We start from the raw sequence: 138,458 nt of genomic DNA on the forward strand, positions 1-138,458 counted from the left end.
AGAAAAGCATTGAAACTCCCAAGGATAAGGATATCGTCTGTGATTTATCTTTCTTAATTTATACAGATTTATTTATTTATAGACAAATTTAAGTTATAGACGTTTTTTTTTTTTTATGACGTTTCGGGGAAAAGAGTGTTTCCATTGGTCACGTAATATATAATAGCCAATGGACGCAGAGGAAAAAGTTTTTTTGTTGTTGTTTTTTAAGATGACGTCATCCGATATATAAATGACTAATAAACGCCAGCTGCGTCTTTTGTTATCATTATTATGTTTTGTAGGTGACAAGAATACAGCACAGGCCTGTTGTTCAATCATAAAGTTACGGTAAACATCTCTCATTCTTTAATGTGTATTATACCTGCCGTTATTGATCGAAGAGGAACCAACTTGTAGTGTTTGAAACCATTTATGTTAGAAACTGTCATCATTTCGCGTTTCATGTTTTAAAGTGGTAAAGAGTCTTTAAATACCTGAAGATGTACCGGCTAATTATAGAGTTTATTTTTTTTTTTCATGTTACAATTGCTGTCATGATGATTCAGTATTTGCTTGTGTCTATGGGACGGGTTGCCAGGTTTTCACAACAAAACTAACCCAATTGCGTTTCGACAGGGGTTCGCCGATTAGAAAAAAATCGTGTTCCTAGGAATAAAATACACGTTTTTATAGCGGGTTCCCTCGTAAAATTAAATTCACACTCCAGGGTATAAATATCACGTTATTGGGGTCTCTTGCTTCAACCCGCAGCGAAAGTTTTTAAAGGAGCCCAATTCCGCAGGAAAACAGCGGACCTGGCAACACTTGCTGACACGTAATATTAATGGCTCTTGTGTGTTGTGTTTTTTTTTTTTTTTTTTAATGGCTCTTGTGTGTTAGCATGTGTTTTTATAGACTCTGTATTTCTACCAGCTGTGGATTTGAATCAGATCTTGAGTATGTGATCTACTGTTATTTTGTTATAAAATTATAAAGTAGCTGTCTTAAGTTGCACGGGAATACGTATTTGTAGCAATAGCCAACAATAGATTTGTATTAGTCAAATTTATAGATTTTTCTTTTATGCCAAAAATCATTAGGATATTAAGATAAGATCATGTATCCACAAAGATATTTAGTAAATTTCCTACCGTGAATATTTAAAGACTCAATTATGCATTGCGATTAACTTAATTTGAATAACTTTAAAGGCGATTTTATCATTATTTTATTAATTATATATTATTATTTTTTTGCACCCTCAGATTCCATATTTTCAAATTGTTGTATCTTGGCCACACATTGTCCTCCTAACAAACCATACATCAATGGAAAGCTTGCTTATTCAAATATCTATTTAATAAATGTACCCTGGCTGGTTTTGTGGTCAAGGCTCATAAATGTATGTATCATCTAAACTCTCTATTTTAAGTGTCCATCATGCAGTTGAATGAGGTGAAAGAAGCAGCGCTGTTGTCATGGGTAAGTCGACTCTGTCATCTTTTAATGCTTTGTAGCCTGCCATTACATATAAACAGATGTTTACAGTAACTGATGTTCTTCCAGATCAACAGTGTTTATCCTGAGGAGCCCTTGACCAAAATTATCCAGATGATGGACGGCAATCGACTCCTTCAGTTTGCCTACAGAGTGTGAGTGTGATGGTTATGATAGAAATGCCGTTTCGTAACCTAATTTTTGTGTTTCTGACATTTGAATCACAATGCATCACATTCAGATTGGTCAGGTCAGTTCTTTAATTGCACACATAAATGCTTGTGATTGACGTAATGGTGACAGTATCCCTATTCCTTCTAACTACTTAACACACGTGTATATTTTGCATTAAATGTATTCTACATATATATAGATTTCATCAGATTTGGTGGTGTAATTCATTTGTAAGTCACTCTGACAATGTAAATGTAATGGTTAACGTGTGTCTTTGTTTGTAGGCAGGGGAAAGATTTCTGTGATGGTTTGCTGGTGTCTCCGTCTCCTAATGTGATGGAAATGATCTTCAGTATGCTACAGGGTGAGTATGAACGCCCCAAACCAGTCCTGGGTCACAGCGGGTCAGTGGATAAGACAGGTTGGGTTCTGGTTCTCAGCGGGTTTACCTTTACCTTTATTTCCTTCTACATGCAGCTGACTTCCAGTTCAGCTCGAGACAGGCCTTCCTCATGTTATGGAAAATCAGTCAGGGAGTGGATCTGGAGCTTCAGCTTGCCAAGGTGCGCTCAGTGATGGGACACCATTTATGCTGATGTGAATAGTTCAAATAGTTCCCTAGAAAGTCGTCTAAAACTCTTGCTCACAATCTACTACATAATTTCTGTCCTACAAGTTTTTTTTGGTTCATGTCTCTTTCTGCTGTGAAATAATTACTGGTTTTTATGAAGTAAGCGTTACTAATAACTTTGTATTGGTACTGATATTTCAAGATGAACACTAGGTTTACATGATTATCCATATGCTTTGTTTTTTTTGAGAAAAGTAGGAGCTCCATATTCTCACAATATCATATTACATCACATGAGTTGTATTACGTATCATTCCCAACAAAAAACACACATGCAAGCTTTTAAGATTGTCTAATGGTTGTATAAACCTTTGAAAATTAGTTTTATTATTATTAATTTACTCTTTTAAAAAGAACTTTCAAAAGCTAAATAGTCTAGTTGTTTAGTTGTTTTTGAAAAACAACAACAACAACAACAACAAAAAAAATGAGTTTTTCTAAATTAATTATCTTGAATACATGCAAGTCTTATTTTGAAAATGTTTCCAAATAAAGGTAAATGAATTTAATATCAAAAAGCTTAGTGCGATTCAACAATAAACAGAGTTTATTTATTATTTTTTTCATATTGGAAAATACATTTGAATGTGCACTTTTAGTGTTGTATTGGTGTAAAAAAAAAAACCTTCTGTTTGTTGTGTGTGTGTGTGTGTGTACAGGTGATCCTTGTACTTTGTTATTGTGGTTTTAAAACGTACAACATTGTGCCTTTGGACACAAAGACAGGGGTGAGTGTTCAGTACTGAACGACAGTTCTGTGACGTCTGTGCATTTACAAATCACTCTCTCTCTGTGTTTCTGTCTCAGTTGATGATCGCATCCATGTTTCACTTCGTAGAAGATGATGCTGATGGTCTGTCCTTAGACGAAGGCCTAGATCGATTCCTCACCAAAGCATGTAAGCAGCCACATGATCACATTTAGTTATCCACTGCCAGTAAAACAAGTTTGAGTCGATGCAAGTCTTCTGAAGAAATCTTGTTTCTCTTATCATACACTACAGTAGAAGTAGTTTTTAATAAAAGCAGTTGTATATTCAGTTTTAAAACTGGACATTCAAGCTTTGGATGCTGACGTGGAGTTAAAGAAATAAACGAGTGATGTTATTGTTTATTGATCTTCTGTCTGTCTCGTTCTCTAGCTGTCATGACTTTCTCCACCTCCAGCAGCGAGAACAGCTGCTGCTCGCCTTCGTACACCGATGACGAGTCCCTGATCTTCAGCCAAGGCCAAAACCCTCGCAGAGTTCAGTTTCAAGAGCATTTCACCGTGTCCTGCAGCTCCGTCAGGTGGGTCCTGGTATATTGTATACACTACCACTCAACAGCCGGGGGTCAGAAAGAAAGATCTGATCTGATTGTATTTTTGGTAAAAAAAAAAAAAAAGCAGCCTAAGTGAATGGAAGATAATTATTTCTATATTTGAGTTGCATTATAGTTATATAAAATATCCAGCTCATTTTCAAATATTTTAACTTTTTATTTGTTTGGTTTTCATTTATAGAAGACAGACAAAAATGAGACCTTTACACCCACACATAAAGATGCATAGCTAATTAAAATGAGAATGCATCATTCTTTTGTGGTTCCAGAGAAAAACGTACTTGCCTGAATTGGCCATCAGAGAAAATATTTAATTGTTTTTGTTTGTCAAATCTTTTGAGTCCTATTCTTAACACATTATGTTTGTTACCAGTTAACTTTTTCCCTTACACTTTTCTGCCCTACGACTTGAAGATGAGAAAATGATCTGGCCAGTTCATGGAAATGATCAGTGTGTTCACACACTGACTGTGACTGCAGTATAACACACTCTCATCTTGATCTCCAGCTCTCCAGTGCAGGAGGTTATGAGCACGCCTCAGTTGTTAAAGAGACTCCGGAAAGAATTGGCACGTGAAGGAGATTTGAGAGACGAGCTCAAGAAAGAACTGACCAATCAAATCGGCATCAATTTGGAGAAAGGTTTCCTTTATTCTGCCTTGAGTGAATGAGAGAATCTGTCCTGCTCTGATGTTGGTTGAACTTTTCTCTCTCTTCTGCACACAGAGGGTGTGATTTCACAGTTACAGCACAGGGTGGAGCGAATGCTGCGGGAACAAGGAGAGCTGGAGAAGGACCATAAAGCTGCACTTCTGGAGCTCCAGGAGAAGAACGAGAGGTGAGGTGCACTAAAGGTCAAATTTGGGTTTCCGGTAATTATAAAAAACAAATTCTCCTGTACAGTCTTATCCACAGAGTGCATCAGGTTGTAAAGCAATGCCAAGACTTGAAAACTGAAAACACTGAGAAAAAGAAAATGATTGATGTATTAACAAAGGAGAACCAAACTTTTGCTTCTCAGGTGAGATGCAATGTTTTTTTTTTGTTTTTTTTTTTCTCCTTTCTGTTTTGCTAATCTGTTTAAAACCAGTATTGAGGCGAGTAGGGATGACTAGTAATGCTAAATAAAATTTTGATTTAAAAGATAAACTGTTTTTAAATGGCCGATGGATTTAAAATTGATTAATGTATTTAAAACTTTTAATTCATGCTTTAAAATTTTGTTAAATTAAAAAGTACTGTTTTTTTTTTGTTAACCATTTCAATTTAATCCTTTTTATTTCATATTTTAAATTGTTGTTAAAGCCTTTTTTGTTTCTATTTTAACTACATTTTATAACGTGAATTAAATAAACATTTTTAAATGTCTATTCATTATTTGATTTAAAAACATTTGTTTAATAGTGTAAAATAGTTTAATTTTAACCGATTAAAGCTTCTGAAGTCTTAATTTTTCAAATGCATTTAAACGGTTTGTTTACTTTGTTTTAAACATGATTTTTGAAACACGATTTAAATATTTTTAAATGTCTATTGAATTTCTTTTCTTTATGACTGTACAAATTGCTAGTATGCAATAAATCAAAAGCTTCCTAACTCAAATCTGGATTTGTCCGAACAGATTTCCCTAAAAGGTGAAGAAATCTCAAATTTGAGGAACAAGTATGACACTCTAGACCATGAGCTGAAGCTTGTGAGGGAACAAAATACTGAATTAAAAGAAGTGATCAAATCAAATTGCCGAGTGCATGAGGACACTGTTAAGAAACTTCAGCAAGAGCTTAACTCTGCTTCAGAAAAAGAAGATATGCTGGTTCTGTCAGCGGAGCTAACGTCTCTTAAAGAGCAGATCTGCCGTTACAGTGAAAATGAAGTGAAGAAACAGCAAGAACTGTCTGTTTTAGAGGCACAACACAGTGTGTTGAAGGAAAAATTGACGTATCTTCAGAATCAGATAGCCGAAGTGAAGGAATCTGAGCTTAAACTGGAGCTTTGCCATCAAACAATGCTAAGAGTAAAAGCTCAGGAGCTCGAGAGGACTGTGAGGGAACATCACATCGAAATTTCCGCTCTTGCCTCAGAGAGAGACACTCAAATAAATTCTCTTAAAGCTGAAATGAAGAACCAACATCTGAGATCCGAGAGGCTTCGAGTTCAGCTGGAGCTGAAGGCGGAAAAGCAAAACGGCTCCATTCTTGCTCTTAAAAACATGGCTCGACAATGGGAGCAGCAGAATGAGGAGCTCCTGGAGAAGCTGAAGATCATGTTCACACAATTACAGCATTACAGCGGTAAAAACAAGGAGGCATGGGAGATGAACAAGTCTCTTGTGAACTCCCTGCAGGCCAACAGGAGAGAAGTCGAAGATCTTCAGATGGAACGAGAGCAGGCCAAGGCCAAAGTCAAAAGCTTGGAGGCTCGGGTTGGTTTACCTAGAATCCTAGAGTCTTTTTTTATAGTTTCGGTGTTTTCATGTGCAGCTGTGTTTTGTTTTAGTTGGACTCTGCTGAAAGGCATCTGCAGGAGCTTAGGAAGATGACCGATGACACCGAGGATGTGAGATGCAGGGAAACACAGCAGGACACCAGCAGTGACAGCTTGAACTTCGAGTCGTTTAATGCTAATGCACAAGATGTGTCTGGTATCGGAGTGGAGGATAAACCAGAGCATGCTGCTGACAACTGGATGCGTGTCGCAGAACTACAGGCTCGAAACAAAGCCTGTCTGCCTCACATGAAGAGCAGCTACCCGCTGGAGTCCAGGGTAAGCGTACCTGCTGAGTTTTTCTGCTGCCAAGTTTGTCCAGGTGAAGTTGTTAGCAATGCATATGAGTAATCAAAAATTAAGTTTTGATCTATTTATGGTAGGACATTTACAAAATACCTCCATGGAACAGGAGCTTTACTTAATTTCCTTATGATTTTTGGCATAAAATAAAAATCTATAATTTTGACCCATACAAAGTTTTTTTTTTTTGGCTATTGCTATTACATCCATTGGGCTCCTTACCATAGTAATGTTCTAATGTAGGTAACTTCCAGTACATGTAACTCTTTTCATCTACTTCTGTAGCCCACTGTGGGGCTTCCCTCGTTCACATTAACGGATGAGGACCTACGGATGGGTGACCCGAAAGAGAGCATGCGCCGTGCAGCTTTACACCTGCATGAATCCCAGACTCTCAGACCACCAGGATCCCTGCTGCATGACCCGAACACACCTGAGGTACGACTCAACCAGGACATCTGCCAGAAAACACCCTGATCAACCAAATATGATCCTCAACAACAACAAACACATGCAGACTTATTTCTCAATATGTGTTTTGTGATTCAATAAACTGTTCCTTTTTAAGAAATATATATTTTGAGTTGTGTAATTGTGCAATCCTTTAGCAGCAGTACATTGGCACAGGTGAGGCAAAGAAGTTGGCGAGCTGCATCTCTCGGACCATGATGCTTAAGAGCAGGCATGCTAACAGACGTACAAATGCTGAGGTAAGGTAGTTTATATATGTTTTTGTCTGTCTATAAAGTGGAATGCGAACGTTTGGGAAGAACAGTTCTCAGTTTAATTGTTCAGAACAAACAAGGGACTCATGCACAACCATCACAAAACAGAAAGACAGTCTTGGATCATCCAGGAAACGGTACACAGTATTAAGAACCAAGGGTTCCCAAACCTTTGAATGGGGTTATTTTAATAGATTTCAGCAATTCTTTTTTGTGTCTTGTTGACTAAATGTAAACATCTTTTATGTACAATATCTTACTCAGATCATACTAAATGAATGTTATTTTTTATTTAGTACGTTACTCTCTTATTTTTTGAAAATTCACATTTTCACAGATTCTGCAAGGGGTTCCCAAACTTTTGCATGCCACTGTATACATGCATGCATATAATTTTTCTGCCTTACTCTTTTCATCTGTAGCTTAAGGAAAGGAAGTCTGTTATGTTCACCATTGTTAACACACCAAAACACCAAAGAGGTAGCTTGCTGCAGCGAGGCCTGAAGCATCGTAAGGAAGCCTGTAAGTCTCCCACAGCGGCCAGTCGTGCCCTGCAGCCTGCGAGGAGCACCGCTAACAGCAGATCGCCGCTCTCGCTGAGAAAATGTCCTCGCAACAAGTCTCAGAAAAAGGTACAAAGAGCATGACCCACCATTGGAGTTGATAAGAAATTGCTGTAATCATGAACCAAACTTCACTTGAGCTGGGAGTTTATGTGAGACTCATGTAAGACTAATGCATGGTGCACAATTTCTGTTAAAATAGTGTTTTGTGTGTGTTTAGGGAGAGCAGGAGAACTAACTCAGCTGATCGTCTTTCCTGACTGTATGTATCTGCTTTTATGTGGTAATACACTTTAATATTGTTTAATTCTGATTTCTTTCTCCACACGTGATTTCTTACTTGTCCAGGATCATTTTAGTTTCTTTTCTGTTCACTTTGTAAATTGATTGAATGTGTTTTTGAATAATGCATTTAAAATAAAAGATTTTTGTGATGTACTTTGGGGTGGTGTTTTTGAATGTTTCGTTTTTACTTTTGATCATCATAAATAAATTAAAGCAGAGGTTATTTACTTTCTATGGGGATAATGTTTTACAGATGCATTCCTATTTCTTTCTTTCCTTGTTTCTTTGCTAACGTCCTTTAATCATATATATTTTTATTTTTATTTATTTTTCTTTATTTATCGTGCATTATAGACGTACTGTATACATTACAAAAAAATTCCACAGGAAGATTAATATTTATGCAATGCTTTATTACCATGAAAAAAACAGAAATTTATAAAATTTTCTATTTATTTGCTAATCTTATGTTTAGAAGAAAAAAACATTGGAGAACTGAAATGCGTTGCAATTTAAATTTAATAAATTGTATAAATTTAATTTTGCGCCGTCTTTTCCCATTCGCTGCTGAAACGGAAAGTAAAAGTGACGTCATCTGTATGATCGGAGACTATCCTGTCGTTTATGAGGAAGCGCAGTCAGTCAAGGCCGCGGCTTCAACGGAACACCTTTCTTTTTTTTTTTTTTTTAAACTACATTCATCGAACTGACTTTAAATAACGTCAGTTTAACGCTAGAGCGCTGTTTTGGGTAAGTTTTTGTCGCCTTAGTTCACGCTTAAGATATTGTTATCGCTCAAATATTGTTTTCAGGCGACGAGTTTCCTCATCATGCGATTTGTAATCGATATTTTTTCCACTTTCTTCGGTAGAAGCTGTGCTGTAATCGGTTTGTAAGGAGTCTATAACCGTCATCATGAGTAATTTCGGGGACGATAGTGATTCTGAGGTGGATCGGTAAGTGTTTCGAGGTTTTGACGGTTGGTTCTTGTACAACCGGCCTGTTTACCTTCGTTCAGCTAAACCGGGTTAGCGTTAGCTTGCCTGCAAAGCTAATTAAAGAACCTAAGAATTTCCTAAAATCAAAATAATGAAATCCAAAACAACAATTAGAATAAACACGCTGTAAATAGTAACAGGTATTAAGTGACACAGTACGTTATGTTAATAAATCCTTTTGGTTTGTTTGTTTCTATATTCCTGAAATATATCGTTCTACAATCATTCTAGAATCATTTTGGTGCAAATTTGGTTTATCATTCCATTTTAAACCAGCAGTACACGTTCCTCTGTTATTGGGAAGATCAGCAGGGTTATTAGGGTTATTGTGGGGAGACACATAATCTGACTGATCAAATATCAAGCCACTTTATCAAAAAACATCATTTCTGTCAGTGAAATAATTGGGATTGAAATACAATATGCATTTAAAGAAGCAGAGTCTTTGCTAGTTTAGATATTTGAGGAACTGCTCAGGCTTGCATGAACACTCGTGGTATGAATATGAAGATTTCACTTTGATTTTTAAGCATATTAGATTCCAGCCAAGCAGTGTGAGTTCAGTTGCCCTCAGAATTACAGGTGTCACTTTTTGAGTTTTGTGCAGGGACTGAGTTTCCATTTGTTGAAAGGATTTCAAAGCAGACACATGCTTGTTTCCTCTGCTGGTTCTATGTTTTAATGTTGCTGTTAACTGTATTTTAAGGATCATGACGGACCGGCCACCCAGCAGTTATGGCTCCATGCAAAGTGACCATGAAGATGAAGAGGAGGATGAATTTGAAGAACCTCCGATCAAACTACCTGCAGCAAGGTGTGGTAATATACAACAACAGCAACACACACACTAAAAAAAGAATTGGTGTCTCATTCTGTTAATAACAATAATGATTCAGATTAGAACTGTTTGGATATGACATCCTTGACAAATTGTCAATCATGACAAAACCACAAATGACTTCCTTTAAGTGTGAATCATACCTGTTTTTAAACTTAACTCAAATTATGTCCCTTCCTTTTTATTTTATTTTCTGTTCAAATTGATTAATTTATTGTTTTGAAGTAAATGAGAATTAATTTTTATGTAATTTCTTAGTTTGTTTTTGTTGAAATAAGTATTTTATGCTCCCCAAGCTTGCATTTATTTAATAGAAAATATACTTAAAGCAAAATTGTAAAATGTTTTGAAATTAATTTCAATAAGTTTTCTTCTGGATATAATTAAAAGGGTATTTTTTTGCTGTAATGCACAGCTAAAATTTGGTCACTTTATTTTAAGGTCTAATTCTCACGATTAACTAACCATTAACTAGGACCTTGGCCTCAATTAACTCCTAATTTGCTGCTTATTAATAGTTTATAAGGTAGTTGTTAAGTTTAGGGTATTGTGTAGGATTATGGATGTCGTGCATTATATGTACTTTATAAGCACTAATAAAGAGCCGATATGTTAATAATAGGCATCCTAATAAGCAACTAGTTATTAGTGAGAATTGGACCTTATTCTAAAGTGTTACCTAAATTTTTTTTTTGCATCATTCCAGTCTTGGTTAATTTATGTATTTACAATCATGCGTGTGTATTTTCAGGGTCAGGCTTTACCGCTCCGATTCGCCTGAGACTGCGATTACTGAACGTACGAACACAAACCAGTCCAGCATATACAACGATGGACCGGTCCTGAAACCACAGTACTCCATGCATGGAGCAGATTCTCATGACCAATACAGGTAACCACATCCACAACACACACACACACACACACACACATGCATCTTAATGTTTCCAATGAAGTTATGAGGATAATTTTCACATTTCCTGTCATTCAGCATTAACATAGAGCCTTCGATCGCGGAGCCGCCTGAGCTTCAGAGTGACTTAAGGACAGAAGCAGCGATGGATGGAGAGCAGAACGACAGAGACTCGGAGATGAATGAGAGAGACCCGCAGGAGCAGCAGAATGAAAGCGCTGCGATGGAGGAGGAGGAGCAGGCAGAGGCCACAAAAGACGACGATGATTTTGATGAAATTGTTGTAGGTTTCGAAGAACCCAAAGATCCTCCTCGTCCTCCGGAAGAAGGCTTGGGGCTACAGTTTCAACACACACACAGCTCCCTTGCCATGCCCCATGTGATGAGGGTCAGTAGATGTTTTTCTGTTCCTGATGAGAGTCTAAGAGAAGGAAACTTTGAGAAACTTAAAGCCTGACGTGAAATAATAGTCTAAAAATTCCTTTTGAAATGTATTAGTCTTTAATGGCTCATGTAGTATGATAGTGAGATACTGAGCTTATAATTGAGAATGAAAAACAGTTCTATATTATTCATCTTATTTTATTTTTTTATAAATTATTTTATTATTTTGGTGCAGATGCTGATGCAAATTCTGCTCTCAGAATTCTATATCAATGTAGCAGACCACTTAAAAAAAAAAAGTTCTATTAATATCAGTTGTGACTATATTTCCCGAAAATATGACATGGAATTTAAATCAGCAAAAAGACAAGCTGAAAGTAGACTTTTTTACAGGTAAACTAAAGGTTCTTGCACACACATTTTCATCCTTTCCTATAAAAATGCTTGCTACGAATGTGAAAACGCAGAAAATTGAACCTGATTTGAATTTTATGATGGATGAAAGTTTTGGAGGCAGTGTGTAAACCTTATTGACAAAATGTGAAGTATTTATTTTTTTAGAGTGCAAAAATTTCTAACCTTTTGAGAGATTTCTCAATGACTTTAAGACTTTGACTTGCTAACTGAATGTCTAAACTATCAATCAGCTGATAAAAGGCATATAGTAAATTGTGCACAACAGGTTTTTCAAGCAAAAGTTGTTCATTTTGAGGCCATTTACATGTAATTTTAGAGAGCGATGTGGCCAAAGGTTTGTTTCTATATAAACCTGTTTGATTCAGGATCCTTCCTGTGTTTTTTTTTTTGTCTTTCGGTCTCCTTCAGCAAATGGTGGGGTGTCTTTCCCAGCTCCATCCGGCAGATATCACCTATTTAAAGTGCTCTCTGAGTACTAACTGCAGATTCAAGAAGTATTCCTCAAAGATTGCTGATTTTAATGACCCGCTCGATCTGGCCGATAAAATGATTGAGGTCTGCGGGCTGGGAGAAGCTCTGCATATGACCATACGAGGCATACAAAATGTCGGAAACGACGCTCTGGCAGAATACCTGAGGAAGACCTGCAGAAGAGGTACAGCAGATTCAACTTTTTTTCTTTTTTTTTTTTTTTTGGAGGAGCTTGGCAGACTCCTAAAATGCTTATTGAGTTTCATGCACAATTTAAACAAAAAAAGGAAAATGTCAACTGACTCATAATAAAATCATTGCCAAGATAATTTACATGTTGCCTGTCATAGACTCATGTGGTTAAGAAAATGGACAAGTCTTTTTTAAGAAAAACTTGGGAGGTGTATTCTGAAACGCATTTGAATAATTAGGTTATCAATGATCAGTAATGGGATAAATGTGTTTTATATAGTATAAAATTAAAAAAAAAATTTTTTTTTAATTTATCCTTTGAATGTTAGGTTAGAAATGTTGATGACAGTATTTAGAACATTTAAAGTTTTTTTTTTTTTTAAACGTTTAAAATGTTTGTATTATGTTAAAAAAGCTTAGTCACTTTCAGCAACAATAAAATATTTTCTAGTCTATTTTTGCTCCTCTAACCTGGAATAAAATATAATTTATAGACGATGCACAGCTGTATTTTCAGCATCATTCCTCCAGTCTTCAGTGTCACATGATCTTCAGAAATCATTCTAATATGCTGATTTGCTGCTCAAGGAACATTTATTATTATTATCAATGTTGACAACAGTTGTGCTGCTTTATATTGTTGTGAAATTATTTTGTGAAAAACCCATTAGATTCTTTTAGCATTTATATGAAATGGAAACATTGAAACTCTTGTAACATTGAAAATGTATTTTACATTCACTTTTGATAAATTTAATGCACCCTCGCTATATAGGAGTTAATTTCTTGGAACTTTTAAACGGTAGTGTAAACAGTCCTTTGTGACTCACTATAATGACTAAACGCATCACATATGGAAAGAACAACATCCAACATTATGCTTTACAAAAGTTTTTAGTTTTTTTTAATCTAGCAAAGTTAATTTCAGTATAGAATATGGTATAAAATAAACCTGGTAATGTATAAAATAACTTTCTTTGTCTTTATATTCAGTCCCTGATTTTCTTTTGTTTCTTTCCAGCCGTGTTACAGCATGACCTGAAGTTAGCCCACGACCGACGCTATTACTACCTCTACGAAGGCCGATGTCGACCAGGACGGCAGCGGTACATCAGCGACGTTTACGTCGAGCCCGTAACAGTCATCAGAGGCATTAGGGAGCCCATCAACCTCGAGAATGAGGTCTATAAGATACCATATACGATCAAGGAAACCCAAATCAGAGCCGCCGATATATTTCGACCCCTTCCTCATGAACAGAAACCCATCCGTACGATCATGATGACTGGAATTCCCGCCTGCGGTTTAACGGTAGCCGTGAATAAGTTCATCATTGATTGGAAGGAGGGAAAAAACAATCAGGATTTTCAATTAGTCTTCCCTTTGCCAGCAAAAGAGCTACACCTTGGGAAAGATGGAAATCCGAGCTTCCTAGAGCTGCTCGGTAGCTTTTTCGCAGAAGCCGATGACATTAAATTCATCGAGAAGCCCGATTGCTTGAGTCTCTTCATCATTGACGCTCTAGAACTTTGCAAACACAACCTGGACTTTAAAAACAATGAAGTTATCACAAGCGCCAGGGAGAAAGCACCATTAGATGCCCTTCTCACCAGCCTAATAAAAGGCACTTTGCTTCCTAACGCACGAGTTTGGATCACCAGCCATGTCACTGCCTCCCACCGAATTCCTTCAGAGCTAATCGACAGGTATGTAGAGTTAAGAGGATTCACGGATGAGATGAAGAAAGAGTATTTCACCAAGAGAACCACTGACCCTGAGCTCGGGAGGAAGGTTTATAACCACATGAAGAGCTCCAAAGCCCTTGAGATCATCTGCCACCTTCCTCTCTTCAGCTGGATGGTGGCGTTCATCTTCGAACGAGGGTTTCAAGATCCTGAGTACGGCAAACAGCCGCCTGGCATCACGACGTTTTATGCCCAGTTGATCGTCGTGCAGATGAACCGCTCATTCGAGAAGTACCGCGGCTGTAACGTTGAGGCACAGAAGTGGAGGGATGAAGATAAGTCGTTTATTGAGATGATGGGGAAAATGTCCTTTCAGTTGATAAAAGAAGGTCGGGATTGGTTTACGGTGGAAGATTTGAAGTCTGTCGGCCTGACCTATGAAGATTTGCGCAGTCGCGATGAATTAACCACTGAGGTCAAACGAGAGAATGAAGACATTCGTACTTGGATCTTCAAGTTTGTTCACCTTACCGTTCAAGAGTATATGGCGGCCATGTACGTCTATGTAGCGTTTAGGAAACATGATAAAAACATGATCGAACCAAGCAAAATGTCTTGGTTTCAAGGTCAAAACAAGGATCGGCCTGTGATTGAACTGTACCGTCCTGCCATCGACCGCGCGCTGGCGTCTCCCAATGGTCATCTGGACATGTTCCTGCGCTTCCTGATCGGATTGGTGACTCCAGGGACTGAGGAGAACCTGCACGGATACCTGCTCAGTCACTACCACCCCAAAGCCAAAGGCACGGAAGATGTGGTCAAATACATCAACAAAACAATTAGCGATAAAAACACCCATCCTGACAGGAGAAGAAATCTGGAGTTGTGTCTGGTGGAGCTGGAGGAAGGCAAACAGGGAAGATGAGAAGAAATAGGAGAGTGTTGATCTGTTAAGCGGGACTGTGAAACACTAAACTAAACGCAGTGTCCCACAGGAACAATTCCGTTAAAGGGATGGTTCACCCGGTCATTATTTATAATTCTGGTCAAAAGTTTAGGATTCATTTGGATTTATGTTTTTGAAAAGTCTCTTCCGAGGCTGCATAGATTGGATCAGAAACGGTGATCTTGTGAAATGTTATTTCGGTTTAAAATAGCTGTTTTCATTTTGAGTGCATGTTAAAATGTAAGTAGTAATGCAATCACTACTCCAGTCTTCAGTTTGATACTTCAGAAATCATTCTAATATGCTGATTAATTATTGTCAATTGTTTTTTTTCTCTTCCAAGATTCTTTGACGAATAGAACATATGAAACAATCTTTTGTAACATTATAAATGTCTTTACTGTCAGTTTTGATCAATTTAATGTAGCATTAGAAATGTATCTTATGAAGCAAAACATCATATTAAAATGATTTCTGAAGATCATGTGACACTGAAGACTGGAGGAATGATGCTGAAAACACAGCTGCACATCACAGAAATAAATTGCATTTTTAAAATATATTCAAATAGAAAACACTTTAAATTCTAATTTCGTTTCACTTGTTTTTACTGCATTTTAGATCAAAAACAGAAGAGATTTTCAGAAACATAAGACAAAAATCCTAAAGATACCAAACTTTTGATTAGTAGTGTACATCAATAATATCTTTGGTCACTGCAGATTTTATTGATTGGGAGAATACTTTTTCTTTTCCTTTTTGTTCTGATAAAATCCACTGATTTGAGAGACACAGTGGTGTGTAAATGATAAATTCAGTTGGGTTTATGGGGTGAGCTGTTCCTTTAACTCTTTTTGGTGTTGTGAGCTGAGAACATCAGTTTGCTTGTTTTAGTCAGTATGATGATGTGCTTGCTTTAGGCTTTTCTACAGCTTGAGCCAATATGAAAAAGCCATTTATAGCACTAATAAATGTTAAAGTTAGACAGTGCTTCAAAGGGATGTGCACTTTAACAACAATTTCTGCTTTCCAGAATCACAAGGACCTTAAGAAGAAAACAATCTATCAAACATTATTCATTAAGCAGTAACGTGAATAATTATAGACTATTATCCTGACACAGCAGCATGATATTATGTTTTTATTCATTTTTATTTGCTTATATAAGCAGTAATTGTTTTATCAGATCTTAAGAAATCATAAGAGATTGATAGATTTTACTTTCATCGTTTGCTTCAGATTTACAATTTTGAAATTGTTCTGTTAGTCCGGTCCACTGATATATACTGACAATTGATGGATTTGAGATAAAGTAGTATTTAATTAGCTGTTACTTCTTTTTTTACATTTTTTTATTTTTATAAGAAGAGTGTGGGTTGCGAAGCCAAAGGTTTGTCGATTCATGCATGATCATCACCACAGTGGTTAGTCCATGATAAACATTTATAATAAAAGTGCTTGTAAAGGAGGGATGTTTCTTTCCATATAGAATTTATAAATAACATAAAAAAATTAATACAATGTATATGCATTCTTTATAGCAAAGATGTTTATATATTTCTATAAACATTTGCAATGATTTGGAACTTTCATGCATTTTTAAAATGCAATTATTACCATTTTTTATTCATTATTTTTTTCTAGGCTTATTGACTTGTAACTAAAAACAATTATTACTGAAAGTAATTTTAGTAGCCAAATTTTGCCCCATGATTTAAAAAAATAAAAATGCATTAATTGCAATTAAATGTGTAATTTATGCATATATTTTATTAAAAATATCATAAGTTGTTTAAATAACACGGTGCAGTTGTTGTTGCTTGGATAGAGCCCCCAGGCTAAAATCTACAGATTTTAAAATCTGATTTTCCGATCTTTGCCGATGTTGCCCGAGTCCCCGCCGTGTGCTGCATCGGATGTATCGTGACGAACGTTCCGAGTTAAAGATGTGTTCACGGTTCTTCCTCCATGAGGCGTTTTGAGGTCCAGAAGCCTACAGTGGTTTTTCTGTTTTTGGAGACATTTGTACGATGCAAATCTTTAACCATTTAAATATTTTAATTTCAAGAATTGCTGCATGTGTCAGTGATGTTAATCTGCCTAAGTATTCTTTTAGAAGATGATCCAGCGTCATCTATTAATCGTAAGTGATTGTGATTGGTCCATCCTGTCATATGGTGAAAAAGTAGCACGTGACCTATTTAAAAAAAAAAACAGTGCAGACAGTAATTTATATTACATTTAATGATCACAAAGATAAACTTTAACAGCCGTCACATAAAAAAAAATAAACAGTGACTTGTCAAAATAAAAAGCACCCAATTTGTAACACCTACTTCCGTTCTACTCGCTCACCATTTCTGTTCATGCGGCGCGTGTCGGAAAAGTTCGCGAATTTTCCCGAACGCCTCGCGTGAGTTTCCGGCAGAGGAGCAATCCGGCGTCTAACGCAGTTCAATATAATAAAAACAACGTTTTTAAAGGTTGTGAATACTTGATTTGTGTCGTGAAGTGTCCGTGATGTCCGTGCTGTGTTATAATAAAGGCTGCGGCCAGAGGTTTGATCCAGAAAGCAACCCTGAAGGTGAGTGTTTATCATGAACTTTACTAATCATCTAAAGTCTGCGCATTCATTTGTAAGTTATACAGCTCTATTTAATATTGACCTTTTCTGTTTCAGTGGGCTTCCATGGCTCTGGTTTTCTGTTTGCTTAATGCATAAATATAAATAACGTTGCTTTGTTCATTGTTTATGATTTAGCACATGCATTTATGCTCATTTGAACTGCATAGAACAGTATGATGGCTTTTACATGACAAAACACTGCAATATACTTTATATTTGAAAGTCATTAACAAACATATAATACATGATATTTAATGGAAATGTCACATAACTTTGCGTTATAATTTGCTTTATTTTTTTAAAGAAGAATACACTAAAGAGAAACTAAGTAAATATCTGAATTAATAATAAAGAATTAGTATATAGAATAAATAAATACATACATTTGCATGCAGAGAACTTTGTTTATAGTGTATTGTTCATTAGTTTTAAGTGTAAAATCATGTTTTGCAGATGCATGTACGTACCATCCAGGAGTTCCTGTGTTCCATGATGCTCTGAAGGTGAGTGTTTGAGAATCCTGGGAATAGAAATATTCATTCTTTACATAATTATCTATATTGCTGTATCATTGAAAACAATGTTATCTCACACTATCCCTTTGCACAGTTGCAAACAAATTGCATATTGATTTTGATTTTGTACTATTTACTTGTATTTATTGGTGTCAGTGTTGAGAAAATATTTATTTAGTTGTTTTTTTTTTAACGTTATTTCTCTCTGGTTTCTTCAGGGTTGGTCGTGTTGTAAGAGACGCACGACAGACTTCTCAGATTTTCTTAGCATTGCGGTAAGTGGCTCAGATCCCAGGTCTTTTAAAGTTTAGTGAAACATTTTATACTCAATTACATGTGTCCTACTGGTCTAAATACATGCTTTGCATTTAATTCTCAAACAGTCCCTTTTGTAAAAAGTTCAATTATATTCTAACCAGATATCAGAACTGAGTCAAATTCTTTCAGAATCTTAGTCTCAGATTTATCGCAGAATTCTAGCATTAAAATAAAGCTATAAAATCCCCGTTCTTGCAGATTCGTCCATGCATGTCTCATCATCTCATCTCTGAAATACCTCCACATGCTTGTTTTTGTCAGGGCTGCACTAAAGGTCCTCATAACAGTGAGAAGCCTCTGGAACCCGTGAAACCAGACGTGAAGGTGTCTGGAGAGAAGAAAGAGCTGGAGGATCTCAAACCCAGGTTTAACGAGTACGTCATCCAGGCGCCCAAACCGCTGGAGTTCATACAGAGACCCAGGTGACTCCTCATCTTCATCTTCATCATTATTAGACACTCGTCTTCTGTAGAGCTGCTTTAGAGCTGAAATAGAATCATTTCTGTGGTTTCTGAGTTGTGCAACATTAACAGGTTTGTATTTTCTAATTTGAGATGTTTTGTCTCTGATAAATGTGCTGCTGTGTTCAGCTCTGATGAGCCGCTGGTGGAGATTCAGAGGAAAGTGGCTCCGTCTCTCAGTCAGGCACTCGAGAAGCTCAGACTCGCCGGCGCTGAGCAACCTGAAGAAAAAGGTAACGCTGCACCAAAACAAAGCTTGTCGAATTTTTTTATTTTTTTATTTAAACACATTCTGAAGTTTTGCATTTCCAAAAAGTGGTGAATGGAATCAGTATATTTATAGCAAATTATATCAAGTGAATCCAGTTCTTTGTTCTGAAAATAGAAATGAACAGGCTATATACAAAAAAAATAAAAACTCCTTAAATATTATAATTAATAATAATATATAAAGTATAATAATAATAAAGTATATTTTTAAAGAAATATAAATAGTTTCTCATTGTATTTTGATGGCTTTCATGGCTGTTGCATGCAAAACCTGAACTGAATGCATTTGTGATTTCCAGACGAGGACGGAGGTGAGGTCAAAACTGGGACGACTTGTAAAAATGGAGGCTGCTTGAAGGTTAAAAAAAAACATTTGTTCTGTATTTATTGTGCACAAAAAATTGTACAATAAGGTCTCATTAGCTAACAGTAGTGAATGCATTAATAAAGAGCAATGCATTTGTTATTAATACATCTTTGTTTAATGGTAAATAATTAAAGGCATAATTAATTAACATTATACAATAATATAATATATACAATTATAAATAACGATAAATCATGTTTTTTTTATTGTTGTTTTATTGTGTTAGCTGTATTTTTTAACCTAATCAAAATAACCCAACTGGAGTTTGATTGAGATTTATTAAAATGCACAATAAATAAATCATGATTTTTGTTATCTGTTTTTGCGAATGAACTCCGTCATCTATATATGTATTTATATATCCAATGTTAGCAAGTGAAACCTTATTGTAAACCCATTTTTATAATTAAATAAGCATGCTTATATTATGTGATCCTGATTATCAGACATACAAGGGACCGAAGACTGATGAGGAGATGTGTTTATATCATCCCGGGGTGCCCATCTTCCACGAAGGGTGAGGAGCATTTACAGTAAAACAACGCTGGACAGTGTTTTGTGACCGTGTTTTTAATAACATGCATTTATATTCACATTTCAGGATGAAGTACTGGAGCTGCTGTAAGAGGAAGACATCAGATTTTAACTCCTTCCTGTCTCAGGAGGGCTGTAATAAAGGATCACACCAGTGGAGGAAAGACACGGTGAGCGGCAGCATCACACACACACACACACACACACACACATCAGGTCAGGATGATGTAATGTGATGTACAGTGATTCGCATGATGTTTCTTGTCCTCCAGGGAAAGAAAGTGGCTCCATGTAGATTTGATTGGCACCAGACAGGAAGTCAGGTAACCATGTCCATCTATGCGAAGAACTCGAACCCTGAGCTCTGTTCTGTGGAAGCCAACAGCGTCTCGGTGAGTGTGTGTTATATTACAAATGTGTTTTTATTTTGAAGTTAACTGTAGCATTCTCTCGTGATATTGTTTATTATTTTTCTGTCACTGTGTTGTTTGATGAAGGATGTGTAATTTATCTACAGCTCAAAATACATCTAAACTTTGAGGGAGATAAAGAGTTTGAGCTGAAGATGAATCTGTGGGGCGTGAGTATCATGAACCAACATTTATCTGCTGTATATCAATATATCTTTTCTGAAATGAGTTATATCTGTGCATCAATTTAAACTCGATAGGTGATTGACATCAGTAAGAGTGTCGTTAACATGATGGCTGCTAAAGTGGAGGTAGTCATGAAGAAGGCGGAGCCTATGACCTGGGCCCGGCTGGACCTGCCGCCTCCGAAGCCTGAACCGACCAATGAGAAGACAGAGAATCAAGACGGAGAGCGAGTGATTGCTTGATGAGCCAGACGGCTGTGATTAATGATGAAACCTGCAGTCACCTTACAGTCACCACACACTGTTCAACTAAGAAACGAGAAGAGATTATTTATTCAATTAATTAGAGTTCATAAAAATCATAATGTCGGATGAGCACGACAACAGTAGACCATTTAATTTGACGTGAATGAAAAGCTGTGAGTGATGGAAGTACATTTAAACAATCCTACATTATTATTATTATTATTATCAATGGTAAAAACGTTGTATATTAGTTGTCTTTAACTGTTGAAGCCGATGACGTTTATATAACATCACAGCAGTCAACTTTTACAATTTGTTTTCACCCATCGGGAATTAAAAACGTTTTCAGGATATTTTTGTCCATTGTAAATTTGCAATTACATATTTAATTGGGTGAACAATTAATAAGCATAACCATCTCTCACAGCCTTGTTTTCATTGGCGTCAGATTTAATATGTCATCAATTTTTACTGAAGTCTTTCTTAAAGGGTTTCAGATATCATTCGTTTTTTTACTTGAAGTAACATCATTATTAGCTGAGGATTTGGTTTAGACTTGTTTTCACGGTCTCTCTGTAATGTGGTCGATTCCTCTAATATGTGAGTGTTGTCAGCATTTACACAATATATACTTCTTTTTGTTTGATTTTTCCATTCCACGTTGTTGTCTGATTTACAGCCTTCTGAATTCTCATAATTTCCTCTCATGCACTTTCACCTACTCTTTTGCTCCTGTAAACACATGCTGTGTAGACTTACTCAGGTTTGGTTCAAATCCAACTAAAAAAAGCACAGTAAATCATGAAAAAAACCATGCATTTGCGTCTGAATTGATCTTTTATGGCACTGTCTCATGTTACTGTAAACATTAAATCATTGTACCGTACTCTCATATTTGTCTTTTTGTCTCCTTTAATCTAATTTCAGGTAATGTTTTAATTAATCTTTGCTAAAAAGCATGCATTTGACATGAACATTTACATGGTTTTAAAAAATTCATTTGTAGTTTACTGATTTTACAGATTTTTCCATTAAGACAATATATGCAAAAATGGTTTTGCAAACAGTTCACTCATATGCAACAATTTGCAAACTGTTGCTTCCATGATTGACCGTTTTTCAATCTAATTGTTTAACATGAGGTCAAATGGTCACAATTTTAGGAACTATTTTATGACATCTCAGAATTATTTTTATCAAATCATATGTGTGAAATGTGCTTAGGGTTGTAACACTGCAGTCACTCATAGGTTGTGTACTAAACTAAGACAATTAATGCCATCCCTGCATTTTGTCCACTACAAATCTCTTTGGATGAAAGACATCTGCTTAAAGGAATAGTTCAGCCAAAAATGCAATTTTACTGCAATTGTGTCTGCCCTCGGGTCATTCTGGATGTGGGGTGAGTTTTTTGTTCATGATAACATTTGGAGAAATGCTGTGTTACATCACTCGCTCACTAGTGGATCCTCTGCAGTGAATGGGTGCCGTCAGAATGAGAGTCTGATAATGAGCTGATAAAAACATCACAATAACATCACTCCAGTCCATCAGTTAATATCTGGAGAAGACATAAGCTGCGTGTTTGCAAGAAACAAAACCAGCACTAAGATGTTTTAACTTAAAAGCGTTGCTTCTGGCTAAAATACAGGTCCATAATGTAAATGTGAAAAGTCTTCTCGTCTGAATCAGGAGAGAAATCTGCCCAGATCAAGCACCGTTAACAAGCCAAAGCAGTTTAGTATTTAGAATAGTATAACATGCTTCTGAACAAGAAAAGATGGATTTTGATGTATGAGACAAGAGGAGATGGACTTTTCCACTGGAAGAAGTGTTTTATTATAGATTAAGAACTCATATTTTGGCCAGAAGTAACCATTTAAAGTTAAAAACTTATTGACGGATTTGTTACAAACATTCTCAAGACACTAACTGATGGACTGGAGTGGTGTGGATTATTGTGATGATTTTATTGTGATTAGTGTGATGAGACACTGATGCAATATTACATTTCTCTAAATCTGATGAAGAAACAAGCTCTCCATCTCGGTTGGCCTGAAGCTGAAAATGTACTCACCAAAATGTCATTTTCAGGTGAACTATTCCATTAATATTTGACCGTTTATCTGCTCTCTTCTGAGAGTCAGATCTACATGTGAAAAATCAAACACTGACATCTGAACGGTTTGGCTGATATGTTATAGTCCCGCATCCACAGCATGTTTTGATATCCAGAAGTGAAGGAAGGCCGTCTAGCTGACGACAGGCTCTAGCGTCTCTGCGGCTGCATTGATAGTGAAGGCAGCGATGCTGATTTGGCGTTTGACCTCGTCCCAGGCCTTCTGCGGGTCCACTGCGTTCTCGATGTCAAACAAAGCATCATAAATCCCTGGGAAAGACTCACCCGCATATTTATTGTGACTGCTGGGCGCAAATATGATATGCCTGGAAGAGACGAGAGAGAGAAAAACAACAACATGTAATCAGACAGAGGTAATACTTAAACTGATCTGAAAACAGCCAAGTGGTTATTACTGTCATAATGGAAGCACAGGTCATGTACATTTGGGATTTAACAGAAGCAGACCTAGAAGAAGTGTTCTTTTGAGCTCTGAAACTACAAAACGTGCTTTATGCAAGAGCAAAAACAAACCACTAATCTCAAGCATTCAACTTGAGTGCATTACTCATCTGTGACTGCAATTTGACAGATTTTCCCTGACAAATGTTATAATTAGTAAACAAAATCCCATAGATAGTAAATAAATTAATACTTCATTTATCAAAGATGTGTCAAAAATAACAGTAAAGTTAAAATATATAAATGCTGTTTTTTTTTAACTTTCTATTAATGTGTGGATTCTAAAAAATAATATTTATCATGGTTTCCACACAAATACAAAGCAGCACAATTATTCTCTAAATTTATAATAAATAAGAAATGTTTGTTTGTTTTTATTTATGTGTTTTCATTTTGATTAGAAATTTTGTTAAATGTTTTGCATTTCGTTGCATGTTTTTGATGCTTTTTTAATGTCTATGTAGTTTCTATTCATTTTTATTTCAGTTTTAGATATTTTAGTACATCAAGTAAAAAAAAAAAGTTTTTTTCATTATATTTATTATTCTTTCTTTTTTTTGTAACAAGTAGTAAAAGTAAACATATTGTGGTTTCAGTTTTAGTTAACTACAAGCCTAGTTCCCCTTGTCAAGCGGTCATTAATGGTTCTCTGAACTTCATGTCGTGATGACAGATAGTGGTCACCTGTAAAACGGTCTCCCAGGCAAACCCAGCGGATCAGTGAAAGCTCTCTCTAAATACATCAGCTGATCGTTGAGCATCCGCACGGCCAGAGGACTGACAGACAGACAGACAGACAGACACAGATAAGACAACAGGTGTAAGAAACAGACATCAGGAGCAATGAGACGTGACAAGAGCACGCCATCAGCGCTATAATACAATAAAAAATAAACCATTTTTGTCATTCGTACTTCGAGGTGTCGAGCTGATCAAGACGCTGATGAAAGTCTCGTGCCCTGACTGTGAAGTTCTCAACAGCAGAGAAGAGAGAATCTAGAACATAAACCAGAAAGAAAGATGCTGACCGACGGGAAACAAGACGCATCAAGAGCTCTGCATCTGAACAGAAGACAGACGCAGGTTACAGTCTCATGAGAAGAAATGTGGCCCAGGACCACAAAACAATAAGGATACATTTTTCTAAATTGAGATTTGTACATCACCTGAAAGCTGAATAATTAAGCTTTCTATTGATGCATTTTTTTGTTAGGATAAAACTATATTTTGCCAATATATACCACTATTTGAAAATCTGGATTCTGAGGGTGCAAAAAAATCTAAACCCTGAGAAAATCACTTTTAAAGTTGTCCAAATGAATTCTTAGCAATGCATATTACTAATCAAAAATTAAGTTTTAATATACTTAAAGTAGGAAATATACAAATAATCTTCGTAGAACATGATCTTTACTTAATATCCTAATGATTTTTGGCATAAAAGAAAAATGGATAATTTTGACCCATAGAGTGTATTTTTGTCTATTGCTACAAATACACCCCAGAGACTCGAGACTGATTTCGGCTCCAAATGAGCTACGTCCTACTTCTCACACTTATATCCTACACTCTTAAAAATAAAGGTTCTTAATTTGGCATCTATGGTTCCACAAAGAAACTTTAAAATCCATGGAACCCTTTCAAAGAACAAAAGGAACTCTGAACTGTTTCTTCTACTGAATCACTCACTTTTTATTGTAAAGAGTTTATGGGACACTATTTTTATGTGAACATATTAATTCTGCACACTAGATGGCTGGATATCATGAGTACCGAACGAGACGCTGTACTTCTGCATGGCAGCAGGGTGTTTCAGTGCCAGCTGGTAGATGCTGTTGGCGTATTTGGTGAGAGACATGGCGTATTCCACACAATCCAGAGGTAAGACCAGAGAATCAGCCAAACTGAAGATCAGTCCTCCCCGAACACGGGCCACGGCCTCCAGCCGGCGGAAACTCGGGTCGTAGAAGCGCTCCACGATCTCATAGGTCTCATACACGCTGTGGTACACTGGGTAACTGCTGTAGCGCTCGGTTTTCTGGAGACGGAGGGTGGGAAATAGTTGTAAACTAACTTTAAATGCTAAGTGTGTAACTTCTGTTTTTAGAATGCATGGATGCTTAAGTTTAAAACAAATACACTCACTCGGTTTTTGGTGTATCTCGCTCTTCCAGATGCAATGCCTAATCTGATGAAATACGCTTCAAAATCACTGCCAGAGCCCAGTTTACTGATCCTACAGAGTAAACACACACAGGTCATGCATCTCTAATCAGCCAGATGCTCTTATAGATGGTTAGGATCATCATCATAGCTGCTCTTCATTACCACGGTGCATCTCTTTCTGTGGAGTTGTCACGTTTGTGCCAGCTCTGATATAAAGTCATGCCCTCCTCTCCCTCCTCTGGACTCGAAACCTTCAGAAACACACTATTAACTTCACTTGCATTTATACAGATAGATAGACAGATGGACTGAATCTCACCTTCTTGGTGATGTCATAAACCAGAGTGTGTAGGGAGGGAGTGCAGTCGACTCTCAGTGTGTACATACCTACACACACACAGTATCAGAAAAAGAGACTTCAATACTTGGCAGATGAAATCAGCACTGCTTTTACAGAACAGAGACACTCATAACGAAGTGTGTGTGTGTGTGTGTGTGTGTGTCTGACCCTCAATAGCAGAGTCTGCATTGATGTAAGCCACGGCTCGCTCCTGCAGGACTCTGGCGTGATCCTGCAAACACACACGAGAGCCACTGATTACAGATACACAATCACTGATTCATTCTTTAAATAAGCATTTTTGAATTCAACCGTTTATTTTGTGGTCAATTCATTTGCTTATTTATCGGTCATTAATTTGTTCATTCAGTCACTCATTTATTTGTTCATTAATGCATTTATTCAATCGTTCATTCATGCATTTTTTTATTCATTCAATCAATGATTTATTTCTTTATTAATGCATTTTTAGGTAATTCAATTAATGAATCATAAATTCGTTCATCAATTAATTAAATCAATAATTCATCTGTTTCTTATCTGTCATTAGTCTTGCACCAATTCATTAGTTCATTAATGCATGCATTCACTCAAGTGTTTTTAATTCATTTTTCATGCATTCAGATTTATTCCTTCATTATTGCATTTTTATTGAATTTATCCATTCAAGCATTTTTTCACTTTTTTAATCAATGATTCATTCAGTGTTTCATTCTGTTCATTCAAAGCTTAATTGATTCTTTTGTTCAATCAAGAGTTAAATTTCTCATTCAACTGTTCATTGATTTATTCGTTTTCTTCGTTCAGTGTCTATTAAATTGGTTTATTAATCTGTAATTTGTTCATTTAGTCAAACATTCATTCATTTGTTCTTTGACTCAGTGGTTCATTCATTCACTCAATCAATGATTCGCCAATTCATTCCTTCCTTTTTTCATTTTCTCTGCACTCCTTCAATCAATAGATAATCCATTAATGCATTCAAACATTTATTTGATCGTATTTATTTCTTCTTTCATTCATTCGTACCTCTGCCCATTCTGTGGATCCCAGCAGACCAAACTCTTCTGCGTCCCAACTGGCAAAGATCAGCGTTCTCCTCGGCCTCCAACCTAAAACACACTCAGAGAAGGTGTTCATCTGAATTCAAAACAAGGTGGCACAGTTATGCATGAATCTAGACGACACACACCTTTCTTCATGAGCTTCCCTGCCGCTCTGACGCTCTCGTGCACCACAGCAGCTCCTGACACGGGATCGATCCCTCCGAACACCCAAGCGTCCCGATGACCGCCCAGAATCACGTACCTGTCTGAACACACAGAGCCAAGAACAAAATAAACCTTCACAAACTCTCAAACGGAGTAACACATCTCTAAAAACTACACTAGAAAGAAAACTAGATAAGCAGATGTCACCTGGCTCCACCGCTCCTCTGATCCAGCCAATCACGTTGTAGATACGAGTCACCTGATTATTGGTGTGGATGTTCATACGCACTTTACTAAAATTTCACAAAGATAAAATTCAATGAGGAATCGGTACTCTCTAGTCTTTTACTTTACACTGCATGCATGCAAGGATGGATAAAAGCTTCTGCTAAATGCAATTATGTTAATAAAGCCTTCATTTACAGCCTGCTAGATGTGTGTGTGTGTGCGTTTAAAGATGGCCTCCCCAAACACAAGACCTTTGTATCAAGCTGGCTGACCTCCAGGGTTCATTACAGAACAACAACAGAGCCACAGAAATGTGAGATGTTGTGTGAATCTGTGTGTGCGCTGTGGGAAAAAAATGTGTGTCATCTCACTTTGAGAACGCTGAGTGCACAAACCTCTCAGTCCTGCTGACATCACGCATAAAAATGAGTTAACCATTACCAGAAGTGCACGAATATGTGTGTGTAAGCTGATTACATATTGTGTAAAGTTGAAGTAACACTTCACAACAGCAGGGTTTGGGGTTAAAGGTCAGGACTGGACTGTGTTTAATGTTCAGACAGAAGTTTAGAACAGTTAACTGTCTGACTGAACATCAAATCACTGTTTACATCTTTAATAAACGCCCATGGTATGATTCATACGAGCACATCATTCAAAATACATTATTTCGTAATCTTAAACATTTTATTATCCAACACACCATGAAGCAATCAGTTAATTTGACCACTAAATATTCTCTTTTACTCAGAAGTCAAAGGCATTGTTTACAATATTTCATGCTGGCATAAGGCAAGACACCATATTTCTGAACTATTCAAATGTAAATATGCTAACGAGACTAATTAAATATGATATGTAGATATGATATGTCTAATTAAATACAGATATGTATTATATTTTAAATCTACAGACGCAAATAGACAAAGTAGAATAGAATAATACTGGTCTAATAAAACTAGTCTGAATGAAGACTTATGGAAGCAAAATTAACAGTGTGTTGCCTTAGAAGATAGAAGAGAGGATAAAAAAAGTCTCTTACTTCTGATTTAAACCGTCTTTGAATCCCGGTCCGATTCTGTACGAGATGTTCAGGGCGCCTTTCCAGTTTTCCGGAGGAAGAGGTCCTCCCATATGCCTACAGGAAGAGATATATATATATATATATACAACATACACTAGATTAGAACACTAGTATTTATTTTCAATTAATGGTGATTACGTTTAATGGTAAAATTAATGTTTGGAAATGAAAACTGAAATTTCCTCCTGACAGACTACAGCAAACAGAATAGAAGTGAGCTGATGGAAAAGTAGTGTGCTAATAAAAAATAATAAAAAAAAACACTATTTTTGTCTTGTTTATTTGTTTAGCAGTGGCTGACTCACTGCAGCAGGTGAAGCGCATCATGATATCCGATGGGATGCACAGGGATCTTGGGAAGCCCCACTGCGTCCTCCAGGCTCGACCTGTAGGTGTATTCTACAAGACATTGACCATACACAGTCATCAAGACTGAATTTCATTGAGAATCTCATTTCATTAAATTGCACTTGCTCATCAATGGATGCTCTGCAGTGAATGGGTGCCGTGAGAATGAGAGTCCAAACAGCTGATAAAAACATCACAATAATCAAGCCCAAATTCTTCATAATAAATAAAATCGCTTCCTTCAGTGAAAAAGTCCATCTCCTGTTGTCTTCTAAAATTAAAATCCACAAACGTATTTGTTTAGGACTGTTTTGGCTTGTAAACAGAGCTTGATTTGTGCATATTTCTCCCCTGATTCAGACGAAATGCCTTTTTCACTGAAGAAAGCACTATTATGGATAGAGGACATGTAATTTTAGCCTGAAGCAATGATTTGCATTTAAAAAGTCTTAACTGATGGACTTGTGGATTATTGTGATGGTTTTTTTTATCATGAATTTAATAATTTTCTACATTCCTCATAAAATCAGTTGAGAATCCTTCTGTGGCACAAGCGCAGACCTTTGGCAGGGTATCCAGGTGTGAGCGGGTCTCCCGCCCCGTTCAGATTCAGCACGTTTCCTCTCTGAGCGCCTCCTCCTGGCAGGTTCCAGCCGTTGGGATACGGCTCCACGCCGTCCGCACAGTAATCCGCCGGGTCCGAGAACAGCACGATCCCTTTAGCTCCCGCTAACATCGCGTTCTTCACCTGCAAACACGTTCACTCAAATGTCAAAGCCCAGAGTATTTTCTTTCGTATGTGAAACATAAAACTCCTCTTTAAACATCACGTCCAAACCTCACCTTGTTCCCACGGAAGATTTTGCCGTATCTAGCGATGACGATTTTTCCTGAACAGTTTATTCCTAACTCTCTCTCCAGCTTAAAGAAATCCTCCGTGGTGCCGTAGTTCACATAAACCAGCTCTTCCTAAATTTCATAAACAGCAGGTTCATTTTACTTCTGTAAAGTTAAAGCATGTTACTGTTCAAATGTCTGTAATGTTTTTTAAAGAAGACTTTTATGCTCACCAAGGCTGAATTTATTTGATCAAAAAATGCAATAAAATTTGTAAATATTATTACCATTTAAAATAGCTGTTTTCTATGCAAATATAGTGTAAAATGTCATTTATTCCTGTGATCAAAGCTGTATTATTAGTATCATTCCTTGAGTCTTCAGTGTTGCAGCTCAAGAAACATTTCAGATTAATATCAAAATTGAAAACAGTTGCATGACTCAATATTTTTCAAAAGATTTATTTGAAATAGAAATCTTTTTGTAACATTCTAAATGTCTTTACAGATCAATTTAATGCATCCCTGCTGAATAAAATAATTAATTTCTTTGAAACTTTTGAATAGCATTTATAAATTTGATAAAGACAACCCTTTATTTTCAATAAGATACACTGATTAATCAAGCACAATAAGACCGGGACCATGCATTGAGACAATAAAGTTGGTTGGTTTTGATTTCATGTTGACTGTAAATTAGCACGAGTCAGTATTTGCCTATTTAAGCATCACCTCTGGTTGTCCTTTCGGAGAGAAAGCACTATAAGGAGGAACGATATCGGTAACATCTTCATAACCTTCAGGGACCGGCTCAGCCAGAGAGGTGTTAAAGATCTGAGAGAGGGAAAGTGACCTCTATTATTCACTGCATTATGCACCGCAATCACCATAAAACATCCTCAGATACAGTCATGGACTTTAACCTGTCAGCATGAGCTACTCGCAGCTTCACTGGTGACAAGATAAATGGCCTTTAAAACACACACAGACACACAGCGAATCTTCTGATGTCATGAGAGAAAGAACAGTCTCATGCTCTACAGGTTCAGTTTTGAACCCACTTCATGATCTGCAACGATTTCTGGCTGTTTAAGGATCTGGAGTTGATTTGGGGATAAAAAAAAAACCAAAACAAGGCACATTAAATGTTCTTCAGGCTTCTTTAAGACACATGAAGTACATAAACGGTTTTCTAAAGAACTAGTGAATATAAAGTTAATTCTTTACGCAACTTTAAAAGGTTTTTCTATGACAAAATCAGGCCTTTTTGTTCTACATATATATTTTTTTTTAATATTTGAATTTTGTTCTAAAAGAGTGCAGATGTGTCTGTTTTAAGAAGAAGTGCATGTGGGCTTGCAACCTAAGCGCGTTTCGTAGTATAATGAAACTTTGTGTATGCAAACTACTGTTTGACTGATATGTGTTTCTAGAAGGAGCGGTGTCCTTTATATCTACAAAAGAACAGTTCAATTTAACACTTCATTTATATTTTATGCAATAGCACTGGTCGGTCCTGAAAGAGTATATCCAAAAAGGTGGCTTGTTTGAGTTGTGGGTGTGAGTATGCACCTCATTGCCCAGGTGGTACACTATGGAGATGTAATTGGGCTTAGTTTTATTTGGGTAAGACAGCAGCACGTCGTACGGCTCGAGCTCCACTGAGTCCAGCCCAAACTCCATCCACTCGGCCCGGATCTGCTTTGCCAGATCCAGATTCTGCTGCGATCCAGCCAGGTGGGGCAGCCTTGTGAACTTCCTGTTTAGGTGACAAACGTGAATTGCAAGAGACATAATCTAGATATTAATATCAGTTCTATATAGAAAGGACAACTAGATTACCAGTAAACTTAACTTAAAGGGATAGTTCATCCAAAAATGAAAATTTCAGGCCATCTTAGTTTGTTTCTTAATCAAGAGCAGATTTGGAGAAATATAGCATTAAATTGTACTTACTCATAGTCATAGAGTTGCAAAACAGTTGAAAATTTCCAGTAAATTTCAGAAACATTCCCAAAATCTTTGAAACTTTTCAGGATTTTTTTTTATATTCCAGGTATTTTTGGAAAGTTTCTGGAAATTTACTACCTCTTTGCAACCCTACCTTCTCACCTCTGCCAGTGAATGGGTGCCGTCAGAATGAAAGTCAAAACAGCTGATAAAAACATCTCAAAAATCCACTCCAAACTGTTCATAATCCATAAAACGCTTCCTTTAGTGAAAGTCCATCTCCTGTTGTCCTCTCACATCAAAATCCACCATCATATTTGTGAACCCGTCTCTGAAATCCAGGCTAAAGTCTCAAAATCTAATTATGAGATAACAAGCATCGAAATTTGATTTCAGCCATTGATTTCACTATGAGTTCAATCTTTGACATGGCCTTTTTCAGTCAATATTAAAGAAATAAAGGTTATATTTTCACAGAATGTTTTATATCTTTATGAAGGATGATTTTATGTAGAAAACAGTAAATCACACACACAAAAAAAGTCACGTTTGTTTAGGACTTGTAAATGGTGCTAGATTTGTGCATATTTACCCCCTGATTCAGCTTTTCACTGGAGAAAGCAGTATTATGGATGGAGGACTTGTAATTTTTGCCTGAAGCATTGGTTTGATGTTAAAAACATCTTAATTGATGGACTGGAGTGGTGTGGATTACTTGTGGATTTTTGTGAGTTTTTTTTTTATTTTTATCCGCTGTTTGGAATCTCATTCTGACGGCACCTATTCACTGCAAAGGATCCACTGGTGAGGAAGTGATCCAATTCTACATTTCTCCAAATATGTTCTGATGAAGAAACTTCATCTTGGATGACCTGAGGGTGAGTAAATATTTGGCAAATGTTCATTTTTGGGTGAACTATTCCTTTAATTATATTATTCAACACCATGAGGACTAGTTTATTTAGGGCATGTGGACAGACAGGCATCATTCTCCCACCTGAGATGGTGTTTAATATTCTCTGCCTGCATCTCATCCAGAAACTCCTGCAGGAAGCTTTTTGATGCATGTCCATGATTGACAGTAGTAGGTCGAGCAAACCAACCTGAGAACAGCAGTTTAGAGAAACAGACACCCGTTACACCAAATATTAATGAAAAATCGGCACAGGAGGAAAGAATAATGTATTATGACAAGCAACTGCCTAAGTGTGTCAGTAAAAAAAATCCAGTACTACAAAAGCAACAGATTTTTTAAAGCATGCAACAATAAACAAAGTGATCAAAACATTTAGTTTCCCACACATGCAAATTTGGTAAAGCAATATTTTGCATTCTATGCAATATTTAAGAGTCACACATTAATAGAAAAAATGACATTGCCATAGTCAAATTCCAGCACTCTTAATGTTAAAATTCTCTAATATTTCCAGATTTTCCATAATTGCGTAAAACAAGAACATCTCTTCTTTAAGACTGTAAACAATAATTTCCAAAATAAAAATATAAATGCGTTCAAACACTTGTTTTCGATAAAGATAGATCTATAAAAAGTGAATAGGGTCTCTGTCTCAGTATAGTCACACCTGCCCTAAAGGCGTTCAACACCTGAGGAACGCAGCGCGTGAGAACTGGACAGGTGAGACCAAAGGTATCAAACACCTGAACTAGTTTTTGGCCAAAAATCCACGAGTTATGCTGCATCTGAAGGGTCCCTGTTTGGAACCACTTTGTTTTGTTGAAGTGTAATCTTCTTGCATAATTATGCGCAGTGGGCAGTCTAGAACAACTTGACTCTGCATTAATCAGGCATTGCAGATACTTCTAAACACTTATATAAAAGTAGAAAAACTCACCAATAATAAAGCCAATAAAGAAGAAAGCCGTAATAACCGTTAACCGGCATAGACAGCTGATTGTTTTATCCTCAGATGCCATTTGAATAAGCGCGTTGGAGTGTTGGAAGTTTGTGGTATATGTAGGCGGGTCCTGGCTAGCTTTTGTTGTTCATTCAATGCAGCGAATCGGTTCGTTTGAGTGAAAATGATTCACCGATGCTCTTGCTTTATCAAGGAAAATAAGTTGCCGAGCGGCATTTTACGCGTTTCTTCTAATATTTGGTTTTCACTGGCACTGAAAGCGAACCATTTAAACTAGTTTAAGGAGCCAAACCCAGTTTAACCGCTTTGTTCTCAAACTGACCAGCTGAAAAGGTGCCAAACCCCTCTAAGCTATCAAATCACCCTAACCACTTGAAATCAGTTTTGGTGAGCAGAGTAAACCACTTAAAGTCACCAAAAATAAAAAAAAGGATTTCAGACCTGAAACCGAGTTCTGTCTAATCAGGTCCTTATTAAGCTGGATGTCGGTTGTTGTTTTCAGTATAGAAGTCTATTCTCACTCTTAATCACATCGACTCAATTCAATATTTGGTGTGATTTCCAACACATTGCCGAACACATAGCGTCTAACAGCTGATGTTAAAGAGTGACTTGCAAATTCTTTGCTTTGATTCTACCGAATCATGGCACTTGAAACGATTCAGAAGATTGATTCTTTGGCGAATCGAACGTTCAGTGTTCAGTTTTCTGTAGTTAGTTCATACCTCGGTAGGGACTCTTAAATAGAGTTGTTCTAGTTTCGTAGTTTAGTTTATGGGCATAATGGATGCGAGAAATGAAATAGACCAAACCTCTCGACGCTGGCACGTGCTCAGCACTAGATGTCCCTGTTGGTAGTGATGGCAAAATCGAGTCCTCGTGAACCAATGAAACAGTTGAACCAAATGTGCCATATTGTTTCGAGGCTTCGAATCAATCCGACACCCGTCTCAACGGTGAAACCTAGTGGTCACTTGCAGGTGTTGATCTGAAACAACCTTGACGAGCCATTAAAAAAATGTGTTGTTTTTTTATTATTATAATGTTCTAATATGTGAAGCTTGTAACCTATAGGCTCCTCACTGTGCATAATGTTATTTTGGTCATGAAAAATGAATATTAATAAAAGAAATCAAGCCACAATGTCTCACTTTTTTAGAGATTTTTATTCAAAAATATTAATTTATCTGCTGTGGAAGGACTTAGCCTACTTCTTTTTTTTACAGATAATTTCTCCAGCCTTTGAAAAAATCCTCTCACAAGGGACACTTGTTGCTGGCATACAAAGATATTTTTTTGCAAGGACATACAAATGAGGAAAGATTACTGCTCTCTCTTTCCAGTAAGTTAGTGGATCATGAGTTCTGGGCAAATACGCATCGTTGATGTATTTTTTCACTTCCACTGTGGCATCAGCTGTAGCATTGTGTATCATCTTGGTTTGATAGATGCGAGTATCAAAAAGTTCCCATAAACTGTCCTGTGTTTCTACTGGTGTTGATGTTGATGGTGATGGTGATGATGATGATGATGGGTGTGATGTTGACATTTCTGGGTCTGAATAAAAATGAAAACAGCAATTAGTAACAAATCCTAAACTGACGGCTTATATGAAGGATATATTATATTACATGATTCAGATTACATAACATAACACAGACTGAAACTGCTCACCAGGATTTGTGTTTGAACGCATCAGTGAAGCACACTCCAGTGTGATATGCTTTTCAGCTTCCTGGGCTTTGGCAGCATTTCCAAATGCCACATTTTTGAACCTTGGGTCCAGCAGTGTAGCCAGTGCCAAGGCTCTAAAACTCTCATAACCTCCACATCTGGAGTGCAGACCTTCTTGCAGATGTGAGCCTATGAGCCAAAACAGGAGAAACACATATTTATAATAATGACAATAATATGACAGTTATGGCCAATCACATGGGTAGTATGGTCATTGTGGCCTACCTAATTGAACAGTTGATTCCTGCGTTGCATTTCCTTTTTTCTGTGCAAGCTTGTGCTGCAACATCCTGTACAGTGGTATAAGCTTTGAAGCAGACACTCTCTTTTCCTCTGACATCTCTGTTGTTGCGAGTTTGAATGGTTGCAGTATTGACAATGATTGTTCAATAATGTCATAATCAATACTTGCCAGGGGGGCAGTATCATTGTTTAAGTTGGAAAGTGCAGCAGCCACTGGTTCACGTTGGTCATACAAGCGCTGTAGCATGTCAAATGTGTTGTTCCATCTCGTGTCAACCTCCTGTATCAGTTTGAGAGTTGGTCTTCCCATCAAGCTCTGCATCTCCACAAGCTTGTCCTTTGCTTTGCAGCTGGATCTGAACAACCCCACTATCTTTCTGGCCTTCTGGCGTATTTCATTGATGACTGGGGTTTGATCTAGTGCCTTTTTCACAATCAAATTTAAAGTATGAGCAAAACATGGGACATGGCGAAGGTGGAGTAGCTGGGCACTTAGGATCATGTTAGATGCATTGTCAGTCACCATGCACTGAACTTTGGAGGTTATTCCCCACTCAGCCATTAGCAAGGCTTTAGCCTCCATGAGATGCTGGGCTGTGTGGGTTTGGTAAAACCTCCTTACACCCAGTACAACAGTTGCCATTTTTGCCTCTGGTGTTATGTAATGGCAAGTCACACCAAGATATCCATCCATATTAATGGAGGACCACATGTCAGCTGTAAGGCTAACAAATTCGGCCTTTTGTAGGTCCTCCATTGTCTTCTCCTTGGCTTTGTTGTACTTTTCGCTGACCATTATTTTAAGCACCTTCCGGGATGGGAGGACATAGCTTGGATCAAGCTTGTTCACAAATGCCCTGAATCCCTCATCGTCCACGATGGTGAAGGGCTGCAGATCCTTCACCACCATGTTTATAAGAGCCTCATCCAATTCCCTCTGTCTGACTTTTAAAAGAGAAGACAAAACATACTTTCAGACAAATAAATTGGAAAAATACAGCTTCAATTAGTGCACATCTATTAAAAGTATAGCCTACTGGTTCATTATTTGGAAACCTTCCAGTGTTTATAATCAGTGCTTTATATAACTTATAAACTTTATAAACAGTGTCCCAAAAGGTTGTAATTATATTTCAATTATAATTATATCCCAAACAATGCATACCTTGCTTAGATGGCCCAGCAGTGTCAGTAGCAGGCCTAGGTACAGGGGGAATGCCATCCTCTGCACCCTGCAAAATGGCAGGATGAGTGCTCCTCAAATGGCGCATCATGGATGATGTATTGTTGCAGTAGGCTAGCTGCCGATCACAATACACACATCTCACTTTATTTGGGGTTTCTAAATGGAAATGCTCCCACACCACAGATGTACGGCATCTCTTCTGGGGAGCTTCCATTTTATCTATCTATCCAAATCTATCTATCTATATATGAATCGATCTATGTATCTAGATATGTATCTATAATCTATGTATCTATATATGTATCTATCTATAATATATGTATTTATATATGTATCTATAATCTATCTATATACAGTGTTGGGAAGGTTACTTTGGAAATGTAATAGGTTACAGATTACAAGTTACCCTGTTTAAAATGTAATAGTAGTGTAACTTTTTCAATTACTTTATTAAAGTAATGTAACTAATTACTTTTGAGTACTTTGTGATTACTTTTCTAAATTTGTGAAAATTAAAGAATAATAAATAAAAGCATATACATCAACTTAAATACAGTTATCTAATAAGCATGTGACGTATTCTGTGTAACAAACTCCTGAAACATTGGTGTTTTTTTTAACCTGCTGTCTCTTTGTATATGATGATAGTTTTCTCAAAATAAGTAAAAAGCACATTAAGTGACACAAAGCAGTTCTAGAAATTATGTGCTCGTGTACTCCTATATTGAGATGGCAGAGGTTGAAAACACTGCAAGCTTCAGTCCTATGTGTAGCAGTGGCGGATCTAGAAAATTTTGCATGGGGGGGCAAAGGGGTGGCAAGAGGTCTTGGCAGGGTGGCAGGGGTACATGGAATCCCTATATATGAATTGCTTTAAAAAAAAACACACAAAAACACTTTTAAACTACAGTAGTTATTGTTTAATCATGCCCTTACACACTACAACGTTTTTTAATTCACAACACACACACCAGTTATGTTTAGACTACTTAATTCTATTGTATTTGTTATTTCCCCAGTTGTAACCTGGTTTCATTGCTGTGATATCTGAGAGGAATTGGATTTAATAGGACTGCTTAGGCTTAGCTAATCAAATGATCGATCTCCTAACTGGCACTGTATTGTGTGTTGTAACGTAACAGCCCAAACTAAAATTGAGTATTTTTATTTAAAGTAATTAATTAATTATTAAAGCGATTTAAGGGAATAAAGAAAAAGAAAGGCTTGTTGTATTAGTGAAATAATTGTAACTCTTTGCAACTAATATTTTATTTTTAATTTACATAAATGAATCAAGGAAATTATAGCATATTTTCAATTCAAAAAGGCAAAATTTAATAAATAAATAAAAAAAGTTGAACTTTTCTATTGTAAAACAGTCAAATATTAAATTATCTACTTACATTTTACCAGGCATTTGTTAACTTATTTAATAATTTTGACATTGATGAGCTAGACTGCTGAACTTTTAGTCTTCCTAACAACAAACAGAGCGTTGCGTAATGTAGTGCAACAGAGCAGCATCAATAATAATATCAAGTGAATCTCTTATCTGCATCTTAAGTTTATTGCCAATAATAATGACAGGTTTGCGAACGTGAACTCGGTGAGCTCGCGCAAAACACATCTTCAGCACAGCGACTCATTTAAACGCCTCTGATTGGCCGATGTGATCAACAGACATGTCTGTGATTGGCTACAATGCTCAACGTTGCAAAAGCACGTCAAAAGTACCTTTAATGCAAAGGGAAAAATATAAATAAAAATGTAATATGCACTGTTCATGATTAGTTAATCGCGGCCGCTGTAATCTTATTCACATTTGTTTTTCTGATGAATTGTTTTGCTCTGTGAGAAAGACAATTTAACAAAATATTTGTGGCTTTACTAAAAACTTTCGGGGCTTAAGCCCCATTAGCCCAGCCCTAGCGCTGCCCCTCAATATTTTATATTTTTTATTAAGCTGTTCTTGTCTTTACTAAAATCAAAATCAGGCTAATCAAAGAGAAGAGTGCTCTTACAAATCACGAGGGAGCGATTTGACCGCTGATTTTGCCTAACGTAATAGACTCGCTGTTTTTGCTGATGCTGAATCGTCTTTAGCATACAATAAATTCATTACAAATGTAACTTTAAGTTAAACGTGTGTTTAAACTACACCTGGGGAAACTCACTTCACCTTCAGAGGATCTGTCTGTCCGGGGCAGTTCAGTCTCTGGTTGCAGGGCCACCGCACCGAAGCAGACTCGCTGTGTATGAGCCAGACTGAGCGAACGCCGCTCTGCACGTTTGAATCAGGGACGTAACTAAGTATTTGAGGGGCAGGGGGGAAGGGCGAATAATACATTTAAAATTAAAAATTAAATTGTTCACTTTTGGTAAATGTATTGGACATAGTGGTGGGTTGTTTTTGTAAGTACAGTTTTTGGATCATTAAAGTTAGGGGGGCAGCTGGGGGGGCAAGGCTCTAGAGTGGGGGGGCACCTGCCCCCCTTGCCCCCCTGTAGATCCGCCCAGTTCTCTCCTGAACCGCACCTTCACTTCCATTTTTCTCTTCAGTCTCTTTATTTTGCCCTGTTATCCATCTCTCTCATGACTTTAATACCCAAGACTGAACAAAACTATACTTTACAATACAATACTCTACAATACTACAATATCTTTATAGAAAAATCCTTATACTGTACATGAGTCATGTTTTTCCCTTACAAAAATTAACCTTGCTTTTATTAGCCTATATAAAAGTAAAATAACCTTGTTTTGTTTTTGTTTTTTTGCAAATGGATTTGTATTTATTTTTAAATAAATACATTTGTAAAATAATTTTACATTTTTGGTTACCACATTTAAACAATAGTAACCATTTTCTCTGGATTTATAGTTAAATATTAAAATGTAAATTTTCGTAAGGGTTGTGTTGTTGTCTGTCGTAGCTCCCCCTAAACCTATAAAAAAATCGGAATTTTTTTCAGATAAATTCCTACTGTAACATTACAACTGATAATAATGATGTCCTTTATATAGTATTTTGAGTGATGACTTATGAGCAACGTGCTGCTGCTTGATTAAATAAATAAAAAAACAAAGACAAAAAAGCATCTTTACAGATGAAACTGACCTGAAACCCTGAACAGTAGTTCTGCTTCTCTGCTCCAGCAATTCACTCTATTCTCTCTCTCTCTCTCTCTCTCTCTCTCTCTCTCTCTGTCTCTCTCTCTCTCTCTCTCTCGCATTGATTACTCTGAGTCTGATCCAAACCGTTTGGCGGAGGCGCGGAGAGCGCGCGAGTCATGACTAACACTTCATGACTTATTAGAGATTTAATTATCAAATGGCGGATTCGCAAATGATCGCTTTAGTACATTCGGCAGGCAATTATACAATAATGACATTAAATAGTGGGGCAAAATCGGCTGCCAGGCCACCGGGAATTGCCCCGGTTCTCCCGGTGTCCAGTCCGCGCCTGATTTCCACAGACACGCAGAATGTGCAAGTCATATAGGCTATTGCATTTTTGGGGCTTAATATTAACAGACACTAGTCCATGTCATGTTTTGATTCAAGTGTACTGACCTACTTTTGATTTAGTCATCCAAAATGTGGGATATTCCGTCCGCGTTAGGCATTTTGTTTTTATGACTGGATTCTACGAACCAGACTGTATTTCCGCATCCCGGAAATTATTAGGGCGGTATGTCTCAGAATAGTCAGTGCAATTTGGGAAAGAAATCAGTTAAATCTGTATGTGGATGTGTGTAAATATTCAAATGTAATCCCCTTTGTAATCGTTAAAAATTTCGTTTGTAATTTAATTACTCATTTTTTCGTAGTAACAGTAACTAATTACAGTTACAATAATTTTGTAATTAAATTACGTAACTGCGTTACATGTAACTAGTTACTCCCCAACACTGTCTATATATGTATCTATCTATAATATATGTATTTATATATGTATCTGTAATCTATCTATATATGTATCTATCTATTAATCTAGCTGTCTATATATTTATATCTATGTATCTATTAATGTGTCACTATATGTATACTCTGTCTGTCTCTAGCCTCTCAGTCAATGTGTTGTGTAAATTTAAATGTAAGTCTAAATTGCCTATAACTAATCAAATCGCACTATGTCACTATATCACCAAAAATCCGCTATCTCAAAGTCAAACTCCTCTCACAAAAACCCACGAGGTCAAAATGCGTTTATTTCACTTTTATACAGATGTGCGATTGTGTGGTCTGTTCCCGACCGTTCCAATCAAACGCTGATTCGGCGGACCCAGTGTTGCCAGATTGGAAATGTCCAAGTATCGTACCAGAAGTTCAAAATTATCGTATCTGGAAGAAAATTATTGTACACGAGTCAAAAGAGTTATTTATCTATTCTAAACCAACAACATTTTGACACGACCTGCAAATTACCACAATAGATAACAAGGCGTATTGTTTGATGGAAGCAGTGAGACAAAATACTATCCCATTATTTTCAGTGACTGTCTGCGTAGCGGCGCATATTACATCATATTAAAATTATTTTTAACACTTGCTTTGTCGCGTCCAGTGAAGAAGGAATTTAGTTGTTGCTGCGTGGTGCAGTTGACTCCACATCTGAGCCGCTTTCATCGGAATCCCGCGTGTTGCCAGATGTTGAAGGGGTTCTTGCTATCATGGACCGCAACTAGTGCTCATTGGCTTTAAAGCAGGGCACTCTCCTACATTCTTAATACACCCTGAGGTGCAAACGAACGCATTTAGAGTGTCTGTAATGAGCCGATTTCGTGTATGAGTAAAGAAGCCATATGACTGCAACTACCCTCATTTACATTTTCATAGAAATCTGAAATTATCGTACATTAAGGGATTTTTTTCATTATTGATCGTACATCGTACAGAGGTAAAAACTATCGTACAAATACGATAATTATCGTACATCTGGCAACACTGGGCGGACCACACCTGATGAAACAATTAGTGAAACACTTCGAGGCTTCGTTTGGTCATAGTCACGTGACATGGGTGTTTCGAATCACGCTTCGGATCAGTGTTTCGACACATCTGCGCTTCGGGATCTCGCAAAGCTTCGGAACGACTGTTTCGCTTCAGCCATCCTTACCTGTTGGCTCATGTTTGAGTCTTTTGATCCAAGGTGCTAAACCGATGGGGTACTTGTCTACAGTGTAGTATGGTCCTTATACACACATTCCTAGAACGTTTCAGTAACAAAAGTTAAAGAGAATAGGTTAAAGTTGTTTGTGCCCTTGGAGTTTGAGATGTTGTCATTTAGATTGTTTTTATTGTTTTGGGCAGATGGGTTGGATTGCAATCAATGTCTTCCTGTTCTTTATTAGTATTATTATCTACACAGGATGGAAAACAATCAGTGGCTGTTGCAATATAATTTTCAGATTGGAGGGTTGGTTGTGAGACGTGTTTGTAAAAGCATACTTCTTTTACTAATATTTCAGTAGCTATGTATACTGTGCATAATATGCTAAATACAGTATCCTATAATGCAATGCAAAAAAAAATGTTCTTGCGATTTGATTGGCCCACAAAGACAGTTTACATAAAATTGGAATAAGAATGTAAAATAGCCATATATAATTTTACATGCTTCAAAAAATTTAATATAAGCAGGTAACATTCTCAGAACATTCACAACAGAGGACCCTTATGGATTTGTTTCTTGGATGTGTTTTTTACAAACACGTAGATTTTGGCTTCACAAGACAAACTGATGGACTGGAGTGCTGTGGATTATTGTGATGTTTTAATCAGCTGTTTGGACTCTCATTCTGATGGCACCCATTCACTGCAGAGCATCCATTTGTGATGCAATCCTACATTTCTCCAAATCTGAAATGATGGAGAAGCAAACTCATTTGTGTCTTGAAAAGCCTGAAGGTGGGTAAATGTTACATTTTTTTGTTTAACTATTCCTATAAAAAACTGGGTTAAATAACACAAGTGCACCAAAAAATGAATTCATGAATCATTTCATGTGTTGTCTTGGTTATTAATAGTATGTTTTGGCTTATCATATACCTTTATGAACACAAACATACACAACCATATTTAAAGTATAACTTTCTTTCATTCTTTTTAAGTATTTATTTTGTTTATATTCTGTACAGCACAACAGTTGTATTTTTGTTCATATTAGAACAGAAACCTGGGTCCTAAATGAACTGCACTGATAATGATTTCGTTTAATCACTAATCAGTGTCACATGATCTTCAGAAATCATTCTGATATGATGATTTGCTGCTCAAGAAACATTTCGGATTATTATCAATGCTGATGACAGTTTTGCTGCCCAATATTTTGTGATATTTTTTTCAAAATTATTTGATGAATGGATGGTTCAAATGAGAAGCATTTATTTGAAATAGAAAGATATTACAAAAGTCTTTACTGTTACTTTTGATACATTTAATGTTTCCTAGCTGAGTAAACTCTTACTGACTCAAAACATTTGAACAGTAGTGTATATAGTGCACATTATTAAATGTATGCATTTAGCAGACGCTTTTATGAATACAGTAGCATGATTCTAAACACAGCCCTTGTTGCATGACTCTGGTTTAAAGGCGAGACCTTGTTTCATTTGTCACAAGACCTGGTTTAACTGGCTGTTGTATGGTATTGTGTATCTGTCCTCACTGACGTGTGTCTGTAGGGGCACAGTGTAGTCTGATATGAAGTCGATCCCTCTTCTTCGCTGCTGTTCAGAAGCGGCTGTCTCTCCCCATGTGACTTTCTCCTCTTCGTCCGTCTGTGACACATCACAGCGATTATAGCTGTAATAATACCCACCATGGCCGCCCCGAGGATCCCCGCGGCCAGCAGCCAGCGCCAGATCTGCCGAGCTCGCTCTAGATACGGCGTCAGAAACTCCTGCACAAACCGCTGACCTGACAGAAAGAAAAGTGATTGAGAACAGAGAGAGACTGAAGAAGCAAGAAGGTCTCTGAATGCATGCAAATGACTCACTTGGGTCCTGTAAATATGCATATTCATAACCAAGAGCTTTAGAGGAGAGGAAATAATCTCCGTTTCTGTAGAGAGGGATGAAGGGGACCATGTAATAGCCGTCGTTGTGTCCGATCGGGGCGTTGGTGGTCGGGTATTGTGTGCGGGGGGGCTGGTGTCTCCTCAGCCATTGCTCAAAGATGCTGAAACACAAATGCAGAAGTCAATGGGGAATGAGGTTAATCATGTATGGATTCATGTTTCTGTGAAACAATTAAAATAGGCTTATGCAAAATTGCAAAACTACATTAATTTTAGATTCACATTTTAAAGGAGTCATACCCTCGTATTACCTTGGATACCTACTACTGTATTATAGTCTTTCAGGCCCTTCTAAAAAAGAAAAGTGGAAAAAAAATAAACACAGAGCTCCTCAGACCCTTATCTCTGTAGGCATTATTGTCTCGCGAGATCTGATGCGATATTTTGGCTGTCGTGGACGGTCATTATAATAATGCAAATGAGGGGCACGTTGATTGGTTGCAGGAAGGAGGGGGGTTGACACCGCAGGTAACGCTTTAGCATATCATTACAAACTGACATCATGGCGCAAGTTGTGAATGAACGCGACCGGCTTCCACGGCCAGTGTATAAGTATGAGGCGCCGTTTAGGGTTTAACTCAAACTTCATTCACGCACACATATGAAACACGCTTGCATATATACTAAGTACTAGTCACACATACATGTATATGAACTATCTACGCACATAAAGTTACTCATATGAGACGTGAGCACACACACACACAAACTAGACGGGGCCTCATGTAAGCGTTAGGCAATAAATAAACAATAACCGAATTCATGATGATCTCAGTCATTTGTTTTTTGCAAAGTACGTTAGCAGCCATTCCCCATACCTCGAAGCTAATACTCCCGCCAGAGTTGTGCCTGGACGCGTTCATTGAACGATAATTCATGAACTCGTTCATGTTTTGGACTGAACTGAACGTACCGCATTACTGCCTGATGAACGTTACTGTGAAGTCGTTCATTCTGGTGTCTGTGAACGCCACGCTCTCTCTCAGTTTAACTTCGTTCAGTAGGATGCCAGATTTCTATAAAGCCTTCCAGGCGAAAACCCACCTAAAACCCACCGTAAACCGGCCTTAATATGTAGCGGAAAAACACCCAATGTGGCAACGCCAGACTCTCTAGTTCAAGTCGTTCATCAAAATGAACAAATCTTTTTTCGAGTCATTTCGTTCATTTAAGGGGCTTTAAATGTTACTATTAACTGGCAAATTCCCCGAACACATCAACCTACCCAATCTTGATCATATTCTGAATAAAGAAATCATTATAATGCAGTCAAAAGTCCGTTTTTGCAGTCCGTTTACAGGGAACATAAATAATTACTTCACCTCCAGTCTTTCGTTTATTTGTCTAGTGACAGACGCAATAGCATACAATAGCTGCATTAGCAGTTATGCTGTTTGTTACACACAGTAGAGCAATAAAAACACAGTCTTACCGTTTCAATTGCAGGCAATTTTGTTGGAATGGCGCTTTTCCCGAGCCTCGATGCCAACTTCGCCTGATATTGCCCCAAATTTGAGAAGGATTTCGGCGTACAATGTTTAGCACAAACACGTAACGATAAGCCAGTGGAAGGGTTGAAGGAACCGCGTCATTAAAAATGAATTTAATCCACTGGTCTCTGATAGTTAGGTCCGTTCTTGGTAGAGAAAACACATTTACATGTTGATTCTGGCAGTCAACCACAGAGCAACTCACGTGTGCACTAGTTCCAGCACCTTTCTCGACTGAATATGAGGGGGAGAGGGGAAGGGCGAGCTTACTGCTGCGGTGTCCATATATGGTATATCCTGCCCCGTCTTGACGTCAAGACGGGGAAGAAATCAAAATCTCGTATTTGAGTGCGCGTGCACGTGGGCTATTTTACAAACAAACAAACAAACGCTTCACTTTTAAATATCGGCTTCCCGGCCAGTGTATAATCGTTAGGCAATCATAACATACATTGATTCTCGTGGAAAAGTGAAAATTGTGGGTCATGACTCCTTTAAAGTTTATAAGCTAAAGTTGGCATTTTGTTGTTTATCTCACATTAAAATGCACTGAACTTATCTTTGGGGTCTCCCAAACTGGGGTTTGCAAATCCCTGCAGGCTTGTGAGTTGATTAAATTATAATAATGAAATCTTTAAAATGTAAAATTAAATTCAATAATCTTGAAATAAAATAATCTAAATAAAACTATTACAAACGCATTTCACCTGTCGACAAAGGCATGATGCAGAAGGAAGATGGGGTCATTGGCGGATCCCTGCACCGAAGACATGGATCCGTTCATGTAGGCGTGTATAGAGTTGTGCATCAAGCTCTGACCCGTTACAGCCAGCCCCGACTCAGGACTCGCAAATCCTGAGGACAAGGTGAGACGCGCTCAGTGTTTAGAGCCTGAGGTGTTAAAGAAGTCTTAATTCTGTTTCTCTCACCTTCCAGAGTGTTCCTGAAGCTCATGTTGGCGCGTCTGTCCATCAGGTCCGTCTCGTAGTCTGTTAGGCTCAGCACTGACTCCACGTCTGCGGAGGTGGGCAGTCGCGGGACACGCTTTCGGTCATGGTTCCCTGGATTACGCCGTAATGGTCCCTCTGGAGACCCGTCACACAAAACCTCACGCTGGTTGTAGTCTTCAGGTTGAGAACAGATCACCTGCACAGGTATAAAGTAAAGACACTTATTAACACACCAGCAGACAGTCCAACATAATAAAACAAAACGGATCTTACCAATAAGGGTGCAAAATGTGAGTTTGGGGTCAGTAAAAAATGTTTTCATTTATTTGGAAGAAATCCATATTATTCTTATTTCGCAAGGATGATTTGATCAAAAGTGACTGTAAAGACGTTTATAATGTTGCAAAATATTTATATTTAAAATAAACACTGTTCTTTTGAACTCTCTATTCATGAAAGAATCCTGAAAAATAAAATGTATCACATTTTCTACAAAAATATTGTGCAGCACGACTGTTTTCAACATTGATAATAATCAGAAATGTTTCTTGAGCAGAAAATCATGATATTAGAATGATTTCTGAAGATCATGTGACACTGAAGACTGGAGGAAGGATGCTGAAAATACAGCTGCACATCACAAAAGTTAATTACAGTCTACAATATATTCACACAGAAAACAGCTATTTTAAATCATAAAAATATCTCTCAATTTGACTGTTTTTACTATATAGTTAATTAAATAAATGAAGCTTTGGTGAGCATAGCTGTATTAGCAAATCTCACCGACCCCAAACATTTGAATGTTAGTTTATTTATTTTTTGTTTTATTATTATTTATTATAAAAAAAAAATCTGGTAATGCCAAGGAAACATTTTATTTAGTTTTACTTAATGTACTAAAACTGACATAAAAATTAAAACTATAAAGACAGAGAAAAAAACCACTAATAAACTGTTTATAATAAAATTGGAAATAATAAAATTACTATTATTTTAAACTATTATTTTAAATTTTAAATGTTTTGCAAAATATCATTGTTTTTATTTATTTTTTATTTTAGTTTTAAATCAAATTAATACAGCATTGGTGAGCAAAAGAGACTGCTTTCAAAAACATAAAAGAAAACCAAAACTGACAGACCCACACTTGAAATAAATGTTTTAATAAAATAAAACATAAAATACTTTTAAAATAATTTTTATTTCAGCTAGTTGCCAAGAAAAACATAAATACGCTTAAAAATGACTAAGAGTTGAAAAAAAAAAAATATATATATATATATATAAATATATATAAAAAACTTCAGAATATTAATAATAACAATTAGTTATTTTAAGCTGTAATAATATTTCCAAATATTTGCACATTTTATTCTTATGATTTAAACACATTAATCTAATAAATAAAATATAAAAAAATAAACTTATTTAATTTCAGCTAGCTGAAAACATTTTATCATTTTGATTTAGTTTAACTTGACATGCTTAACTAAAAACAAAAACAAAATAAAAATGAATAAAAAATAAATGAATAAAAATATACTATTAAGAAAAAGATACTGTTGTCTCTTAAAAGTCAAAAGTCTGTCTGTACTGCTCAGAAGCTGCTTTGGTTAATTCTCTGTGCTGAAGTTAATGGGTGTTTAGGGGCTAGACACCCTTGTGACCCTCGAGGCCACGTCACACATCACACCTTCATGAACACATCGACATACGCTGGGCTCTCAGAGGAATGTGACATCATCACTCTTCTAGATAGATCACAAGCTATAGGACCAAATCCCAGTCACATGGCTAAAACAACTACAGCTGAAGAGTCACACGGCCACACTCTTTGATATCCTGTATTTAAAACATTGGATTTTCTTTCTAAGCTACATTTTAATTTGGAAAACTGACATATACAGCTATCACAATGCTTTTGAAGGTACTCCAAAAATCAGGCCAATTCTAAAAACTGAAAAGATTTTTAGAAAAGATGCATTTATTTATTATCTTTTTTTGGCAATAATTTCTTTAACATAGCAGTTATATTTCCTGTGATACAGTTTAAGTTTTTAATTACTAGAAGGATAAGTAAAAATACTTGAAAAATCATGTAACATGGATTTATAAAACTCAATGACTTTACTTAACTATTTGTTTTATGGATTAATTAACTTTAAAAATGAAAAACATTTTATTTTAGGTTTATTGCCATTTTAATCCCTATTTTGATAGTTTTCAGCATTTTGATTTTAATTATTTTAATAAATGTTTTTTTAGTTAATTAAATCTAAAACTATAATAACATTAAATGAAATAAACATTAACTGAAATAATATACAACATTTTTTTTTATTTCAGCTAGTTACAAAGGAAACATTTCTAATTTTGGTTTACAGTAAAATAACTAAAACAAAGTCAACTAAAAACTTTTTTTCACACTTAAATCCTATAGAGTGACTTTAGAATGAACAATAATAATAGTTTGCAAATAATATACAAGGCTATTATCTATCTTGATTGCATGATTTAACCTTATGTTATGCTATATTAGTTGCATTGTGTTCACTTGTTTGCCCAAGAGCTACTGCAAAAATATGATGATATAGGGATTTTAGTTTGGTTTTGTGTGTCTGCAGGAGAAAACAAGCATTTAATTGGAATTTTCACTTTGTCATGAAATTGCATTTCCTGAAATGCAACTTTAAATGAAAAGAGCAAACATTACTCGAGGGATAAATGACTGAACCACACTGTATTACTGGCATGTGTTTACCTTCCAGGAGGAGAACACCGAGGACGGGCTGATGAGGTTGGGGTTGAGAGGACTGCGTGCCCCCATCAGCTCATCCGTACACACCTGACAGTCCTGCATATCACGCCAGTCCCAGTACGGGATGGTGAAGTCAATGTCACCGGTCAGCTTCCGGATCTCGTGCTCCCAGAACAGCAGGTAAACGCGATGCCAGGGCAAAAACGCGGCCGATTGGTGTGCAAAGTCAATGTCGGCCCACACGTTCCCGGGACCCCCGAGCTGCGCGTCATGAGACACGTAATAGTGCATCCAGACGAACAGATCGTACACGCTGATGTCAGCGAACATGGGCACCGAGCCGTTGTTCATCTGTGCATACGTGCCCGTCACAATCACATAATCGGGGCTGATGGTGGTTTTGGCCAGATTGAGGTACGAGATGAACCTTTGCCTTTCAGACACGGATAATTGGAAGATGTTTCTACGCACAGATTCCCGTCGTTCCCCGCAGTTGGCACCAAAGTAACCGAACTTGCACTCGCCGCAGTCGAAGCCCATGTAGTTTCCGGCACACTGGCAGGTTTGGTTGTAAAACACCAGAGGCCAGCGCTCGCGGTCGTCCAGGCCTGAATGTGGGTACTGCGGCCCGTTGGGAAGATCGGAGACCGTGACGTCCTGGCACAAGCCTCGACCCGACAGGGATCCACACACTGAACCATCGCCCGGCCAAACCGGACAGCAGCGCTTGCTCCGCAGGACGTCCGGTGTAGTGCACGGCCGAGGAAACTGCTGGAGAGACGGACTCCAGAACTGAATGAAGAACAGAAGCAGAGAGAGAGACATAATGCATTAGAGAACTTCAGCTGGCTTTCTCTTTACACACTGCTCTGCATCCCTCCTTTCATCACACACACACACACCCTCATATCACATGCTAGAGATGAAAGCGGTGACCCCCGCTTGTGTTCGGTCTCAGGACATTTAGAGTTTGGGAAGGAGCTCCCTTCATCCCAAATCAGGCATTTTAACCCAATAGATAACACATAATAGAGTTGAGAATTGTGGTCAATTCAATACATTTGTTTGTTTTATGCATTATAACCCTTAAACAGTCTCGTTTCTCTTTTTCTCATAATTGATGTTGGGGTTTAGAAAGATTTCTTTAATGTTTCTGAAAGTTGCTTTTTATGCTCAATAAGCTGAATTTATATAATCAAAAAACAGTAAATATTACAAGTGATTTCTATTTGAATATATTGTTTATTGCTGTGATGCAAAGCTGAATTTTCAGCATTTATTTGAAAATGTGTTTACTGTCACTTCTCATCAATTTAATATATTCTCTTGAATAAAAGTATTCATTTCTTTGAAGCAGAAAGAGACCCCAAACTTTGAACAGTAATGTGTTAGTGGCAACAATAATGAAAAGTTGGCAATTTTATTTGACTTATTCTCGTTTTTTTCTGTTCCATAGTCCTGCAAATTTGTCAAATCCCATCCATATTTAGTCCTTTATGTCAAAGCATATGATGATAATTCAGTGATGTTACTATATTAATGGACCTTGTTTTCATGTTTATTAGAGACTTTTATGAGCACGTTGCACAGTTAAATTCATTTTACTCTAATAATGCACTGCTGGAAATGTTCCAAAAGCATTTGTTTAAATATATATATTTTTACAGAGCATAAAATCTCTAAGAGTTTATTAATGGCTAATTTGCATTGAACCTCAAACTTCTCCAAGCATACCATGCTTCAGGTCCTATATATTGTTATCATTTCACATTATCCAAACTAGCATGGCTCTTTTCTGATGCTCTTGTTATTAAAGATGTGTGTTCTGCTCTATACTGTATGTGTGTCATATGTTTTATCACGCGGTGTTTAGTGAAGCTACACGTATAGTGCTCAAATCATAAGCTCATCACATGTTAGCGTTGTGATAATCCAGCAATGGCATGGACGTCACAGGATTACTACAGCCGTGGGGTTTCTGTCTCTCTGCAGTCAGGGGTCATCTGCACAATCAAACGGTTTGTGAGTATAGAGTGGCCCATAAAAGAATTAAGCTACTTTGAAATGTCAAAATACAGTTGCATTGGATGAGAAAATAATAGCATGAATGCACATTTCGAGCAAAAATGTACTGAAAAGAATATCGTTAGGTTTAATAAAACTAATTCATTGTGACATTTTGGTTGTGAAATGTTGGTAGAGCATTTTTTAAGTTAATGTAATATAAAAATGAATGAATTAAAATTCTGTAAATGACATTTACAAGAATGTTCTACAGTACATTAGGAACATGATTATATTTAACTAAAACAGAACTTAAAACATTTTCATTACTTGAAATAAAATAAACATTAACATTAACAAACATATTTAAAATATTTTTTTCTAACAAAACTAAAACTGATATAAAACTTGCTATAAATTGTACACACACACAAACTATTAAAAATGACAACAAAATTACTAAACTTTAACTTGAAAAAAAAAAGATTTTAATATTAATAAAAAATAAACAATATTTAAGTGATACTACAATGAGTCTAATTCGGAATATTAAATTTTTTTGTAAGTTTAAAACTGAAAATTAGAAAAAGCTGTTTATTAGGTTCAATATTCTGATTTCAGAATCAGTGAATATATATATATATATTGGAAAGCTTTGGCTGCATTTAACATTATTCAGAATGATAAATACAACCGGATATATTAACCAATTAGATATACCCCCCCCCCAAAAAATACAACTGAATTTTTATTTTGTAAAAAACTATATAGACATGCATACATAAAAACTACCAAAATTATAGTACTAATACTATAATACTAAAATACTAATATTTCGAAATTTAAATTTAAAATATAACTATAAAAAATATAAACAAAATTCCAAATATCCCAAAAAACTATAACAGTATATAAAATAACACATGGGAATATTTTTAAGCAGTTGAAACTGCTCATTTCTATTGCAAATGCCTAAATAGTTATTTTTATCATTCTTAATATTCATGAATACTGGTTTGAGATTCAGTGAAAGCTATGGTTTATGTTAGCATGATAAATACAACCATATGCATATTAAAGAGCAGTCATCTAAATATAGTTATTTATGACATGTCAGTTAGATGCACTGGCCTGCTGGCCAACTACAAATACTGCAGAAGCACTGAATGTGACTTTAATAGCTCAAGTGGTCTACAGGAGGCAGTGTGAGCTCAACTTCTGCCAGTCTGCACTGGATGAAAGCCAGTTCTTCTCTCAGAGACTAGACACACTGCCATCTGTGGAAGTTCCTGTGTTTGACCTCTGGATGGATGGATGAGACCAGAACATTTGGTAAAATGCAACACAGGTGGCTTAAATTCTACAGGTTATGAAAGGCTTTAAATAAAGGGGCTAGTTGTCTCAGTTTTTACTCTGTTCATACACTAACATTTTTTAAAGAAATTAATACTTTAATTCAGCAAGGACGTATTATACTGATCAAAAGTGTCAGTAAAGAAATGTTTTATGTAACAAAAGGTTTGTTATAAATAAATGCTGTTCTTTTGAGCTTTCTATTCATCAAAGAAACCTGAAAATAAAAAAATGGGTCACTGTTTCCACAAAAATATTGGGCGGCATATCTGTTTTCAACATTTATAATAACCAGAAATATTTATTGAGCAGCAAAACATCATATTAGAATGATTTCTGAAGATCATGTGACACTGAAGACTGGAGGAATGATGATGAAAATACAGCTGTGCGTCACAGGAATAAATTATATTTTACATTATATTTACACAGAAAACAGCTATTTTAAATCAAATAATAATTTAATGAATTCAATTAATATTTCACAATATTAACAGTTTTTTTTGCACATTTTTTTAGTTTGTATTTTATACATTACTACTAAAAATTAGTTTTTTTTTTTTAGAAAAACTAAAATGAGATCAGAAAAAACATTTAAAAAAATATCATTCTTATTATTTTAACATTATTAATAATACTGATCATAAATAATAATAAATGATACTGATTGGTAATTTTTGAACTTTTATTAGAAGTTGAAATTGCTAATTTCTACTGAAAATGTCTAAAAAACTACACAGAAACTATAGTTTTTTTCCCTGAAAGCTGGAAATATATGATAAAGACTCTCATATCTCTGTAACCGTCTCTTATTGGTAGCAGCTTTTCAGATGCAGGAATCTTTATATATCATCTGTGTTTCTATGGCAACAGAGATTATGTCAATGTCATTTTGAGACACCATCAAATAATTGATTTACTGTCATTTTTATGGGTTTAGTCATGTTTATAGAATGATAATCTCTCTCAGCTCACACCGACAACTCATAACCTCACCGCCGCGTTCAGTTCAAAAGCACACGAGGTTCAGTCTGTTCCTACTTCTGTGATCTGACAGATTCACAAGCGACACAGGACAGACAACAGGAGCAGATGCAGGGAATTGATTTTATCCATCATTGATTGGATTGTGGAAATCTGCCGTTTCATCGAGTTGGAGGGGAGGGATTACAAAGTAAGAGGGATTTGTGACATCATCTAATATATATATATATATATATATATATCTATGTATAATTTTAGCAATTTTGTAAGTAGTTTTAGTTTTTATATTTTTGTTTAGCTTTGATTTATTTTTACTTGCAATTTAAATAGTTTTATTAATTTAGTACTAGTAGTAAATATTACTAAAATATTGTTCTTAAATGACAAAAATGTTTTAAACTGTTTCTTTTAGTTAACAATAACAATACTTATTACTAATTATGTTTGTTTTAGTAAACTTGTAACTCACGTATATATATATATATATGTATATATATATATATATATATATATATATATATATATATATATATATATATATATATATATATATATATATGTATGTACCGTGTGTGTGTTTGTGTGTATCATATTCAAATGTAAATACATAAAGAAGTGATAGATAATAACAATACTTGTCTTGTTTTGTCTTGGGTACCATCAATATTCAGATTAGTTAGTAGTTGATTCCCAACTTGTCTGTCTTGGCTCCTCCTTGTCCTTAATATTTGATTACATCCTAGTGACAGTTGCCACTTCAGAACGTGACTATATTTAGCGGCAAGTTTGAGTTTTGTCATTACTGAAACTTTGCCGTTTAAAAGTAAAAAAAGAATGTTTGCGTTTAAATAAATAATCTGTACTTCTTAGCGGGTGTCAAGCCTTAATTACAGGTTTCAGACCCTCCCTAAAGCCTCTGTAATTCACAGCCAGTGTGTGCCGCGAGAACAGCCTTTAATGTGACTCCATGAAGCTGCATGCGCAGCAGACCGTGAGTCACTCTCACACCTGCTCTTCCCACACACGCGTCCAGCTTCTGAGTGTGTGTTAAACAGTCACTCAGAAAGCTGACATGTCCTTCATGAATGATTTCTGTTTAATTTACAAGTGTGTGTATACATGTGTGTTCAGGACTGGTTTGAAATTTGAATGTCGTACTGTTTTGGAGTTTGCTTGACTTGTATGTGTGTGAGTGAGTGTTCTTGCATGTGCATGAGGACTCAATTGCACACTTGAACCTCTGATTACTCGTCATTACCCCTTTAAGAGCGGTTGGGAGGGGTTGCCATAGTAACTTGACCCCAGAAGCCATTGAACAATTACTCTTGTACTTTCTAAGAAGCATTTAGGAAGCTCTCCAGCATCTGAGTATAATTCATCACAAGCCCACACCCTGCGATCTCAATCATGCTAATTCTATAATTAACAATCATAATGCTCTTAGCAGCATTCCAGCGCTGGCTGCTGCATCTCTGAGCGTTTGGATGAACATCCAGCGGTCAAGTGAACAGGGATTAGATGGGTCTAGGGCTGGGACAACATGTCGAGGTCATCGATGATGTCGACGCAAAAAATACGTTGACGCAAAATATGCGCATCGATTCGTAGACCTGTTTTTATTTCTCTAAAAAACGTTTGCAAAACGTTTACCTTATGTGCGCTGAATATACGCGATGGCCGGATCAACATTCTGTCCAACGTTATATAACCAATCCAGGGGTTTTTCTGCATTGATCTTTTTTTTTGGCGGCTGTCAAAGCCTTTTTGATCGGTGAGTGATGTGAATGACTGCTGCGCCTGACAGGGCACGTACGAGAGAGAGCCCCGGCTGTGCGCGCGCACTCACAGTCTTCAAACAATATGAGCGCTTCTTGCTCTCTCTCCCTCGTGCATATTAATCAAAATCATTAAACACGATAGAAAAAGAAACACCCAAGTTTCACGCGCGCTCGCGCACTCACAGTCTTACTACACGAGCGCTGTCTTGCTCTCTTTCTCTCTCTCTCTCTCCCTCGTGCATATTAACCAAAATCATTAGACACGATAGAAAATGGTAGTAATGGTACTGGCCAGTAGTATTAATTGTTCTAAAATATTGTACCATTCCAAAAGAATCTTTTTTGAGTGAATAATGTGTAATGTTTTTGGGAAAAAAGATAATTTAACATATTCTTAGCTTTTATGATAGACTTGCTCCAATAGTATGTTGCCATTAAAGAAACAGTAAATGCTTTCTCCAGTGAAAAAGTGGTCAAGTGCAAAACAGCCCTAAACAAATATCTCGGTGGAATTTAATGTGAGAGACAACAGTAGATGGACTTTGTTTTAAAGGGGGAAGCATTATTATGGATTAAATTGGTATTTTAGCCGGATGCAATGGTTTAAAGTTAAAATGCCTTAATCTTGGATTTATTTCTCACAAACACACAGCTTTTCACTGTTCAAGACATTAACTGATGGACTTGAGTGGTGTGTGGGTTAAAATATATTTAATATATTTTTTTGTGAAATTTAGCAGTAATTTTAACCTAAAATGATTCATGAAATGATGCCAAATCAGTCCATTGTTTGGCTGACAGACGATGCAATTAATATATGTATTCTAAAAAGCACGTGACAACCTTCCCTAATCTGACAATTATGAAGAATATTCTTGTCCTGAGAGCACATTTTGACCTTTCTGCTAAAATCATTAGTAAACATTTATATTCCAGAGTGGTTTTATTGTGTTCATTTGTTTACCTATAGAACTATATTGGGATTTATATTTGGAAAAATAGTCCATATTTGACCCAAAGTTAGGTTGAAACCACCCAGCATTTTTTTCTGACAGCTCCACAATACACATAAAACATGAAAACAATCAAATATATATATATATATATATATATATATATATATATATATATATATATATATATATATATATATATATATATATATATATATATATATATTTGCAGTATGTGTTTGCTTTTGTTGGGGAAGACCTGAAAGCTGGCTGGGTTTAAGCGTGGGCTTAATGTTCAGCATATTGTTTACGCTTTTTTAGATGTTTGCATGTGAATATGGAAGCAGATTTTCCGCTGTAATCCTTCTTGTGGTGGGCGGCTCACTAAACATCACCCCAGTCAGACATTTTAGAGAAATGCTACGGGAAATTGTGAGATTAAGAAGATTACCTGGTTTGTTTGGATTTGAACCAGTAGTTGGTCTTTTCCCAAGAATAGCTACTGAGGCTAGTTGTCCTAGTTTATGGTCTTCTCGGTAAAGTAGTGGGCGAAAACCGAAAAGGTATAAATTAAGACTTTTAGTGAGTAATGTTAAATTTAGAGATATAGCCTATATAGAGAGATTTAAGAGGAAGGCTATCCATATTGTGGTAAACATCACAGGAAGCTGCTGGAGTGGCTTTGCCCTTTTAATGGTCGTTAATCCCGCGCGCAGTTGGCGGGAACATTAATCCCGCGCGAAGTAGAGGCCACTTTGACTAAAAAGCCCCATCCTGTAAAGCAGCCACCGCTTTATCTACTCGTTCCCGCACATATGATGACGCACGGTTAGGTTACGAGAGATTTCTAGCGTCGAGCCGCGCAGTTTTGTGTTTTAAACTGTTGGTGTGAAAACGAGCGGGAAGATGAAGCCACTGTTGCGCGACTAAGATTGTGCCGTTGCCATGGTAAAAAAAAAAGTGGATTAGCAGAAGTGATGCTCTCTTCCAGATCGGGTATACACTTTAGCGACGTCATGCTGGTTCGAAATAAACCCAGAAAATAAAGTTTGCTGATAAGGTGAGTAACTTAACTTTGCTCTATGTATAAATTTCAGAAAAAAATGTGTATACGTATATTTAATAAAATAAAATAATCGACTTTTCCCTTTTTATTTAGTCTGCTAAATATCCATATCGATATCCATATCCATATTTTTTAAGTACATATTAAATTAATACAGTATCTTATTTTTTTATGATTATGATAATAAATTAAAATAATATAATAAAAATTACTAGATTATAAGATCAAGCATCCATAGCAGACCTTTTTGTCTGAAATGGTAAAAAGGTAAAAAATCTGGAAGCAGTGACACCGGAAGCCTCACATTCAAGTAACAAATGGCCGGCTCTTACATTCAGGTTGTTAAAAGACGATGTTTTGAAAAATCTTTGGGTGACCCCAACGTTCTTCATAAAACCTTCTTTTATGTTCCACTTAAAATAGAAAGTCACACATGTTTGTAACGTAATGAAGAAGATCAAATAATGACAGAGTGTTTATTTTTGAAAGCATTTTGCAGCAATTTTTTTCAGTCATTTTCCATCTTTATACTGTCACACTGGTGTTCATTTACCCTTTACAGCTTTAAATCTGCTGTATTAATTAAACATCATCTCTTAGACTTTGAAAGGGGGTAACTTGCATTTCAGTCCCGAATAGTGAAGTGCCACAAGGTGGTGGTATTCCTCTGGTTTGTGTCTGGTGGGGTACCGCAGGGATTGGTGTGGGGCCCCTTACATTTTTAAAACATATGCGATCTTGCACCTTGTCACTCACAAACAAGCACTCCTAACGCACTAACTGCGTTAGAGCCTCATCCATTAATTCACAATAGAAGAAAAGCATGTTTAGCAAACAGCTCCATGGTCGTTTGTTTCGTGTTTAAACATTCAGTGATAAAATAATCACTGTTTGACACTAGATGTGAGGAGGAGAGGAGAAGCGCACGCTTGCAGGTGCCACGGCTGGTTGGAGCCAGTCTCGGGGTTCACTGGTGGGAGGGGTTGAGTCTCGGGCTGGGATGTGTGTTCCTGATCACGCTCCGGCAGTGTTAGTGCGTGATAAGAAGACACTACAGCTGTGGCTCTCTGGTGCCCCGCCGTTTACCGGGCTACCGGCCCCAAATCTCCGACGATACACCTGTGGAAAGCACGCGCCATTCGTGTCCTTAGTGGATTGTGGCGCTGGGCAGGTAAGAACCGTCACCAGAACACCACCACGTACAACCTGTGCACGGACAAACGCTCTGCGCGCGAGTTTGGGTCTGTGGAAGCGATGATGTTCTGGAATGAGGAACGCGCGCTCTCATTCTGTGTTTAGCACTCTGCAAATTATCCACCGACCGCGAGAATATCGGTTGTATGGGTACCAGTATGACTTACTGGGAATGTATCACATGTAATTTCATATGCATTGCATGTGTGACTTGGTACGAATGTTTTTTTTTTTTTTTTTTTTATCAAATTTTTATTTATTTTTTCCTTTAGGGAAAAACATACAGACATGCTTCACAGAAATAGAATATAAATGTATAAATACATCCATTTACATACATGCCTATACATAAGCATATATAATGAAGCATAATTAACATAAAAAAAAAAAAGAAAAAAAAAATAATAATGATAATAATAATAAAAAGAAACAAAATAAAATAAAAATAAATAAAATCCCATGTGGAACCCACCCGCCCCTTGGATCCCGATCCCCATATCTCACTCGCAGATTAAATCTAAAGCCCACGGAGAGTGGTCAGCAAAGAGTGCCAAGCCTCTATTGCTGACTCTTTGGCACCGTGGACTCTAGCTATTGACAACTCCAAGTAAACAATATCCAAATACATTAAAAGCCAAGCTCGAAAGCAGAGTGAGTGTGGAGGTTTCCAGCGTGTGGCAAGTAGTTTTTTAGCAGCTGTAAGTCCAGCCAACAATGCTCTTTTCTTGTCCAGTGTCAATCCCAACTTTGACAAATCATTCAAAATAAGTGTAGCAGGCGTACAAGGCAGTCTAATCTTAAACAACTTAGAGAGGTTAAAGGCAATCATCTTCCAAAATTCAGCCACTGGGGAACATTCCCAGAACATGTGAAAGTAACTGCCAGTCACTTTAGCAGAACAGAAAGTACAAGTAGGATCGTCAATAACCTTCATTAAATGAAGCTTCCTAGGGGTGAAATAAACCCTATGTACAAAATTATAATGAATTTGCTGGTGATCAGGGTTTCTGGATGATAAACCTATATTGATCCACACTTTATCCCAATCAAATGCGGGTGACAAATCTGGAACATCTCTCCTCCACACTGTGTCCAACGCCAGAGGTCTATAAGCATATCGCAGCAAGAGCCAATAGAGTCTTGATACAAAACCCCTAGTGCTCCCGACAGAGTAAAACAATTTTCGAATTGGATGTGATGTGAGCGGAGCTTGTAAGGGGGCACCGTTGCTTTTTAGAGTCGATCTCAACTGCAAATAAAAGAAAAAGGAGGTACGTGGTATACCATGCTTGATGCAAATATTTTGAAAAGTAAGTAACCCCGTCTCCCCATAAATATCCCCAAGTGTACAAATGTTTTTTTTTTCCCAATCAGGAAATCGAATATGACAACCGCCAATCAGCAATCTCTCATTGTTAAATATTGGAAAGTGTGGGTCCCAGATAGAAAAACAACCAGCCAATTTCTCCACCCTCCTCCATACCAAAAGTAAATATGAAATCATGGGACCAAATTTCAAACGGCATTGATGGGGTGAGATTTTTGCATACAAAATATTAGTAAAAGAATATGGAGCTATCATCCGTTCCTCTAAAGTTCGCCAAGAGACTTGAGCATCAGGGTGAAACCAGGATAGAAGAGGTCTAAGTGTGAAGGCCCACTCATAGAACTTAAAATTTGGGAGAGACAGGCCACCAGCCTGCCTTTCTCGCTGCATGGTGGTGAGCTTAATACGAGGTCGTTTGCCATGCCACAGAAATTTACTTATTGCTGAGTGCAATTTGCCCCAATATTTAGGGGGTGGGGGAAGGGGGAGCATTGAGCTGACAAAATTGATTCTGGGCAGAACATTCATTTTAATTATGGCTACCCTGCCACGGAGCGAATTTGGAAGGTTAGACCACCTGTCCAGATCCGCCACCACTTTGTTAAGTGTTTTAGAAAAATTGTTTTTAATAATTGTCTGTATGGAGGAATAGATGTCTATCCCCAGATAAGTGAAGTTATTAGTAACTGGAATAGATGCAGGGATGGGAGTATTGCACATTGCCTGATTTAAGGGTAGTAAAGCTGATTTCTGCCAGTTAATTTTGAAGCCAGAGAGCTTGCCATAAAGATCGAAGGTAGACAAAATATGTGGGATACATTGCACTGGGTTATTTATATACAATAAAATATCATCAGCATAAAGTGAAACATGGTGGTGTGTACCTCTAATGGAAATTGGAGAGATTGTGGGAGAACCACGGATAGCTTGTGCCAGTGGCTCAAGAGAAAGGGCGAATAACAGAGGGCTAAGAGGACATCCTTGTCTTGATCCTCTCAAGACAGCAAATGGGGAGGAGCTAATTTTGCCCGTAAGTACTACAGCTGTTGGGTTTTTATACAGGACCTTAATCATATTAATAAACGGCAAACCAACCCCCATAACCTTTAGCACTGCCCACAGAAATGGCCACTCCAGGCGGTCAAAGGCCTTCATTGCATCTAGTGAAAGGACAGCAGCAGGGGAATTTAAATCTTGAGCATCATGTATAATGTGTAATAGTCTTCTAACATTATCTGTAGCAAGTCTAGACTTTATAAACCCAGTTTGATCACTATGTACCAGTTCTGTCATATGGCCTTGAAGCCGACGGGCCAGTAATTTTGCGTAAATCTTTAAATCTGCATTTAAAAGCGAAAGAGGCCTGTAGCTGGCGCAATCAGCTGGATCCTTTCCTTTTTTAAGAAGCAGTGAAATTAATGCAGAATTAACATCCCTAGAAAATGATCCCTCTCTAACAGAATATAAAATCATCTCCAGTAAAAGCGGGCCAATCTGGGGCCAAAAAGTAAGATAAAATTCGGGTGGTATTCCGTCTGGACCTGGTGATCTACCTTTACGCATGTCCCTAGCAGCTGTCTCGCACTCCTGTAATGTGATTGGTTGATCTAATTTTATGGCGTCATCATTACTGAGATGAGATAGTTTAACATCTTTCAGGAAATTATTGCAGACATCTTTATCAAAATTATTTTCCGAATTATATAACTCCTGATAGAAGGAGGCAAAAACAGCATTTACTTTCTTTGGGTCACATTGTATAGTGTTATTTTTGTCTTTAATGCAAAAGATATCAGCAAAGTGCTCATCCGTCCGAAGTTTCATTGCCAGTAAGCGACTGGGTTTTGAGGAGTTAAAATAATAAGTTTGTCTGGTTTTGTGCATGAGGAATTCTGAACGACGCCTCAGAAGAGAGTTAATCTCTTTTTTGATCAATTCCTTTTGTAGGGCTGTGTAATCATTAAAATTATGTTGCAGGGAAGCATCAAGGGACGTATATTTTAATTCTAAAGCTTCCAATTTAGCTGCATGAGCTTTGTTTTGTGTTGAGGCATATAAAGTGGTATTACTCCTTATAAAGCCTTTTATGGCCTCCCAAAGAATCCTTGGATCGAGAACAGAGCCAACATTAAAGTCCAAAAATTCACTAAAATTTGTTTCAAACTGAGCTTTGAAAGACTCATCTCGCAGTAAAGAAGTATTAAGACGCCATCTGGGGGCTTTAGTGGAAAATGGGCGAACCTTGACTGAACAACATATGGGTTTGTGATCAGACCAGGTCACCGGAATGTAATGCGCATTTTGAATATTTTGAAATAAATCTTTTGAGGCAAAGATAAAATCTAGTCTCGAAAAGGATTTATGTCTCCCTGAGTAAAAAGAATAGTCTTTTAAAGAAGGGTTTAACAAACGCCAGATATCGACCATGCCCGTTTCGGATGCCCAGTGGCGCAACGCCTCAGATGCAAGATGTTGGTCTTTAGTCTCGCTGCCGCCTGTTCTGTCCATGCTGCTGTCCCACACCGCATTGAAATCAGCCCCAAGAACTAAGTGAAATCCTGTAAGATCAAGCAAGGATTTAGTTAATAGATGGAAAAAGGTACGATCAAATACATTAGGGGCATAAGCAGAAATAAGTGCAATGTTTTTCCCATCCATACAGATCCTTGCTATAGCTATCCGCCCTGCATCATCTGCCCAAGAGTCAATCATATCAAATTTTAGTTTACGTTTACACAATACCATTACCCCTTTAGATTTTGTTGCTGCAGATGAAGTTGCAATAGAATGATAAAACTTATTGGCTAATCGACCCACATCTTTGCCCAATAAATGTGATTCCTGAATCATAGCAAAGTCTATATTTTTCTTACGAAAAAATTCTAGTACAGTGGTTCTTTTGTGCGGAACGTTCAGACCCCTGGCGTTGACTGAAATAAGGTTAAGAGCTGTCATATGCTAGAAGGCTTTGTGAAAAACAAAGAAAGAGGAAAAAAAAAAAGAAAGAGTTGTCCCAACAACAGCACGAGAGAGAACCGGATCCATAAAAGAGAAACACCCAAAAAAAAGAAAAAAAAAAAAAAAAAAAAAAAAAAAAAAAAAAAAAAAAAAAAAAAAAAAAAAAAAAAAAAACCGAAGAGGAAGGTGAGGAAGCTGAAACTGTCGAACCTTCCTGAAAATCCACAACTGGATAACTAACTCAGAGAACTTTCTGACCACTCAAGTGCGGCAGCAGCGCCACCCATCAGCAAACAACTGAACAGCAGTAGTGTGAACACATTAAAGACATCCGCCATCTAACAGCGGTGCTATATCGTTAACAGACACGAAATCTACAGACCCCCTACCCAACATAACCTGCACACATGACTTATAACTCGGGCAGACAAAGAAGGAGAGAGAGGGGAAAAAAAAAAAAAAAAAAAAAAAAAAAAAAAAAAAAAAAAAAAAAAAAAAAAAAAAAAAAAAAAAAAAAAAAAAAAAAAAAAAAAAAAAAAAAAAAAAAAAAAAAAAATACTGTTACCAATATGCCCAGTCTACAAATTGTGATAAAAAATACCACTGCAAAAATAATATTAAAGGCAATAAATGAATAAAGTGGGAGACATGCAGTGAAGTATATTATAGATAGTGATGCGAGACAAACATCAAAAATAGTTAATATTGATAATAAAAAATAATAAAATAAAATAAAAACTCCAGCTTTATAAAATTCGGAATGCTAGTTTAAATGGACATCAGAGGAAAAACAGGAAAAACGGACATATATTGTATATAATCTTGCCCGAATCAGTCTTAAAGTTTCAAAAAAAAAAAAAAAAAAAAAAAAAAAAAAAAAAAAAAAAAAAAAAAAAAAAAAAAAAAAAAAAAAAAAAAAATATATGTAGGCCTATATGTAACAAATAAAAATAAAATAAAAAATAAAGAACGGGGAGGAATATCACCGCTAACGTTAATGGCCGGGGATAAGAATGATTGTTCTGCTTAACATTTTAGAGGTTTTTGATGCATATCAAGGCCTTCTTATGATCTTCAAAACGATGCTTAACTCCACCCGGCGTTGTAAATGAAAGCACTGCAGGATAGCCGATGCCAAACGGGATTTTGGCTGAGTGAAGCAGGCGTTTACACTCCAGGAAGGAATGTCTTCGCTCCTGCGTGGCCTTCGAGAAATCTTGATAGAAGCTTATCTTGTTGTTCTGCCAACGGACATCCCCGATTTCTCTAGCGAGTTGTCTCACCCGTTCCTTCTGTTGAAACCTCAAGAACCGCACGATAAATGGCCTTGGAGGGGCACCGGGCTTGGCAGGTAGAAACGACCGGTGAGCACGCTCCAGATCTAAGCCCCCTTGAAATTCAGCATGAAGGACTTCGGGGAGAGTGGCCTTCAAAAACGATACAGCATCTTTATCCTCCACACGTTCCGGAAACCCATAAATGCGTAAATTAACTCGCCTGTCCCGATCCTCGTATTCAGTTAGTTTGGCGTTCAATTTTTCAACCTCCAAAGCAGAAGCCGGGGGGGCGACGCTGCGCTGCTTCTCCGCCTCCTCTAACATATCGAGACGCACCTCCGCGCTATTTATCCTGGTTAGCATGTCGGCCAGCTTACCCTCCATCGCCTCAACTGCTCTTCTCGTTTCTGTGACGTCCTTGCGAATATCTGCAAAGTGTTTAGCTTGCTCATCTGATAGTTTTTGAAGAAGCTCGTGAATTTTAGCAGTCGAGATGGACTCATCCGCATCTTCACGTGCTGGGGATACAGGAGAGGCGTAGGCAGCTTTTGAGCTAGCGGTAGCCCTAGCACTTTGCTGATGTTGAGACGCATTTTCGTTTTTCCGGGGATTTGGCATATCGAAAGTGGTTGACGCTTATTAAGGCAACTTGCGGGGGAAAAAAACAATGCAATAAACTGCGGATGCCTATATATTCACACAAAATGTTATCTCGTGGCGCTGCAGCCCTCAACCTAATCAGCCATCTTGCTCGGCGTCATCACGTGACCCCCTGACTTGGTACGAATGTTATATTTGCAATGTTAAATATGCAATGTATTATCAAGACTGAGGAGATACAGGAGGTTGTTTATTAAGAGATGTATTTGAGCACATGGAGTTCTGTGGCCACTGCAGTGTGATGCGTTTCAGCACCGCGGACAGCGCAAAGCTCCCGTACTGTCGGTGATCAACGGCAAGGTCGTTCACTCTCATCCGTCCCGTTCGATCTTAGAGTGGAGCCCTCTCCCCTATCAGCCTGACATTTGCATTCATTTGAATGAAGTGTGCATTAAATGCCAGCACGATTTCAATGGTGCTGGCATTTAATTTCAATGCGAATGGCTGATATTGGCGAGGTTTTTGTGGGATGGCAGTTTGATTCTCCCTCCTATTGTTTCTTTTATGCCGGAGGCAGAAGGATGGTTCGGTGTGATGCATTAGTTATTTTCACTTCCATACAGATCTTGCCATAATATTTTATTCAAAAGCGAAGCAGCTTTTCATCACCTCTCTAATGGACCCCACATTTGAACGAGGACCCAGGGTCCAATCTGCAGTTTGGCAGATAAAACCAGCCCTTGAATGCAGTTGAATGTGGGAATTCATTTATGCTGGTCTTTATTTGTATGATGCCATTGCTCTGAGACTAAAATTAGTTGCTTGTGAAAACCACGCAGTGCAGCTCAATTCATTCTGTAAATGCTCTCCTGTTTTTATTGTAAAAAATTGTCCCCTCATTTTTGGTCCCTCTGTGGTCTGCACTTGGAATGAATGGGTCTGACAGCCAATATTAGTGTTTTTTTTTTCGCGTCAATGACCTGGAAACTTTTTTGGCTATTATTGAATGTCCATTGACAGCCTTTTAGCAACGTTTTTGTTGCACTTTCAGACCCAGAACACACATTATATTCAGACAAAACATCATGGCACACTGAAACAAATGAACTTGAAACCATATACACCAAAAAAAAATAAAAAAACAATTGATGTAGAAACAGCTTTCACTCAGAAATTGAGAAGATTTTTTTCCCTTTCTGCTAAAATGAATTCATTAGTCAACCCTCTTATTCCAGAATGGTTTTATGGTGTTCAGTTGTTTACAGAGGTATACTGGTACTTTAGTTTGGACATCACACGTGTTCTGAAAGTTCCATTTTCCAAAGTAGAATTTCAACATATATTGTAAAATATGATCAATAATTCATGGCAACATGTTTTTCTATTACATCAACTCATTAAAATGATTTAACTAATGTTAACTTAATTAAAAATGTATACAATATTAAACTTAATTTAAGTTAATGCGAGTTGGAGTTAAAAAGAATTTTCACTGTTAACAATTTAGAATTTATTTTTTTGACATCATTCTGCAGGAAAGCTGTATAAAACATAATGTGAAAAAAAACTGGTGTAAAATAAAATTGTTGTAGGATTTACTTTTACCCAGAAATTGCTAGTTAATTTCACAAATAAAATATGTTTAAAGCTGTAAAGTATGTTACTTGTTTCTTTTTAATTGTTCGTTATGTTTAATAGCAATTAAAAGTAAATCATAAACCAATTTTATCACACTTGTGTTTTTTAAAAACAACTTTCCTATAGAATGATGTGATCAAATATTGAATGTAAAAGTTTAAGACTGGTGTAGAAACAATTTTTACTTAGAAATTTTTACTTAGAAAAATTTTACAAATAATAAAAAAATTGTTTAATTGTTCTAATTAATAAAAAAAATATGCAAAGACATTGAATGAAGTGTGAAATTTCAAAGCAGAAAGACTAAAATTGTATTTTCTTTGTTAAATGTGCTCTTATATTCTCAATCTAAATTTATAAATTTGAAAAATAATGTTTTGTATGTTTGTGTGGATGTAACAACTGTGTCCATCTCCTCTCGTTCAAGGTTATGAGGCCTCTCATTGCATGCCATCCCCAGCTCCAGGTTGCCACAGCAATGACCCAGCATCCGGCTCAGGGTCTTCATAGAAGCTCTCGGACAAATGACAGCAAGGTTCAAAGCCGCATAATTCCAGAATCCCCTTTTTGTGTAATCAAATACAGAAAGTTATGAGAAGGAACCAAGCAAATGAACTGAACTTCCTCACTATGATAGCATCTTTGGCCCAAACAGGAACAAAGACACGGCCTCTAATGTACTCAGAAATGGTCAGCCTGTATCTCTTTGCAATGTTGCTACTGGCGTCACTGGCAACGGCGGCACAGGCCAGCGAGCGGCGCGTCGTGGCCCACATTCCCGGCGACATCATAATCGGTGCACTCTTCTCCGTCCACCACCAGCCACCGGCTGACAAAGTGCACGAGCGCAAATGTGGGGCGGTTCGGGAGCAGTACGGCATCCAGCGTGTGGAGGCCATGATGCATACACTAGACCGAATCAACACAGACCCCAAAATCCTCCCCAACGTCACGCTGGGCTGCGAGATTCGAGACTCCTGCTGGCATTCCGCAGTCGCTCTGGAGCAAAGCATCGAGTTCATACGGGACTCGCTTGTCGCTGCCGATGAAAGTGAGGAGGCTGGGGGCGGGGCCAAGTGTGCCGATCCCAGAGCCACGCCCATGAAGGGCAAGAAGCCAATTGTAGGGCTGATCGGTCCAGGTTCGAGTTCCGTCGCCATTCAAGTGCAGAATTTACTCCAGCTGTTTAATATCCCGCAGATCGCATACTCCGCCACCAGTATGGACCTCAGCGACAAATCACTCTACAAATACTTCATGAGGGTGGTGCCATCGGACGCCCAGCAGGCCAGAGCCATGGTGGATATAGTGAAGAGATACAACTGGACCTACGTATCTGCCATCCACACAGAGGGTGAGTGTTTCATTTACATCAGCATATAATCTAGCTGAAGTCTGTGAGTCATTTCAACTGATTCATTACAAGAATCCCATCATAAGATTTGTTTGTTTGTGAATTGGATTCAGTGACAATTTCAGCTTTTTAATTTTTGATAATTCTTGCAAGAAATAGATCATAAGAGTCATTTATTTCTTTAATCAATTAAAGGAATCTGATTAAAGAATCATTCAGCAAATTATTAGATTGTTTCAACGTGTCTTTCTGAATGAATCATTGCAATAATCAAAAGAGTCTTTGGTTCGTGAATTGTGTGCAGTGACTAATTCTGTCTTTTTTACCAAAAGAAAAGATTTTTTGAGAGGATTCAAATTATTTGTCATTGATTCATTTGTTTGAGAATTGTATTTAGCTTGTAATTCATTAGACTGATTCAACTTGTGTGTCTCTTTGACCAATTAATTACAGAAATTTAATCATAAAATTAATTTAATTGTGAATCGTATTTAGCAAGTAATTAATTAGCTGATTCCACTTGTGATTCATTAGAATGATTTAACTTATGAATCTTTTTGACCAATTTTGTTATTTGTTTCAAAATTGGATTCAGCTACAGAAGTAGTCCATTTGCCTGATTCAACTTGTGATTGGTTTTGACTAATTAACACAGGAATTGGATCATCAGAGTCACTTATTTGTAAATTGTACTAAGCAAGTAATTCATTATACGAAATCAACTTGTGATTATATTTAACCAGTTTATTATAGAAATGTTTTTTTTCTTCCTGCAAGAAATTGATTAGAGTGATTCAGCTTGTGAGTCTTTTATGATCTGATTCTTTTAATGAGTACTTCATTTCTGAATCTGACTGCACTGCTCAAGCTGTTTGTTTTCCAGATGTGGTGAAATGCCATTCAATGGTGGTCTGTTGCCTGTGTATTTTATCACAGTAGTTATGTTAACATTCAATTCCAAGTGCAAACTCATAGCTAAGATATGATTTGTTTTGCTATGCTGCTTTAGATTCTGCATCAGTGCAGTGGCACACACACACACACACACACACACACACACACACACACACACACGACAGCATTGAGGCGTGATGTTCGTGGTTTCTGTTACAGAAGTGTCACATGTATTCTGTCAGTGTGGCCTCTTTTAGTGTCAGATGGGAATTGTGCGTTAAGCTGTTTGTCAAGTATGTGTTTGGACATCTGTAAAGAGCAAAAGCAAAAGAAAAACATCAGAGTGTGACTAAAATGTCTGTTGATAGGTTTGTACATCATGTAAGCATATATTTCTCCACTACAAGGTTATTATAATTTTCCTTTTCGATTTTGTGACACTTATGAGGGCAAAAAGCATAATTCAGTTTTTTAAGGCTCTTGAAAGTGTGAAATGGACTAGTATAATACATGTGCGGAATAAGAACACATAAGGTAGGTGAAGTGATTAAAACATACGAGCACAGTTCAACTGAATGATAAAGTTTAACCTCTTTACTGCATGTTGTTAACTTTCTGTTGTACTGCTGTTTTGTGTTCATCTGCTGCTCCAATTTGCTCTTTTTACATTTACTATCATTTGATTCAGTTCAGAACTTTGGAGCGGGTTCCCGAGTGTATCAGCATTTGATTTAGTGCTTTGAAGCAGGTTCGTTTTTTTAATTCAGATTGGAAGTTCGAAATGGGTTCACAAATCATTTCCTTTCATCATTTAAAACAGTGCAGTTATAAAAAAAAACTAAGGAGAAAGAAAGAATACACAAATACAAATTCCTTGAGAAAATTAGCCATTTATAATAGCAAAAGTGTAGTAATAATTTTTTATAAACTTTAAGAGGACAAAAGATCAATATAGAGATGTAGTTGTCACTGATTTAGGATTAGCAGAACTGTTCTCGTCTAGATCAACTTTAATAAAGAAAAGATAGTTTTAGAGCCAGATTTTTTGTTTATGTATGTAAAATGTGGCTAGCAAGAAACAAATGCATTAAGTTATATTTTCCTATATTCTCTTTTGAGTAGTCAAACAATCTTTAAAACATAAAGAAAAGTTAAAACACTTACAAAAATTATATTCGATGAACTCACTTCAATGACTGACTTCTTTTATAATTACATCCATAAGATTTTTGTGAAATGAATCTGTTGTTTCATATTTAAGGAGAGAACTATAGTTTCAAAGCCAGACATAGATTGTTATGATTTTCAAGGATGTAGAATTTAGTAAAGACACTATGACATGATCCTACCAATATCCAGTGACTACTAAACTGTCCTTAGCAATAATTTTGATTAAAAAAAATGAAATGTCTATTGTCTGCCGTTATGTCCCCACCAATGCCAAAATCCAACCTATGCCCTTGTGTCACATGACATTTACAGCTAAGGTGATTAACTTAAGTGAACAAATAGTGCACAGGTCAAGCAACTACTGTACCAATGAGGCATGCACTATATTCCAAGTCGTCTGAAGTCATACAGTAGTTTAGTGTGAGAAACAGTCTGAGATATAAGGCACTATTCTCCTCTTCCTCTCAAATCTCATTTGTGCAATTTAAATATGCACACGTTCAACTTTGACACATTTTTATTTGTTTGGGATCACTGACATCAGACACTGAGGGATATGTTATGGCTAAAGCATGCTGGGAAAGCACACACAGTAGTCATGGTAAATTAAGCCTAATCAGCATTCAGTACAGAATGTGTGTGTGTGTCAGAATCTGGTGGAGTGTAACCTTCACTTAAGGTCTCAAGAACTTCAGCTTTCTTCCCACGCTCGCATCCGTCTCTCTCTCTCTCTGTCTGCGCATCTCGTACCGTCTCTCTCGTCTCCTCTCAGGAATAAGCAGCTGTGGAGAGAGTTACTGAAGGTTGGAAGAGAGATTAGTTTAACTAGATTTAAAAGCAGAAAAAAGTGGTATGAAGCGAGCGCTGGAAGAGTGTGAGAGATGGAGAGGAGAGGGGCGGGTGAGTGAGTGAGAGATGGCTGTAACCGAGAGAAAGCCAAATAGCATGATTAGGAGAAGAATATTAGAGACGAGCAGAAAGAGAAATAGAATCAGTTCAGTTTGAAGAGATCTGAGGAGCTCATCATCACACACACATGCTTAGTCTTACAATGATAGTGTTCTTAGTGGAATTTGGAAATGTTCTCCAATGATGTCATGGTTCTGAATGGAACTTTTGCTCTTAAAGTGACAGTTTACCCCAAAATGAGAACTCTGTCATCATTCTGTCATCTGTGGCTCAGTGGTAGAGCATTGAGTTAGCAGCGCAAAAGGTTTTGGGTTCGATTCCCAGGGAACACACAAACTAGTAAAAAAAAAAAGTCTAGCCCGAATGCACTGTAAGTCGCTTTGGATAAAAGTGTCTGCTAAATGCATAAATCTAAATTTAGTCACAATCATGGATATAATGTGTCATTTTATTTGTGTGTGGTTTTAAGTAGCATTTATATTAAGATGCACTTATGTGCTCATTAATAAATATATATTAATATCTACACTCGCTCTTTTTTACGCAGATATTAAGTTATGTTGAGAGTAAACAGCAGAATATTTTATCTTGCAACAACCATTGCATCTTTACCAAGCATCTGGAGGTGACACAGAAACATCTTAAAGGAACAGTTCACCCAAAAACTGAGCATTTGCTAAAAATGTATTCACCTTCTTGCCATCCAAGATGTAGAAAAGTAGCATGTTAAGATTTGGAGAAATGTAGCATTGCATATGCTACAAGTCCGTCAATTAACATCTTGGTTGTAAAAACAAGTCCGTCATTTAGACATTTTTAACTTAAAATCATTGCTTCCAGCTGAAATATGTCCTCTGTGTCCATACTAACACTTTCTCCAGTAAAAAGTAATCTCACAGATCAAGCACTGTCCGAAACAGTTCAAAACAAATATGTCTGTGGGTGTTGATGTGAGAGATGACAGGAGTTAGACTCATATTTTGGCCAGAAGCAATGGTTTAACATTAAAATGCCTTAATGATGGATTTGTTTATTACAAACAATCAGCTTTTCATTTCACAAGATGTTAATTGACGGACTGGAGTGGTGTGGATTACTTGTGGATTATTGCATTGTTTTTCTGTCAGTTATTTGAATTCTGATTCTGACGGCACGCATTCACTGCAGAGGATCCACTGGTATCTGAAGATAAGTGAGGTGTTGTGGAATCATCTGAAGCGAGGTTAGTAAAGCTGTCACGTTGAAATGTTTTGGTTCTGGTTTTGAAGAGAAAGCGCTACTGCGAGGGCTTCATCATGACACAGGTCTGCTCTCTTGTCTTGTCTCGATCTGTTTCTTTTCTTTTGATGGCTTCACCTGCTTGCCTGCATTTGGGAGACTGCATTCACACACAATCACAAACACACACACCATGACGCACCTGCAAGCACTTGCTTATGCACTTGATATCGCAGGTACTGTAGGAGAGACGTGTCTCTTTGTTTCTCAGACTTCAGGGTGAATGAGAATATTTTGAATGATTATTAGTGACAAACTGGCATATTCTCCATGGCAACCTCTCTACCTTCTTTCACTCTTGGTCCTTTTCATTTGGATTGTAAACTCTGAGCTGCGTGGGTGGACGGAGTGAGCGAGAGAGACAGGCACGAATAAAAGTGGGGTTTTGATGCAAGCTGGGTTTGTGTCGTTTCTATCAGCCGGTAGCGCAGATGAGCACGGGAACACAGCTGGCTTAACGAGGCAGAGAGTGCTCCCCTTAACAAGCCACAGGAACCTTGAGAAACACAATCTCACAACCTTTTCTCAACGGCACACGCAGTGCTGCATAACAGACTCCGGCCGAAGCACGAAAGGGCACAAGATCCCGGGCCCTATGCATAGGCAGTCAAGTTAATTGTAAGTTAATTCCCCAAAGTGTTTTCAGTATATTATTATAAACATCTCGACAAGCCCAAAACAGCAAAGTTGACTCAACCAAAGGACCAATAATGAGAGTTAGGGGCGGGGCTGTCTATTTATCTGCCTAATGACAGTATAGGAAACTTGTTTAAAAACAGTCATTATTTTAGCAAAGTGATGCACGTGGCGCTGAAATTACACCCTCTTCACCTTTCAGGTTTGTGAATCTGTATAGACTTTATATAAGAGGTTATATGGTTACGTTTCATATGAAGCAGTGGAGACACTGAAATGCATTGCCAGAGTGTCATGGATCTGTTACCATGTTATTTTCACTGTTTCCGTTTCTGCCAAACGGGGTGGAATTTTGTAAGTATTACAGCCTTTCTGATGTAAATGCGTCTTTGTTTTCCATGCAGCAGACACTTCCTGTTTTATAAACAGATAGGTGACAGCTGGAGTCCTCAGTCTGTGGTGTTTTGCACATGATGTTGTGTGTTTCATCTGTCTATAGCCTGAACATATCCATCTAATGCATAAGATACAGATACTGGCCTTGATTACAGGAACAGAATCAAAAATTAGTTTTAGAGGCAGTGAAATTTATTACATTTTCATAAAAGCAATTTTTTGATTTGGAATAATATGCACTGATAAATCCCTCACAATATGGGCAGGGACATTTATTAAGAATGAAAATTGGGTCAGTTTTGATATCATGTGGTTATTTATGCCCGTTGCACAACGGCACAAACCCTTTTAGTCGCAGTTTATTCCTTTGAAATGCCAAAAGGAATCGCTGATCATCTCAAAGCCTCATGGGAGTGAGAAAATGTGTTTGTGAATCTCACACCCTGATCCACTGCGGGCCGTTTACTGTCATCCTAACACTGCTGATGCTCTCTGACATTTACACAAACATCTATTCTGATCTCTCTGACCGGCCGTGGCTTCATGATCCCCTCGCCGTCGGGCCAAGACTCAAGCCAGCTCTAATTTCAGCCATGAGTAATCTTTTGAGGCTGGTGTTAAATGGTGGCGGGTGACTTCACTTTCTTTTGGAGATTTTGGATCAGAAAAGTGCAAAGACTTTTTAAATGCTGCGAACTAGCTCAAAGAAAAGATTAATCGTGTAGCATGATGGCTTGGCAAAATCGTCTTCGTCAAGCCAACATAAAACAACATTTGTGAACATCACTTCATGACACTTTTATTAGGAGGAAAAAATGGATATTCAGTAAAAACATTCAGCATATTAGAATGATTTCTGAAGATCATGTGACACTGAAGACTGGAGTGATGATGCTAAAAATTTTTTTTATTTTTTTTTATTTTTTTTAATATTTGCATCTCAGGAATAATATATATTTGACAGTATATTTACAGACAAAATAGCTATTTTAAATGGTAATAATATTTCACAGCATTGCTGTTTTTAATGTATTTCTGATCAAATAAATGCAGCCTTGATGATCAGAGGAGACTTTTTCAGAAACATTAAATATCTTACTGATCCCAAACTTTTGAACTGTGGTGTGTGTGTGTATATGTATATGTACACAAATATATACTCAAAAATATGAATCTTGAAGTAAATAAAACAGAATATTGGAGTACATTTTACAAGAAAATGTTAGTTTTTCAGAATTTTACATTTTTTTCAGTGTGTTGCTTGTAGGTTCTTTAATTGTGAAACAATTGTTTCTGCATCAAACCTTTTTCAATGTAGTATTAATTACTTTGAATTACAAACCCAATTCCTAAAAAGTTGGGACACCTTACAAATTGTGAGTAAAAAAGTAATGGAATAATTTACAAATCTCAACTTGTATTTTATTCACAAAAGAATATAGATAACATATCAAATGTTGAAAGTGAAACATTTTGAAATGTCATGCCAAATATTGCCTCATTTTGGATTTCATGAGAGCTGCACATTCCAAAAATGTTGGGACAGGTAGCAATAAGAGGCCGGAAAAGTTAAATGTACATATAAGGAACAGCTGGAGAACCAATTTGCAACTTATTAGGTCAATTGGCAACATGATTGGGTATAAAAAGAGCCTCTCAGAGTGGCAGTGTCTCTCAGAAGTCAAGATGGGCAGAGGATCAACATTCCTATTCCTAAACTTGAGCAACTTGTCTCCTTAGTCCCCAGACGTTTGCAATAAAAAGAAGAGGGGATGCCACACAGTGGTAAACATGGCCTTGTCCCAACTTTTTTGAGATGTGTTGATGCCATGAAATTTAAAATCAACTTATTTTTCCATTAAAATGATACATTTTCTCAGTTTAAACATTTGATGTCATCTATGTTCTATTCTGAATAAAATATTGAAATTTGAAACTTCCACATCATTGCATTCTGTTTTTATTCACAATGTGTACAGTGTCCCAACTTTTTTGGAATCAGGTTTGTAATTTTTTATCAGAAATGTATCAAGATCCCAAAGAAATGGCAAGTAACTCTTTTAATTAAATGTGAAAAATGTAAAGAATGAAAATTTTATTACATTAGACATTAAAGACTGAAACATTATTTAATTGTAAAACTTTCTCTTTTAATCTTTACAACTCTGAATTTGTTTTTAACAGTGTTGTTATTCAAATTTTGATAATAGATGTCAAAAGTATGTTATATAGTAGTGTTAATAATGTACGCAGAGAACCAGAAACTTGTTTTAAGAAAGCAAACAAGATCCGTTTTGATCTTCAGACGTGTGTTTTCTTGATTACATTTTCCCACGTGTCATTTTTAGTAATAGCATGGTCATAAGAATTTCTCTGTCCATAAAATAAATGAAAGCATTTGGTACTTTTCACAAGTTGCTGTGAAGCTCCGCCTAAGGTTGATTAAATTAGATTGAAATGTCACGTCGATTGAGTACAATCTTGGGTATTGGACAGGATGGAGTCTTTGCACTCCGCTCTTGTCGTCAGCACTTTTACGAGACGCAACTAGTTATTTAAGAACGTAAGAGGACAGAAAATATTTTAAAACAAATGTTTAAAGAGACGATGGCCAGACTCTGTCTGAATGCATCACAGAGAAGAAATGAGACCTAAACCCCATTAAAAAACCCAATGACTTCAGTTCAGTGGAACCGGAAGTGCTAAAATGCGACTTATTTTTGGGTTCTGTGGTAGCTTATGCAAACCTCTATAACAAAGGTAATTTATGGTGAGACACTACAGGCAAAATGCTATGTATTTCTTTTTTAAACAACACCCTTTTTATCATGTCAAACACAGCTCTGTTCACAGAGACCCGTTTCGGTGCATGTCCCTTTAAATGCTAATGAGCTCTGCTGACCCCGCCCCTCTCTTCCATGGAGTGATGAGCTGTTCTCATGAAGACTGTAAACTTTAGCCGCATATGTCATGGAACTTGCTCACTAGCACAGTATTAGGAAAGGGGATTTGCAAAGATAAAAACAAACAAACAAACAAACAAACAAAAAAATAACTTATGTTCTTATATACTCACTTCTTCTTAAGGAGAAGCTGGAGGGGCCTGTGCAGAATTTTGACACACAGCCTAATATCTATGAACAGCTTGATCTGAGACACTTCCTATGATTTACTGGGATTTAAAAAAACATAATATATTAGTTTTTTTTTTTACCCTATTATCTCCCCTTATATATAGAAGTTTTAAAAATGCTAAGCAATGGTTTGCAATGCAGTGCGGCAGTCTTAATTAGTAATTTTATGGTGCTTTTTTTTTGGGGGGGTCTTCCCCATTCATTTTGATTGCATAAAAAGGACGGTATGAAACTTCTCCACCAGAAAAAGAAGGTCACACACGTGTGTGTGTGGAAAGACATGAGGGTGAGTAAATAATGACAGCCTGTTTATTCTTTCCTAAACTTTTCCTTTCCAAAGTCATCTATTGGATTCACACACACACAGGGACGCATGTCTTCTGTGTATTCACCACAGTGATTAACCATGATGTTTAAATGTCACACCAAATCAAAATAACACGCACAGATCAAATTGTCAGGCATTCAGGATGTTTTGAGTCTGCGCCGGTTTTATTATGCTATTAGGAAATCTCTGGGCTTTATTGATAATACAGCCGTCTCCGCTAGCTTTGACCTGAGTTACATCCATTCAGAACGCACTGGAAATCTGCCCAGTCTCGCTCTCCATCTCTCTCTTTTATGCCTTTTAACTGCTGTTCATTGGTCAGATAAAATGAATGAGTTCACTTTTGTATGGAAATCCAGCGGAAATTAATCAAAGCGGAGAGAGAGTCACTTTTCTGCTCTGATGAAAGAAAGGCTTTCCCACCGCTGTTAAATAACCATCCCTTTAATTCAAGAGAAGAAGAGACCAGAGCGATGGTGTGTGGGTGTTTCCTGATTTTATTCTGCATTTCTGTTTCTCAGTTTTCATACTTCATTAATTTTGCCTTCTTCACCATCTACAATTTCTCCTTTAGATGCTTGTTATGCTCGTTTTGTCTCGCTGTACAGTCTTAGACATGCTAAACAATAGCCAATAATGCATTATGAAGTTTTCCTTCTAATGGCATCTTCCCGTTCATCTCATCTGCATGTATAGTTAAATTAAGATAAATAAAGACATAGTCATGATACGGATGCATTTTTGAAAATTTTCACATTGTGAGAAAAAAGGTTAAATAAAACAAGGATTATTAAAACATTTTACAAAAAATAGCAATTCAGTATTTCAGCTCAGTGTTTAGTTCAATGTTTCACTTGCTGCAATTAATTGTGAATTTGTGAAAGTAAATACTGAATCAATATTTTGGGGGGTTTTTTGTAGCGCAGGACCCCAATTCTGGTCTTTTTCGAAGACTCAAGTCTTTTTGCCACTGTGCATTTTGTTTTAATTGCTTGTCTTCATTCATATATATGGCCTTGATGTCATCCTTTTTGGAATTGAATCAGTAACTTTTTATTAATGTAACACGCTGCTCTGAACATTGAGGTCTATTAAGGAACATGTAGCCGTTTATTTGAACAAGTTTGTAAAGTTTATGGCATCAGATGAAGGATATTCATTAATTTTAAATGGATTCTTCACCTAAAAGTAAAATTTCTGAATTTTCTTGTTGTTCCAAACCTGTGGATCACCAAAGAATTAACAGGGGAAACAGTTTATTAACAAGTGTGGAACACAGATGATGCACTAAGACAGTCCACAATAGGGCAGGGCTCACGACAGGAGAACAGGCGGATCAGAAGGAGATGGCTCCAGACTCTGTGGCAAAAGGAGACCTTGTAGCAACTCAAGTAGGAAGGGCCTGACCCGGTTGAAGGAACCCCTTGTAGCGCCCCAATGTCTGTCAGGTCAGAAGAACCAGCGACCAGGGAGGATTCAGGAAGCAGGGCAGGAACCAACACAGACACAAAGACAGAACAGGGGAGACAAGAATTTGACAGATAAAAGTAAACTTGCCAACCAATGCCTAGGGAGAAACGAAAACTAAAATGGAAAAACAAAAAGTAATACTAGAAATAACTGGAATTAACTGAAAACAAAAAGGATAACAATTGGAAAAAGCTAGGAATAATTAACTACAACTACAAACCAAAATAAAGAAAACGGCAACCTTGCTGAAAACTAGAAAGAAAAATAAAAAAAGGTGGGAAAAACCCCAAAAGGTTAAAGAACAAAAACACTAAACTACAAAGACTAGAACTAGACTACACCTGGGAACAAATGAAAACTAAAAAATAAGAGGGAACCAAATAAGATGCAAAATACTGATTAAAGAGTTCTAACAAGACTAAATATCCAAGCTAGAGACCGTACACAAGGCACACACAAAAACGAACCAGCCAGGACCAGAGGGAAATGAGCACAATATAAAGGGAGCAGATCACACAAGGATCAGGTGAACAATTAGACAAACAAAGGACTAAACAAGGGGGCGTGGTGATTAGAAACAAGGAGGCAGGACAAGGGGAGCACACGGCCAACATAAACAAAGACACAACCATGTGCTCAGGCACAAAATGAACAGAGACACATTAAACAAAGATAGGACAGACAAGACTGTCAGGGCATGATCCTGACACAACTAGGCTTGTAATGACATTAGGGTGATTAAATATTGACAGAACATGCAGTTTCATATTTCTTTTGAGTTTTAACTGTGGTCAGTTATTTGTTATGTCAGTCAGATGGTCTCTTGTTGTCTAAGTTGGCGATTCTTGGCCAGAATCAGTTGTAATGTATGTCAGATTTGTTGTCGGTAGTCAAAGGTTTGGGATGCATGAGGCTAGACGTTTTGTTTCGTAATTGATGAACTCTGTAACATTGAAGCTGTTATTGAATCAACACTGAATTGACATCTTCTGTAGAGCTGCTTTACAACTGAAACTGAATTTATATGCACAGCCGATATTTTCCTGTTTGTTATTGTGAATCTGCTTTGAAACGACTGTTGGTTACATCACACAATGAAGTTGATTTCAGATTTGAATCCTTGTGTGAATATTTAGCACAATCTTTCATTTAGTCTTTTAATGCTTTTTATCAAATTTAGTAATATTGTGATTCATTCTGAGCTGGTTCATTTGTTTGAATTCTTTAAAATCCTATGGAAAAACATGGATAAATGTTTACAGAACCCACATAGTGCTGATAAATGACAAGTTATTGGCTGATGGAGTCCCTTCTAACTGTCAATCACTCAAGCCAGCCAATAGGCTTAAAGCAAAGGAGGGGTTATGTGATTATGATGTAATAGAGCAGAATTCTCTTATTTGAATATCATTAGCATAATCACAGAGTAGGACATGTACAGTAACCCAGCGAGGACAGATTCTCCATCACTATACTGTGTGTTTCCTGTGGAGAGGGACATGTATGTGCCATCTGCTCACACAAATCAGAGCTGGATTCCTCACAAACCAAAAATGCTCGTAGGATTTTGATGCAGTATGTGGTTAAATCATGGAAATGATAGTGGAAGTGTTAAGCTGAGGGGAAAATGCGTTTTAAGAGATGGATTTCAGATGATATCACCACGGGACATTTTTCAGCGCGGCGGGGGATTTTTATCATTTGATGCCGTTGGATACTCCACTTGATTTAGTGCAAATACTTAACACAATGTAACGGGCTGATAACTGCATCTGGCTCTGATACATGAGCAGGGGGGGAAGCTTTTAGGACATTTATATTTTGAAAAGCCCATATTTTACACTCCTGCAGCATTTTATTTTCTCCCCATGAAGTCCAGTTATTATGTCAGCTGGAAGAAACCAGAAAGGTTTTTTCAGGATCATTTTATCTTTGAGCGTTCGAGTTGAAGAGGATTTTGCTACTGTACCTCCTATATGCAAATGAGCCCTGTTGCGATTGGCTATAACCTCTTTGCATGTGAAAATTAGGTTCATATTTACTTGCAGGTTGTGCAGCTCCAATATGCACTGTAAAAAAAAACAAAACACTAGAAAGCTAAAAAGAAAGATACCTGGAGTACATTTTACATAAAAATATTAAAAGTCAATGCTTTAAAATTTCATTTTATTTGTAATTAATTGTGAAATTTACTAGCAATTTCTGAGAGAAAACTGTTCGTACACCAGCTTTTTTTCAGTGTAGTCATCCTTCAATAAGTCACATTATTAATTAAATATATTATAAAGATTATATATCTTTATATATATATATATATATATATATATATATTAGTACAATGATATGTTTTGTTAATTTTTATTGCATACTGTAAATAATTAACAACCAATTAAAATGCATTTTATGGTAGCATTTTTTTTATTTTTTTATTTAATTTGATTTAATATTGCTTGCTCTGTTCTTTTTCTATTCTGTCTGTTTTCTTTTTATTCTTTAATAATAAAAAAACACCTTGCTATTTGTGCTGTGTTAAGCTAACTGAGACTTGTTTTAGCACTTGCGTATCGTTGCTCTTTTGTTGATTTTGATTGCTTCCATTGCCCTCCTTTGTAATAAGTCGCTTTGGATAAAATGAATAAATGTAAATGTATTTGGTACCATTCAATAATAGCCACAGAACGTTGTTACAAGAAAAGAGTCACTGAGGAGCATACAATAAGTTTTGTGTCAATATACTAGACGTTTCACATGTTTCAACAGCATTCAGCATATGAGTCAGTCAATACAGGACTGGTTAAACTTAAAAAAAAAATTATGTGTCATCATTTACTCACCCTCATGTCGTTCCAAACCCGAACGACTTCTGTTTCTCCTGTGGAACACAAAAGAGATATTTTTACACAAATGTGAATAAAAAAACATTCTTAAGTCTCTGGGGTATATTTGTAGCAATAGCCAAAAATACATTGTATTGCTCAAAATTATACATTTTTCTTTTATGCCAAAAATCATTAAGATAGTAAGTAAAGATCATGTTCCATGAAGATATTTTGTACATTTCCTACCGTAAATATATTAAAACGTAATTTTTGATTAGTAATATGCATTGCTAAGAACTTCATTTGAACAACTTTAAAAGCGATTTTCTCAATATTAATTTGTTTTTGCACACTCAGATTCCAGATTTTCAAATAATTGTATCTCAGCCAAAAATTTTCCGATCCTAATAAATACATCAATGGAAAGCTTATTCTTTCAGCTTTCTGATGTATAAATCTAAATTTTGAAAAATTGACACTTAAGAACTAGTTTTGTGGTCCAGCGTCACAAATGTGGATGGTTACAGAAATGTTTTCAGTGAATACGGAATAAAATTTTTATCTGTTCCTCATCATATGACTTTAGACAGATGCATATAGTCATAGTTATGTCTTTTTTTTAAAGCTTGATCATTCACTATTTTGTATTGATGAGCAGCCTGAACATTCTTCAAAACATCTCATTTTGTGCTCTACAGACAGAAGTTAGTCATATGGGTCTGGAACAAATATGAGAGTGAATAAATGATAACAGAAGTGTCATTTTTAGGTGAACTGTCCCCTTAAATCCAGAAGAATGAATGAAGAGCTTCACATTCCTTCACTATCGTAACAATAAAGTCTGAAGCGCAGCCAGAGAGAGAGAGAGAGAGAGAGAGAGAGAGAGAGAGAGACAGTGCTGATAGCATCTCTCTTCAGTGTGTCTGCTGTAATTACAGAGAAACACACCACAACACATCCATGTCAACACTCTCTCAGGTAACACTACTGTTAGCCTTACACACACACACACACACACACACACACACACACACACACACACACACACACACACACACACACACACTTACACACACTTACACACACACTCTGAAATCTGATGGATTTCTGCTTGGGTTAAAAAGGGCAGCTCCAAGTTCAGATGTTCGATTTTCTGCTGTAATATTTATCCACTTTCCAGCCGAGCGACTGCAGCACTTTGAAGTGTGTGTGTGTGTGTGTGTGTGAGGTTTATGAATTAGATGGTGTTTAGACATCCGTTGCTTTAGGAAATGGCTAATGAGATCTCTATCGTCTCTTTTAGACAGCAGTGAGATCAAATGACTTTTATTTGACCAAATTTTTTGAAGAAAAAGATTCATTTGTCTATAGAATCTCAAATCACCCACTGCTTGGATTTATCAAGAATATGCAATCAAAATGTATAGATCTTAATATGAGTTCAAGCTTTTCTCATTCAACTCTTGCAAACAAATTAATCTGAGCTATGCCTATTAAAAATATCAAATTACACTTTCATTTGTGTCTTTGTAGATCTCTTAAGGAATTTTAGAACTATAGTTTATCATTAAAGTACATGTAGATATTTAAATACAATATAATTAAGATTTAGTAAATAGAAGTTTTCACCATTAAATACTAAAATAATTGTAAGTTATAATTTTTTAAATATAAAATTGTCTACATTTTTTAAATACTATTTTACAACGTAAGTAATTTCTTGTTTAATATAATATTTCACTGTATATGTTAACTCAACTTAAAGTTAACAATTAATATATTTTTTTGAACGGTTACATACTTAGATAATTTTTTCTACCAGAATTACTTTGATATATTTTATTAATTATTTTAGCACATTTATTTTATTTTATTTTATTTTCCCCATGACGTTGTACATATTTTTATGTCTGCTTTTTTTTTTTTTTTTTGCTTTTTCTGAGCTAAAGGACTATAAAATATGAATTTATTAGTTCAAATATAATTTTTTTAAATATTAATTTAATCAGATGTTTAGTTGTGGGTAATTTCATGTTTTGAAAATGATATTTTGTATCTTTTACAGGAAGTTTAATTGATTATATTTAAATTTAAAATATAGAAATACACATTTTCACTGTATATGGTAAATCAGCTCAAAGTTAATTAACATTTTATTTTATTTTATTTTTGAGCTTTCTGTGATGTTTCTAGGACATTCTGGGTCCTCAACAAACAGAGATCATTAGTTTAATCGAATGTTTAATTTCATGAGTCATTTCATGCTCTGAAAATGATCTCTGTTCAATGATTCAATGATTTTTGACAGGAAGTGAAGGCCGGTTGTTCTCTTTATGACTGGAGACTGATTGTGTCAACTGTGTGTGTGTGTGTGTGTGTATGCCATCTGTTCGTGTCTGCTATCTTACTGTGAGACTAATTACAAGACTTTACATGTAACCACATCAACCAGAACCTGAAGAAACCTTCCTGAGGAACCTCCGTCCTCTCACACACTCATCTGACACCTTCACAGCTTCATCTATGTGTATTTATGAGTGTGTCTGGTTGATCTCGATGTATTTTATGTGAGTGAGAACCAGGTTTACACCTCTCCATCCTCAAGAGAAGGCAACACTGGAAGAAAGAGTCATTATTGTCTCAGCAAACTTGAATAAATCCATACAGCTGGAGTCTGACTCAGTGTCAGTATTTCACACAACGCTCTGTGCAAACAAGTGAAATCTGCTATAAAAATGTGAAAAGAAAAAGATTGTTAAATATATTTTTCTACATTAAGTTTGAGTTGGTCTCTACACTGAAAATAGTGAAGGATTTATATTTTAATAAATTGCTAGTAAATGTTTTTAATAATTACAAAGAAATGACAAGTAACATTTAATTAAATGTGAAGATCTTCTTTATTTACAACTAAGAAAATTTTGTTTTTTTAAATTATATTTATATTTACATAAAAAAGTAGTCTGTTATGTTTTCATTTTGAAATCTGTTCTGAAAGCGGTGTATACTGTAAAAACAATTCTATTTTCAATTCAAATTTCTTCAGTTTATTGGAGTACATTTTGACAAGAAAATACAATTTGAGTCTTTGTTCTTCAGTGATTTACGTTTTATTCAATGTGTTGCTTGCCATTTCTTTAATTATTTGAGAAATTAACTAGCATTCTTTTAAACAAAAAATGTTACAAAACAGATTTATTTTTCAGCGTTTAAACACATTATTGAATAGCTTCTTGAAACACATTTTACTTCATTAAAGCAATTCAAAAGAACTTATATTCTGACAAAATAACTTTTTTTTGCAAACAACATGATCCTTTATTATGAATGAATAATTTTATGGGTTGGTTATGATTAATTATTTGTGAAATTTTCTTTCTTTCTTCATTGTATTCTTTGGTGTTGTTTTCTGAACTGTTTATGTTAGATTTGTCGAAAGTGTGTAAAACATTTAAGTACCGTGTATGTGTGTGTATACTGTGACTCGTGACTAATTTCTTTAGTTAATTGAATAATCATATCAAATTCTCTCTGTTTTTCTCCCTAGGTAACTATGGTGAGAGTGGGATGGAGGCGTTTAAAGAAATGGCGGGGAAGGAAGGGATCTGTATCGCTCACTCGGATAAAATCTGGAGTAACGCCGGCGAGCAGAGCTTCGACCGTCTGCTGGTCAAACTGCGCAAGTATCTGCCCAAAGCTCGCGTGGTGGCGTGTTTCTGCGAGGGCATGACCGTACGAAACATCCTGATGGCCATGAGACGACAAAACCTCGTCGGAGAGTTCCTGTTGGTCGGCAGGTCAGTGGAGGAGTCAATGATGAAAAACCTGGAGAAACTGATTGTAGTTTTACTCGGCCTTTGACTGGAGATTTAATTTGTAAACCACCCCGTCTACATGAAAACCAACTAAATCTACAAGCGTAAAAACATGTCACTTGAAATAATACAAACATGAACTAATATGAAATAAAATACTTTTATAGAAATGCATTTATTATATTATTGCATATTTCTGAGCTTCAAAATAATCCCAAAGAGTTTTTCAGTTTCACTGAGTTTTTCAATAAATAAACAGTGCTGGGTAAGTTATTCAAAAAGTAAATTATTAGCTACTAAACACAATTTCGTTTTTATTATTATTTTTAAAATTTGAAAAAAGTTGACTTGGCAACTAGCTGAAATACAGTAAGTTTAAGCTTTTTTTATATTTCAGTTAATACTTATTTTATTTCAAGTAATGTCAATGTTTTTATGGTTCACACACTTTCAGAATGACAAGAGGATTATTACATTTCCGTTTTTAGAGGAATGGTTTATTTAACAAACTTCTCTGTAAATGCACTTAAGAATCAATGTGTGTGTGTGTGTGTGTGTGTGTGTGTGTATGTGCTCTTGTTTCTGTGTCATATCAGGACACAACTCTGTATAATGACATGGGTATGACACAGGTATTACAAGGAGAGGGTGACTTATGAGGACATAACCCATGTCCCCATTTTTCAAAACGCTTATAAATCATACAGAATGAGTTTTTTTGAGAAAGTAAAAATTCACAAAGTTTCCTGTGAGGATTAGGGTTAGGTGTAGGGTTGGTGTAGGGTGATAGAATATACAGTTTGTACAGAATAAAAACGCCTACAGTATATTACGCCTATGGGATGAACACACTTTTCACAAAAACAAACGTGTGTGTGTGTGTGTCCCTATACTGTATGTTTGACTTTTTCAGCGTCAGCTGTTTAGTCTAGATGAAAACCAGCAGTCATCATCAATATCAACTTCATAACCATCATCATCATTACATTATCTTCATCAACATCATCATTCCAGGTAAAATGTCTTGGATTTCTTAAAATTAGGTTAAAAAGGGGGTTTGCACATAGTACTTTTCAGTAAACCTTTTTTCTTAGTTTGAAGAACATTTTATGAATCTAAAAAAGCCTTTTTCCATTATAAACAGCCTTTTTTTTGGGATGGAAAGGTTTAGTAGATGTTGAAGGTTCTTCATGGAACCATCAATGCCATTAAGAAGCTTTATTATTAAGAGTTGACCTACACACACACACACACACACACGTGTCCTCTCGTCGAGTCTGAATGTCACTGATGGCGGCTGTAAGACTCTCACACACACCGTTAGTAAAGCATTTACTGCTTCAGTCTCAGGTCAGATGGAAGGCTTCCTTCTGTCTGAAGTGGAATCACAACAAGAGTCGACGGTTGACCGCAAAACAACACAGCATGTGGTTGTCCTTAAAACCTGTCCTCGCGCTTTCTGTGAGCAACAGACAGAAATTTAAGTAATTCAGCTCTGAAAAGATGATTTTTTTTTTTACAGTGTGCATCTCATGTGTGTTTGTGTAACATATCATATCATAAATGATGACATATTTGACCATTTTAGATGAACTATCCATTAAAAAGTCCAATTTAATAGACCTATTTTCAATGGTGCAGTCCACACTAGCAACCACCAATTACAAATCTATGAATGATACATATATATGGCTTCTTCTTTTATCATGGTCAGTATCTTTCTAAGATTTCTTGCACCTTGTCACATCCTAGATCTTCTGTGTTTATTATTGCATTGGGAACTCATACACATGACTTTGTTTCCCGGTGGACTGATAGAAACCGGTGCTTCCCGATTCCCGGAAATTACTTGAAAGCAGACAATCCGATTAGAGCTTGCCACTGGAGAAGCTCGTGCTGTGTTTGTGTGCAGAATGTATCTCTTGGGTCAGACGTGCGACAGTCCAGAAAAACGTGACCAAATAGAGTAAACTTCATGATCGTTAAGAGCCCTGAGGGTGTTTATGATGCGTTTCCTGTCTGCCTCCCTCTCAGGCAGGATGGGATGATTGCGATGTGGTCTGCGTTGCATGCGGAGGAGCTGTCAAGTCTTCATCATCCTCCTCTTCCTCTCGGCAGAGCTGAGAGTGTGAGAGGAATATTTAACAGATGAGAGAGAAGGAATCGGAGATGAATTTGCACTAATGTGTTTGTTCAAATCAGCCAGAGAAAACAAAAACATATTTATAATTGGATGATTTTTCAACTAATGACTTTTAATTTGCACAGAAATTTGATTAAAAACATTAATCACATCAATTACATATAATGAATTGCATGTATAAATATTTGCTGGGAAAGGTCTTAAATTAAGATAATTTTAAGCAAGAATTATTAGTCTTTGTTTATATATCCGTTCATACATCAGATGTTAAGTCAATCCATTACTAAGGAATCCGATATGCATGCATTTGTTTATTGTCTTGTTTTTAATGTATTCCTTATAATCACTCTAAATGAACTACATTTACATGTTCAATTGGCTTTTAATTTGTAATGCTGTTGAATCTACTTGAAGGCAGACTTAAAAATTAAAAGTGTGTGTGCATGTGTGTAAATTTCCTTCTGCTAGACTACTGATCTAAGGCCAGAGATGAAACACAGAGGATCAAAGCATCTCAGAGTTCAAGGTCTGTCGTTTCTAGATTACACACACACACACACACACACACACACACACACACACACACACACACACACACACACACACACACACACACACACACACACACACACACACACACACACACACACACACACACAGAGAACAAAACATCTGCTCAAGAAAGCACATGAACTCATATACATGACTATATTATTTTTGTGATGTTAAAATACTTTCTCACATAGTGCACGAAAAATCGGATGAAAAATTCAGACTGACATTAGAGGAAGTAATTTTAATAATTTTTATAATTCATGACTGAAAACATTTTGTAACATGATTTTGATGTGCCATTTTCATGGTAATTTAATGTTTGAATTTAAAATGGGTTTCAAAGGATGAATTTTGAGATTTTATGTTTTCAAGTGATATAAAATTTTAAATTTCTAAAGTGTGATAGAGAGAAAGGCAACAAAGAAGACTTCTCTGACAAAGGTCAAAACTTCTGTTATGATGTAGTTTTTTGGGGTGCACTCTTGCCATAAATTAATCTATTACTTTTCCTACATAATTTTTTACAAAAAAGATTGGTAAAATGTCTATTTAGGAGTCTTAGACCTTTCCAACGATATATAGTTTGTCATGATTAGATTAGGATTTAATTGTAATATGGTGAAGTAAACATAGTCGTCCCACCGAGGGGACAGGTGAGAGTTTTAACTGCTCATTTCTGAGTTTGTCATGTGGCGTTCCTCACAGGTTTGGCACAGCCAGTGGAGTTTGGTTAATTGGGTTTGTAGGATTACAAACATGCAAAACTAGGAATATCCCTGATCCTCTTACACTCTCACTGCAGGATCTAGTGCACACGAGTCCGTCACAAGCAGCTCGCACATCTGCCCTCTCCTCATTCACACCGCGAGCGTCCTGTAGTGTTAAAAGAGATGAAACTCCCTTGTGTCAGTGTTAATGGACTCGTCTCTCTGAACTCTCCCGAAAGTGATATCTACGGACCGTGTGACACACATTAACCCCGTCCTGTTCACAGCTTTTGCCCCATAGACACAGACCAAGGACTAACTGATTAATGACGAAGTGTGTGTGTTTGGCATTCAACAGAACCTCTTTTCCGTGGACAAGAAGTTGGGTTGCTTGCTCTGACAGGAAGGGTCTAATCTTCCTAATGTTGTATAAGGCAAACCTGCAGGACCGGGTAGTTGTAGCAATGTGGTCTGTGAAGCTTAACTGATGATCCATCACAACTCCTAGGTTTCTAGCTGTCCTCGAAGGAGTAATGGTTGATGAGCCCAGCTGTATAGAGAAGTTGTGATGAAGCAATGGGTTAACTGGAATCACCAGGAGTTCTGTCTTCGTAAGGTTAAGCTGAAGGTGATGGTCATTCATCCAGCTAGAGATGTCACTCAGACAGGCTGAGATGCGAGCAGCTACCGTCGGGTCATCTGGTTGGAATGAGAGGTAGAGTTGGGTGTCATCAGCGTAGCAGTGATAAGAAAAGCCATGCTTCTGAATGACAGATCCTAATGATGTCATGTAGATTGAGAAGAGAAGTGGTCCAAGTACTGAGCCTTGAGGAACCCCAGTAACAAGGTGGTGTGACTTTGAAACATCACCCCTCCAAGACACACTGAAGGATCTGTCAGAGAGGTAGGACTTAACCCACAGGAGTGCAGTTCCAGAGATGCCCATCTTTCTGAGGGTGGACAGGAGAATCTGGTGATTAACAGTGTCAAAAGCAGCAGAAAGGTCCAGTAAGATGAGTACCAAGGATTTTGAAGCTGCTCTTGCTAGTCGCAGGGCTTCAGTAACCGAGAGCAGAGCAGTCTCAGTTGAGTGGCCACTTTTGAAGCCAGATTGGTTGCTGTCCAGGAGGTTGTTCTGTACAAGGAACATAGAAAACTGGTTGAACACCGCTCGCTCAAGTGTCTTTGCAATGAATGGAAGAAGGGATACCGGTCTGTAGTTTTCAAAAAGCGCTGGATTTAGAGATGGTTTCTTGAGCAGTGGGCTTACCCGAGCCTGCTTGAATGCTGAGGGAAATGTTCCAGAGTGAAGAGAGGAGTTGATAATGTGAGTAAGCGAAGGTATGACTGAAGAAGAGATCGCTTGAAGGAGGTGAGTGGGGATCGGATCAAGTGGACAAGTAGTAAGATGATTGGACAGGAGAAGTTCGGAGACGTCCATCTCTGAGAGTGGGGAGAAGGAGGAGAAAGAGTGTGCATCGGTCATTGTGAAGTTGTCCTCAGTCTGCGGTGTGGAGAATTGGCCGCTGATGGATCTCGTCTTATTTGTGAAGAAAACTGCAAAGTCGTCCGCTGTAAGAGTCGATGGAGGAGGTGGTGGCGGCGGATTAAGAAGAGAAGAGAAAGTCTTGAAGAGTGTCCGAGCGTCACAACAGCTGTTAATTTTGTTGTGGTAGTAGGATGTTTTAGCCGTGAAGACATTTGCAGAGAAGGAAGAGAGGAGAGACTGATACACACTGAGGTCTGTAGAGTTTCTTGATTTCTGCCATTTCCTCTCTGCAGCCCTGAGTAAACTCTTAATTTGCAGCTTATTAATAGTTAGTAAGGCAGTTATTAAGTTTAGGTGATTAGGGATGTAGAATATAGTCTTGCAGAATATGTGCTTTATTTGCAATAATAAAAATAGACATGCTAATAAGAAGTAGTAGAAATTGGTCCTTATACTAAAGTGTAACCTTAATTTTAAAAAAATATTTAGTTTATTTAGTTTTAATCATTCTAGTAATTTAACCTCAATATTTTATTTCAGAACAGTTCAGTTTTTAACTTAACATTTTTTAATTTTACTGTTTGTGTAAGGTTTTCTTGTAATACAGTTAACAAGTAAGATTTTTAATAGTTGTAGTTAATAACACTGATACATACTAAAAGGGATCTGTTTTAAACCGAATCATTTATATGAATCAGACTTCATATTGTGTCAAATGAAAGAGGGTAGAGTTTTACTGTTTAATAAGGCATTTAAAGTTGTTTGTTGAAAGCCGTAATGGCAGAACACAGAGAAAGAAAACGTCTGGAAGTGTTGAGTGATTGTTTGAGTGTCCACAGTCTCAAAGTGACAGGAACACTTCAGTGTGAGAAACCCCGTGGGTCACTTGTGTGTGTAAATGTCAGGATTTTGGTGTGTGTGTGTGTGTGTGTTTCTGTCCCATGATTGCCAGCACCCTCTGGTAATCTGTTTGACAAACTTAACTCAGTGTATGTGTGTGTGAGTGTATCCATCAGTCTCATGTGAATGGGACTGTTTTTCTGTCCTGTCAGATTTCACTGTTAGTGTGTGTTTGTGTGCAGATGGACACAGCATGAGGTTTTGACCTCATCAATCCGATCTGCAGCAAGCCTTAAACATACACATACCACTTAGCCTGGCGTTTTTAAGACAAAAAATGAACAAAATAAAAAGAAGTTCATACGGATTGTGCACTATATAATTTTTGCATGTGATATATATATATAGTTATATAATAGCAGTGTTATTTGCTGAAAATCCTCCTGTCTGCCGTACAGCAGTTGTGTATCAATTCAATTGTGGCATGTCAAGATGAGCTGCATCAAATTTTTCGAAATGTCCCACAGCCTCGTTTATCATATGGATGTACGATTAATTGAAATAAAACAAAAATTACAAATTCGCTTATTGTAATTATCAAGGCAACATGCAGAGACCATCTTCCTTTATGAAAAATGTGCATTAACAAAAACCACTCCCTCTGCTTTTCCATCAAAATGAAGAAATTAGGACAACCATAAATACTATATTTTACAGTAGATAAAGCTATTATTGTATTGTTTCTTTCTTAATTTTTTTCTTGCAATATTAATATTTCCTATTTAGATTTTTTTTGTAATTTGAAACATTGTTGTTATGGTTATAATAATAATAATAATAATAATAATAATTAGTGGTAAAACTTTCTATGAAGCCTGCATTTATAATACATTATAAGGGTATTCTTAAAGCATTATAATGAAGGCATACTGCATTATATATATAAAAAAAACCGTATAATATGTTGTATCATCTCATAAATATTCATAAAAAAGTTATAATATATTATAATATGTACTTATTTGTGGTTATAGCTTTTAAGAGTGTAATTATTTATAACACAATGAACATGTTGCATCCACTTTTACAATGGTTTATACTGCTCATAGTTATAATGTATTATAAGTTTAATATCTTGTCATTTTTCTGATGCTACTTTACTTAAAGTGGTCAAAGACCACTTATAAGTAGTAATAATAATATTAATTATAACAACAAAAACAAAATTCTCTCTCAAACAGCCATAAGATCAGATATCAGATCAGAAGAATGTGTAATATGACACATTTGCTTTTAACAATTGTTATTGTAATATCAGTTTGATTATTTTGGTGGTACCCTTTAGACAGCTGTTGATAAGTAACTAGCAACTAGCAGTCATTAGAGTATTAGTACAACCCGAATTCCGGAAAAGTTGGGACGTTTTTTAAATTTTAATAAAATGAAAACTAAAGGAATTTCAAATCACATGAGCCAATATTTTATTCACAATAGAACATAGATAACATAGCAAATGTTTAAACTGAGAAAGTTTAAAATTTTATCCACTTAATTAGCTCATTTAAAATTTAATGCCTGCTACAGGTCTCAAAAAAGTTGGCACGGGGGCAACAAATGACTAAAAAAGCAAGCAGTTTTGAAAAGATTCAGCTGGGAGAACATCTAGTGATTAATTAAGTTAATTGATATCAGGTCTGTAACATGATTAGCTATAAAAGCTTTGTCTTAGAGAAGCAGAGTCTCTCAGAAGTAAAGATGGGCAGAGGCTCTCCAATCTGTGAAAGACTACGTAAAAAAATTGTGGAAAACTTTAAAAACAATGTTCCTCAACGTCAAATTGCAAAGGCTTTGCAAATCTCATCATCTACAGTGCATAGCATCATCAAAAGATTCAGAGAAACTGGAGAAATCTCTGTGCGTAAGGGACAAGGCCGGAGACCTTTATTGGATGCCCGTGGTCTTCGGGCTCTCAGACGACACTGCATCACTCATCGGCATGATTGTGTCAATGACATTACTAAATGGGCCCAGGAATACTTTCAGAAACCACTGTCGGTAAACACAATCCGCCGTGCCATCAGCAGATGCCAACTAAAGCTCTATCATGCAAAAAGGAAGCCATATGTGAACATGGTCCAGAAGCGCCGTCGTGTCCTGTGGGCCAAGGCTCATTTAAAATGGACTATTTCAAAGTGGAATAGTGTTTTATGGTCAGACGAGTCCAAATTTGACATTCTTGTTGGAAATCACGGACGCCGTGTCCTCCGGGCTAAAGAGGAGGGAGACCTTCCAGCATGTTATCAGCGTTCAGTTCAAAAGCCAGCATCTCTGATGGTATGGGGGTGCATAAGTGCATACGGTATGGGCAGCTTGCATGTTTTGGAAGGCTCTGTGAATGCTGAAAGGTATATAAAGGTTTTAGAGGAACATATGCTTCCCTCCAAACAACATCTATTTCAGGGAAGGCCTTGTTTATTTCAGCAGGACAATGCAAAACCACATACTGCAGCTATAACAACAGCATGGCTTCGTCGTAGAAGAGTCCGGGTGCTAACCTGGCCTGCCTGCAGTCCAGATCTTTCACCTATAGAGAACATTTGGCGCATCATTAAACGAAAAATACGTCAAAGACGACCACGAACTCTTCAGCAGCTGGAAATCTATATAAGGCAAGAATGGGACCAAATTCCAACAGCAAAACTCCAGCAACTCATAGCCTCAATGCCCAGACGTCTTCAAACTGTTTTGAAAAGAAAAGGAGATGCTACACCATGGTAAACATGCCCCGTCCCAACTATTTTGAGACCTGTAGCAGAAATCAAAATTGAAATGAGCTCATTTTCTGCATAAAATTGTAAACTTTCTCAGTTTAAACATTTGCTATGTTATCTATGTTCTATTGTGAATAAAATATTGGCTCATGTGATTTGAAAGTCTTTTAGTTTTCATTTTATTAAAATTTAAAAAACGTCCCAACTTTTCCGGAATTCGGGTTGTAGACTCTACCATTCTTTAGCATACTAATACTCTAATGAGAGTTAGTTGGGATGTAGTTGCAAAGTTTCTTATAGTCGATTGATTAAAGGGACCATCAAAATAAAATGTAACCATATAAAACATTGCTCACATCAATTAATTAACATTAGAGCCACAGGAAACACTCTTATAACACTCAACATCTAACCACTCACAGCCTGTAGTAAGATACTGTGCAGATCTGTAATAAACAATGTCAAGATATGATACAGTCCATTATACTGTAAATGAAGTAGATTTAATATAGTGTTCATTGTGTGTTATAAATAATAATACCCTTAAACGTATAACCACAAATATGTAAGTATTATGATGTATTATAATTGTTGTTATGATTATTCATGAGTTGATACAGCATATTATAATGTTATGTCATTGTAATGCCTTAATTAAGAATACCCTTATAATGTATTATAAATACGGTCTTCATAGAAAGTGTTACCAAGTTTGTAATTATTAATAAAAATAATTTATTATAAATAATGATATATAAACTATAAAGTATAAACTAACCCTATATAATCACAAAATTTCAGCCAAATTGTGCAGCCATACAAACAAGTTTTAAATTTTAATTTAACAAAACAAACAAAAACAGTTTGATTTCTGCCCAAATCGAGTGGCCTTAGTGTTTTCTATCTCAACATCCCATGTTTGAATTGAGTGCAAGCATAAACAAGGTTTGACAGCTATTGCATTAGTTTTATAATACATGAATTGTATTGTATATTGAGAATTTCAACAAATATATATTGTGACGAGACATATAAATGATACTTCAGATAGAAATCTTAACCCACACGAAACAAAATATGGTTTTGAGATGACGATGGGAAGACAGACTTTTTTTTTTTTCCACTTTTTGGGTGATAACTTGTTACCAGCGTATTTCTTGGTCACTAAAATCAAAGAATCAGAAACCCAGATGGTTTGACTGAAAGCTATATTTGTGTTTAGTGATGACTGGAAGTTTGTACATTCAGTGTTGTTTAGGCGTGTGTGTTGTGTGAAGGACAGCTGTGGCCAGTGTTTTGACTGGCTGGAGTAATTGCGCTCTATTTTCAGCTCTCTCTGAACATTTGACGATCGCCCATTATGGCCTGACGTAAACGAATGGAAAGGCCACACAAATCTCTCTCGTTCTCGATTTTTTTTTCATCTCTTCTGACACCTTCACAAACCCTGTTTACCACAAACTCTTTCATGCTGTGCTCATTCTGTCCTGTCAACGTGAACTCAAAATGGACCCTTTATGTGACCCTGGAGCACAAAACCAGTCTGAAGTCTCTGGGGTATATTTTTAGTTTATAAATGTCCTACCGTAATTATATCAAAACTTAATTTTTGATTAGTAATTTGCATTGCTAAGAATTCATTTGGACAAATTTAAAGGCCATTTGCTCATTATTCAGATTTTTTTTGCAACCTCAGATTCCAAATTTTCAAACAGTTGTTTCTGAGACATATAATGTCCAATCCTAATAAACCATACATCAATGGAAAGATGATTTATTTAGCTTTCAGAGTTTTTCTAAATCTCAATTTAGAAAAAAAATGCACTTAAGACTGGTTTTGTGGTCCAGGGTCACATTTATCTTCTTATTGGATATTTCTGGTCCATACTACAAGGACAGATTTTTTTTTTCAATTTTAGTCTAAAATTTGGCCAATAATAATGACTTCAAATTTATTAAATGTCATGGCAATCATGAATAATGATTTGTTTAAAAAAGAACCGTTGGCATTGGGAAGTCAAATGGGTTGCGAATGTCGTTTCATGTACACAACTTTAACCTCTTGCTATCTCTCTATGCCGTTTTTCTCTCGTTTGGCACCTAATTAGCAGCCCATCTGATGACGTCACTTCATCTACAGCCATCACAGCATTTTACACATGACAGGAGGAGATCTGGTCTAATCTGGGCTGTACGGTCACAACACAATTCATTTGGAGGTTGTAACTGTCAGAGAGGAGCGACGGATCTGATGGAGAGACGCTGGCACACGCTGACACTGTCCTCCTGTGAACTCCTTCACTTTGTGCTGATCAGCACATGTTTGCTATAAAACCTTAGTGTGTTTTCCTTGTTGTCCTGTCCTTGCAGCAACACTAGTGAAACAATCAGGTTCGATTCTGATCTTGAATCTTCAATATTCATGTGCGAAAGTTTGGGGTAGGTAAATTTTTTTATGTGAAAGAAGTCTCTTCTGCTCACCAAAGCTGCCTTGTTTTAATCAGAAACAATATATTTTCAATATATAATTTTCAGCATCATTACTCCAGTCTTCAGGGTCACATGATCCTTTCAGAAATCAGTCTAATCTGATGATTTGCTGAAACATTTCTGATTATAATCAATGTTGAAAACAGTTGTGCTGCCCAATTTTTTTTTCAGGTATTTGATGAATAGAAAGTTCCGAAGAACATCATTTATTTGAAACTTAAAACTTTTGTAAGATTATAAATGTCTTTACTTTCATTATTGTTGAATTAATTTATACATTTCTCTGAAATAACGAAATCTTACTCAGCCCAAACTTTTGAAGAGTAGTGTAGATCTATACAAAACCCCTTTGGTTTTCTCTTAGAGCTGATTGGTTTAATCAGTGTTCGAGGTGTTGTTTATTGATCAGGGATTAGAGTTTTGATCACTATTGATGTGTGATGCTGGCATACTGAGAGAGAAAGGAGAGAAAGATCTTATTTACAGTTGCCTCTTCATATTCAGTGGAGATCAGAGAAGGTATTTTGACACACTGAAAGATTGCACACAGCACCTTTCAAGCGATAGTTCATCCATCAATAATGAAAGTTGTGTCATCATTTTGTTCCAAACCCAAATGACTTTCTTCGCTTCTCAAAGCTCAAATGGAGATGCAGTTGTTCATCTGTTTATGTGTCATACAAAAGCTCTTTAGGAGAAATAAAACAGACAATAGATGTCATGAAGTAAACACTGTAAAAAAAAAAAAATAATAATACATAAATAAATACATTTGTGAAACACTGTAAACCCAAATATGTATATACATTAAATTTTCAAATATGAGATATGTTGTAGTTTTAAGTAAAACATATATGAAACTTATTAGAAATTGTAACAATTTCATATATTAACAAATATAACTAGCCCATACAAATTTGTATGTTTTTGTATGTACATCTATCCTAAAACCAACCAGTGCATGTTGATATTATATAAGTGAATATAAACATGTATTTAAAAATTATTGCAAAAACATACATAAAAATACATATTTTTGTACATATGTTGTTTTAATAAAATTGTATATATATATATATAAAACACAATATATTGTTGACATATGGTTGATACATTTAATACCATATAAAATATCACCATACAGATATTATAATTTTTTTTTTTATAAAACCCCTTTATAAAAAGGGGATTTTATATAAGCTATATTATAAACGTTTATCTTTAAACACTATATGGGATTAAAACAAAGAATATTGGAGCATATACTTGTCTAACTTTGCAGCCTTTGGTGTCTTGGCAAATCTGAGCACAGAATATAAATATAAATATATATATATATATATATATATATATATATATATATATATATATATATATATATATATTTATGATTGATGGCTGATATAAAGCTGATGTATAGGATAGCATAGTTGATAAAAACACATGCATAACAATTACTGAAATAACAATAGAGAATAAGAGTGTGTGCTCAGGCACTGGCATTTTCATCACTGTTAAAATAAAAGTCACGCTTTATACACATCAGCTGATGGTGATGAATAAAATATAATCTGAAATATTGCCTGTATAACAGTTAACCACTGATTGATTCTCCTCTGAAATGCAAGAGGAACCACATGAAACGTGAAACGTGGTCAAACAGAAAATCTTATCAGCCAATTTCATAAATAAAAATGTCTAAATACATGTCGATATATCTGCCTTTGCTATATGTTGGTTAACCACTAATTGTTTCTTTTCTGAAAACTCTAAAGAAACCACACATGAGATGTGGCCAATCAGATTCAAATGAATAAAATACCGGCCGATATATTGGCTAATTATCGGTCATCTAATAATTGTTTCTCTTCTAAAACACTATGGATCCACACTTGAGATGTAACTGTACAGGAAAACGTCAAATAAAATAAAATAATTTAAAAAAATTGGCAAAATAAATGAATAAAAATCACCAAATATCGGCCGATATATCGGCTGTGGCTATATATTAGTTAACCACTAAATATGAGGCCATTAGTCAGGCCATTTTCTCTGGAGAAACATCTGAGACGCAAGAGACTTATGTCAAATCTTCAGTAGCTCATTTAATCTCTAATCAATAAACAATCAAGATATTTAACAAGATCTCATTTGTGGTTTTTCTTTCCTATTGAGAGAGAAGCAGAGAATTAATGTTGTAGAGTGTTTTCGGTAATGGTCTTTCTCGGTGAGCAGCGGATGAGATATTGGGGCGCAGCTGTGTGAAAGCAAGGATAGATATGATCCTTCAGAAATAAACGAGTCCAGACCGTATCCGTCTGCCTGTTCATTTACTTTACTGACGGCACTGATGGCTATAAACTGATAGAAGGAAAACACAAATCCAGTAAATACAGACTCGATCTAAACACGCGGCTAAACGAGTCAATCTTGTTCACAGGTAGATGATGCTTATATGCATTTATTAATAAATGTAAGATATTTAATTCCACCGTGGTGAACAGGAAGATCTTTATATATGCCCACAAGTGTGGCGCTTGTATGAAGTGTGAGAGGTCTATTGTAAAGAGACGCACACACACACACATTCGGCTCTTTCATTAGACACAAGCCAGTCAAAAATTACATAAGTGTGTGTGTGTTTGTCTTACAATTTTGGGTTTTTGTGAAAGAAATCCTTCAGTTCACTTTGTATCATAAAACTGATGGTTTTGGTTCTGGATGCTTATTGGTCAATCCTAAAACAATTTATATTTTATATAATATTTCTAAAATATTTTAGGAAAAACTTGAAGTTATCATTGTGCTGTTGCTGATTATATTCTTTATAGAACTGTCTTTTGTAGCTACTTTATTGTTTAATTACTAATGACTTTTGATTTTGAATGGCCCTTGTACATTAATTGAATTTGCCCTTTTGTAACAAATTGATCAATATGTTCCTTTGCATAAAAGCATTTTCTAAAAGAATGCATATAAATATAATGTAAAATCCATTTTCTTCTGTCAAAATACTTTTTGTTAAAAGTGTGGTCATAATGGGAAAAGCAACAAAACATTTAGCTCATGTAACATGTAGCTCCGCCCCCACACTGAAATTTAATTGGACAAAAATGTAATATTTATTTGGATAATATGAATATTAATCATCATATATATTTTGTTTGGCTGTGATTTTGTTGTTTTGCATTGCAATGGACTGTGTGATATATGAAAATGACATCCTTTTGTTTTAAATTGAACATCTCAGAGTGTCTGAACGTGTGTGAGTGTATCTGAGTCTCAGATGACATCAATCAGCATTATATTAGTGTTACATTAGTGTTAGATGAATGTTTCTGCAGTGATGGGAGTTTGATTGATGAGGTGCGTCTCATTTTTAAACACCTGCTCAAATATGGCCAACACATTAATAAAGACTGACGTTATGCTCGGATTAACACACACACACACACACACAGTCTCTCTCTCTCTCAGACACAGAAAGCGCAGGTGTGACCTGTTTGAGTCGTTTAACAAGAAAAAGAGACATGAAGTTGAGAAAATGTTTTCTCTGTAAAACTAACCTTGTCTCTTTCAAAAATCACTGTCAGATTTATCAAGCGATGATAGTTCTATCGCCATGGCGATCTGTCTCCTCGTCTCCACGGAGACGGGCTCGTTCTGATGGAGAAGATGCTGAGAGACTGAGAGAAAGATCAGCTGCCGGAAAGTTGTGATTCGGAGCTGAACGAAGAAACACGAGGAGATTAAAGCTTCCTCCCTTCAGTGTGATTAACGATCTGAGCTCAGAACTGACCTTGTTTACATTCTATAGACACACTTGTTGTGGTGTTGTGTGTGATTAATTCGTTCATACATCTCAGGAGTCATAAATAAGAGTTCTGCAGAAGGGGTGCATTGTGGGAAGCTGTAACGGCTCTGGGACAGAAAGCGTTTGGTGGTTGGCACTGGAAGGGTGTTTATGCTCGTCTGATGATGCCGGACACATTGTGTCAGTGTTTGTGCGCGGTCACAGTTCAGTTATCTCTGTGATGCAGCACTTGTGTTGAACCGTGCTGTTAGTGAGCGCTGGTTAAATCCTTCACCGTGGGATGTGACAGTGGCATGAGCTGCCCTCACTCTCTTGTTCTTTCTTTATCTTTGGGGTTTTAATAACTTTTTGTGTGAATCTGATGGGAATGGAAAAGTGAGAGAGTTTTTGTTCTCTCTCCTTTACGATAACTTAATAATATCAGTATATTTTGATAGATCCCAAATATCCTTGATTTAATAAAAGAAATTTAAAAGTCAAACGTCTCTCTATCTCTCAGTTCAGTTACATTCAATTTAATTCAATTCAAATGAGTTTTTTTTGGCATTACTGTGTAACATCTTACAATGTCTCTGTCTTTCTCTCTTATTGCACACATTTGAAGTGAGACTTCTGTTAAAATCTCCTGCTTTTCCAAATGTTTTATTTAGAAAAATACTCCAGTATTTGTATTTTTGATTAAGTTGCCATTTCTATTATTTTTATGTCTTTTTATTTCAGTTTTAGTTTTACACTTTTAATTTAGTTTTAGTATTTAGTGCTTATTTTGTTTTCAGTTTGTCTTTTTTATTTTTTTTCTGTTTTCTTTTACATCATTGTAATATTTTGATTTAATTTATATTTCAATATACTTTAGTTGACAGTTTTCAAACTATTATCGTTTCAGTTTAGTTGTTAAATTTTTTTATTTACTTTTCATTTGTATTTTATTTTTCATTTGCCTTTTTTATACTTTCATACTATTATTTATTAATATTTTTTTAGTTTTACAGATTTAACTTAGATTTAGTATTTGGTGTTTACTTTGTTTACATTTTGTCATTTTGATTTAGGTTTTACTCAATCATTGTTTTATCATTATTTTATTTTTTTAATTTGTTTAATTCATATATTAGCATCATTTAACAGTATTAAATTTCTCAGCAAAGCTCTTGCATGTTAAATAATTGTAAAGGTATCAAGTTTTATACTATGCCGTGTTTTATTATTAGTAATTATTTTATTGTATTTGTATTTTATTTTTAATTTAATTTAATGTAATGTTTATTTGTTTTAATTTTATTATATTTATAATATTTTTTTATTTTATATTTCACATTTGAAGTCAGTAGGTTACATTTAGAGTCAGTTTAATTAGCAATTTTTTCCAGTTATGTCAGTTTTTGTTTTTATTTCAGTGAAAACATTTTTTCATTCAGGTTCACTTTTAGTTTTCTTTAATGTTAATAACACTGCCAATAATTAACAACTAAAGAGTTTCAGATGAGATCTCAACAACATCTAGAGTTTGCGGTCAAAAGTACGAGATCTCAATATGAACTCAAACATTTCTCATCAGAGACTGAATAAAAAAATAATTTTTTGTAACGTAATTTAGGAGAAACATCTAAGATGATACTGTTATGTAACACACAAAGTATCATTTTCAGAAGAGTTCCTCGGAATCCCCCATAAACACCTACTCCAATGCTGTCGCCATGGCTACAGTCTCAGCCAATCACGCCGCAGCCAGCTGTGAGGTCATCAAGTGCACAGGGTGTCAGATGAGTTTGCCCACAATGATGCCATCTGCACTCTGAGTGTGTGTGTGTGTGTGTGTGTGTGTGCTCGCTTGCACTAGTTTCATTACTGAGATGACTGTCCGTCCTTCTCTGACTCTGTCCCGACTGAAGTGTGTGTTATGATTTGATGTGTGTGTTTTTAAGTTTAAGTTTTGTATTAAGTTAAGCTGAACTGTCAGAAAGGATGTAATTGAGTTAGCAAACACACACACACACACACATACACACAAGCTTTGTTACAAACCCTTGTAAGCTGCCTACTCAGCTGGTGCTTGAGATGCTGCCTATAAAGAGCAATACATGTAAGGTGCTTAAAACATCACAGTTCAGTTCTGATGCTCATTAGGATTTGACTACAAAATCATACATGCACAAACATTTATATATATATATATTTAGAGATTACTTAATCCGTGCAATTTTGACATTTTACATAAACTCATAATCTACCTCTAGTTTAAATGTGTAATTTAGTGCTTATAGATTTGATAGAAGAAATTATTCAATGCCATATGATATGTATGTTTCAGTCTCTCACACACATATACGCTTACAGATGCATGTGAGATTTTCACATGAACAACTATCAGTCTTTTAAAAATATGCCTCTAGTTGTCATGGTTACTGGGGAAACTGGCAGAGAAAAATAATGAGCCGTTTGTGTGCGGTGTTCATTTAATTGGCAATTTGTATCTACTTTGTATCAAAACTATTTAATTTGTTCAAACGTGTCAGTCAGTGTGCATTACGGGAAGGCTTCATGTGGCTGAACCGAATGTTTCAGCTTGACACTGCCAAAATCTCTCTCTCTCTCTCTCTCACACACACACACACACACACGCGGGCTCTGTTCCAAAACATAGTCTTGCTGTCTGCTGCCTACACAGGGAATCACTTTCTAAGGCAACTCCCTAAATGTTATGTAACCTCATAAGTAAGTGATTGGGAACGCTCTAGGCAGCAACAAATAGCTCTTCACGTAAACATCGGTTGATTTCAAAAGAGTAACTGTAGCTATTATGTTGCTAATAATCCTAGAAATTATTTTATTTTTCATTGGTTGTTTAATAAATGAATGCATTTATTTTGCATGTATTATATTGTTATTAATTTCATTTGTAATCATTTTTATTTTAATTAGTTTTGGATTCAAGAGAATACTTTACATTCATACTTGGTTTTAGTTAATAATTTATAAGTGCATTGATTATCAACATTTTTCACTTTATCTGTCATGTTGGATGTTTGTTTCCCACGGAAATTGTTGCATTGCTTTCTGGGATTTGCTACAAAGTATGCAAGTTATGCTGTCTTAAGCATATAAATTATTAGTATTAATATTTTATTTAGTATTGTTTATTTATTTTATTTGTAATTATTTTATTCAATTTTAATTCATTTGGTATAATATATATTTCACATTTTTATTTATATATTTCTAAACAAAGTCATTATTATATATATTATAATATGTATAATTATTTTATGTTTATTAAATTATATTTAATTATTTATTTATCTATAATTTTATTTTTTGTATAATATATATTTGATTTTATATTAAAAGGGAACAATAAAATGTTTTATTTCTAAATGTAAAAAAAGAATTATGTCTTTATTATTATTGAAAATATTATTATAAATATTTGTATATTTTATACTGTTTATTTAATTTGTACTTCCTTTTATTTTAATTATTTTTGGATGATATATATTTGATTTTATATAAAAAATAAACAATAACTAAATTTATTTAATTTATAACAAATGATATGTCTTTATTATTAATGAAATATTCTTATTAATGTAATTATATTTGATATTTATATTATTTTCTATTTGATTTGTAATAATTTTTTATTAGATTTTAATTAGTTTCGTTTAATATATACATATATATATAATTATATTAAGCATTAATAATACAATTCATTTTAAATGTTTGTAAACAAAATAAATATGTCTATTATAAAAATTATTAAATATTAATTATCTATATAATTATTAAATTATATATTATATATTGTTTATTTAATTTATTTTAATTAGCTTTGGCATTATTATATTTGTTGTTATTTGTTTTATTTTTGTCTATCATTATTTACATTTATATCATATATGATAATCACTATTTTTTATATATTTGTCATCTTGGATAGATTTTTCCCACTGAATGTGTTGTATTGCGTGCTTCCTTATGGCTTCGCACACTAATTCGTTCTCTTCTTCGCAGTGACGGCTGGGCGGACCGATATGATGTCACTGATGGGTACGTGCGTGAGGCCGCCGGCGGGATCACCATAAAGCTGCAGTCCCCAGACGTCAAATGGTTTGACGATTATTACCTGAAACTGCGTCCCGAAAACAACCCACGAAACCCCTGGTTCCCCGAGTTCTGGCAGCACCGCTTCCACTGCCGGCTGAAGGGACACCCGCAGGAGAACAACAAATACAACCGCACCTGCGGCAGTGAGTTTCCACAGCATTACTCAGTCTGAGTCTGTGTCCTCATGTGCTCCCACAGTGACATTTAGAAGAAAAGAAAAGCCTTTCATCAAAACCTTCTCTTCAGATATCAGACCTTCCATTAGTCTCGCTGTCTTTCATTGGCTCCATTTATCTGAGCTCTGCTTGAGTTCAAAGAAACTGTTCCCAAAAACAGTCAAAAAGAAAAGAACAGCCACTTTCGCTCTGAAACGGGTATCAGAGCTGTTTGCATATAAACCAGCGTGAGCAGACAGACACTGAGCAACAGTTTAGACAGAGATGCTGCTTTAATGGCAGTTAAAAGAATTTTTCAATCAGAGCGAGCACTTCTGAACGAAATCAAGTTTACTGTGAAAACAAGACTTTCAAGTGCTGTGCGTAAGAGCAGCTTCGTCTTTGTCCGTTATTGAAGTAAATTATGAGCAATAAAACGCCATGTACTCTTTTAAAAATGTTCGACTCTTTGTGTAGTAGTTTGTTGTTTTTTGTTTCCTCTCTTCCATTTCTTTAAATTTGAAAAACTGTTTTGACATTTGGCATTTGTAATTTGGGTAATATATTATATATTATTATTATACCAATTTGACTAACAACACCAAACCATTGCGTCAAATCAGGGGCTTTAATGTTTCAAAGCAACACGTTTTCTGATCAAACAATTAGGAAAATATTTTGTAATCTGAGTATTTATATTATAGTGATTTTATTGTTTTTGTCAGTGCATAACAGAAAATATAAAAAGACTTCACAATAAAAATTTAATCGACAGTTAAACACTGACTAACAATATGAATTTTTGAATTTTAGTTTTATCTGTAAAACATATTGACCTGAATTAAATAGTATTTGGCTTATGTTTATGTTCTTTATAATAATTACTCTTTTAATTTGTATGAATGTTTTTTTATTTGGGAAAATAAATATTAAAATATTGAACCAATCCATAAATTTAATTTGAGGGAGGAGAAAAAAGTAGCAAGAACAATAAATGTAACAAATTTAAGTTCCAAAGTTCCAAAATATAATGTTTTTCAGTATACAATGCAGTTTAGTTTTATTGAGAAATTACAATTTTAAAAGACATTTTTTTTTTTACATTTCCTCTTTTATTTTTTCCTCTTTTTTTTTTATTGTGTTCAGTTTTAGTTATCAGGTTAAACTAAATGAAGACGAGAAATTACATATATATATTCTCCGTAGAGATATTTTAAATTTTGTAGCTCCAATTAGAGTTAGAAAGCAGAAACCTTAGTCTTTACTATGGTTAAATTAAGAAACTTAACGAACCTATGCAGTAGGGCAGACAAAGGTGGAAAAATGATACATTTAGTGTTTCCTTGCCTCTTTAAAAAAAAATCTGATGTCCACTTCTCAGTATAAAGTTAAGGAAGCAAGGAACACTTATTTTTCAGATCTGGTTACTAAACAGGGACATAATCCAAGAATGCTTTTTAAAACCATTAATTAAATCCTCAGCCTATAGTCAGCCGTTTTAATCTACTCCAGAAAATTGTCATTCTTTTTAAATAAATATTTTTAACAAAATAGTGGAGATTAGGCAGCAGTCTAACACTGATTTCAGAGATCATGTTGATTCTTGTCCACCTTCAGCATTAACCCATTTTAACCCATCCTCGTGTCCTTCTGACTGCCTTTCTGCTTGGTTTTTAAAAGGTGTATTTCATATGGTTTGTCCAGATATTTTGGCTATTATTAATAGTTCTTTATCTTCTGGAATTTTTCTTTCATGTTTTAAACATGCTATTATTCATCTGTTAATAAAGAAGGCCTCTCTAGACCCTTCAAATTTTATTAATTTATACCTATTTTATCAATCAATTTTGTCCATGCAACTGAATTCTTTTATGAATAATAATTAAATCTTTTTTAAAAATTCAGTCTGGTTTCCGCTCCTAAACATAGCACTGAAACTGCTCTGGTTAAGCTCACTAATGACCTATTGCGTGCAGCCGATGCTGGTTTATATTCTACTTTACTTCTTCTTGATCTCAGTTCAGCCTTTGATACAGTGGGTCACAATGTCTTGATCAACCATCTAAAGACTTATGTTGGTATCAGTTATGTGGCTCTGGATTGGTTTATTTCATATTTGTCAATCAGGTCCTTTTCTGTAGTGCTTGGAGATTCCTCCTCTTCTCATGGTCCTTTTTTAGTGGGGTCCCTCAGGGTTCTATTTTAGGTCCCCTTTTGATTACGATCAACAGGCTACCCCTGGGTCAAATTATGCGCAGTTATGACATTGAGTTCCACTGCTATACAGATGAATGTCCCGATAAAGCCAGGTATTATTGTTATATCCCATATTATGCTTCAAAGAGATAAAAAATTGGAAATTGAAAAAATTTCTGCAGTTGTATGACTCCAAGTCAGAGGTCCTTATAATTACCCTGTGTGGCCCCAGTAGTATTATTATTAATAATCTCTCATCTAACCTGGGTGCCTAATAATGTTCGAAAAGAGGCCCACAACATAGGTGTAATCTTGATTCAGAACTGTCATTTGCTGCTGGTGCAGTCTTTTTTTTTGCACAACTGATGCAACTAACAAAGATAAAGTCATTTCTTTCTTCTGCAGATTTAGAAAAGGTCATTCTTGCTTTTCTTCTCCTCCAGACTTGATTATTGTAAGTAATGCACTTTATTCTGGTATGAGCAGGCAAAATCTCCAAAGATAGCAGCTGGTTCAAAATGCTGCTGCTAGGCTTTTATAACGTATTAAGAAAAGTGATCGCATTACACCAATTCTTGCTGCTCTTCACTGGTTGCCTGTGAGCTATAGAATTGATTTTATGATTTTGCTGCTTGTTTTTAAAGCATTGAAGGGTCAGGCTCCTGTCTATATTTATGATTTATTATTCCTTATTAGAGTGAACGCTGCTTGCAATCCTTTGTTAGGGCCCTATTAGTGGCTCCTAAATCTCGACTTGTTACTAAAGTTGACTCTAGCCTCTTTTAAAACTCTTATTAAGACTCACTTTTATCATATGGCTTTTTCTTAATCTTGATGGTATTTTTGTATTTTACTGCTGTACTGTTATATCCTTTTATTGTAAAGCACTTTGTAAGATAGTTTCGTAAGGTGCTATATATAAATAACAATAAAAAAACCTCATTCTGATTCTGATAAAGTAATAAAATAGTTTTCAATGGTTTTAGTAAACAATAATACGATGATAACCTTGAATTTTAGTGCTTTAGTGAAATGTCAGACGTGTTTTTTGTGTTCATAAACCCAGATAGCATGCAACACGTCAAAACTCATCAAATGTACGTTTAAGCAGTGTAAGATCACCAATTAAGAGCCTTTCGCTCGGGAAAAATGGAACTATGTGTCTCTCCACCGCACTAAATCAGTTTCACAGAGCATAAGCAAATTAGCACAGTTCATCATTGACCTTTCTACAGGATACGAGCAGGAACAGACAGACGAGTTATCGGTCATTAACCCCGATCTCCTCCTTCTCCTTCTCTCTCAGAGCGGGATTCTCTGCGGCAGCAGTATGCGCAGGACACCAAGATGGGCTTTGTGATCAATGCCATCTACAGCATGGCCTACGGCCTCCACAACATGCAGAAAGTGCTGTGTCCTGGTATGGTGGGTCTGTGCGATGCCATGCGGCCCATCGATGGCTCAAAGCTTCTTGAGTTCCTCATGAAGACCAACTTCACTGGAGTGTCTGGGGAAAACATTTATTTTGACGAAAACGGTGATTCGCCTGGGAGGTACCGGACCAATCCAATCCAATAACCCACTCTTCATATCCATTCATCTTCATTTCAGTGCACTAAATCAATACTCCTAACTGTGTTCGCAGTTACATGATCATGAACTTTAAGAAAATGGGCAAAGATTATTTCGACTACACGAACGTGGGCAGCTGGGACAACAGCGGACTGCAGATCGATGACGATGAGATCTGGCCTACCAAAGATGAGATTATTAAATCTGTGTGCAGCGAACCCTGTGATAAAGGTCAAATCAAGGTCAGGAGACCGTGAGCTGCTTATTGAACCTCATAGTGCTGTGTAATGTTTAATAATGCCCAATAATTGTGTGTTTTTGTTGGTAAGTGTATTGGAGTAACAAGTAAAATCCAACTGGATTCAACTGGTTTTGCTTCAGGACACAAATTTTACACTGAAAATCAAGTGGTGATTGCGCAGGTCAAACAATATGTACATTTATTATTCGTTTTATAAAATGATAATAAGTATTTGCACAATTATCAGTTTCATGCTTTCGTTATCCATAATTCGTGGCACAAAATGTATAGATTTAAAAAATATTATTAACAATACTGTAAATATAATTTTTTTTAAGTGAATAAATATTCTAAAATTTTACACATACACACACACACACACATATATATATATATATATATATGTATATGTTTACTATAAAAATTAAATTTTTGTAAATATACATTCTAAATGTAATTATAATATTTATATTTAAATTTGTTATTTTTTATAATTTTATATTTACTATAAAAATAGAATATTATTATATTATATATAATATTATAAATTATATATAAAAAATATTATAAGGAATTCTTTTCTTTTTTTAAGTAAATTATTTACGCACAATTTATCCACTTTTTTGTTGACCTTCTGTCATCTGGTGAATCATAGGCAAAACATGCTATTAAAGTAAATCTAATGTTAATATTTGCTATATAAATTTTTATTTATTAATTAATATTATGCAATATAATTTATATATTTTGGAAAATATACTTTTTAGTAAATAAACATAAACGTTTAGATTATCTGAAATATTCTATTTAGAATATTATAAATTATATATTATATCTTTTTTAAACAATTTTTTTTAAATTTTTTTTTACAGTTTAGCATTTTATACACAATTTATCTAGTTTTACACGACCTAAAATTTCACAACTGTAAAGTATAAATTGACTTACTATTATCATCAACTGAATCATGGCTATCCTAAATTTACTATCTACATTTCCTGACTGTATCACGACCCTGCAGTTAAGAAGCGCTGTTTTCCGTCCTGATGTGATTATGACGGCATGTAACACGCGCTATCCTCTCTTGCCTGCAGGTGATCCGTAAAGGAGAGGTCAGCTGCTGTTGGACATGCACTCCCTGTAAGGAGAACGAGTTTGTTTTTGACGAGTACACGTGTCGTGCATGTGATCTGGGATCGTGGCCCACCGATGACCTCACCGGTGAGTCCACAAACACATCAGCTCAGCGTAAAGATCAGACTGATGACCCTGATTCTCCTGCTCTCACCACCCGTGCCTGTGTTACACCACAGATTCACTGACACGCTTGATCCCTCTCTATTCACATCCAGTTTAGGAAGTCTCATTCTGTAAAAGTGCTGGAGCCACACGCCATACTCAAATACAAATCTAACATTTCATAGAGTGTGGTTTGAGATCCCAAACCATGACCAAAATGACTTATTTGCAAAGTGCGTAATTGCATCTCTCTTACATGGCCAATAATAGAAAGAGAAAGAAAGAGAGATATTTGTGTCGTAGAAAGAAAATGCATTTCAACAAATCATTTCAGGGAAATGCGAATACACACACTCATTGAGCTAAAAGGTTAACAGCATCAAAACCGTCTTGAGCTGAACTTATCAAATCTGTCTCCCTGTGATCAGCCCCCACAATTTATTAACACCTATTTATACCATCAGAGAGAAAGAAAGAATCATACAGCCATATTACCAAGTACTGTACATTATTACACTTTTTTAATGAATTTTTGTTTGCCAGTGCAATAACCGCCTCCATGGTATATGGTTGCTTAGATGTACAATGTAACATAATGCAATGTAATAGCAATATGTGATTTTATATATATACATTTTATATTTCTGTAGTAAATATAAATATTCTATTTACTCATATAGTATGTGTTTATTAACTATAAAACAGAAAATATATTTGTTTTATATAATATTTAATCCACTAGAAAATGCTTCTTTTAAGTGCATTCTCTATTAAATGATTTTTTTTAAAATCAGGCATAGTATTATAAATTATATTTTATTGTATCAAATAAATTAATTCATGAGATATTTTTGAAAATACATTTTTTTTTACATTTTATAGTAAAATTAAAAATCCTTTTATAGCATATTTACTTACTATAAAAATAGGTAAATAGGTAAATATTAAGTTTATATTTAACTTTATTTTTTCTTTGTTTTTCTTTCTTTTAAGTTCAGTCTCTATATTATACTGTATTATATCATATGAGATCTTTTAACATAAAATTATTTTATTTTTATAGTAAATATACTATATATAGTAAATAAACTATTTTTCATTTTCCAAAATAATTAGAAATTATTTCAAATCCTTATCCATATAATAAATATAAATTATATTATGTTGTATTATGTAAAGGATGTGATGTTTAAAAAAAAAAAAAAAAAAAAAAAAAAAAATATATATATATATATATATATATATATATATATATATATATATATATAGTAAAGGTAATATTTATATAGTAAATATAAATATTGTTTTATTTTATAGTGTTTATTTACTATAAATATAGTTAAACCATTTGCTTTTAAGTGCAATTTTCATAAAATTATTTTTGAAATAGATTTTTAAATATCCTTATCCAATAATCAAGTATTATATTATAAATTATATTGTCATATTATTTAAACTGAAGACATTTTAAATGTTTTTATAATTTTAAAGTAAATATTTATATTGTAAATAATATATTTGTCAATTTGAAAGTATGTTTATTAAAAAAATAGTTAAATATTTTTCTTCTAAAATACTTAACTAGAAAACGAGTGAGTGAGTGACGTTTGGCCAGGTACGGTGTCCCATACTTGGAATTTGTGCTCTGCATTTCAACCATGCAAGTGCATACACACAGCAGTGAGTAGTGAACAAACACACACACCCGGAAACGTTTTGTAAATTCCTTGCTCTTTTTGTGAAATAATTTCTACAAGTCCTTATCCAATAATTTCCAAGAAGCACCACTAATTCTCATTTTCTTCATTTGTTTCAGGATGCGACCCCATCCCAGTGAAGTATTTGATGTGGGGTGACCCCGAGCCCATCGCGGCTGTGGTCTTCGCCTGCTTGGGCCTGATGGCCACATTCTTCGTCACCTCCATCTTCATCATCTACCGCGACACTCCGGTGGTGAAGTCGTCCAGTCGTGAGCTGTGCTACATCATTCTGGCGGGCATCTGTCTGGGCTACCTGTGTACCTTCTGTCTTATTGCCAAACCTCATGTCATCTACTGCTATCTGCAGCGACTGGGCATTGGATTATCGCCCGCTATGAGCTACTCGGCCCTCGTCACCAAGACCAATCGCATCGCTCGGATACTGGCCGGCAGCAAAAAGAAAATCTGCACCAAGAAGCCTCGTTTCATGAGCGCCTGCGCCCAGCTGGTGATCGCTTTCCTACTGATCCTCCTGCAGCTGGGCATCATCGTGGCGCTCTTTATGATGGAGCCTCCTGATGTCATCCATGACTATCCCTCCATTCGTGAAGTCAACCTCATCTGCAACACCACCAACTTAGGCGTGGTGGCGCCGCTGGGCTACAACGGCCTCCTCATCATGAGCTGCACCTTCTACGCCTTCAAGACACGCAACGTTCCCGCCAATTTTAACGAAGCGAAGTACATCGCATTTACCATGTACACCACCTGCATCATCTGGCTGGCCTTTGTGCCCATTTACTTTGGCTCCAACTATAAGACCATCACCATGTGCTTCTCCGTCAGCCTGAGCGCCACCGTGGCTCTGGGCTGCATGTTTGTGCCAAAGGTTTACATTATCCTGGCCAAACCGGAGAGGAACGTCCGCAGCGCGTTCACTACATCGACAGTGGTGCGCATGCATGTGGGAGACGGAAAATCATCATCCGCGGCCAGCCGGTCGAGCAGCCTGGTCAATCTGTGGAAGAGACGAGGATCGTCAGGAGAGACGCTCAGGTGTGTGCTGAGTTGTGCAGTGATAACTTTCAAATTGTACCATTTAGGTACCAATTTGTACCTTAAGAGGCATAGTTCACCCAAAAATAAAAATTCTGTCATTAATTGCTCACCCTCATGTTATCCCAAAGACCTCCATTCATCTTTGAAACACCTGTTAAGATATATATCTTTATCCTCGTAAACACAGTTATTTAGGTCTTAAGCGAAAGCAAAAGGCAGAGAAAGAAACACTTGTGTAACAGTATATTGGATCCAGGCAGCTCTTAAAGTGACAGCAGTCTAATATTCCTGTTTTCTGTCATTCATTTGAATCAAACAACAAAAGACAGAAAATCTACTCTTGACTAAATCACTTTTGTAATTTTAATAAGAAGAAATGTATACTTAATTTACACAGTGAATGCAGTGTTTTTATATATTTGATTATTCAGTGTATGTAGTGTTTCTTATTTATTTGTTCTACTGTAGTTTTTTGTCCTATAACTTGTAATTAGTTTCTTATTCTTTTTTAATCGCTGACTTTACTTGTCTTCAGGGAGCTTTAGTTCTCTTACGAGAGTTCTCTCGTACTGCGTCTTAGCTAAGACGCTACGGGAAAAGTCTCTTTTCACGAAATACTGAAGCAAAAAATTATCCTTAATTTTGAATTTTTGTAAAGCGCATTTGCAGCAGCACACAGCCATAGGCGGCCCTTCACGCCACTTCCCGCCGAAACGGGTGTGGCCCAACCTTATAAAAGGAGCTCGAAAAGGCTGACTCACCTGATTTTTCATCTCTTCAGCGAAGCTCACGCATCGCTGGATCACGGAGGAAGCAAGCGCCGTCTGAGAGGCATATCAGCGGGACGAGCCATTCTGAAGCTGCTGGCCTTCGCCGCCTTCCACTGCCGTTCCTGCTGCGCTGTCCGGCGCCTATATCCTTTCAATTCTGTTATATCCAGCTGTTCTTTATGCGTGTGTGTGTGTTCGCCCTGTGACTCACACTCGTAAAAGAGCTTGCGTCTTTTTTAAGATGCCTTCCTGCGGCTCGTCAGAGCCCCACTCAGCGAGGGAGACCGGTACGTCATCTGTGTCTCCTGCCTGGGTGAAGATCATGCAGCGCTCGCGCTCGCTGACGGCGGATGCCCTCACTGCGAGCTGTTGCCATGGTGACTCTGAGGACTCGCCTGGCCTTTTTCTCTGAGCCTGCATTCTCCGCTGCGCTGAAGGCGCCGTAAAAGCGCCGTTTCCAGCGGATTCCGGAACCGTCTTCAGCTCAACCGAGCCCTGCATCGCTTCCCGATGGGCAGCGCCCGCTATTTGCCGCCACGTCGTCCGAGGAAGTCGATCTCAGGGCCGCGTCCCTCAGGGGAAGAGGACACGCGCTCTCTGCTAGCTTCGGACAGTGAGGGATGGGCGAGCTCCGAGGATCTCGCGCCTTCTGCTCAGAAGCCCAGCAGACGAGCTGACATCGAGAAGGAGCCAGGGCGAGTGCTCGCGTTGGCCGCCATGAGTCTCGGCCTCGAGTGGTCTGCACCAGCGCCCCCCTCTCGTTCCCGGATGGATGGTATGTTCCTTTCGGATGAGCGTACTTCTCAAAGCCCGCCTCATTTCTTCCTGAGCTTCACGAAGAGGTGGCAAAGGCTTGGAACGCTCCATATTCAGCGCGAACTCGTTCGTCTGTCTCACTAGCATTCTCCACACTGGATGATGCTACAAACAGGAACTACCAGTCACTTCCGCTGGTGGAACAGGCGATAGCGACGCACCTTTGTCCGCCCTCTGCTGGACGGCGGACGAAAGCGGTGTTGCCATCTAAAGCCTGCTGCATGACGCTGCGTCTGCACTACTCACGATGGCTGCTTCATCACAGCGCAGGTGTACGAGTTCCGCTGTGGCCGAGCTCTCACCCAAGCGCGCCGCTGTTTCAGTTCCAGGAATTGTGACTGTCTCAGCGTTTTCTGCAACGCGCAAGCCTGCACAGTTGCCCGCTTGCCTGCACACGAAAGCCGTTATCACAACAGCTTCAGCAACGCAGCTCGAGACCCCCATTCTCGCTCTACGGGCCATCGCCCCGCGCCGCGGGGACCGCGGCAGAGGATTACGGTGAGGCCGGGAGCCCCAAAGCTATCCTAGGAAAGCGCCGGTGTACGAGTCGCCGCGGCCGAGCTCTCACCTAAGTACGCCGCTGTTTTCAGTTCCAGGGATTGTGACTGTTTCAGCGTCTTTTGCAATGCGCAAGCCTGTACAGTTGCCCGCTTGCCTGCACACAGAAACCGTTATCACGGCTACCCAGATATTTCCCAAAAAGGTGTAATTTCTGGTATCCCGGCCACGGCCGATGGTGCTATAAATGTAGTGACGATGCCCACTGCTCAGTGCCCATCTCCACATGTAAGCACAGCCCTTCACACAGGGCTCGCGCCCATAAATGCGATTCAATTCGATCGCGCGCACTACATAGTAAACGTGCCCACTCCTCAGTGCCCACGATCACTATGTTACACGTGTCATGTGGTTTCTGTAAAAACGAAACCCGTGCGCGTTCGTCCGGCCACGGCCGGTGGTGCTATAAATGTAGTGACGATGCCCACTGGTCCGTGCCCATCTCCACATGTAAGCACAGCCCTTCACACAGGGCTCGCGCTCATAAAAGCGACTCAAGTCGATCGCGCGCACTACATAGTAAACGTGCCCACTCCTCAGTGCCCACAATCACTGTCACACGCGTCATGTGGTTTCTGTAAAAACGAAACCTGTGCACGTTCGTCCGGCCACGGCCGATGGTGCTATAAATGTAGTGACGATGCCCACCCCTCAGTGCCCATCTCCACATGTGAGCACAGCCCTGCACACAGGGCTCGCGTACATAAGATCGACTCAGATCGTTCACGCGCGCCACATAGTAAACGTGCCCACTCCTCAGTGCCCACATACACTATGTCACACACGGCGCGTGGTTTCTGTAAAAACGAAACCCATGCACGTACGCTCTGCCCAGGCAGACAGCAAGTCGAAAGTGGTAAATGTGCATTGCAGCCCACAGTTACTCGCAGACATCACGAGTCCCACGGGACCCGCTCAGCCCTCCCCCAATCGGTTAAGCACCGGGATGGGGTCGAGGACGAGCGATCTGCCCACTGTGATCAGCGCGCTCCCCGCCTCAAATGCCACAGGCGTAACGCCCATGGTGCAGTGCACCCAAGCGCCGCCGTTGCCCAGTCAACAGAGCGCGCTTCGCATCCAGCCCTTAGCCATTCATGCAGATGCATGGTCAGCACTTCCAGGGGTTTCGGATTGGGTGCTAGGCATTATAAAGGCCCATACTGGATCTAAGACAGCTGAACAAGGCATTGATGAAACGCAGTTTAAAAATGCTTACGACCAGGAAGCTCCTCGCGCAGATTCGCAGAGGGGACTGGTTCATGTCAATAGATCTGAAGGACGCGTATTTTCAAATACAGATAGCGTCAAATCACAGGCGATATTTGAGATTCGCCTTCGAGGGCCAGGCATACCAGTTTACAGTCCTGCCGTTCGGCTTGTCCGTTGCTCCTCGTACGTTTACGAGGAGCTCGTGGAGCACAGGGCCATTTTACTCGATCACCTCAAGAAGCTCGGTCTCAGTGTCAATTGGGCGAAGAGTTCGCTGAACCCCAGTCAGACGATTCTGTTTTTGTGTATAGTTCTGAACACGTGTTCCATGACGGTGCGGCTGTCACCACAGAGCGCGTTGGGCATTCAGCGCGCAGCGAGTTCTTTTCGCTGCGGCACGACCGTTTCGCTCAAACACTGTCAGAAGGTGCTGGGCCTCATGGCCTCAGCATCTCCGGTTCTGCAGCTGGGCCTGCTCTGCATGCACCCCCTGCAGCTCTGGTTGAAGCCGCGCAGAGCGTGGGTGTCTGGCCGACTGCGTCTCAAGGTCAATCAGAGCTGTGTCACAGCCCTGAAACCCTGGACAGCAAACGGCTGGTACCAATCAGGTGTAAGCCTGGGGACTTCCCCGAATGTGAAGATGGTGTCGACGGACGCCTCCACTTCGGGATGGGGAGCGCTGCTCGAGGGCAAACTGTCCTTTGGCCTGTGGTCAGAACGGGAAAAGCTCCATCATATCAACTGTCTGGAAATGCTGGCAGTGGAGAACGCGCTGATGCGCTTTTGTCCCCAAATCAAGGACCACCACGTCTTAGTCCGTTCGGACAACATGTCTGTGGTGTCCTACATAAATCGCCAGGGCGGTCTCGGGTCCCGAAACCTGTACAGGCTGGCGGAACGCCTCCTGGTTTGGGCTTAGCGCAACGTGCGTTCGCTGAGGGCAGTGCATGTACCTGGGCTACAGAATCTGGGTCCAGACAGGCTGTCCTGAGGCAATGTTCCTACGGGCGAATGGTCTCTACACCCGCAAACAGTCCGGCTGTTGTGGGAGAGATTTGGCAGGGCGGAGGTGGACCTCTTCGCGTCCCACGAAAACGCTCACTGCCCCGCGTTCTTTTCCAAGAACGAAAGCGCGCTGTCACGGAAATGGCCGTGCTGCCCGCTTTATGCTTTCCCTCCCGTCTCCCTCCTTCCGCAGGTGATGGAACGGGTGAGAGAAACGAGATGTTCAATACTGCTTGTAGCACCTTTTTGGAAGAACCAACCATGGTTCCCAGATTTGATGCAGTTAGCAGACATCGCCCCGTGGCCAGTGCCGTTGAGGAGGGACCTCCTCTCGCAGGCCAGGGGCTTGATTTGGCACCCTCAACCGGAGTTGTGGTCCCTCCATGTGTAGGCGCTCAACGGTTACCCGCTGATCTCTCAGTGGGAGTGCTAAATACCATCACTCAGGCTAGAGCTCCGTCGACACAGCGGCTGTATGCCTCGAAGTGGTCGGTGTTCTCCAGCTGGTGCACGGCTCGGGGATGTTCACCCCTTAGTTGTGAGGTGACGGAGGTTCTCTCCTTCCTACAGGAGCTGTTGGATAAGGGCAGAGCCCCATCCACGCTCGAAGTTTATGTGGCGGCCATCGCAGCGTTTTCTGAACAGCGCTCGGTCAGTCAATAGGAAGGAGCGATTTGGTCATCCACTTCCTTAGAGGAGCTAGGAGGCTGAATCCTCCCAGACCTCCGTCAGTCCCTATAAGGGACCTCGCGGCGGTTTTGGAGGCCATGAAGGGTCCCTCTTTCTGAGCCTATCCAATCGATTAGCCTCCAGCATCTGTCGTTCAAGACAGTATTCTTGTTGGCTCTCGCTTCAGTGAAGCGCGTGGGTGACCTGCACGCGCTCTCGGTGAGCCTGTCGTGCTTGAAGTTTGGGCCTAATGACTCAAGGGTCATACTCAAACCTAGGCACGGTTATGTGCCGAAGTCCCTCAACATGCCGTTTCGGGCTCAGGTTATTGCCCTGTCTGCCCTGTCGGTGTCAGGAGAGGATGGAGACTCGAGTCTTCTTTGCCCTGTTAGGGTTTTAAGGCGAGACACTGCAGGTGAATAGGGCAAAAAAAATAACTAATAGTTATCACCTTACTTACCCAGTTGATTGATTACATTGATTATTGCAAACATTTTTTGTATTACAAGTTTTCAAAAATGTTATGTTTAAATATGCAAATGAGGCATTATTTAATGAAATATGTGCTAATTTGCATAAATGTCTAGTACAAAAATCTGAACACTAGATGAAGTCAGTTTCAAATTTTTTGTTTAATTTTTTTGACATATTAGAGTCAAATGTTTTTACAGAGGGAATTCTGGTTATCTTGTTTTGTCACTCCATAATTCAGAAAATACTTTGAACAGCCAGAAAACAATATATTTTCACAATTTTGGGGGGAATAAAATGTTGTATATAATCAAGTAAAATATATATGAACAAATCCCTCTGTAAAAACCTTCAGAATATAGACAGGAATAAAAATGTCAAGTTTGGTGTGTGTAAGTGCTACTGAAGTGGAGATTTATGGCTCAGTGTTGAAGAAAAAACTCATTTTGAGAAAACGGCCTTTAAAAATATGTATTGTAATTGAAATCTATTGACACAAACAGATAAAGTGCTATAAACGAAACACTTAACAGTGTCTTTTGGATGTTTTCCTTCCACTAGTTTGAAAAAGCACTTTATGAAAAACCAAAAAGCCCAAAATCTCAAAATTGACCGGTACTTGAAAAAACAGTCTTTTTGCCTGCAGTGTCTCACCTTAAGAGCTTATGTGTCTCGCTCCGCTGTTTTTCGACAGACTGAGCAGCTGTTTGTCTTGTTCAGTGGACGTTCCAAGGGAATGGCTGTTTCGAGAACAGACTTTATCCAGATGGATAGTTGACGCCATAGCGTTAGCTTACGCTTACAGGGGCCTTCAGTGCCCACTGGGCGTCAGAGCACACTCCACAAGGGGCGTCGCCTCATCGTGGGCGTGGTCTACTGGGATCTCCTTGCATGATATATGTATTGCGGCAGGTTGGGCCTCGCCGTCTGCATTTATCAGGTTCTATAACCTGGAGGTTCCCGCCTTGCATGCACGGCTGCTGTCGGTATAGCCGAATTAGGGCCCTGATGGGAATTCTGAGTTCGTGAGCGTTATGCGCTGCCGACTGTTATATGGGCAGTTTTGCGTAAGACCCGCTTTGCCACATTGGTCAGGCCTTGCCTCGACTGTGTGATGATTGTATTGCCGCATCTACGGGTGCCGCTAGATATGGGACGGAGGGCTCCCCCCCTCTCCTGTCCTGGGCTCTCTGTGAGTCCCTCGGGTGACTGTGCACTGTAAATCCTGGGCGTTGCTTCAGGTTTATTGGTGTGTGATCCCTGCGCGCACGGCGTTTTACATGGGGTTCCCGTAGCGTCTTAGCTAAGACGCAGTACGAGAGAACTCTCGTAAGAGAACGTACTCGGTTACTAACGTAACCTCGGTTCTCTCTAGAAGAGGGAACGAGTACTAGGGGTGGTAGGGGTGTAGTAGGGGTGGTGCTAGCGCAGTGGATAAGACACACGTCTTTGGTGTGAGAGACCCGGGTTCGAATCCACTGTGAGACACCAATGTGTCCCTGAGCAAGACACTTAACCCCTAGTTGCTCCAGAGGTGTGCGACCTCTGATATATGTGGCAATTGTAAGTCGCTTTGGATAAAAGCGTCAGCTAAGTGAATAAATGTAAATGTAAATGTAAATGAGTACTGCGTTCTCTGCCGTGCGTACGATTCACTCTGGTTCGCTTCGGCGATGAAATAAATCAGGTGAGTCAGCCTTTTCGAGCTCCTTTTATAAGGTTGGGCCACACCCGTTTCGGCGGGAAGTGGCGTGAAGGGCGCGAAGCGCCCTTATTGGTCTGATATGGCATCAGCCTGCGCTCGATAGGCTGTACATTTGCCGCAGAAGCAGCCAATGAGCGAGCGAGCCATCTCGTCTATGGCTGTGTACTGCTGCAAATGCGCTTTACAAAAATTCAAAATTAAGGATAATTTTTTTTGCTTCAGTATTTCGTGAAAAGAGACTTTTCCCGTAGCGTCTTAGCTAAGACGCAGTACTCGTTCCCTCTTCTAGAGAGAACCGAGGTTACGTTAGTAACCGAGTACGTTTTCTTTTCTATTTTTATTAATTTAGGCTAGTATTAGTTTTTTGTGTGACAAGAAATATGAATTATGCGGTTTGTTTACGAGCATAGCAGTGCACACACATGGGTTGTGGTACTCTTGTGAATGTACAATTTTTATATATATATTATAATATAATATTAATATAATATTATTTAATATAATATTATATATTATATTAATATTTTTTGATATATTAATGATGTCTGAGCTTAGAACATGTCAGTTACTTTGCTGTCTATGTAGGTCAGAAAGCTCTCGGATTTGATCAAAACTTCTTAATTTGTGTTGTGAAGATGAAGGAAAGGTCTTACAGGTTTGAAACGACTTGAGAGTGAGTAATTAATGACAGTATTTCAATCTAGCCCTTTAAGATACTAAAATGCATCTTTTAGGTGTAAATAAGGTACAAAGGCATCTTTCCAAAGGATACTGCCCCAGTTTCAGCTTTTGTACCCTTTTTCTCAGAGTCTAGATTTGCATTTCCTAATGAAAACGGATGCATTCATAGTAGGCAAAGAATGGTGTTCAACATTTTGCCAAGTTCAGGATTTATGCCTCGGCTCTGCTGTTGTCATGAGGACGTCTTGTCTGTGTGGTAATGATGGGGCTGTTAAGTTATTGACATCCATAAAAAGAGATTGTTTACCTTAGACGACCTGTGATTATAGGAATGAATGTACTTAGTGTGTCTGCGCACACTGCCTGTTTCCCACATAATCTCTGTTCACATATACTAAATAACTCATAGACAGACAAACAGATTCGTAGAGACACAGAACCAAACATATTAATATTACTTATATATGCTAAAATTAAGAATTATTGTATTTTTCTTAAATGCTTGTTTTATTTTACAATTTACTATTTTCAATTTTAATCAACTTTTAACAAATTACAGAATGGTAATGGACACACACTGCTTGATATACAAAAGGAGTACAAAAGCAAAATTATACATAAGATGACAAACACAGAGCACCTTATCAAAAATCTAAATGAAAAATACAATAAATAAAAACGGGGGAGAATATTGTTTACTATTTTTATAAAAATAAAAATAGTTACTACTATTATTACTACTACTACTATTATCATTAATATTGTTTCTATATTTTTGCCAAATTATGCAACTCCACAAAATTTTAAACATTTTAAACCCCAATGTGTTTTTAAGAACAAATTTATAGAAAGATAGAAAGATAGATAGATAGATAGATAGATAGATAGATAGATAGATAGATAGATAGATAGATAGATAGATAGTGATGTCGTTTGCACTGGAGTTATTTTGCAACCATTGTTATAGTAAATATTGTTTAATGCTGTTGCAGCTCTAATGGGAAGTCAGTGACGTGGGCCCAGAATGAGTGCAGTTCCAAAGGCGGCCACCTGTGGCAGCGTCTCTCCTTCCACATTAAAAAGCGCGAAAGTAACCAGATGGCCGTTATCAAACCTTTCTCCAAAACGTCTGAGGGACGCTATTGCGGAGGGAGTGACATCAACACAGACAACAGCAACAATAAGATGCTCTATGAGGTCACTGAAGCGGAGGAGCGCTACCCCATCACCTACCGGCCTCAAACACCCTCACCGATCAGCACCGTGACCCAGAGAGCGAGCATTGCATTATCACAGCGCGCTGGCGCCGCTGACTCCCAGGTCATGAGTGTCTCTACATACATGTGTCCGGCTCCGCATCACAGTAACGGTGGTGGAAGTGCATCGCAGGGCTCTCTGATGGAGCAGATTAGCTGCGTGGTTAACCGCTTCACAGCTAACATCAGCGAGCTCAACAGCATGATGCTCACCAGTTCTCCTCCAGGAGGCGCTGTGGGTTTGTCCACCAGTGCATCTGCACACGCTCACTCTGTCGAGCCCTGCTGTCCTCCGGCCTACCGCCTTTCCCGAGAAATTTCCATGCCGACTACCATGACCACTTATGCCGAAATCCAGCCCCTCCCACCGGTGGAGTCTAATGTGTGTTGCTCCGCTCCTCCCTGCCCACTTTCCAGTTCGTCGCGACTCAAAACTTCGTCTACGACTGGTGGGAAGGAGCTAAAGGTGGGTGTGTCCTCAGCTCTGGAGTCACCACCCAATCAGCAGGAGTTTGAGGAACTGCTAGCGCTGACTCCGCCCTCCCCGTTCAGGGACTCTGTCGGGTCAGGTAGCGGATCGCCCAGTTCTCCTGCTTCGGATACTGAATCATCCGCTCTTCCGCCCATCACAAAATACGAGTGCCTGGTGCTCCGACACTACAGCCAGAGTTCGTCTTCGTTATGAGGACAACAAATGGAAGAAGGAGCACCAAATGGCGTAATTCACGTAGGTCGGAGACGGACACTGCTTGGGTGTGTGTGTTTACATGTTCTCACCTTTGGACAAATGCAAAACAAGATTTTCCTCCCTGCAGAGGAATATCTCCAACATCAGAACTGCAGTAGAATCACAACGGTGTCTAATCATTCTTTTAGTTAGCATTCCCTTGGTCTATTTTGGTAGTGGCCTTAAACAAACATGGCTTTCATCTAATTAGTGCTGTTTCTATGAGCACTAAAATATGTTGTGCCCATGGGTGAATCTGATGAAACCTGTTAAGATTATATTTTTAAATTTATGTTTTAATTTACTTTAATCTTTTTTTTTCAATAATTCATAATTATTTTAATATTCGGACACTATTTTAAAAATAAATGGAAACAACTGCAGTGGTCTTAAAATATGCTTAACATCCTGTAGGTAAAATATTTATTTATTTATTTTAAATTGGTTTATTTATTACAGAACACATATTAGTTACATTTAAAAAATAACAGATTTGTAAAAAAAAAAAAAAAAACAGATTTTTTTATTTACATTTTTTATTTATCAATACAATTTATTTATAAAAATGCTCACATTTATTCACTCACTCAGTCATTTCTATTTATTATTATTTAATTTTTATGTATTTATTTATGTATTTATTTTGAGGGGGGGGGGGTGCACAACTTCATGAGATTCATGTTTTTTTATTATTATTATTTTTATTTATTTAGGTAGATTTAATTGTGGGACCACATTCATTGCCAAATCATTGTGGTACCATGATACAGTGGTAATATCAGATGGTAATACCATGGCACTCCAAGATACTTTTAAGAAAGTAAAAGCCTCTGAAATTATGTACAAATGATCACATTAAAGAAGTATAATGGGCTGCAAATGATGTTTCATGTTGACTTTAAATGATACTTTCCTCTACCAGAAGGGCTTTTTATGTCATTTTAAAGATGTATCTATCTATCGTTCTATCTATAGTTCTATCTAAATCATTCTATCTTTTAAGTTTTGAATCATAAAGAATGAGTTATGAGCCATTCTAACCATTTTGATTGATTGTTCCTATCGATTGTGTAAATATCAAGGGCACGCGCACAGCAACATGTCTAGTAAAGTTTTAACAGTGACTTATTGTTGAACCTGAACAATAGCAGTAATTTTACACAGATTACATGAGGACAGAATAACAGAAGATTTAGAGTCTAAAGATGTCTTTTCTTACCATTCCCTTGTGTACAGAATGTGCTTAGATGAATGTGAGGCTACTCAAGTGTCTAGCAATTATATGATAAACAAAAAAGTGAAATTTACAAGTAACATTTATCTTAATAGAGCTTTTAGCACCAAAGGGGGAGGGGAGGTGAGGGGATGGGCTGAAATGTGTGTTTTTATGGTGAGTATTTTTTATATATTATATATATATATATATATATATATATATATATATATATAATACAAATGTACCAGACTTTGGGACTCAAAGCAATACAAACCATACGCATATACAAAGCACATCGGCTTTAGACAGTATTTGTGCTACATCAAGTTTTCTAATCATTTTGAAACTTCTTTCTGTGAATGAGCTCTTCCTTCATCTCTGACGTCATATTTTGGGGATTCAGGCCATGTTTACACCAGTATTTAACATAAGTATATGACGGTAAATCATGATGGTCACTTGTAGACAGGCTCCTAACCAGGCACAAATAAAGCATGAAAGCTTATCTTCGCCACAAGAAAAATAAATAAATTAATAAATAAAATGTAACTGTGATTTATTTATATTTTTAATCACACAATTCAGGTTTTGTAATGTAAATTCAGCATTCCAACAAATATGTAAATTGCGATATGTAAACTCGAAAAAATTTTAATTGTGAGATGTAGACTCGGAACTCCGACAAAAAAAATCCAGAACTGTGAGATGTAACTCGGAATTCAGAGAAAAAAAAGTCAGAATTGCAAGATTTAAATTCATAATTCCAAAAAAAAAAAAAATCTGAATTGTGAGATGTAAATTTACAGTTATACTTTTTAAGACAGAAAATCACAATATCTTTTTTATTTTTATTTAGGGGCGGAAAAAGTTATAAAATGATCTCTTCAGGTAAGTCTGAACCTTCTATTTCTGCTGTGTTATGACATCTCCAAAAATTCTATGATGCATAGTAAAAGTAACCTTTTGTGATTATGCAGAAGAAAAATTGTTTGTCGTTGGAAACTTGTCACTTTGTGCCTGGTTACGACAGTGTTAGCAGAACGGACCGCTGATGTAATCTAACAGAGAAAGTGCAACTGTGTTTTCTATTTATCGTTCTATTTATCGTATCATAAAGTTTAAAAGAATGCAGTTTTAAAATCTCATCCCACCGCCATCTTACTAAATAACTATTTCCTCCGAGAAAATACTGTGGTAAGCATAATTCATCTTTTCTCTGTTTACTTTTCTAACATATATCGGGGTCATATACTGAATCATAAATCTGTGTAATATCCCAGATGATCTATAACGTGTGTCATTTGGTAATAGGCTTTATTGTTTTTGCTGCAGGTACACAGGAACAGCAGGAGAGATCATTCAGATTTATTGCAGTACTTTAGAAAGCATCTTTAGTTTGTCAGGAAAGGCTTAAATTTCATTCGGCGAGATCAAAAACATGATGCTTGAAAGACCCGGTGAAATATTAATAAGTCTGCCCCAGAAGGCGATCTCTCCTTTTCCTTCATTTCTGTTTGCAAGTTTCTCTTCATTAAGTGAGTTTATGAACATGACAGATACATTGGGTGCATTTGTAGGAGCTCTGGGTTGAATGGCAGTGTTGGTGCCTATAGTAGACTCACATTGATGTTTACATTTTGCTTCATTGTCATGCTTGCTGGAGTACATGGGATCTTTTATCAGTGGTGAAATGCGATCATTTAGCGTTCGGGCTACAGAACGTGGTCACTTTGAAAGTGTCACACAGGTTCATGACCGAAGGATAAAAATGACTCTGTGACTCCATCTCAAGTGCTAACATCATTTTGTGTTTTGTTTTTGTGATTCTCTGCTCTCAAGTGATCAGTATATTTTTGTCATATCTATAACTATATATTGGGACTTGTGTTTGCTGATTCTCTGATGTAGAGATTCTGTAGGATGTTGATCATCATCGACGTGGTACTGCAGATGACTTTTGTTGACATTTGTTGATATTCCAGTTTCTTGCAGTTTTGTGGGGAATATAAAAATGTGAGAAAATGCTTACAGCTGTGTAAAAACATTTCCCTTTTTCTTGACATGGAAACTGTTGTGGTGTAGTATGAAACCTTTCCAATCTTTATTAAAAACATGGAATTAATCTACCAGTCTCTAAGAATTAATGACTTTGTTGAAACAACTTTTGCTGAAATTTGTGCTGAAATCTGATTGGTGAAAGTGATATTTTAGTATCACTAATAGCTATTACAGTTTATATATATATATATACAATAAAAATATATTTCCATTTTTGTTAAAGTTTTAATAATGTTTATTATTATTATTTTTTAATGTCTATATAATTGGGTTCCATTTGTAACAAAATGAATTGCTCATTATTAGTTCATGTTAGTTAATGCATTAACAAATGACCTTATTGTAAAGAGCCACCATTTATTTAAATTAATTTTTAATTTCAGTTTTAGTTATTTTAGTAGTTCAAGTTAAACTAAACAAAAAGGACTTGACAAAATGCCAAAAATGCTACCTTGGCAAGTTGTTTTTTATTTTGAAAGCATTTGCCAAATGTATAAATGTATTCACCCCCAATCCGTTATTAACTAAACCTAAAATAAACATCAATAAGTCAAAGTTACTATATTATTTGATAATCAAAGAATGTGTAAAACTTTAAATCAACTTCTACAGGAAATGTGGATTGCAGTTTTGTTTATTTACATGTCACCTTCCCTCTTATGGAGCAAAATCAGAGATATTTCACTTTGTATGGATCAGAATAAGTTACCAAATGCAAATCTGCTGCATTTTTAATCTGTTATTATTAGCTGACAGGTTTATTAAGACACTGCTGAATATTGTCTGTTATTGTATTTTGCCGTATCAGAGCTCAAAGCCAACAGCCTCCACAGTAAGCCTCATTCCTCACACACAAGCAGAATGAATTTGTGTGTGAATTGTTCATCCAACCATTTTTACGTAAATTGTTGCATTGAATTGCATTCGACAATTTGCGTAAGAATAGTTTCAGTTCGACAGACTGATGAACATATGAATGAAAGTGCGTCAGTATTATTTTCCATCACTCAAATGTCTTTCTCTCATAGCTTGTGTAAAGTGGGCGGCAGTTTCCATTATCCACTTTTCATTCTCTATTAAAGACTCTTCGAACAGGCTTGGCATCTTAAAACCCCCTGGCTTCTCTTTGCTAGTGTACCTCAATTTAGATTTGTTTTCCCACTCAGACTTGACAAATCTAAAGCATTCATGAGAACCATAAATAAAACAAAATGCAGAGAGAAAGTGGAGGACATTGTTTGAAAAATCTCTCTCTGTGGAGAAGGATTGATAATGTGTTGATGTGAAGGCCATCGTCGCCTGCAGCCATTCGAAAAGTTTCAACACTATCAATGGATTTAAGCTTAATAAAAACAGATATTATTCACATGTTACTGCCCAGATCTTTAGATGGGACACTCATCTGGCTTTGGGCGGAATAAAATGTTAAAAAAATACACATGGTAAACAAGCTACAATAGCTATGTTTCCATCCAAAGTTGTGAATTTAACTCAAGGCATGAAACATATGCGAATAAAGCACCATTAAACTGCAACATAAACCTGATACACTAGCAGCAAATATCATTAAGAAAAAGGTCATTCACTTCGCCGCTGATAGCCTCTTGGGACATACAGCATCGTGTGCTACAGGGGTCCGAAATTCTAATGTCCCATCACGCAAAGTCACATCACTTTTTTTGATGTGCATCACAGAATTTATTCGGTAAATGTGTTTCCATCGTATGTGCATTTTTTCTTATTCTATAAAAATTGGACAAAAAATAGCACGTTGTTAATGCACGTTTAGAATTTGTGCGCATCTTCGCATTTCCATTTAGTGCTTTTTTATGAGTTATCCCAAAATGTGCATAAAAATAGGTGGATGGAAATATTGCTACTGTAAGAAAAAAGATTAATTTGAAGGGTTAACTTTAAGAGCTGAAGAGTTAATTTTCTGTTCCACTAACATCGCTGAATGGAATAGCAATTTTCTACTCCATCCGTTTCACTCAGGTGATGCACAAGAGACATTTTTAGCAACTAATATATTTGCTATTTTGAAGAATTGTCATGTAGCAAAGGTCTTTTCCTCAAAAGCGCTGTGCTGCAAACCTGCTGCATGAACACTTTCCCCCAGAGCTTTTGTTTCTCACTCTCGGACAGGATGGAGATTGTATCTCAGCAACTCTAGTTCACAGTCTCGCCCATGAGACCTTTATTACACCAGCCCAGATCATTAAGCAGCAGACCGGCACTGTGCTCCATCATTTCAGCCGTGTGTTTCACTTTCAAGCTCATTTATCAGCACTACACACATGTGCATGTGACTGAACATACAAAGCAAGAGAGGTAACAGTATGTTCAAAATATAGTATTGCACAGTGTATACTGTATTATGACCTCATTACATTAAGCAAGCTACATTCTTTGCATTTTTTTTATTACAAAATGTATTAGCTTTCGGAACAAAATAGTCTAGACAGAGATGTCAAAAACCATTGTTAATATCGCTTTCTGGTTTATGCTAGAAATATCACTAGAAATACACTGCAAAAAAAAAAAAAAGATTTTTCAAAGTACATTTGAGATCATTTTAGAAAATCTACTTTCACATTTACTGTAATTCAACGTGTTACTGTTTCTTTGTAACTGTCTGTGAAATTTACTAGCAATTTCTGTGTGAAAATTGTTTCTACACCATTTTTGTCCTGTGTAGTAGATCAAGTCTCTATGGAAGTCTGTTTCCAGAATTAAATTAGAAAAGAAAATGCAAAAAGGTAATTTTGACTTTTTATCTCACAATTCGGATTCTTATTCTTGCAATTCTGAGTTATATCTCACAGTTATGACTTTTTCTCACAGTTTTTTTTCCGCCATAGAATAAAAAAGGTAAATGTGACTTTTTCCCACAATTATTTTGCAATTGCTATTTTTTTCGCAATTGATATCTCTTTTTTTTTCTTTTTTTTCAGAATTGCAAGTTTAAAATTCTTAGATCTGAAGTCAGAATAGTCAGAATTCAATTTTAAGTCAGAATTGTAAGAAACAAACTTTTTTTTCTTTTTTAGAATTGTGAGGGAATTAACGAAATTAACGTTTTATCTCGTGATGAGAACAAGCTTCCAAAAGTCTCTGTCTTGGGTTGTTCAGTGCACATATTGACAGATGCATACAGAATACTTGCATACAAACAAAATAATATCCTAATGCATACTGCATACTATCTTACGAGTTGGGGTAAGATGCATGTGTATTTAAAACTGTACTGAGTGACAGCAGATGGCGAGCTTATGTAATTGCGTGTGGGCGAGAGCAACCAACAGCAATGTGTTTGAATTCAAGACCCCCAGATCACATCATTCAAACACACACACAGCATGAAAATGTATGGTGATTATACTAAAAACATATGAAACCACTCTAGAAGCACACACACACACACACACGCAGTTGTCTATCTGAAGTGCCCTCGCACTCAAAGCTCCTCCACTTGAGCATATCATGTAATGCTTTTGCATTTGTCTTACAGGCTACTTCCTGTCTCGTCTGTGTAATTTTACTTGTACTATGTGCTCATCTGTGATGTTAGCAGAACGTTACTGACTGATAATAATGGCTTTGCTACCACACTACTATTTCTGCAGTGCACATACACTGACAGAAAATAAATGTAATTTTTAAATTGACAACTTTTTATCTACTCTAAAATGTGCAAATTATTAGTATACCTTAAACTTGTAATATGTTCCCTTACTGTACTACTATGAATCTTTGGTAACTCTTTACTTGAAGGCTTTATATATAATGCATTATAAAACTATTTTTTATGCATTAATTATGTATTGTTATGCACATTATCAAGCATTGAACGATCTGATTTATAATTCTACCTAATACACCATTACACCATTGACAATATAATGCATTAAAATACATAACATGAGAATCTAACGCATTTAAACTTTGGTTACAGTTATTTATGAAAATATATAATATGTAAATGTAATGTAAAAGTATTACATTTACAAAAATGTGCAGTATAGAATGGAGCACACTGCATTGGGAATCCCACAATGCAATGTATATTCTGTAGCTTAAACTCCTATTTCAGTGAATGAAACAGAGACGACATCTATTTCATCTTATTTTTTGGTTTTCTAAACTGCCAAAATTAAGATGTTTGAAAATGCTAAATAATCTAAATGAGCAAGATTATATCATATGACGATGTTCTTTATTGGTATTGATGGTGAAGAACCTTCAACATCCATGAAACTTTCTATAAGCTTTTCTATAGGAGAAAAAAAAGTTATTTAGATTAAGAAAATGGTTCTCTGAAGAACTGTTTACTGAAAGGTTCCCTGGGGAAACAAAAATGGTTCCTTTATGGCATCACTGTGAAAACTCCCTTTTGGAAGCTTTATTTCAGTGCACTATGCTAGTACTCTGCAATCTCAGAGACAGGAAACTGCCCTGAAATCATCTTCTCATTAGTGTCAGCGATACAACAATGACTGAAACAATTCTGGAAGATGAAACCCTGGTGCCGCACCAGGAATCCAAATAAAACAGCTGTTTTAAAGTGGACGCACTGAGACTCTCACTTCCTTCTGTTTCTCACTGTCTTCCTAACACATACACACACACTCACATACAATGGCAGTGAAGTACATCTGAATAGCCCGGGTGACTAATTCCTGTGCATTTCAGTGTTCTGCACTGTCTATTCTGGGCTGTTAGGATAGAGTGTGTGAATCATAGTCGTTGTGGTAATTGCTTTGTCTTCCCCCACCCCGCTCCATTCTGATTGGTTAATGAGGCTCCTTAAATGCACCAACTTGTTCGTTCAGTAGAAGAGACAGCTGAGCTCAGAGGGGGACGTCAGATGGCATTTTCTGTCCTTAAATTTAATCAGCCATTGCCATTTAGGAAAAAATAACGGGCAATGTTTGTTGGCTCCATATATTTAGTTGCTCACTGCATCATTAGGTATTTAAACCACTAATGAAGCGAGGATGTTTTCATTTGTACAGTACAGCAATGGGGCACATTACTGTTCCCAAGGGTCAAAATGTGTGTTATGCTGCTTAGAGTCTTAATGATTTAGTGTGTGTGTGTTTGCAAAAGCTACATTCTGCAGCCTGGCAATTATATGTTCTTTTTTATTGTACTGAAAATCTGTTGGGTTTTTTCAAACTGTTTTTCAACCATCAGGTGTTTACTCTCATTCTGACAGCATCAATTCACGGCAGAGGATCCATTGCTGAGCAAGTGACATAATATTACATTTCTACTAATCTGCTCTGATAAAGAAACAAACTCATCCACATCTTGGATGGTCTAAGGGTGAATGCATTTTCAATTTTCATTTTTGGGTGAACTGCTCCTTAAAGTGTAATGTGAAACTATGTTATGAATACTGCAACTTAATGCTTTAACACAAAATGTTGTGTAACTAATGCATAAAATGGTAACTGTATCCTACTATAAAAGAGCAAAATGTTTAAGCAAAGTGCTGAATCTTTAATGTACAGTGCTCAAAACAGTTAATCTTAAATGTTAAATAAGTCAGAAGTGAAAGGAGTAAATCCTCACTAGCATGTATTTCTGTTGTTTTGCTGATAAAGCGGTTATAAACTCCCCACAGAAGAGTGTAACTCATGACTCTAAATTTTCACTTCACTAAAGATCGGTCTCCAAGGGATCGCATGTTTCTAATGCAGTGATAAGCCTACTGTGGAGACACATTTGTTGAAAACATCCTTTAAATTTCAAATGCAACATAACACAGCATTTGCAATGCACTCTAATGTATTAATGTTTATTTAAACATGATTGTTGATTTTGTAGCATATGTAGGCTACATTGTCCTGACTGAGTAACTGTCTCAAAGTAATGTGTGCATGACCAAATAGCCTAATGCTTGTCGGTTCTTGTGATGAATGGGTTTGTGATCAATGCATGTACTGTATGTGATTGAGTTAATGCATGTTTGTCATAAGAGTTAAGCATAATGATTGTGTGTGATAGAATCAAATGTGCATGTTTGCATGACGAATGTGTTTTTCTCGGTGTGATTGTATTACTTCTGCGCGCTCACTGGCATGTCATGTGACTCGTGTCATATGATCATCGCTGTATAAGTTCAGTTGCACCCGGCAGGTCAACAGTCAGTTTCAGTGCCGCAGGTGGAGGGAAGGACGAAAGGGACACGCGTTTGTATCTTTGCGTCAGGTCAGCGATCACTCCCGTTATATATCACTGTCTGTCCGCTGGCTAGCCGTTGTAAGGATGCGCGCGCTCGCCGTTATTGTTTTGTTGGCGTTCGTCGGCGGGTCTGCGGCCGACACTCCGGCCAACTGCACCTATGAGGACCTGCTGGGCACCTGGATCTTCAGCGTTTATAATGTGGGTCAAGACCGAACCATCGACTGCTCCAGCACAGGTCAGACCAGATCAGACCATCACAACAATCTGAATCAGTGCACTTTTGTCTTCTACACGGAAGTTCAGTTTTACTTTCGGTTTCATGCTGAGGTCTTCAACTGAACGTCGGTGCCTCATTTAAAATATAATAGACCTAATTCTAGGTGTTATACTAAACTGATGCGTTAAGGATGGCACAAAGATGTACTTTTTTTGCTTTTTGGATACTCTTATACTGTGATAGTACCATGAGGACACAATGATTAGCATTGCTATTATACCTGTTTGTTTACCATAGTATTTCCAATTCAAGTCAAAAAACACTAGTCAAAGTAGTATTTTGTTGGTGTCAGTCCATTAGAGCATATTTTTTCCTAATTAACCTTTATATCAACAATGCTCTCTGAGAGTAAAACAGTAAACTTGATTATTTTTGATAAATACCTTTATATACTGTTTCCGTTTCCCATTGTATATGTTGGGTGTGTTTTAAAACTTCGTAAACTGCCCAGAAATGTTGTCTATGAAGGCATAAAAGGTGCATCTGAACATTCAAAAGCACATGATAGGCAGCTTTGTTAGAGACTAGTGGTGGAAATTATGATTCTTTCAAGAGATTCGTTCATTTTCAGCTCGTTCACCAAAATGATTCGTTCAGAATCGTTCAATGATTCGTTCAGTGATCATTTCTTCGTAGAACACAAAATATGCCAGCAGGTGGCAAAAAAGACTGTATTATGTGTTATGTCTTAAGTCAACGAACGTATTCAGTTGTTACAAAAATCTGGCTTTATTAAAATGTGTGCATAATTGCATTCAATATATAAAGTCTAATTAAGTTGTTCAGATGAACAAAGCACGAGGTTTCTTGCCTAATTAGCATTTTAATTGTTTGGTCAAACAGTTTGTATATTATATATTCCCATTCATAAATTGGGGATTAAACGTGGAGTTCTGGATGCTAAATATCAAAACAAGCGTATGTGTACAGTACCTATAACTGCGCTTTTCATTTTGCGAGATTGACATGGCAGACTAACCCAGTTTACTCACATTCATTTCTTTCACGAACGAGATAAGCTATGTACCAGTTCATTTTATTCACAATCGACATGTATCCGTTCATTCATCTCGTTCGTGAACGACATGTCTACCAGTTCAGTCATTTCGTTCACGAACGATAAGATCTCTAGATCTCGTTCAGACTCGTATGATAGTGCCGCGCTGCTGTGGAGGGAGGAACTTCAGTGAACGAGAAATGAGTCAGTGGATTGCGTGAACGAGAACGATTCGTTCACCTAAAATATTCGTTCAAAAAGAACGAATCGTTCACGAACGACACATCACTGTTAGAGACTGGTCTTGTTGTCGATTACGTTTCCCTCAGTGGACGAAGTTCTCAGAGTAATATGACGCCTTGCGCTCTACTTTTTTGTCCTCAATGTTGGCTTTAACATAGTGAACTGCCTTCATAGTAGGGCTGTGCAAAAAAATCGAATGCGATTTTCATGCACATCTCATCAGTAAAGACGCTTCTGTAATTAGAAGTATATCTCCAGCACGTGCGTTCGGATCAGGGTTGCCAGGTTTTTTTACAACAAATCCTGCCCAGTTGCTTCTCAAAACTAGCCCAATCGCGCTTCCAGGAGGTTCCCCGATAAAAATTGCTTCCCGGGGATACAATATAAGTTTTTTAGCAGGGTTGCCTTGGTAAAATTGGCATTTTAGGTCCTAAATATCACGTTATTTGAATTGGGATCGCTTCGACCTGCGGACATGGAAAAACAACCACAGACTTGGCAACACTGGTTGGCATTTACTACAACGAGCCGTAATTCACTGACAATCTACACAAAATCGATGTTAAAATCGCAGGCGATTCTTTGTCGATTTTGAAAACTATTTTGTGTTAGTTGTCGGTAGACTACGGCTCTGTGTAGTAATACAATACAAATAACATGATATTTAGCCCCTAAAATGCGAATTTTACCAAGGCAACCCTTCCAAAAAACGTATTTTTTAACCCCGGGAAGCAATTTTTATCGGGGAACCTCCTGGAAACGCGATTGGGCTAGTTTTGGACTAGTTTTAAGAAGCAACTGGGCAGGATTTGTTGTGAAAACCTGGCAACCCTGATCTGAACGCACGTGCTGGAGATATACTTCTAATTACAGGAGCATCTTTACTGATGAGATGCGCATGGAAATCGCATTCAATTTTTTGCACAGCCCTACTTCATAGGCAGCATTTGTGGGCATCAGGTGCATCTGAACATTTAAAGGCACATAATGGACATAATGCCATATATAGACAAGTACTGAATTACAGCCGCTGTGTTTGCAGATCACCAAAGTTACTTCCTTAAGTTACTAAATTGAACTGTTTAACTTTTAAACAGGAAAGCCAGTGAACACGGTGACCGTGGACCTGCAGAAGTTGTCTGTAGCTGTGGATGATCTCGGTCACACTGGCTTCTTCACTCTCATCTATAACCAGGGCTTTGAAGTGGTGATCAATGACTACAAATGGTTTGGGTTTTTCAAGGTAAGCATGACTAGACACTTTAGTCACAGCTCATGACTGATCAGATGACTGTGGTTTCACAACAGAAGGGAAATTCTGACATCAGCTCTTTTGTGTTTCACTGATCTTTATTGTACTGGTGTCTAGCTCAATAAATGTGGGATAATTTTACACATGCAATCCATTTTTTTTTTTTTAAGTGACTAGTGTTTGAGATCCTGTGTATTTTTTTAAAGGGGGGGGGGCTTTTTATGTAATTTTAGTACTTAAACTTATTACAGTAGTTTCCAAGGAAACTTTTTAAACAAGTGTTTTAATCTACCAAAAAAAAAAAAAATATTTTAGTTAACCATGACAACACTGTGTTCAAACAATAAATCAACAAAATATAAAGACTTTGTCTTTCTTATACATATTTATGAACAATTTTAGTATTAGACTTTTTGTGAAATTTTTGCATATCCCTATTATTAAAAGGATCACATAATGTTGTTTGGGAATCACATAAAATGCTTAAATCTATTCATAATGTATTTTAACATTAAATATTGTGCTTTAACAGAAACATTATTGCATTGAGTATTCATATTTTTTTGTCTGTGTGTGTCTAGTATTCTCAGCAGGGTTCAGAGGTCACCAGTTATTGCGATCAGACGCTGCCCGGTTGGGTTCATGATGTTTTGGGGAACAACTGGGGCTGTTTCACTGGGAAGAAAGTCCAGCCCATCCCACCCCGGATTGACCACAGTATAATGCTTGAATTCCAACACAAACTGTAAGTGTGTCAGCAGTTTGTTTCTCACTTGTGACTCAATTGACTTAATCTTTAAACTTTATCTTGATAAGATCTCATGCGATTTCATCAACCTTGAGTGATTTATGCATTTACTGGGTTTTATGATAACAAACATTTATCTCTAGGCTCATGAAGCTGCCATACACAAACAACATGGGGTTTGTGGAGCAAATAAACTCTGTTCAGAAGTCTTGGAAAGCAACAACATACAGTCTCCATGAGACCCTCACCATACAGGAGATGCTGAGAAGATCAGGAGGACATGCCTCTCGTATACCACGGTATGCTCATTTTAACTCCTGCAGCCAGGGCTTTTGTGAAAAATAAACAACTGATGCCTTTAAAATGGAGTTATTGGAGTTCATAAATGTCTGGTGTGATATAGTTGGAAGCATTTAACAGTAAACGTAGTGAACTGCATAGGTGGCGAGTCTTCTGCAGAATATTGTGTACTGAATATTAAGAGTAGCAGCATTTCATTTGGAGGATAAAATTATAGGATTGTCATCTGCAATTTTATGTTGGTTTCTCTCTCTCTCTCGCGCTCTCTCTCTCTCTCGCTCTTTCTCTCTTTCACAGACGTGTCAGGCCTGTGATGGTTTCTGCAGACAGTAAGATGGCAGCCGGTCTTCCAGAACACTGGGACTGGAGAGACGTGAATGGACTCAGTTATGTCAGCCCTGTCCGCAACCAAGGTGTGTGTGTGTTAAGAGAGCGAGCATAAGAGGAAATGCTGCAATCAAATGGTTGCTTCAGTCTGTCCGGTATTGCTCCGAGTTGTGCAAGTGATGTATATCAGAAACCTCTTGGTGTTGTTTACCATCTGCAGTTGAGTCCTGGGAATAGCTTTAATATGCTGCTATTGATTGATTCTTTTTCACTGTGATCCGGGAAGTGTATATTCATGAATGATGTAGCTGTTCTTACTATAGAACTGAGCCTGATAAATGGTGCTGGAAACACTGTCAGGAAATTACAGGCTTTTTAATTAGTCTGTGTTTGGCTATTGTTTATTTTTACACAAACCTCCCCAACAAACCTAATACAGTACTTTGTTTGCTTGTATAAGTGTGTAATGATAATTGTGAAAAGGCTTCTGGAGAGGAGTGTATGGATATTAAATATTGAAACTTATAATATTTACAATTTAAAATGTACATAAGCAATAGTGGGGAATTTTTCAGATTCCTTTTAAACAATTTTTGCTTTTGATATTATAATTTAGTGATTTATTTTAATTTGGCTTTTTTATATTTTTAGTTTTAATTTCATCCAGAGTAGCTCGTTCCTTTCAGAGCCTGATGGTGTCTCACTTTTGTTAAGAGCTCCTTTCTATGCTCTGGACACATTCAAGGAGGAATGAGAGGATTAAAGGATATTTCTTTAAATCAACACTGTAAAAAATGCAACCGCTCATTTTTCAAGTTTACGAAACCTTCTGAGTATCAAACACTAAAAAATGCTATTGAAACTACATAAAAATGTGTCAAACCAACAAAAATGATCCCAAATGTTGCCCCAACTAGTCAAACTCAGTTGTCTGAACAAAGAATTTCATATTGTTGAGATGTTAAGGCTATGTGAGTTCCCAGCATGCATTGCAACATGAATAAATTATGCAGTAAATTTTATAGCATTATTATTTTAATTATTGTTTTATCAGCATTGTTAGTTATTTGTTGTACTGTGACGTAAAGAGCTCTTTTTTTTATCATTTGTTGGTTGTCACCGTTCTTGAGGTTTGTGTGTCTGGTTTTGAGTTCTGAGTACGTTCAGCCATTCCTGAGATAATGGTAGTCTTGTATGTTGTCTTAAAAACAAAAATAATGTTGTCTGCTTATTAATGAAACCTTTTTCTTGTTTCATTTGTAAACAAACTTGATATTGTGCTGAGTTTTTAAACCTTCATTTTATGGAAAATGAATTACCTCAGTGACAGTAATTGTATTTTTTAGCTGCTGTGACGAGTTTTTCTTTTAGCAAATAAGATGAACAATATTGCATGAACAACATTTACATTGGTTCAAAAAGTCAAAGTATTCTCAACAGTTTATTTTTTTTAAGAGTGAAGGAAATTAGGATGTAAATTTGAAAATTTTAATCTTTAAATGATTTCCTCTTTCTTCCTCAAGCTCAATGTGGCAGCTGTTACTCTTTTGCCACTATGGGAATGCTTGAAGCTCGAGTCCGAATCCAGACAAACAACACGCAGCAGCCGGTGTTCAGTCCACAGCAAGTGGTGTCCTGCTCCCAGTATTCTCAAGGTAACCACATGTGTTGCTCTACTGAGGCAATGTTTAATGTGACCAGTATCTGTGCTGAACTTCACAGGGCCTGTCTGCGTATTAACAGTTATAAAACCGTGAATGGTCGCTTTTCCAGTACCCTCGGGATTATGGTTACACAATCCGATTCAGATCAGAATGGGTTCTTTGCGTAAATGTTTCACTTTGGTTTCCTCATTCATTAATGGGGTTTTTTTTATGTATTGGTGGTGATAATAGTGACATTTTGTTATATACAGTAATTTATAGTATATTATAAAATTGTTGCTACCAATGTTTATATATATATATATATATATGTATATGCATGCTGTTGTTTTTAATATGATGGCTTTTATTTTTATTATAGTTCTAAAACTGCTGCTACTAAAAAATGAATTATAATTGTTCTGATCCAAGCTGCAAGTTATTCTAATTGGTTTAATTTTATACATTTATAATACTTTTGTTTTATATACAATTACATTAAAAAATATTTAATTACAAATTATGTAGATTATGATTATAAACAATTGTCATTCCCAGTGTTATTTTTGTCGAAACAGTTTTAATTTTATTTAGTCCCCCCTACACCGCTTTATTGTTATACAAATTTTAACTTTTTTTTATAAATGTCTATGTAGTTGTTGTTTATTTCAGTTTTAGTTATTTTAATACTTTTGGTTATTTTAGAAAATAAGAAGTGTTGCCTTAGGAACTAACTAGTTTTATTATAATCTTATTTTAGTTTTTTTTTTTTTTTTTTTTTGGTGCTTTAATAACCCTGGTTCTTCTCCTCTTTTCCACACCATACATGTTTTAATTAATTGAATATTCTGAAGTTAACATTTTGGATTAAAGTCTGTATTTCAATTATAATTTTTTATTTTTGTTTGGTCTTTTGTACAGGTTGTGATGGAGGTTTTCCATACCTGATTGGTAAATACATCCAGGACTTTGGCATTGTGGAGGAGGATTGTTTCCCGTACACCGGGGATGATTCTCCCTGCAAAGTACCTGAGAAATGCACAAGGTACTACGCCTCCGATTATCACTACGTGGGTGGGTTTTACGGCGGGTGCAGCGAGGCGGCCATGATGCTGGAGCTGGTCAGGAACGGCCCTATGGGCGTGGCCCTGGAGGTCTACCCAGATTTCATGAACTACAAGGAGGGCATCTACCATCACACCGGCCTCCGTGACTCCGTCAATCCCTTTGAGCTGACCAATCACGCTGTGTTGTTGGTGGGGTATGGGAAGTGCCATAAGACCGGCGAGAAATACTGGATCGTGAAGAACAGCTGGGGAACCGGGTGGGGCGAGAATGGGTTTTTCAGGATCCGTAGAGGAACAGATGAATGCGCCATTGAGAGCATTGCTGTAGCCACTACACCAATCGCCAAACTTTAGAGAGCGTAGGTGAATAGGTCAGTTGAAACGAGCATGGCCTGGAGAATTATTTTGATAATGTAAATTCTGAAAAAGGGAAAACAGTGCTGTTTTTTTTTACGTTGTCATCTAATTTGTTTGGTGAAATGGCCTTTTCAGGTCCCTTTTTAGTAGCAGACCGTTTTATAATTACTCTTTAGATTTAATTTCTCCCTCTCATTTCCCAGTTCTTCATAGATCATGAAGCTTGAAACCAAGTTAATTTTGGCTTCAAGGTTCTACTCTTTGGTCATCTTGGTCTTGTTCCATGCGAGTCGACATCATCTCTGTCTCCATGGCTTTGACTTTCTCTTGCTGACCTATAGGAAATGTATTCATCTTTGCCTTTTACTGGTCTTTTTGGCAGCCCTTTAAGGAATAAATAGTTTCCGCCTCTTCAAATTCCCAGTTATCTTCCTCTGGGCCACCTGTCCACCTAAAAACTCCTGATTCGGCCTGTCTTGGGTCACCTGCTCTTTCAATTGTTGCGGTCACCCAAAACCAACCCTGTCTAGAGTGTGGATATGGTTTTAAATTAATATAAAAATCTTAATTTTTGTTGCCCTTGTCCCTAGTGTTTTGTTGCAACTGACCTTCTGCCTACATCTGTTCATAATCTTCTACTTTAACACACAAACAAAGTTGGTCTGTCTTTTGTTTTGTTTTTTTGCTCAATTT

General features: G+C 36.9%; 7 protein-coding genes and 1 long non-coding RNA gene across 9 annotated transcripts in view; 6 read left to right on the plus strand and 2 right to left on the minus strand.

Moving 5' to 3' along the window:
• The first annotated feature begins 696 nt into the window (after window positions 1-696).
• Window positions 697-8,117, plus strand: LOC132107698 (nuclear mitotic apparatus protein 1-like). The gene is made up of 17 exons (XM_059513854.1): window positions 697-817; window positions 1,415-1,464; window positions 1,549-1,634; window positions 1,938-2,017; window positions 2,131-2,216; window positions 2,944-3,012; window positions 3,092-3,182; window positions 3,426-3,573; window positions 4,115-4,248; window positions 4,333-4,444; window positions 4,522-4,627; window positions 5,228-6,028; window positions 6,103-6,369; window positions 6,679-6,831; window positions 7,002-7,103; window positions 7,541-7,750; window positions 7,902-8,117. The coding sequence occupies exons 2-17, from the start codon at window positions 1,423-1,425 to the stop codon at window positions 7,917-7,919; spliced, it is 2,505 nt and encodes an 834-aa protein (XP_059369837.1). The 5' UTR covers window positions 697-817; window positions 1,415-1,422; the 3' UTR covers window positions 7,920-8,117.
• Window positions 8,118-8,592: 475 nt separating this feature from the next.
• LOC132107699 (NLR family CARD domain-containing protein 3-like) lies at window positions 8,593-15,144 on the plus strand. Its single transcript, XM_059513855.1, has 7 exons — window positions 8,593-8,716; window positions 8,838-8,922; window positions 9,671-9,778; window positions 10,554-10,694; window positions 10,794-11,103; window positions 11,925-12,171; window positions 13,201-15,144. The coding sequence occupies exons 2-7, from the start codon at window positions 8,882-8,884 to the stop codon at window positions 14,787-14,789; spliced, it is 2,436 nt and encodes an 811-aa protein (XP_059369838.1). The 5' UTR covers window positions 8,593-8,716; window positions 8,838-8,881; the 3' UTR covers window positions 14,790-15,144.
• Window positions 15,145-17,153: 2,009 nt separating this feature from the next.
• Window positions 17,154-21,634, plus strand: chordc1a (cysteine and histidine-rich domain (CHORD) containing 1a). Of its 2 annotated transcripts, XM_059515053.1 has the most exons (11): window positions 17,157-17,394; window positions 17,890-17,939; window positions 18,170-18,226; window positions 18,531-18,691; window positions 18,860-18,963; window positions 19,300-19,358; window positions 19,814-19,884; window positions 19,969-20,071; window positions 20,174-20,293; window positions 20,419-20,481; window positions 20,572-21,634. In XM_059515053.1, the coding sequence occupies exons 1-11, from the start codon at window positions 17,331-17,333 to the stop codon at window positions 20,737-20,739; spliced, it is 1,020 nt and encodes a 339-aa protein (XP_059371036.1). In that variant the 5' UTR covers window positions 17,157-17,330; the 3' UTR covers window positions 20,740-21,634. The 2 variants fall into 2 exon arrangements, with proteins under 2 accessions (XP_059371038.1, XP_059371036.1); XM_059515055.1 differs by lacking the exon at window positions 18,170-18,226 and having other exon boundaries at window positions 17,154-17,394.
• Window positions 21,635-22,730: 1,096 nt separating this feature from the next.
• On the minus strand, window positions 22,731-33,705 carry LOC132107700 (glutamate carboxypeptidase 2-like). Its single transcript, XM_059513856.1, has 19 exons — window positions 33,340-33,705; window positions 32,484-32,589; window positions 31,109-31,295; window positions 30,269-30,370; window positions 29,544-29,669; window positions 29,262-29,448; window positions 28,658-28,751; window positions 28,311-28,406; window positions 27,248-27,333; window positions 27,022-27,141; window positions 26,859-26,941; window positions 25,998-26,061; window positions 25,809-25,876; window positions 25,652-25,740; window positions 25,469-25,559; window positions 25,097-25,361; window positions 24,238-24,319; window positions 24,008-24,100; window positions 22,731-23,187 (listed from the first exon to the last, which is right to left on the minus strand). Exons 1-19 carry the CDS (start codon window positions 33,419-33,421, stop codon window positions 22,995-22,997), a joined length of 2,214 nt encoding a protein of 737 aa, XP_059369839.1. The 5' UTR covers window positions 33,422-33,705; the 3' UTR covers window positions 22,731-22,994.
• Window positions 33,706-42,729: 9,024 nt separating this feature from the next.
• On the minus strand, window positions 42,730-49,699 carry LOC132107701 (tyrosinase-like). Its single transcript, XM_059513857.1, has 5 exons — window positions 48,812-49,699; window positions 46,027-46,243; window positions 45,805-45,952; window positions 43,527-43,708; window positions 42,730-43,447 (listed from the first exon to the last, which is right to left on the minus strand). The coding sequence occupies exons 1-5, from the start codon at window positions 49,631-49,633 to the stop codon at window positions 43,158-43,160; spliced, it is 1,659 nt and encodes a 552-aa protein (XP_059369840.1). The 5' UTR covers window positions 49,634-49,699; the 3' UTR covers window positions 42,730-43,157.
• An 8,211-nt stretch (window positions 49,700-57,910) lies between these two features.
• Window positions 57,911-121,328, plus strand: LOC132107704 (metabotropic glutamate receptor 5-like). Its single transcript, XM_059513858.1, has 9 exons — window positions 57,911-58,117; window positions 66,368-67,294; window positions 83,876-84,125; window positions 102,967-103,202; window positions 106,717-106,963; window positions 107,056-107,224; window positions 108,318-108,444; window positions 110,279-111,218; window positions 120,098-121,328. Exons 2-9 carry the CDS (start codon window positions 66,532-66,534, stop codon window positions 121,044-121,046), a joined length of 3,681 nt encoding a protein of 1,226 aa, XP_059369841.1. The 5' UTR covers window positions 57,911-58,117; window positions 66,368-66,531; the 3' UTR covers window positions 121,047-121,328.
• Window positions 121,329-130,473: 9,145 nt separating this feature from the next.
• LOC132107571 (dipeptidyl peptidase 1-like) lies at window positions 130,474-137,766 on the plus strand (the record flags this gene model as incomplete). Its single annotated transcript, XM_059513685.1, has 7 exons — window positions 130,474-130,789; window positions 133,169-133,314; window positions 133,905-134,068; window positions 134,215-134,370; window positions 134,669-134,784; window positions 136,222-136,353; window positions 137,263-137,766. Coding segments are annotated over 7 exons (1,530 nt in total), but the record flags the coding sequence as incomplete, so codon positions are not given.
• A 154-nt stretch (window positions 137,767-137,920) lies between these two features.
• LOC132107705 (uncharacterized) overlaps window positions 137,921-138,458 on the plus strand; it is a 997-nt gene continuing 459 nt past the window's right edge. Inside the window, exons 1-2 of the long non-coding RNA XR_009424344.1 lie at window positions 137,921-138,016; window positions 138,298-138,458. The exon at window positions 138,298-138,458 is cut by the window's right edge and continues 459 nt beyond it. This is a non-coding gene — a long non-coding RNA (uncharacterized LOC132107705). The remainder of the gene's footprint in view (window positions 138,017-138,297) is intronic.

The sequence above is a fragment of the Carassius carassius genome, chromosome 28, assembly GCF_963082965.1.
Source record: "Carassius carassius chromosome 28, fCarCar2.1, whole genome shotgun sequence".
Classification (NCBI taxonomy): domain Eukaryota; kingdom Metazoa; phylum Chordata; class Actinopteri; order Cypriniformes; family Cyprinidae; genus Carassius; species Carassius carassius.

What these genes read in the sequence shown, in the direction of transcription:
- LOC132107698 (XM_059513854.1), top strand. Translation starts at nt 1,423, where the DNA reads ATGCAGTTGAATGAGGTGAAAGAAGCAGCGCTGTTGTCATGG. An exon ending in GATCTTCAGTATGCTACAGG is followed by an intron (nt 2,018 to 2,130) that starts GTGAGTATGAAC and finishes TTCTACATGCAG; the next exon opens with CTGACTTCCAGTTCAGCTCG. An exon ending in TCAAAAGCTTGGAGGCTCGG is followed by an intron (nt 6,029 to 6,102) that starts GTTGGTTTACCT and finishes GTTTTGTTTTAG; the next exon opens with TTGGACTCTGCTGAAAGGCA.
- LOC132107699 (XM_059513855.1), top strand. Translation starts at nt 8,882, where the DNA reads ATGAGTAATTTCGGGGACGATAGTGATTCTGAGGTGGATCG. An exon ending in ATCAAACTACCTGCAGCAAG is followed by an intron (nt 9,779 to 10,553) that starts GTGTGGTAATAT and finishes GTGTATTTTCAG; the next exon opens with GGTCAGGCTTTACCGCTCCG. An exon ending in GAGGAAGACCTGCAGAAGAG is followed by an intron (nt 12,172 to 13,200) that starts GTACAGCAGATT and finishes GTTTCTTTCCAG; the next exon opens with CCGTGTTACAGCATGACCTG.
- chordc1a (XM_059515053.1), top strand. Translation starts at nt 17,331, where the DNA reads ATGTCCGTGCTGTGTTATAATAAAGGCTGCGGCCAGAGGTTTGATCCA. An exon ending in TGTTCCATGATGCTCTGAAG is followed by an intron (nt 17,940 to 18,169) that starts GTGAGTGTTTGA and finishes TGGTTTCTTCAG; the next exon opens with GGTTGGTCGTGTTGTAAGAG. An exon ending in GAGTTCATACAGAGACCCAG is followed by an intron (nt 18,692 to 18,859) that starts GTGACTCCTCAT and finishes TGCTGTGTTCAG; the next exon opens with CTCTGATGAGCCGCTGGTGG.
- LOC132107700 (XM_059513856.1), bottom strand. Translation starts at nt 33,421, where the DNA reads ATGGCATCTGAGGATAAAACAATCAGCTGTCTATGCCGGTTAACGGTT. An exon ending in ACCTGGATACCCTGCCAAAG is followed by an intron (nt 28,752 to 29,261) that starts GTCTGCGCTTGT and finishes AATGTCTTGTAG; the next exon opens with AATACACCTACAGGTCGAGC. An exon ending in CGAGATACACCAAAAACCGA is followed by an intron (nt 25,362 to 25,468) that starts GTGAGTGTATTT and finishes CTCCGTCTCCAG; the next exon opens with AAAACCGAGCGCTACAGCAG.
- LOC132107701 (XM_059513857.1), bottom strand. Translation starts at nt 49,633, where the DNA reads ATGTCTCTCTCTCTGCTTCTGTTCTTCATTCAGTTCTGGAGTCCGTCT. An exon ending in CGGTGTTCTCCTCCTGGAAG is followed by an intron (nt 46,244 to 48,811) that starts GTAAACACATGC and finishes ATACCTGTGCAG; the next exon opens with GTGATCTGTTCTCAACCTGA. An exon ending in CTTCAGGAACACTCTGGAAG is followed by an intron (nt 45,953 to 46,026) that starts GTGAGAGAAACA and finishes CCTTGTCCTCAG; the next exon opens with GATTTGCGAGTCCTGAGTCG.
- LOC132107704 (XM_059513858.1), top strand. Translation starts at nt 66,532, where the DNA reads ATGAGAAGGAACCAAGCAAATGAACTGAACTTCCTCACTATGATAGCA. An exon ending in GAGTTCCTGTTGGTCGGCAG is followed by an intron (nt 84,126 to 102,966) that starts GTCAGTGGAGGA and finishes TCTTCTTCGCAG; the next exon opens with TGACGGCTGGGCGGACCGAT. An exon ending in ATACAACCGCACCTGCGGCA is followed by an intron (nt 103,203 to 106,716) that starts GTGAGTTTCCAC and finishes CTTCTCTCTCAG; the next exon opens with AGCGGGATTCTCTGCGGCAG.